Source organism: Ursus americanus, chromosome 6 (genome assembly GCF_024610735.1).
Source record: "Ursus americanus isolate L20-20 chromosome 6, mUrsAme1.1.p, whole genome shotgun sequence".
Taxonomy (NCBI): Eukaryota; Metazoa; Chordata; class Mammalia; order Carnivora; family Ursidae; genus Ursus; species Ursus americanus.
Window position 1 is genome coordinate 10573167 of NC_142132.1, and position 144179 is coordinate 10717345.

General features: G+C 44.2%; 1 protein-coding gene, 1 long non-coding RNA gene and 1 pseudogene across 3 annotated transcripts; 2 read left to right on the forward strand and 1 right to left on the reverse strand.

Annotated features, from left to right (window-relative positions):
* The first annotated feature begins 788 nt into the window (after positions 1-788).
* Positions 789-25292, forward strand: LOC148109755 (uncharacterized). Of its 2 annotated transcripts, none has more exons than XR_015724706.1 (5): positions 789-1626; positions 6083-6186; positions 16313-18911; positions 23310-23515; positions 23814-25292. It is a non-coding gene; the product is annotated as an uncharacterized LOC148109755 (long non-coding RNA). The 2 variants fall into 2 exon arrangements; XR_015724707.1 differs by having other exon boundaries at positions 18668-18911.
* A 19898-nt stretch (positions 25293-45190) lies between these two features.
* WDR11 (WD repeat domain 11) lies at positions 45191-104510 on the reverse strand. The gene is made up of 29 exons (XM_087862659.1): positions 104354-104510; positions 103257-103368; positions 98414-98567; positions 97295-97468; positions 95097-95283; positions 92749-92914; positions 91973-92087; positions 90919-91114; positions 90317-90420; positions 85583-85759; positions 82665-82749; positions 77130-77236; positions 75135-75210; positions 70541-70649; positions 68604-68728; positions 67769-67916; positions 63811-63917; positions 63063-63177; positions 62609-62780; positions 54813-54921; positions 53654-53716; positions 52366-52431; positions 51399-51576; positions 50475-50570; positions 49786-49951; positions 49177-49274; positions 48574-48719; positions 47574-47654; positions 45191-46131 (listed from the first exon to the last, which is right to left on the reverse strand). The coding sequence occupies exons 1-29, from the start codon at positions 104437-104439 to the stop codon at positions 45975-45977; spliced, it is 3675 nt and encodes a 1224-aa protein (XP_087718785.1). The 5' UTR covers positions 104440-104510; the 3' UTR covers positions 45191-45974.
* An 18550-nt stretch (positions 104511-123060) lies between these two features.
* LOC123795853 (small nuclear ribonucleoprotein E pseudogene) lies at positions 123061-123324 on the forward strand (annotated as a pseudogene).
* Positions 123325-144179: the final 20855 nt, after the last annotated feature.

Genomic DNA, 144179 nt, shown 5'->3' on the forward strand with positions numbered 1-144179 from the left:
GCCATGAGCTCTGGGTGGAGCGCTGGAGACACGGTGTGCTGGCCGGCAGGTGGAAGGATGGGGGATGGGGAACCGGCAGACGTCAGCTGAAGTTCACCGCAGTGCGGGGAGGGGGCTATCAGGGGAGGGCGGGGGGGGGGGGGTGCCCCAGGCCCCATGGGAATGCTGGCTTTGAGGCCTTCCCAGGGTCTTGGAGCTGCCAGGCCAGCAGTGTGTAGCTCTGGCTGCTTACGCACCCGTTTCTTAGGTCTGGCCTAAAAAGTGGGCTAATGCCTCCACCCTCCCAGGGCTAGGCCAGCCGACAGAAAGGATCCAGTTCCCCAGGTTGGTGCCAGCTCCGTGCCCCCCATTCATACTAGATTCTCAGGCGCTGAGAACCTAAAGGGCACATATGCCCACCCTGGGCGTCAGCAGGATGCCCCATCGACACTGCCTCCGTGGGAGCCCTGACGCCCTGGGAACCCCGGCGGGCCGCCACCCCCAAGCGCTGAGCCAGAGCCTCCAGGGCGCCCTCCGCCCCCACTTGGGCGAGCCTCCTGGGGCTGCTTTAGTATTAAGCGTTAATGATTAAATCCGCGTTCTCCATTAACCCCACCGCCAGCCTTTGTCCCCAGGCCGCCTAGGAGCCTCCTCCTTTGAAATGCCACATAAAAATGATAGATGCTCTCTTCCTCCCTCCCGTGATCGGCAGGCCCTCTTTCCCTTTAAAGTTTAAGTGGGGCGCGCCCAGCTTAAACACAGAAGCATGAGGCCGAGCAGGCCGGGGGGGGGGGGGGGGGGGGGGGAGGAGCTGTGCCCCCGGGAGGAGCAGAAGCGGGAACCAGGGCAGCCCCCTCCCGCCCCATCAAGCGGCGCTGAGGGCCGGCCCTGCCGCTCAGCCAGGGATCACGTTGATGGAGATAATAGTAACATCAACCACAGGGGAAGAAAGCCTGACCGGTCCACGCGACAGGGCGCCGGAATGAGCGTTGAATGAGAGGATGTAGGCACAGTTGGGCTGGTGAATTCCGAATTCTGCACCACCGCCGCTCAGAGCGGGGTCCAGGGACCAGCCGCACTGGCATCACCTGCGAGCTGGTCAGAAATGCGCCTTCTCCGGTGCGCGGAATCAGAACGTGCACTTTCATTCGACTCGCAGGTGACCCGTGGTTCTGGTCGTAAGGGTAACAACACCAGCTAACACGGATCGAGGGCTTATCAGCAGCCAGCGCCGTTCTAAGCACTTTGTATAATTATTCTGTTTAAGCCTTGCAACATGCCAGATACACCATTCTGTGGATGCCAAGGTTGAGTGAGGTTCCGGGAGATTTGGTGTCTTGCCAGAAGTCACACGCGGAGGGATCCAAGCCCCAGCCGGGACAGCCTCGCATACAGGCACCCACGCAGAAACCCCTTCTAGTCCGCGTTTGCGCGTGCGCCGCATCAAGCTGGGGACTGTCCTTTCGGAGAACCAGGGACCCACTCCAGGTGGCTGGGCATGCACCCAGTTGAGATGGTCCCGTCGAAAGCACACTCGGCCACAGAGGGACATGCTCCTCGAGGCACCCACCTGCAGCGGCTCCGACAGGCAGAGGAGGCCCCTCACCGCCATACTCCAGCTTTTCTGCAGAAACACCAGCGCTGGGTGTAAGCAACCCCCCCCCCCCCGACACATACCCCCAGGTCTACTGTTGGCGCCACAAAAGGGTTAAATTAGAACTCAGCCACTACATAAATCTGTGTTTATCTGCTGCAAAGTAAGCTATTTAGGTTTCTGATTTACAATCCTCCGTTTTCATAAAAGTCAGTCATTCCCAGTAAAAGAATGTGGGTTAGATTTATAGGATCTGCGTTAGTCTTTAAAGCCCCAAGTTGGTCTATGACTCACTCTCTTTAATGTTTTTGCTCTAGTCCGGAGATATTCATGTACAAAGAGAAAGATTCAGATCTCTGCCCTAAAAAATAAGACTTTTGGGGGGAACTAATTATAATGGCGTCAATTGTACTATGCTTGTAAACTTGCCCTCAGCAGGCCCCCCGGAGCCTGTTTTCCAAGAGTTTTATTCCACAATAAAATGTGCTCTGGTTTGCAGCTTGGCATAGAAGACCTCCAATGGTATGAGTGCATGTTTTTTCCTACCAAATTATTAGAAATAAACAGCCCACCAGTGGAAAGGCAGAAAAATTATAAGCAAGGAAAATAAATCTTGGAATGTTTGCGTTTGGTGACTTTAATAAAATCGGTCACTTAGCCCAACAGCCCAACTGGCGAAATGGAGCCAGCCCGGTATTTTTATTTTAACGTGAGTTTGTGTATTGCCAGTGTGAAATGGGGTCAAGGCAAGGCACCGTGGAAAAAGGCTTTGATGTCTCCTTGAAAAATATTTTGCACTGTGACTGTATGGTATTTCATGCCCTTCTCCCCCTCCCCCCCCAGCCCCCGGCGTGATGAACTGCATGTCCGACTCATGACCATCACACGTAATAAAATATAGCCATCACCAACAGCCCTCTTTCCAGACCTCTCCCCTCCCGCAGCGAAGTCAGAATTCAAGGCAGAATGTTTAATACAAAATAAAAATGCTGATCAAATAATCAAATATAATTAAAGGGGATGGAGGAAACTAGCCTTTTAAACTTTTTCCAAAGCTAAGGCAAGGTGAGGGGCCCAAGTGCAAGAGGTGGGGGCGGGGCGGGGGGTGGAAGGTCTCAGGGCCTGGGCTGTCGGCCAGGCCTGTTCGAACTGGGTTGGGAGGGAGGGTATGCCAGTGCACTGAGAAGCAGAGAAGGATGGGCTGCAAGGATGGCCGAGCGCAATGAGCCCCGAATCAAACACACTCTCCTTCACCATATGTGTGAGACAGAAAAGTGTGCTTGTGTGTACAAGACTTTAACTCTGTCTCAGTGGGGGCACATTAGAGAGAGCGCAGGGTAAAGTGACAGACTTGGAGTATCTCCTCTTAGTCGTGGGCAGGAAAGGTTTACTGTGGGCCTGCAAAGTGCAGGCTGAGGCCCCCGGACACACAGATGCATGTGACTTGCCCTTGACTTTTTCCCAGACCAGTGCAGGAGCAGAGGAGTTGACGGAGGGTTTCGGTACAAGCAAGCAGCACCCATGGAACAGTCCAGATCTACCCGGTGTGGCCCATTAGTGTTTCAGGGGCTGCGACAAAAATCCTGTGGGGCTTCTTCCTTAATTTGTCTTAACCTTCACCTAGTGCAGGGAATTCTTTAGGTAGGTCCTCTGGGGCTCTCAGAAATGAACAAAATATGGTCCTGGCCTGAGTTCATTAGCACAAAGAAGTATCCAGAGCACTCCAGTAGACCACAAAGAAGCAGATACGGGCAGTAAAGAGAGAGAGAGAATATGTGCAAATCCAGAAACCAGGGAAGGCTTCAGGGAGTGGGTGGTGTTTCTGGGGCTCCTGAGGACTACCCTGGAGAGGGGAGGAGCGAGGGTAATCCAGGGAGAGAGAAGAATGAAAAAAAGAAAAGTTGAGCAGTAGGAAGGTTGGCCTGTTTGGAAGGAGGCAGGAGCTCTTTGCAGGTGCTTCCTGGAACATGTGAGGAGTCCGGAGGTTAGGAAAGGGAGCCCAGGCCAGGGATGGACAGTCTTGCACACTCGCTGAGGAACTGGACTCAGTCCTTTGAGTACTGGGGCCTTCCCTGACCCACCGAGTCTGGGGCTGTGTCCTTATTTGTGGCCCCAGCATACCGTCTCCCTCCCTCCCTGTTACAGAGCTCTTCACCCCCTAGTACTGCTCCGTTTGTCTCCCCCGTTGGACCGTGAGCCACCAGAGCCTTGTTCACTGCTCCAATCCTAGCTCCTAACACGATACCCAGTGCATAACAGATATTTAAGAAATATCAGAAGCAGAATGAATGCAATAGACTTTTCATGGTAATGAACTGAAGGCCGGCGTCAGAGACAGCCTGCTGAAGCCATTGGACTTTGGGTTTAGGGTCGACTGGAGCAGGGGGACCCAGGACGCAGGGATCTGTTGGCGTTGGCTGGCAGCTGGGGAGTGCAGTCGCTGGAGGTAGGAAAAGGAAGGGATGGGGAAGGCAGGAAGCAGAGAAGTTTGGAGATGAGGAAGGTGAGCGAAGCACAGTGAATGAATGAATGAATGAATGAATGAATGAATGAATTCAGTTGGGATCTGCTGCATTTGAAGTGTGCTAGGCCTCTGAATAGAGGCTTTGCAGCAGCCAGGTAGACATTCATCATAGAAACGTCTGCACAGTGAGCTCCAAGAGAGACAATGCAAAGAAAAAGCCAAGACTAGAGCCCAGGAGGCTGCCTATTTTGGGGAGATGGAACATCAGACACTGAATCTGAAATCCCTTTTCTGTGAACCCCCTCTCCTATTTTAGTTGAAATTGGTTTGGATTCACAGTGGGTCAGCCAATCTCCCTCTGATGTTGTTTTGATCTTAAACCCCCATAAATTGGAGGTCTCTTGAGGCATTTGAAGTGCACCCCCGTCCAGCACATTGGGAAGTAGCCCGGCTGGCAAACACCTTGAACTCTGTGCCACATCGCGACAAACAGCCCTGGACAATGAACACGCCTCTACTCTGTAGGCTCTGGGCATTGGCTCTTTTGTAGGACACAAGCATTAGCTACTGGGAGAAGCATCTAGAAGCAGGTGTTCTCTGCTTCCATGATGGAGCTGGTTGAGAGGATCCATGGGTCGTGAGCAGAGGGGTTGGCCCTCACGGCCAGGGAGCAAGGAAATAGAAGCACAGTTGACTAAAGGTCAGAAATGAGGGAGCAAAGTAGGGGCCAGAATGGAGCTAAGGGCAGGAGGTGATTGTTATAAAACCAGGAAAGATTGGCCTACCCTGAGCCTAGGAGGAGAGAGTATTTCTGGAGATTCCGAATAAGTGAGTCAGGAAGGAGAGGTGACAGAGAAGACCCTGCCCAAGGAGCCATGTCAGGCTAGAGCCAGGGCCTCCACCTTAATAATCAGCCAGGATGGGCCTGGTGCCCTTGGAGGGGGCGGGAGAGAGAGTGAGGGAGGGCTGCCCTGGCTAAGGAATCCCACGTGACTTTGAAGACAAGAGCTTTCCGTTAAGCTGGCCTCTGGAATCTTCCGCCCAGGCCGCATCTCTAGCAAAACAGTCTTTCCTCTGGGCAGATTGTCTGGGGGTAGCGTGAGATCACTTGGTTACTGACCCCTGACCCCGAAGGAGAATACAGAACAGACTGTCCTCATCTCCCCATTGGAGATGTCGGAAGTGCCCAGGGTGGCCTCAAGTATGTTCCCAATATTACTCAAGAAGTTTCTGGAATCTGTGCCTCAAACCAGCTGCTCTGCTCTCCATGCCATGCTCTGGTCAGCAAAGGCTGCTGAGATGAACTGCAGAGGATTTATTTACGTTTCCAGGAGAAGACATGCTTTTACAGGAAGGGTCCTCCCAGAAGTAAACAGCCAGCAGTGGCTTCCATCATGGGTCAGACCGGCTGAGGTAGAGGGTCCAGTCATAGAAGTGACGTCACCTCGGGATCTCCAGAGGCTGGGGGCTTCATCCTGGCAGGAGTCATATGGCACATTTAAAGTAATTTAAAAATTAAAAATTTTTGTACACATACCATAAAACTACCATATGAGCCATTTTAAAGTGTATGATTCATTGGTATTTAGTACATTCACAACGTTGTGCAACCATTACCACTATCTAGTTCCAGAACATTTTCATCCCCCCAAAAGGAAACCATGTATGTATTAAGCAATCACTCCCATTCTCATCTCCCCACGGCCCCTGAAAACCGCTCATCTGCTTTCTGTCTCTACGGATTTGTCTATTCGGACACTCCATACAGGTGAAGTCAGATAATAATAATATATGGCCACGTCTGCCTGGCTTCTTTTACTTAGCGCCCCTTTTCGGGCTCATCTGTGTTGTAGCGTCTGTCAGGACTTCATGCCTTTTAATCGCCGATTAATATCGCGCCGCGTAGAAAGCACGCATCCGTTCATCCCTTCACGTACGTTTGAGTTGCTCCCACCTTTTGGTTGTTGCGAATAATGCTAGTGCTGAACATTTATACTGGTTTTTTTTTTGAACGCCTGTCTTTAATTCTTCTTCTATCTACCTAGGACTACAATTGCTGGATCATACGGCAAGTCTCTGTTTACCCTATTGAGGAACTACTAGAATGTTCTCCGCGGTGGCTATTCCATTGGACATCCCCACTGGCGAGGTATGAGGGTTCCCCTTTCTCTACGTCTTCACCCATACTTGGTTTTCTTCTTGTTTCCGTGAGAGCCATCCCGGAGTGTGTGAAGTGGTATCTCACTCTTTTGATTTGCATCTCCCTTCTGGTAAGGAGGGTACGCATCTTTTCATGTGCCTGCTGGCCGTATTTTCTGTGGAGAAATGCCTACTCAGATCCACTGCCCTTTTACTAACTGGGTTCTTTGTCTTTTTATTATTGAGTTGTAACAGTCCTTTCCGCATTCTGGAGATCGGGCTCTTCTAGGTATCTGATTTGCAAATGCTTTCTCCTGCTCTGTAGGTTGTCTTTTCACTTTCCTGCTAGTGTTCTTTGATGGACCAAAGTTTCTCATTTTGTTGAAATCCAATTTATTTTTTTTTTCTTTTGCCAATTGTGCTTTTTTGGGCGGTCATCTAAGAATCTGTTGATAAATCCAAAGTCTTGCCCCTAAGAGTTTTATAGTTTTAGCAGCTATATTTATGTCTGATAGGACCTTTTGCAAGAGGTGTGTGCAGAGTGAAAGACAGCAACAAGGAATGGTTCAGGACCCTGGGGCAAGGCAGGCAGGGCCACCGTTACCCTCTCTGGGGACATTACTGTTACCAAGCCTGGGGACAGAAGAGAGAGAGAGAAGAGCAAGTGGAGTCGAGTCTGCCACTGTGTAGAAGGGGAAGGGACTGACTGCCAGGAGCTGTGTGCTTTGGGAGGGGGATGCCCCCATCCCGCCAACAGAGAGAAACTGGGGGATCTTCTGTTTTCTGATCCTTGCTGATGCTTCCATTGGTTGAACCCCACCAGAAACTAGATGACAAGGGAGCCACTAGATGCAATTGCTCCAGGTCAGTCTCCCCGGGCACTGAACAGCCTGGAGGAGGTGAGGGGTATAAATCTGGGGGCGTAGCCAACAGGATAACAGCCCCCAAAGATCCTCTGGTCCTAATCCTCAGAACCTGTGACTACACTGCAGCCGTGGTTAAGGATCTTGAGACGGACCGATTGTTCTGGCTTATACGGGTCGGCATAATATAACTACAAGAGTCCTTATAAGGGGAAGGCAAGAAGGTCATTGTAAGAGTTTGAAGATGCTGTGCTTTGAAGATGGAGAAAAACACTATGAGCCAAAGAGTGTGGGTGGCCTCTAGAAGCCAAAAAAGGCAAGGAAACGAATTCTTCCCTAGAGCCTCCAGGAGGAACGTGGCCCTGAGGACTCCATAATTTTAACCCAGTGAGACCCACTTTGGACTTAAGTCCTCTAGAACTGTAGGATAATAACTTTGTGTTGATTTAAGCCATTTAGTTTGTAGTAATTTCTTACAACAGTAATAACAAAGTAACACCAGAGGGGCAGGTAACGTTCCTCTCTGCCTCCCTCTGCCTGGGGAGACCTGGGGTTACCAGTCCTGGGAGAACTCCAGGTGACCACATTTACTTTCTCTGGGAAGACCACATTTCATGAGCCTTGCTCGCTGCTTTCTCTGGGGGGGAGGGGGGGCTGTGCGCCGTAACTGCCCTTGTGATCGTATTACATAGATTCACTCAGAAGACGAGATTCGCTCTGAGGGATAGAGAATCAGGGATTTATTATAGGAATTGGGTTTTATGCAATACTGGAAGCTGGTGGAAAATTCTGTGCAAGGCTGTTGCCTCTGGTGTTGAGCCTGCAGTGGATTAGGTCAGCCAGACCCACAGAGAGAAGGAAAGCTGGTGTGAAGAGCAGGAGAGCAGGGATCAGCTGGAATCCCTCAGGGGAACTGGAACCCAAACCTGTCCCCCATGCAACTTTGATGACGTGGGTGACCTCTCAGAGGAACTGTGCACTGAGCCACAGAAGTCACAGGCACCTGGTCCAGGACTTGAAGACGTTGGAGGAGGAGACCCAGAGGGCACTGACAAAGCTGCCCCAGACCAACAAAGTGCCCCGTACCAACCTTCGAGAGCATAAAATGGCCACCGTACCATTGTGTCTTCCAAATTTCCCACAGGTGTCTCCTGTGGTCAGTCCGAACCCAGAGGCGTATAGGAAAGGGAGTTGTGGGAATCGTGGTTGAGCCTGGCTGGGTTAATATGTTTCAAACCAATGGTGTGAAATGGTAAGCGTTTGTTAAGTGCTTATGCATCGTGGACCCCGGCTCCATTACGTCATTCAGCCACCTTGCGATGACGTCTGTTTCACAGGCAAGGAAACTAAAGCTCAGGACGACATACGTCCCCAATCATGTAGCTGGTCCAGAGAAGACACGCATGGCCGGTAGGTGCGTGAGAACGTGCTCAGTGTCATCATCCTTTGGAGATAGGCAAATCAAAACCACAGCGAGGAACCTCTTCACACCCACGAGAATGGTTATGATAAAAAAAAAAAAAAGATGGACAAAACATGTACTGGGAAGGCTATAGAGAAATTGCAAACTTCACGCACAGCTGGTGCGAATGTAAAACTTTTGAAAAACATCAGGCAGTTCCTCAAAATGGTATATGCATCGAGTTACCGTACAGCCCAGCAATTGCACTCCCAGGGACAAGGGGAAAGTCAGCACGCATCCACGCAAAGTGCGGCACACGAATGTCTTCGGCAGCCTCATTCATAATAGCCAAAAAAATGGAACCAACCCAAATGTCCATTAACAAACAAATGGGTAAATGAAAGATGGTCTAGCCACGCAGTGGAATATTACTCAGCCATGGACAAGAATGAAGTGGTGACACGCGACAGCATAGATGAACCTTGAAAACATTGTGCTAAATGAAAGAACCCAGACACAAAAGGCCACCTAGCGTATGATTCCATCGACAAGAAGTATCCAGTGCAGGCAAACCCATAGAGACGGAGGGCAGATTCGCGGTTGCTTAGGGCTGAGGGGTTGAGGGTAAATGGAGACTGACTGCTGATGGACACAGGTTTTTTCGCTTGTTCTAAAGTCGTATGGATGATGGTGCAACTCTGTGAATATACTAGAAACCCACGAATTGTATGTACAAGTATGTGGGGGGATTGCACGGTATATATATATCTCAATTAAGCTGTTAAAGAAAATCATGGCACTAGTAAAGAGCAATGCACAGAATCCAGCCAGGGTTTTTCTGACTTCAAAACCATGCTCCCCCTCAGTAAAAGTGGATCCCCAGCTGGGTGGAAGGGTCACCGGTGAGCTTGTTAAACATACGGATTCCCTGGCCCACTTCCCGGAGTCCAGTTGAGTCGAGGTGGTGAGGTTGGGAGTCTTTGTGCTTAAAAAGATCCAGGTGAGTGGATCTCACCTGGGGGCCACACCTGGAAAACCACTGTCCTCGGCTCTGCATCTCACAGCTAACCACGGACATGTGTCCGTGAAATCCGAGCACGTGGCTGAGTAGAGGGAAAGGAAGGAGGAAGAGAAAGACACGGAAGCTCGTGGACTGGGACATGTAGGGGAGGGGGACACAGTGGAGGGCCAGGTCGGAGACCCATTCCAGGGAGGGCACATCAGAACGAAAAGGAATGTCAAAGGTGTGTGGAAATTTCTCCAGAGGGGAGAGAGAGCAAATACACACTAGTCGAGTTTGCCACCTGCCTGGGGCTTCCGGAATGACTTGCTTCACCCTCAAGTGTAATCCTTGAGAGGAAGAGAATTTCAGCGAACTTGAGGTAACCAGTTCTCTGGGGCTTCTTTTTGAAGAACTAATCTGAACAAGTTTGGAACGCACCCAGCAGTGGTTAAATTTCAATCTTTTTGTGCTGTTACATCTTTGTTCCCTTTACCTTCTCCTTGAAGTGGAAGTGATTGATGCTTAAGTAACTTTGGCTATTGAGCAATGTTTATTCAGACTGCAGGGGAACAAGATAGGGCTTAAAGACGAGGTGGGCATGTTTCCTTTGAATGGCACAAGTAGGGCCTTTGAAAGTCAAGTGTATTCCCAGTTGCGCAGTGGAACAGAGCGAGAGGGGCCAGCGGGTGAGAGGTCTGCTGCCGGTGATCAATGTGCAGAGTTAAGTGGAGCTCAAACAGTCTCGTGAAGCCACCTGAGCCGAAGTCCCGGGTTATAAATATTGACTATTGCCTGGAACGTTCTGAGGATATCTTCGGGCTTGTGGTGAGCACTTTTGACCTAGGAACTGGAGGGCTTGGTAAATAAGCTTCTGAAGCTCTGAGGAAAGAGGCAAGTCCTGTTCCCATATTTCTAGCTACCTTCTGTAGCTAATGGCGGTCCCAGCCCCACCTGCCACCTCAGAGGTCAGCAGAGACTAGCGCCAAAAAGAAACCACCCTCACCCGCGACACCAGTGATGGTCGCCATCGCCTCCAGAGGAGCCCGAACTCCTCCACGTGTGGGCTCCCTCCTGCCCATTGGCTCCAGTCGGCCCGTGGTCGCCGCCAGCAGGGCTCAGCCCCGTCCAAAGCACACCCGAGATCTGGCCTGGCACACACTTACTGGATCTTAAAATCCAAAAATATACAAGCAAAAACAGGAAGGAGCAATTGGCTTCATTTTGCTAGGCTAGTCTAACACTCGAAGTTGGCCATCTTTGAACCTATGGATTGAAGATGGGGCGAGGGACCTGCAGTCTCTGGGGTAGCAAAGGGAGGTTGCAGTTTTCTGAGCTCTGGGTGAGGGCTCATCAACGGGGGTGGTGGTGCTCGAAACGGCCCTCTCCTTCTGAGGGGGGAAGGGGGTGGAAGGAAGAGCTGAGGGCCTCTGCGTATTCTCCGCTAGAGCTTCCAGAGGGAACGCCACCGACAGCACCTTGACTTCAGCCTGGCGTGCCTGTGTTGGCGCTAACCCGCACACTGTAAGATAGGCTTGTGTTGCTTCACGCCGGGACCTTCGCGAGAACTTGTTACCCCGTCAATAGAATATTAATACCCGGGTGAAGATCGCGGATGTACGAGGTCTTTGAAAAGTGCTATCTAGATGGCCGTCGGACGAGTCCTGTGGCTCAGAGGCCAGGAGGGGTGGGCACGTCTGCGGACGCGACACCCCATCCCTGCAGATGAATGTGTCACTCATCTCCCTCCTCATCCGGGGCCCTCTCCAAGTGGATATAACTCTCCAAGACCTCGATGCGCAGTGTCACCCCTCCCGCACCCGCTGAGGCAGCTACCTTCGCCCCCAGCAGAGGGGAGGGCCACGGGACAGAAACGAGCAGCCTGTCCCCTTCCTCCAGCTCTGGGGTCCTCGGCCTCAGCCAGTGGTTCTCAACCCTGGTGTCACATTAAAGCACCCGGAGAGCTTTGGAAGCCCGCCAGCGAGTGGGCCCCCACCTCGGAGACTCAGACGGGCTTGGTCTGTGGGGTGGCCGGGCCACCAGCATCTTATAAACACGCCTGCAGCCGTGGCCGGTGCAGGAGCGCTGGGAGCCGCGGCCAAGAGAGGCCGCCCCACGGGGCTGCTGCGGGAGAGTCGTCCCTCTCCCTCGCGGGGACGCCGGTGTCCGATTTCTCCCAGCCCCTGCAGCCTGGCTGGCGTCAGTGTGCCCACTAAGCCCGCTCCTCCCAGACAGGCAGGCTCAACCATAAATTTTAATTCAAAACTTTTCCTTTTTATTATTTTCAAATGCTCAAGGCCCTAAATGCGACGAGAAGCTTCTCTCATGCTCTGACCTGCAGAAAAGCAGGGTGTTTCCCTTCCACCAGGGGCGTCCTGTTTCTGCAGCCCCACCCCCCTTACACACACACACACACACACACACACACACACACACACACAACTGGTTATTCTCCGCATCTGTGGATACTCTTCTATCCAGCGCAAGGCCAGTGACTTCACCTGCTAAACTCTTTGTGTGAAGGCTCCTTCTCGGGCCAAATGGAAAGAGAATCCGGATAATCGTGGCTAATGTGAGCGCTGACAGGTACGGGCGCAGGACTCCACCTGCACAGGCCGCCTCCTCCGTGAAGCGCATGGAACTTGTCGGAGCACGTCCGCAGCCGCAGGAGCTCACCGGCATTCCTGGGCTGTTGTGTGTCTTGACTGCGCGCCTGACGCCGCCGTGTGCCTGGGAGTGACCGAGCCCCTTCGCCTGGCTTCCTGCCTGCAATACTGGAAAACCGAAGCTGCAGGCTTGCTTCGCACCTGGGACAATTCCTGGGCTGGCCCCTGCTCTGTGATCCGTGGCCTGAGCCTGGGCATGGGAGGGTCCCTCCTCCAGGTCATGTTGCCCCAGGCGGGGGCCACCCTTGGCCCAGAAACCCTCAGGAAGTCACATCACTCTGGTGAGCCAGAGGAGTGGGATCCAGTGGGTCGGGCCTGAGGTTCTAGGTTCCTGACAAGCTCCCCAAGGGGCTGCTGATGGTCCGACTCCGGGACCAACCACACCTGGGCCAGCAAGGCCTGGGACCTCTGGAGCTAGGTCCAAACCCAGCGAGAGCTGCCATGGAAACCTCTCTAGTGAACAGGTGGAAAGGTACGAGGGAGCCCTAGAGTGCTGCGGAAGGAGGCCCAGCGGCGTGACCACACATGGCTGTGGCTCACGGGTAGTGAAGATGTTGCCGAAAAGCGATCAGTGGAGGCGGCCTCCTCCCCTCGCGTCCACCAGCCTCTACTGTGCAGCACGGAAACCAGAACCTGCTCCCTTGTCGGCTCCAGCTCCGTCTGTAGCTCCCGGACACTAGGTGATCCCCTCCCAGTTGCTCGAGCAACACACAGGGCCCCTCGGTCAGGTCGCAGTCCACCTCTCCGGCCTGAGCCCCTGGCCCGCATCCCATCGTCTCTCAGGCCTGAGCCCAGGGACACCCCGTCCGTCATCTCAGAGCCCCAGGCACAGACACTTCCTCCGTGCGGTCTCCCCAACTTCGGCTAGAAGGATTCTCACGCTCTCCAGGCCTCGGAACACTTCGTGCCCCCCACCTGCTCGGGAGCTTTCTTTGTGGTGCTGTCATCGCCTCCCCTGCCAGCCTCCGAGCACCTCAGAAATACCTCCTGCCAGGCAGGCGGGGCCCCCAGGCGATGCCTGTTTCAGATAGAAATCCTAGCAAGATCGGGGCTGCAGCCTGGCTCAGAGCTGGGGGAGGCTCAGCGGGCCTTCTCCGTGCAGGAGAGCCAGCGGGTGGAGATCCCTGCCCAGAGAGAAGAGGAGCTGCGTGTAAAGCTCTCTCGCTCACTCCCAACTCCCCCTCCTCTTTCCTGAAAGAAGGAGCCCCTTGTCTGCAGCGCAGGCCCCAGGCCCCGTGAACCTGGCAGGTGTGTAGAAACCTGACGGGGTGAGCGCAGAGGGTCCCTTGGCGGGGAGCTGTATCCCCAACAGTGAGGTCAGACCCTCACCTGTCTGTCAAACGGGTTAAAATACATCTCTGCTAATATCGGAGCACATCTTGCCTGAATACTGAGGTCGAGCGAGGGTTGATTCTACATGTGGTATGTTTCGTAGGCGTTAAATTCAGTGTACTCATTTTAGTTTTGTTTTCCACTCCCTCTTTGAAGGAGGGGTGTGGCTTAAGCCCTTCCGTGGGGTCTGGATCCTAAGGAAGCCCAGGGCCTCTAGACCCCTTGCAGACACCCCCAGGCTGGGGTCTGGGGGTCGGGGGGTCTGGGGGGCTCGGGGGCAGGGAGGCAAGGCTTTTCTTTTCTTCCGTTGTCTTCGCTGATGGACGGCAGTGCCCAGCTAAGGGCTTCTCTTTTCTGCCTGGAGCTGGATTCTTCCTCCAGCTGCCTCCTCTCCCGGAGGGAAGGGAGTGAGTTTCCTCCAGGGTAGAGGAACTTCGCCCAAGCCCGGAACTCAGGGACAGCCACCAGGAAGTCACGAGGACCAAGCAATCAACGTGTTATTTGCACTTTCTTTGAGAGGGGCCCTCCAGGTGGGATTGTACAGTTGATCCTTGGTGGTATACAGCCCGAAGCCTCTTCCAGGGGCCTGGCTGGTGCTGCCCAGCGTGCTCACGCCCCGGCGGGAGGGGGGGGGCATCCCATCCCCACATGTATGAGCCCCTCTAACCCCAGGTGTCTTCAATGCCCGGCCCCTGCCAGGCGCCCCAGGAAACACACCTGCAGCCTGCAGCCTCCTGACCTGGGCTGGGCCCGGCAGGTGCCTGCTCCTGCAGCCGCCGCCACTCCACATTCCACCGTGCCTCACCTCCGGGCTGGCTCAGACAAGCAGCTCCCCCCGCCAGCTCCGGATGCCCAAACAGAGGCCTCTCCCTCTCCTCGACTGGGCCTAATTGCAACCTGGACGTGAGTGTCAGGAGGGACGGGGGAGAGCGTGTTAACAAGCCAGGAGGCTCCTGGTCTGAACGCTCTGGCAGTCAGGACTCCTGCATCAAGTGTAAGGCCGAGAAACAGAGACAGTGCAGGGACGGGAGCTAATTAAGCTGTAAACCATCCCCAGAGCCCCAGTGCATTTGTAATTATGCTCTCTGATCTCAGAAGCGCCTCGGGCACTCTGGGAGAGGTGGGGGGAGGGGGGGAGCAGATGATTGAGAAGTTCATCGGGGCTTTGAGAATGGATTTTCATGAAACTGACATTTACACCGTTCTTGGAGAATCTCCCTGAAAAGAACCATAAACCGTGCCTAATTCTGCCACGTGATCGGAGGAGCTCCAGTCGGCCGGCCCCAGGGGGTACTGACTTGTTTTATGTAGGTCAGGGGACCCCTGCGTGGTATGATTTTGGAAGCCCCCCTCCCTCGCTCCTGCCCACGGAAACACCCCAGCTCAGTGCATTGGTGCTGAAAATCATGCAGCTGTTTAATTCTGGTGCTTTTAACATCGCCCAAATCCAAACACTGTGCCTGCTTTCTCGAAGCCGCACCTCAGGGGGAAGGATGGGACCTCTCATCGCTATATTCCCAACTTGTCTTTTTTTTTTTTTAACAGTCAACAAATTAAAACATGACCTTATATTTAGGTCTAATTTTTCAAGTGGGTAAACTGAGGGCCAGGAAGAGTTGGGGACTTCATTCGAGATCACACAGGCAGAAAGGTGGCAGAGCCGGACTTGCAGCCAAGTCTGGCCTCAAATCTAGCAGACTCGGCAGTTTATAAGAAGTTGAGTAAAAAAGAAAAAGCTGGAAAGCTGAGGACTTGTCAAGCATCGTCCTGCAGAGGCTGGTACTGGGGAAGGGGGCCATGCACAAAGGGCTGGACCCTGAAGTCGGCTCCTATTATCACCTTTGGTCATTTTTTGATTTGTTGACTGTTAGCAAAACTCCAGGTCGGGATATAGCCTTGCTCCGAAGGATAGATTACAAGCAGAAACTCTCACGCCGATGCACTTGGGTCTGTTAAGGCCATCCCCGTGCAGCGATGGGCCCTGCTGACAATTGACTCGGGTCTGGGCCGAGCACACGCTCCCCCAGAAGCCCCTTTCCCCAGACAGTCCCACATAACTGCATAGCAGCAGCTCATCGGGGCTCAGCCTTTGAAGAAAACCAGATAATACTGGGCTCAACCCAGTTTCGGCAGGGGCTATTTCTTTTAAAAACAAAGAAGGAGACAGACAAAATTCCTGCCTGAATCCGTTCACCCTGCCCCTGCGGCCAAGCCCCAGGAATTCTGCCCTGGCGGGGAAGACTCAGACCTCAGCACTTTTCTGAGCAACGGGGATTTGGGCCAGAGTCTCCTCCCATGATTCTGGCTCCCAGAGCGGCAGCAAGGCACGTCAGAGGGAGCTGGCCCTCAAGAGCCTTCCAGATCGGTGGAGCGAAGCTCAGGAACCTTGAGATTTTTCTATTTTTACTACGAATCATAATATAGAAACAACGAATTGTTCATCAAGTTTTAATACAAATGGAAGAGTTGAGGAACGTGGCCGGGTGCCTGGCATCGAGTAAGGACCCCCAAAATTGTCATTATCAAAAGAATACATTTCTAGCTATAAAGGTAGCTCTCTCGTTGTAAACAAATTTATAAAACCCCAAGAAGTACAAAGTACAAGGAATTCAGTGCATCTATAATCCGAACTCCCAGACATGGCACCTGGTGGGTCCGTATCCTTCCAGAATTTTTTCTACCCATCCGCTCAATATATCTATCATATAAACTGGGTATGTCGATATCACACACCGTAAACGGAATAGATCTACTCACAAACATGGGCCCCTGGCGTAGGTGTTGTTTGACTACAGTTTCGCTGTACATCATTTCATGAACTTCTTTTCGTAGTAACAGGTATTTACCTAATTCATTATTTTTCACAACTGCAGGGCATCCTGTTATAACAGCTCTCCAGTGAGCATCCTTGCACGTCGATGCACATCCTTGCACGCCCTTCACTCCCTTGCCTGATGATTTTCTCTGGGTGAATCCCAGAAGCTGGGCTCTCAGAATCAAAGATATTAGGGGGGCCCAACTGCCCCCCAGAAGGAGCACACCAGTTTTCTTCCTGACCTCTTTTCGGGTATCAACACCGCCTTGACCTGTGTCGATCCTCACTATTCATGGATTCCACGTTTGCAGATTCGCAAGACTTGGTCCAGAAAGTCTCTATAGAAAAGACAATCCAAATTTTTTCCTTTTCACTTGTGATACCCCTGGTATGTAGTGAGCACTCAATAAATGCAGTGAGTGTTGAATGAATGGAAGAAAGTCAGAGGTGGTTGTACAATTTGGACCCCAGGTCAGGATCTTGGATTTTCTGTTTCTTCTTTTTTCAACTGGTATCTTTCCCTGTCCTGCCTTTAGCTGGTCCTCACAGGCATTTCTCGGAGGCACAAGCACCCCCCCACAGAAAAGCAAACTCCAGCTGTCACCCTTGATCTTTTACCACTCATTAAATCGAAGGCCACCAATGGCATCGATGTAGCATGGAGAATCGTATTTTCCCAACTAAAAAGTAGGAAACGAGGATGTTATCTGATTTATAAATCTATTTATGTGGAAGAAGAAAAATATTTGCAGAAGAATAATATTTTGTGACACGTGAAGATTATGCGGAGTTCGAATTTCAGTGTCCATAAAAACTGTTGTTGGAACGTGGCCACACCCTTTTGTTACAGATCGGCGATGGCGGATTCTGCTGCATTATTACCATGGAGGGGGGCAGTTTCTACAGAGAAGGGACCGCCCCCAAGCCTGAAATATTCACTCCCTGGCCCTTACAGGAACGTTTGCCAACTTGTGGCCTGGAGTTAGGAAAGGATACTTGGTCACAACATATTTTTAAGTGTACGTGTGTGCTCACACAGACACTAGTAATGCAAAAATTCTTTTGTTGAGAATTGTGGTCTTCCAACTTGGCCTCAGACCCCTTTTCCATCTCGAAAACCACTGACGACCTAAAAGAGCTTTTGCTGAATGTGGGTCATATCTATTGATATTTGCCGTATTTGAAATTAAATCTATGAAACACTTCAACATTTATTAATTCGCTGAAAATAACACAATAACCCCATTACATACTAATATACATATCACAGTTTCATGCAAAAACAACTGTATTTTCCAGAACAAAAATGTCAGCTGAGAAGAGTGGCATGATTTTATGTATTTGCAAATCTCTTTAAAATCTGGGTGAATAGAAGACAGGGAGATTCTCATCATTGCCTCTGTGGTCACTCCACTGCAACAGTACGCCTGAAACAGCCTCTGGAAAACGCCACCATGAGGGCAAAAAAGACAAATAACATCTTAGTACTCTTATAAACATAGTGGATCCTCCGAAAGTTTCTTGGGGAACCCCAGGGGTCCCCAGGCCACACTTTGAGAACCGCTGGTTTAGAAGCACAAGGGCACATATATGACAGTGTTCGCAGGGTGAAGCGTCTGTGAGAGGACTCTCTGAGCTGGAGCCAAGAGGACGCCTTTTGCCCAACAAGGTAACCAGAGTCTCAGAGATGGAAAAGGTTAGGACAACGCAGGCCATCCCCTCACTTTGTCCCGCAAACCTGGGGTGGGGACAGCCGCTCACCTGCAGCCCCAGCAGCCAAAGCCGCTGCGGGAGAAGCAGGAGGGGCTTCCGCGGTGACAGCTTCTCCTCACCAGGTCCCAGCCTTTCCACAAGCCTCCTCCGTCCTCCTCCCTATTTCTTCTCCTCCCCTCCGCCCTCTCCATGCGCTGGGGGGAGAGAGCCAGGTGACGCGCCACCCTGTGCGTCCTTGGGAAGGACCAGGGCAGCTCTCCTTTGCATTTCCCGTGGACGCGTCTGTCTGAGATCCTTCCTTCCCCAGAGCCCGGCCTCTAGTGCCTTCCCGGGCCCCCAGCCGCCCGCTGCACCGGCGCCCTCATCATCCTATTTTCTCTCGCACGGAACATGCGATGCAGTCTACTCCCCTGCTTGCTTTCGCTTGTTTTCATTTTTGAACTGTTGTTACTACTCTGCGAAGACAGCGCAGTCTGCATACGGCACCTGAGCCCAGAAGTGTTCTGAGCATGAAAGTGGAGGTCTAGGACGTGCTCGAGGCATGACCCGCTGCTTCTGACTCGGCGGGATTCTGATGGGAGGATGCGTCTGATGTTCTGTCCACTCGCTAAGCACCAAGCACCGTTTCAAGCCCTTGAGACCCTTGAGACCGTGCACTGTGCACCTTGACCTCTGCTTTTCCCCTTTCCTTTCTTTCTAGAAGCCACAGTTTTAAGTGAGGTGTGCAGCTTCCCAGTATAGAGACAACATCTGCAAGCCTCCCTTGCATCCAGGTGTGGCCACCGGACTAAGTGTGGGTCAGTGAGATGTACAGAGGGAGCCCTGTGCCTCTGTGTCTCTCGCGCTCCTTCCTGCTAGCCGCAGCGAGACTCTGATGAGCGAAGCTCCAGTGACCATCTGGGGCCATGCAGCGGAAGCCACTTGTTGCAGAAGCTACAGCAACGGTGAGAAGGAGCCGGGGTCCCTGACACTGCGCAACATACCAGCCCTGACGGCCTGGCTGTGGTCTTTTGAAGGAAGCAACTATCTTTCCTTTGTTTTAAGCCACTGCCTTCTGTTACGGTTAAATATAATCATAATACAGACCTTTAAGATCATTACTTTTGATCCTTATGACAACAGTGGGACATCAGCACTTTCCAGTCGAGGCAGATAGAGATTATATCACGAACCCGAGGCCGTATACCCGACGAGGGCTGAAACAAAGATTCTCGCCCAGGCAGTCAGAATTCCAATCCTGTGCTTTTAATAACTATACTTTGCTCCCCACTAGCTCGATAAATGACTGGCTTTCTTCCTTTTGAAGTTGGTTTTCTGGCTTCCTTCATTTCCTGTTTATAAAAATCTCCTACTAGATACTAGCTTCTGGAGTAGAGCCACTGGGTTGCCAACTACCAAATGGGGCAACAAGACCCTTATTTATTATGTTCTCAACTCCTGTGACCTTACAGGTGTATGGGCACACATGTGCACACGCACACACACACACACACACACACATACACATATGCAAACACTGATGGTACATATCCACCTCAGAGGGAAACGCCGGGTGTCCTCCCAGCTCCTTGGACGTTGGCTTTTAGACTCTCCACACGCTGATCATGGTCCTAAACCCACGAATATATCCTGTAGTTTGGGATTATACTCTCTGGCACATAGAACCTCCATGATTACCATGGAAAGGGACGAGAACACTTGGATATCCCGCCCCCTGTTTTATGCTTCAACCCAGAAGTAATAGGTCACTTCCTCTCACAACCCATTGGGCAGAACTAGTCACATGACCCCACCAATCTACAAGGAGGCTGGAGGAGGACACGTGATAGGTATAGGGTGAGCTGGAAGTGTCTCTACCATCTCATGTAAGCATCAACATGTCTGCAATCATGAGTCCAACTAAAAAATATTCTGAATTCTTTCCTCAGTCTTTGGTGGGCACAGGTGGATATTTCTAAGCTCCAATTAATGGGAAAGCCCAGATGCAGAAGGACTTCCACGAGCATCTCTGTCCTAGTGACAGAATGGGTTAGGATTTTAATATTTGATGGTTGAGGAGCAATTAGTCAAGTGGTGTCTGAGAATTAAAAGAGGATACTTAGTGGCCTGAGGAGAAATAAGTCAGTTGGTCGGATTTTGCCTTCCAGCCACGAGGAAACCTGGACCAGCACCTGTGGCACCCACCCCAATTCTTCTACCCACTCTGGTCCTCCCAGAAAGTTGAGAGGAAATACATGCACAGATTTGGAACTCTGGACTTTGAAAAGAGATGAACTCAAGAATATGTATCGAGAGAACTGTAGGTTATTATTTATAACCTGAGTCCTGCAGTCTGAACACATGAGATTTTGTTTAGAAGTTTGAAGAGGAACGGTCAGCTTCTCTCTTTCATGGTTGGTCAACTCCAGTTAGTACCTAGGATCTAGTTGAACCAGGGGCTGGCTTGTTTCTGCTCTGGATGGTAAATCAACCACTCAGATATTTACTTCGTCCCTACCACGTGCCTGGTAGAATGCTAATGAATACTTGATGTTTGTGAAAGAGCGGTGCAGGGCACTACAAGGCAACGAAACAAGTTTTGCAGTAAACATGTCACTTTGGTAATATTTACAAATAGCTCAGAAAAACTTGCCTTTCAAAGTAGTCCGTTTAGAAGTTTGCAGGCTTATTTCTTTTTTTTTAAGATTTAATTTAATTTAATTTATTTTTTTAAAGATTTTTATTTATTCATTTGACGGAGAGAGAGATAGCCAGCGAGAGAGGGAACACAAATGGGGAGTGGGAGAGGAAGAAGCAGGCTCCCAGCAGAGGAGCCCGATGTGAGGCTCGATCCCAGAACGCCGGGATCACGCCCTGAGAAGGCAGATGCTTAATGACTGAGCCACCCAGGCGTCCCTATTTATTTATTTTAGAGAGTGGCGGAGGGAGCCAATGCGGGGGGAGGAGCAGAAGGAGATGGAGAGAGAGAGAGAATTTTAAGCATGGAGCCTGATGTGGGGCTCAATCTCATGACCCTGAGATCATGACTTGAGTCAAAATCAAGTCACAACCAACCGAATCACCCAGGTGCCCCAGCGCGCTTATTTCTGAGATAGCTGAGTAGCTGAGAAGGGTCTTGGCACCCTCTTCTGGAAACAACTTCAGGCCCGGGGTAAGGGCACATCTGAAAGTTGACACCATTACCGCTGTAACATCCCCTTTTGTGCTACTATTGTTACCATCAGAGTTACCTCCTACTTTTCTAGAGTTGGCATTCAATACCTTTTGTGTATTCTCAGAAATCAAACACATGCTCAACAGAGGAAGAGTAACCATGCCCACAGAATATCTAGAAACATGTGCTATAGCCTCTGACAGCAAATCCCTAATTACATTTCAAAACTCTATGACAAATCGTATTTTCCAAAAGCCGTATCCCTCATCCTATTTCTCATCTCTACAATCTCCAAGAAACTTGACGCTCGCCCACCAAGAGGTGGAGACTAACCCCCTTCCCCTTGCAACTAGGTGAGTTTCGGACTCACCTGCCATCCACAGCAGGCAGGGAGGTGATGCTGTCGGACTTCAGCGTGGGGTCACAAAAGGTCATCCGGTTCTGCCATGTGAGTCAAACACTCTCACCAGAGCCCTGAATCACCACGGGAGCTCTCCGTCCTTTCTGTGGTGTCAACACTCCCACAACGGCCAACGTGGTGAACACAGAGTTGGAAAGAGACGCACACAGGGGCCAGGCTGGCTCCAGCCCACCCCCTACACAGAGCTGCAGCAGACCCCGAAATGGGTCAGCTCTGCACAGCCAACAGGTGCTCCTGAATGGGTTGCAAAGTTCCCGTTTATGGGATGCAATTTGTGGCGCTTCTCTGTGCTTGCCTCTGGCCAAGACAGAGAATGAGACCCTTCTGGCTTCATGGTGGACAAACAGACCTGAAACTTCTTTTTTTTTTTTTTTTTTAAAGATTTTATTTATTTATTCGACAGAGATAGAGACAGCCAGCGAGAGAGGGAACACAAGCAGGGGGAGTGGGAGAGGAGGAAGCAGGCTCACAGCGGAGGAGCCTGATGTGGGGCTCGATCCCATCACGCCGGGATCACGCCCTGAGCCGAAGGCAGACGCTTAACCGCTGTGCCACCCAGGCGCCCCCAGACCTGAAACTTCTAAGCCACCCAAAAGGACCCCTAAATGTGGCAGTATCTTCCCGTGATACCGAAGAACGTAGTGGAGAGCGCCCTCGCCTCCTGAGGGGTGACACGCAGACGGCTGTGGGCAGCGTAGGCCATCAGCTCTCTGGGGTTTTGAAGGCCGTACCTCCCTCATGAGGCTGGGAAAACCTGCCCTGAGGGATTTGGCCTGCACGGAACCACCTGGTGGGCCAGGAGCCGTGGGGGGGCTGGGCCTGCTTTGTGAGAGTGGGGCCCCGTCTAGCGAGAGAACGTGCCTGCGCCCCACCACCTGGGAAAATACCCACCCCCACCAACCGACACCTGACTCAGCGTGAGGGGGTCAGAGAGAGAAGTCCGTGCTCTTTGCAACGACAGGGTTTCTATCTTAAATTAATACACTGGATTTTGGAAAAAGAAAACACGTAAAAGGAGAAAATAAAAATTGTACCCGATCCCCCGCTCTTCCCACTGAAAACTCTGGCTTTGTTTACAGTCTTTTAGAATATACAGTATATACGGGTTTCACACCCAGAGTCTTTCCCTTAGCATTAATGACATCATGGTCATCTCCCCACATCCTTAAATCTTAAAAAATAATAATGGGTGAGGGGCGCCAGGATGGTGCAGTCAGCTGGGCATCTGACTCTTGGTTTCGGCTCAGGTCATGATCCCAGGTCATGATCTCAGTGTTGCGGATCGAGCCCGATGTTGGGCTCCACACTCAGTGCAGGGTCTGCTTGTCCATCTCCCTTTGTTCCTGCCTCCCTCTCTCAAATAAATAAATAAATAAATAATTTAAAATGAGTGCATAATATTCCATCATTTGGAAGAAAACAACTCTAACTACTAGCCATATAGGCTAACTTTGCTTTTCCATGATGGAAAAACTTTGTAAGTCGGTCTTTGTGCTCTTACCTGACTCTAGCGCGCTTGCGGCAACAGGAAAACGTCATGCAGCGACGGGGTCGTTGTTAAGGCCCTTGATGAACTTCACCGTTTGGCAGAAAGCTGCTCTCGGTGTGAGCCCCCGCCGGAGGGCGGACCAGCGCAGGTCCCACGGCGGCGAAAGGGGCAACATGAATTTGCACGACTGGCTTGATGAGTACATGAAAACGTTGTGTATGCTTGCTGATCGTGTGTATTTTGCTGTTGACTCGTGCTCTTTGTCCCTTTTCTTACAGACATCTCAGCACTTCTGTGAGGGTTTGCAACAGCCTTCCACATCAAAATAAAATCGTTGTGATGTTTAGCACACACATCTTCCCAGCATTACTGACAGCTCCATGGAGTTCCAGTTTCCGTGGTCAAACGCAATCCTCTCTTACTTTTTAACTTACGTCGAAGCTCTTGTATCTACAAAGTCCTTCTCTCAAGATCTGAAGTTTACGTACGTCTTCTATGCTTATGTTATTTTTGCATCTAACTGTTAAATGCCTGTGGACTTAATTTTGATATATGGGGGAGCTAGGAATTATCTTTTATCTTTTCCACATGGTTGGTCCTAACATCATGTGTTGACCAACCTTCCTTTCCTCACAGGTCTTCACCATGGGCTAATTTTTTTAATCTATAGTATTTCTATCAGGGCCTGTGTTGGAGACTGTTATCCCCATCCATCTGGGGGCGGTTTGCTTTGGCTATTGAAATTTTATAATATCTTTGTTTTTCTTCTTTTCCCTCAACAGCATAACACTTTTACGACAGTGTCTTCTCAAAATATTCTGGATGAAGTTACCAAAATGTCCTGCTTCAGGCCTCATCCAAATACAGCTCTTATTGATCAGAGCAAATTGACAACTTTCCCCCAAGAAACCGCTCTTCTAATTTTCCCTGCTCTTCCTGGCCTTGGGCTTTGGGATGGAGAAGCAAGCAAGAGCAGGCAAAGACAGAGCTTGGGCCTCACGAGGCCACCTTGGCAGGAAGTTAAATGGTGCCGTCACCTTCTTCTTATCGCGGGTCACGTGTCCGTTGTTGCCAGAAGGCGGCGTCTTGCCTTCAGCTGGGTCTGCACTGCGTCCTGGCAGAGGGACACCCCAAACTGCGACTAGTAGCTGCTCATTACAGAACACTCCGCAAAGAGTCTGGGTTGTACTTGTAACTGCATCGCTAAATTATCTTGGGCGCACTGCTGTCACACTCTGGAATTCTGCCACACTATCTGTAGAATGAGGCTTCCAGACTGGACTCCCTTCCAGCTCGAACGCGGTCTCACGGGTTGTAGGCCGCCCTATCCAAATCTTGCCTTCGTTTCCCCGAAGCCAGCATCTGTCAGAACTTTTCAAAGCTCTGAGTTCGGACATCTTCACATTTTCCGGAGCCTTCTTGCTTTGTAAACAGTCTTTTCAAGATCCCAGGAATAAAAGCACCCCCAAAGTGCAAAGCAGATAAAAAGGAATAGCTATCCAAGGAAGAAGAAAGTTGTATGTATGTTTCTCTCTCTCTCTCTCATTAGTGTGACTTCTGACCGATTCAAACATTTGTTACACTTTTCCTGGAAACTTAAAAGTTTAATTTGGAATACAGTCATGGAGAGAAAATTCTGCTGAGTATATAATGTAAAAATACGGTTGCTAATGAGTGGCACTGACTTAACAGGAAATAAGGAAGAAAAATACAAATTTTGGAAGAAAATAAGCAAATTTCAAAATGTTTCCATTTGCTCCAAATCCAACTTCATTGCTTCAGGGGGTAGCTTGGAAATTCTTCTCATGAAAGCACAGTAATATTACTGTAGACTGTTTTCTGGCCTGGAAGACGTGGGTAGAAATGACAGATTTCCTAGAACAACGTTTGGGAAATTCGTGTTGATGGTACCTCTGATTTTAAGTTCTTCATTCTTTCTTCCAGAAAAAACACACCAAATCGTTGCAACAACCCAGAACAGAGTTGCAAATTCCTGCTTCTTCAATTGAAAAAAAAAAAATCTTTTTGTTCTTTGTGTCCTATCGCTTGTGTGTGTTGTGAATATCTGAGTGTGTGAGGTTTTGAGATAGTTTGGGGACGCACCACAAAAGAATCTCCTTCTTCCCTATGAGAGATTCTGATTTTACACCATTAATTGGCATTTTCAAAACACTAAGCACCAGGTTTGAAGTCTACAAATAAAATGCAAGCCCAGATGCCGTGTTTACGCTTGTGTGCGTTAACAGTTCATAAGCAGTTCATTAAACTGATAACACTTTAAACAGTAACACTGGCTCTTTCAGACTCTCTCAGCCTGTAATTGTCCTGAGGCACCAAATGAACCCTTTCTAGGCTGGGAACCACAGGAATTTACATTCTTGACGTGTGTCTCTTAATTATGAACACCCTGGGCCCTGGCTGACTCAGGGAGGGTCGGGCTCAGGCCTGCATGCCCCACTGCGCGCACGGGGACAGGCCAGGAGTTGTGTGCTGGGGACACCGCACGGGGAAACGGGCCTCAGGACTGGGCCAGGGCAGCCGCAGGAGCAAGGCCGCCTCACGACTTTCCTGAAACACCTCAGCTGGGTTTGTGCTGAGCCTCTGACTGGAAACCAGTTTTCCAAGAACCCATCTCCCTGCGTATAAAGGTCTTGGGAATGAATGTCCACCACCCTCTCGAGTTCCCCTCCTAAGAGCAGCAATCTGCACTGCCTCAGGTCTCTCTAGAAATAGAAAAGCTGGGTGCAGTCTGCACCCCGTCTCCCTGGCATGAACCTCTAGGACCTGGGGGGCTGTATTATCAGAGAGGAAGTGGACCGGCTCAGGGTCTGCCGACCTTGCCCAGTCCTCTTTCAGGAACAACATCAAGGTTAACTGTCCCATCGCCACTGTGCGAGCTCTGCACGCATTTCACTGAATTCCACAACCGCCCAGGAGGTTCCACCTGTTTGGGATGATGACACCGAGGCCTGCCTGGCGCAAAGGGATGATGATTTCAGTTCCCCAGCGTACTTGAAGCAGGGGGCGCTGGGCCAAGTAAGCCTTTTCTAGCATCAGCTCCTTCATCCTGCCAACTGATCCGGACCCTTGTTATCCTCACTTTGCAAAAGAGGAAAGGGAAGCAAGGGCAGGGCTGGAATTAGATCTCAAGTCCACCCTGCTCCCACGACAGGGCTGTGGCCTCTATGCGATGGCCCCCTCTGAGGGCCCGGGGCGTCCACCACGAGTTAGAGGCTCTCAAAGCCCAGCTCCTGAAAGTTCAGCACGAGGGCAGTGAGAACCGGGCCCCTCTCGCCCCTCCTGCCAGGCCGGGCCGCAGCCCCGAGTTCCCACGCCTCTGCCCCTGGGGCTGATCTGCAGCCCCACAGAACTGATGGTAATTGATAGGTAACTGATGAGTAACTGATGGGTAACTGACCAGCTGCTGATTAACCTCAGCGAGGTTTCGGTGAGGCCTCTTCCCAGCCCCGGAGTCTCGCGGCCGCTCCGAGGCGGGAACCGCAACGGGAATCCAGGCGTGGAGTCCCTGCCTGGAGTCTGCGGCGAGCGCGCTGAGGGCCCAGACACGCGGATGCTCCGCGGCCGAGCGCACAGCGCCATCGCGTGGCCGGAGCGGGCAGCGCAGCTGGAACCGCAGGCTCAAACCTTCTCCAGGACTAAGGTGAGTTAGTTGGGTGATGCCCAGTTGGGGAAGGACCAAATCGTCCTTTTGGGAACATCCCCTGATCTCCAGCTCTGGGCACAGGCGGCCCGTGTGGCTGTAACAGCAGGGGGAATGGCCCGGTGGGGTCCTGCTCAGCGGGGACAACTTTTCAGTCCTGAAGTCTTCAATGGGGGAGGCAAGGGTCCCCACCTCTCCAGGTGGAGCAATGGATTTCTTTCTCCCAAAGAAAGGAGGACAGGGGGCAAAGGATCCCAAGAACCTTCTGTTTCTTTGGAGATACATGGGTCTCTGAACCCAGGCAAGGTCATATTAAGGCTCCCACCACTATTCATTCATTGTTTTTATGATTCATTCAGTAATCTAGCCAGCAAAAATGGAACGAGCACTTCCCATGTGCCGGGACCCCAGGTACGTGCTGATGATACAAAAGTGGACCAAAGGGATTGTTTAGAGAGTCACGGGCCCTCTAGCGGTCAGGGGAAGCTCCTGGGCTCCTTCTCAAAACATTGGAGAACACATAAAATAAGGTGCACAGAATTACAAAGCAATCAATTACACTAAAACACAGTCCCCAATGTATTTTTTAAATTGTGAAATGTCACGTTCTTTGTTAATATATGATGTAGCGAGATCTACAGACTAGTATGCTAACTACTGTCATTTCATATCGTGATGAGCACAAACGGTATTTCGAGTCAAGTGCACCAACTGCAATGTGATACGCAAATAGCTATGATTTCTGTTAGTGACAAAGTCACAGGCACTGCTGATACCCTGTGACAAATTGCCTATATTCATAATTGAAGAGAATGTTAAGTTTCTGTTAGAGGTTAGCTGACGGAATGATGTAACTGCTTCCTCATCCGAGTGCACGGAGATGCTGGATTTCACCCACGGGCGACTTGGTTAAGAAGCTGGTGGTAGGTGAGCAGCTTGGTTAACAAGTAAAGAAACAGGGTGCTTGTGGGTGGTGCTGAATGCTTTGCAGGAAATCAGTAGGGGGATCGGGGTCCCTGAAGGCCTGGATGAGAAGACATCTGATGTGAAGAGACTCTTGCAGTGGCGGGCGATGGCCACCAGGGGGCCCAGGTAAACCCACGACCTGCACAGTCTGCAAATTGGATTCCCGCCGGCAGGACCTGTCTCCACCCTTTGACCACAGTGCCCCAGATTCCTGAGGCCTGGTCAGACTCGCTTACACGCTTGCCTGGGCCCTGAAGGCACTTGATTTTGCAGCTTGCAGACCCGGCCATGGCCAGCGTGATCTGCCCCACAGCATTGAACCCGTCAGAATTTAACCTGAAGCTCAGGATCTCTGAGTTTTATTTGGGAACCAGGCTCCTTAAGGTTCGGAGATCCCCCTGAGCCTTCCAGGTTGGTGATGCTGCAGGGCCCCCCTAAGCTAGTGGGTAGGGGACCTCTGTTCTCCACCTCGGGTGCAGCCCAGGCAGCGTTTTGAGGGGTGGTCGGTGAGCTTAGGGCCGGGTCAGAGGCGGCCTTTGTAGTTGGGCACGAACAGGGCGGCAAGCTTGCGGGGTGAGGTCAGGGGCTGGCACCAGCAAAGAACAACTTTGTTGACAAGAAGATTAATTAGACAAATGTAGCGCCCAACAGTCACTGCCCCCGCCTCCTCTGGGGTCAGCTCCAGTCAAGCCTTTCCTGGAGGTTCTTTTTTTTCTTCTTCTTCTTCATCTTTTTAAAAGAAAGCTTAATCTCCTAACAAGGCAGCCAAAAAACAATTCAAGGCATGCCCGAAGAGCAAGTACGCACAAGCAGGTTGTGACGGGAAGGTTCCCGCCAGGCCTTGGGCCCAGCCTGGGAGCCGACTGGGGCCTCTTTCTTCTGCCTGTACAGACCCGACCCCAGGAAGCGTGTTGAGCCCTGAATCCTTCCTCGCGAGGGGGGACGCCCTGTGTGTGAGCGGTCTTGGTTTCTCTTCCTCTCTGCCTTTCATGAGAGCGCGGCCCCATAGAGGGGCTGGCAGCCCGCCACACCGGGTCTTCAAGACGCAAGGCTTCTGCCACCTACACCTTTCCTCATTTCAAATGCCCTCTTTGTCCAGCAGGCGTCCGTGTCCCATTGTCTCGTTATGGGAAGCGACAGGGATCCGCGGAGTCGTGGCAGCCTCATTCATCATTCAACAGATACTCACTGAGCCTATTAAATGCCAGCAACACTGGGGAGAGAGGAGTGATCTTGATACATCAGGCCCTTGCTTGGGGTGGTGGAGGGGGGCTTATAGTCCAGAAAGACAGATACAGCAATGAGTAAAATAAATACACAAACAAGTTAGCTGGAACCTGTAGTAAAGGCCAAGAAGAAGCTAGAGCAGGGGATGCGGTGGAGAGGGCCGGGAGGTGGCAGCCATTTTGGAAAGGGCGCCTCTGACGAGGTGAAATTGCAGTTGAGACACGCGGAAGGAGAGAATCTGCCTGGGGAGAGCTGGCCGTTTCTCAGGCTCAGGAGACAGGAGTCTGGTGGTGTCAAGGGAGGGAACGCTTGGTAAATACCAGTTGATTGGATGAATAAAAAATATTTCCAAGTTGTGCTTCTCACAATTGAGTGTACATCTGAATCTTCTGGGGGACTTGTTGAAATGTAGATCCCCAGCCCCACCCAGAAGGGGTGGTGGGGGGCCCAGAAAGCTACGTTTCAACAGCCCTGCCCCGGAGGGCACCCCTCTCCTGGGGACAGAGATGGAGCTGTGGTGGGTGCCGGCCTGCCCCCTGGAGGCTCTGCGCAGCCCCGCCTTTGGACCGAGCTGCAGTCCCTCCCGCAGGCCCCTCTCCACGTGGCCTCCCCGGTCCTGGATTGCTGCCATCTCTGTCCCATCAGGTTCACTGAGACTCGAGAAAGCCCTTGCATGGCTGTGGGTGCCCAAAGCCAGTGTCCCTTCAGCAGGCCTGTCCTGGGAGCTTTTCATAACGCAGGCCCTTCACCTCCTACCCTGCCCGCAGCACCCAGGCGGGGCCTGGGGTGAGACCCGTGTCCCAGACTCAGCATGGCCAACACACATGAGCACACTCAAGGCTCGTAGCCCCAGGTGATGCCTTGGAAGTGGCAAATGGAGCTGGCCTTCTCTTGGCGGGGAGGGGAGTAGTCTCTGAAAGCCTCCCAGGGCTGGGGCAGAGCTAGATGGCCACTCAATTGTCCTGTCCTATCAGCACCGCTCCTGAAACTCCCTAAAGCTCCAAGGAGTCCTCCACAGCCTCCTGGACCCCACATCCATCTTCCCTCAGAAAGAACTGAGAAGCCCACCTGTGGGAACTAGGGTACCATTTGGGAACCCAGGGTCTGAGGAAGACACACCCACACAGAGAGGCCCCGGGGAGTGCAGGGGAGAGGCTGGCCCTTTGAGTGGTGGATTGTGGTGATGGGCACTGAGCACGGGGTCTTCAAGGCAGGAGGAGCCAGCAAGGCTACCCCTGAGGCAGGCTTGGCCTGAGACCCCAACGGGAGGGGGAGGACCTACTCCACCTCCTGGAGCTGGGCCCTATCTACAGGGTAAGGCCTCCCAGCACGGGAATGTTCCCACTGGGCTCCTCATCCTGACCTTCCAGAGTTCACCTTGGGTACCTGGAGCCTTGAGCCGACTCCAGGCCGTGCGGGCCTCTCTCCCTGGGTCCGTTCTCCTGTGGGTAGCAGCGTAGCTGGATGTGCGGGTGGCGGGGATGGACAGGACTTGGATGTGTGGGGCTGCGGGTACATATGCGTGAGCTCTCACACATGTTCACGTGGCCCTTTGTGGCCCCACAGAGCACTGGGGGTGAACCTCAAAGGGGACGAGCCGCAGCCCAGCTGTCTGCACTGCAGTTTCTGATGGGTAACTCTTGAGATTTCTAAATTCAAACCGGGCCTTTATCAAGGTAGAAAAATAACACGTCTTATCTAACAGCTTGTTATTTTGGTTAATAACTTTTTAGTAATAGGCACACGCATGGGGCCTCCACTTTTGCTCTTGTCCTGGGCATTCCAAACATCAGGACGCCCAGAGACAGAGGAAGTTACCAGAATCAAGGGATGCTCCTCCTGGAGGGTGGGTGATCCTGAGGACAGAGACAGGAGATTTCCAGTCTTGGCCAGGCCTCTGGTCTTCTCTGCTCCAGGTTTAACCTCCACTTACTGATTCTCCAGGTGTGGTTGGGGAGACCAGCCCGAGTCTCGTGGGAGCCTAACACACAGATCCCAAGGCCACCCCCAGACCTGATGAGTGGGGTCAGGGGACTCAGAGTCACTGGGGAGTGGGCCCACACCAACAGATCCACACTTGGAAGAGGAGCATGGGGCACTCTGTTTGAAGACCCCCTGGAGGGCCAGACCGGGATCATCGGCTGTCTCCGATCAAATGTTTGGGGGCCCCCGGGGCAAATATTTGTAGGGAACTCCCTTTTCCGGCTGCGCATGGAGGGGGCTTTAAACTCATGGGGCCCAACTCAAAGCACCCACGTCCTTCCCATACGCATGGTTCCCGGGCCTCTTCCGGAACCCCCTGGAGAGCCAGGGCAGAAAGCTAGCCCTCAAGGCCACCTGGCCTGATTCTCTTCTAGGAGCGAATGTAAAACTCACAATGGGACGGCGTGATAGGCCTGTGCGTTATCCTGAGCCCGCTGCAATGTGTGGCCACGGGCCTCAGTTTCCCCATATGCAGGACTGTAAAAGTGGTTTAGTATCCCCTTACTCTACTAAATAAGCTTCCATGTCAAGCATCAATTTACCGCCCCTAGTCAGAAAAGAGCACACGTGGATTCGGATATTTGTTTTGGTTCCCTTGGTTGGTGGCTTTTGGAGCGCTGAGCTGCCAGACGCACTGCCAGACCATCCTACAGAAGACACTCCAGCAGCGCGCGGAGTTCAGGGGAGGGGTCGAGCCGCCCAGATACCGCCACTTCCCAATCTCTGCTGCCCTCTGCTGGCCAGTGCTGGCCAGGACATGCTGACCAGGCGGCCCCGCGCCGCATTGCAAGGGGGTCTCAGGAGGGGCAGTGATTTCCTCCCGGCCACACAGCTGGGTGAGCAAGACTGCTGCCTCCCCATCAGCCCGGCGGAGTCTCTGGCCCACGGATGCTTCTGGGGCGGTGCCGGGACCAGCAGCATCAGCATCACCTGGGAACTGGCTAGAAAGGCGGCTTTTCAGGTGTCCGGCCAAGACCTTCTGAACCAGAAACTGTGGATGGGGCTCAGCGCTCAGCTCAGCATTTTAGTAAGCCCTCCGGTGATTCCAATGCACATGCTAGAGGAGAACCTTTGCTCTCTCTTTGGAAACAGAAGTCCGGGGGGGGGTAATGGGTTATATATATATTTTAACTGTATTGTGCATCTTCAAAATTAAAATAAGACGTGAAAAAATGTAGGAGTTTATTTTCCTTTTGTATTTGGGAAGGCCAGTGCTCTGGGAACATCAGGGTCCCCGCATCACACAGGTGGGCTCAGTGCGAGCTTTTGCGGAGAGCAAGACTCCTCAGGGACAAGCGCCTAGGAAGTTTTCTCTGATCCGGGTGATGGGTGTGCCGCTCCAGTGAGTGACGGAGAGCCCCTGCGGTCCAGCAGGATTGCTGCATTTCAACAAGGTGCATCTGATGGCCGGCTCCTCAGGGACAGGGCTTCGGATTTTGCGAGACAGTTCTGACTTGAATACATCCCTCTACTCAGCGACTTTACTGAGCACTCACCGTGTATTCTAGACCGAGCTAGCCGTGGGGCATTTGATTCCTACCCTTGCAGATGCAGCCCAGTGGGGAAGACAGATGGTAGACCAGAAATTGCACCTAAAAATGAATTAGCGGACATGAATTGGTCCCAGCTGTAATCAGCACTATGACGAAGACATTCTGTGGGGGCTGGTGGGCAGGATGGCGCCTCCTAGCGAGAGGGAGGATTGTAAAGCCCTGTGATGGCACAGCCCCCGAGGGAGGTGGTCCCCAAGCTGTGGGGGAGCCTGGGACACAGCGGACTCCACCTTCCCCAGGGGGCGGCAGGGGGAGCCCAGAGGAAAGACATCACACCGGTCGGGTATTGGTGGGCTGAGTCTTTTTGTCATCAGAATTAAATAACACACTATTACTTATTATGGGACAATTTCTATTGTTAAAAATTTTAGAAAATATAGATAATACCGATAAGGTGAACATTTCAAACCACCCATAGTCCCACCATGTAGGCATAACCGCCAACAAGAGTTTGTTGTAGAGGTTTGACTTTTTTTAATGTCAATATATGTGATATTACATTACATTATATGGGGGGGGGGCGCAGAGGGAGAGAGAGAATTGTAAGCAGGCTCCACACTCAGCATGGAGCCCAACATGGGCCTCGACCTCATAACCCCGAGATCAGGACCTGAGCCAATAATCAAGAATCTGACACTTAAGCGACTGAGCCACCCAGGTGCACCAGTAATGCGCTTTTTAAAAAATTGTTTTTATTTTAATTCAATTAATTAACATATAATGTATTATTGGTTTCAGAGGTACAGGCCTGTGATTCATCAGTCTTACATAATAACCCAGCGCTCATTACGTCACATGCCCTCCTTCATATCCATCACCCAGTTAGTAATTCGCTTTTTAAATGAAGAGCGTGGCACGGTCTTCTTTCCTCTGCCCTCTGTTCACCTGTGGACACCACTCTAGCACCTGGCCATGCCACGTGCCCCCAACGTCATTCCATTCTGATTCCTGCCAGGTTGTCCTCTCACCATTCCCAGTGCACTCTGGACTGGAGGGATTTTTCTTATGGAAACTACGGTCACTTTGGGGCACCTGGGTGACTCAGTCATGGTTAAGTATCTGCCTTTGGCTCAGGTCATGATCCCAGAATCCCGGGATCAAGTCCCACATCGGGCTCCCGATGAGCAGTGGGGAGCCTGCTTCTCCCTTTGCCTCCGTCCCTCCCCCCACTTGTGCTTTCACTCTCTCGCTCTCTAGCTCACTCTCTCAAATAAATAAATAAAATCTCTTTATTTTTTTTATTTTTTTTTAAAGATTTTATTTATTTATTTGACAGAGACAGAGACAGCCAGCGAGAGAGGGAACACAAGCAGGGGGAGTGGGAGAGGAAGAAGCAGGCTCATAGCAGAGGAGCCTGATGTGGGGCTCGATCCCATAACGCCGGGATCACGCCCTGAGCCGAAGGCAGACGCTTAACCGCTGTGCCACCCAGGCGCCCCTAAATAAAATCTCTTTAAAAAAAGAAGAAAGTATAGTCACTTTAAGAAGACAGTGGCCGTGTCCTGGGGCTTTTGTGTGAAAATGATCACATACTCTGAGTGATAACAATGCCCCGAGGGCCAGGAGGGCATAGAATTGGGATCTAAGAGGTGCAGGCGGGAGGAGGGCAGAGATTGGCAGAGGAGGGATGGGGAGATGGGGTCACACTGGGAGAGCTACAGCTGGCTGGAACCTGGGAAGGGAGCAGAGAGGTGGGGGCTAGGTGTTCACTGCCCACTGACCTCTCTGAGGGACGTTCAAGGGGTCGACATCGGTTACAAGAACCAAAGCCTCCTCCCCACAGGTTGTCCCAGTCATCAGTGAAGCCACGTGCCAGCCCTGTGCCCTGGACCAGATATGGCCTTCCCCCTAAGGCGCTGGTGACAACAGGGCAGGCGTGAGGAGGGTGGAAACCGCCCCCAGGGGAAGAGCCTTGCTTGAAGCAGCGTGGGAGCGTTTGCTGGGGAGCCGGGGGCAGGGCCGAGATAGGACACACACAAAGGTCTCTGGGCAGGAGGACACTCAGAACGCCAAGGTCGGGGTATGCACCGCACTCTACCATTTCCCGGCTGCTCGCAGATATTTGCATTTCATCAACGTTAACTTCACCAGAATGTCCGAAGTGGGGAAATGCAGATCAGAGAGCAAAATGCGGGATCCAGCATTCCAGGGACGGGAAGGACACCGCTGAGTCTCCTGAAGCCAGGCTCTTCCCCGTCCCTGTGATGAGTCTGGAGAACTGGCAGACGGGTCGGTGGAGAGGCGGATGCACCGCTATGCTGGGAAGACGGCCCTTTCTAAGCCATCGGGGCGTCTGAGGAATGGGGTGGCCACCTGGGCTCACCAGCTCCCAGCCACCGTCACTCCGACAGGAAGACAGGAGAGGATAAGCAAGTACTCTCAACCCTGCCTACACATTAAACTAGTCTGGGGCCCTGTGCGGAGCTCAGATGCTCAGAGGCCACCCCTCGGTCCTCCCACTGCACGAGGCTGTGCGGTCATGCAAATTGTTAAATTTGCACCTACAGGAATGAGGCCAAAACACCTGGGACGCACGCACGCCCAGGTGTGCAGTGGGGCGGGGGGGGGGGGCGTAGGTAGTGCACTACGACCAAGGTGCCCCCAAGAGTCGAGCATCTTCTAGCTCTTTGCTTATGAACATAGTGAAGCTACAAAACACAGTGTGATGCCGGTGCTTTCTTGGTTTTATGATCATGAAAGTCACAAACTGTCATCACGAGAGCTGACCTCGGCCCGGAGGTGTATTTTGTTTGGCTTGACGGGATTTTTTTTTTTTTTTTAATCAAGCCAACATTTAAAAATCTGGATATTCTGCGAAGTTATTTGGACTTCCAGCTTCTTTAGAAACATCAGATCTGACGCTCAGGGCCTCGGTCTCCCGCACCAACAGGCAGCTGGCGCTAGGTGGCCGCTACGCTCTTCCTTCGTGAGCCTGGGGCCCGCGGACCCCTCACGCAGGGTGGGCTGGAGCACTGCACCCTGCCTGTCTCACTCACACTTATGACTGCCCAACCCCCCCTCCCCCTGCCCCGCCTTGACAGCATTTGACTTTCTGATTTGTTCTAGAGCCGGTGGCTCCCCGTTATCTGTAAAATAAAATGTTTGGTGCGTCTGAACTTAATCTAATTAACATCAAGCAACACAGATCAAGTTGCTCATGGGCTCTTCGTGCAACAGCAGAAATGTGTGTACGTTTCATTCTACCCCTACGCCAGCGACACCATATGTTTTCATCTTTTCGATATGATAACCACAAATCTAGAAAAAAAAAAGCTGTAGACCTCGACACTATTGGTCATTTCCGAGGGCCGTGTTGGAGGCTGGGCTTGTCCCTTGGCTCAGGAGTGGAAGGTGAGCACCGTGGGAACTGGCGGAAGATCAGATCACGGCACGCCTTCTTTGCTGAACGGGGAGGAAGGCGCTTTATCTAGAACTTACCGCCGAGCCGGCTGTGGCCTGTGGCCCACTCAGCGGAGGCGCCAGGGCCGCTGGAGACTTAGCGCCTTCTTCAAGAAGCGTCCAAAATGGTTTGTTCTGTGTTTAAAAGAGGTGACGGAGAGGTTGTGAACCTAAGTGGACCTTTCAGTGGACAGAGTGGAGTTGGGGCCCTGAAAGGCTCCCTACGCTCTAAAAATAAGAGCTAGAAACAGAGCAGCCCTCCCAAGCATCAAAGCCCATTTGGGATCATCTCAGTTCCCAGCTGGATCAAGGTAACCTGGGGCTGCTAGGGTATCATCCTTGGCTGCCTGCAAAAGGCAAAAGGCAAACCTCTGGAGGAAGACAGCCCCATCCAAAGCTTCAAACTACGGCGAAGTTTTTTTATATAGAATGTCCGACAATCAAAGATTATCAGGCATATTCAAAGGAGGATGAGTAAGATTGACAGCTGGCTTCTCTGTAGAAACAGTGGCCATAGGAAGACGATGGGAGAGAGAGAAAACGATGAACAGGCTAGACTATGCAGTGAAAATATCCTTAAAATAATGGAGCCGAGAGAGGATTGTTTAAGCTGGGTTATGGGTACCTAGATGTTCATTACATTATTTTCTCTACTTTCGTATGCTTGAAATGTCCCACAAAAGAAATGAAAGCAAAATAGACAGTGGAGACAGACAGAAACTGAGAGAATTCATTACCAGTAGACACAGAGTAAAGACCCTGCGGGAAGGTGTTCTCCAGGCAGAGGGAGAAGGGTCCCAGATGGCAGTTGGGTAAGACAGGAAGGACCCATCCTGATGTGGGCAAGTCTAAATGGATATTGACCATGTAAAACAGTAATTATGTCTTGAGGAGGTTTGAAATACACATAGAATTAAAATACATGATAACAATAGCTCCTGAGCCAGAAGAGGGATAAATGGAATTAGCATGTTCTAAGGTCCTTTTCAGTGTCCGGAAAGTGGTAAAAGTACTAATTTATGTTAGACTTTAATAATGAGTCAGGGTGAGTGTTGTAATCCCCCAGATAACTATGAAATGAATAGAACAGAATATATAAGTAACAAGATAATAGTGGGGAAATGCAATATTAAAAAAATGCTCATCTGAAAGACCAGGGAGTGGGGGCTAAAGATATAAAATGAGCAGGGAAGGTTGAAAACAGACAGTAAAGATTGCAGATTTCCACTGCATTGCATGAAGTCACGCCTTTGGGTGTAAGTGGTCTAAGACTCCAACTGAAAGAGTAAATGAAAAACAAAAAACCCAAGTCCATGGTGCCTAGAAGGGATGTCCCGTGTATGTAGGGACACAAAAGGCTACACATAAAACACTCCGGGCTCAAGGGACACGAAAAACAATGCGGGTGGGCTCTTTGCAAGCATAGTGGACCGTAAGGCAAGAAGCAAAGGGCCCCAGAACCGGTGGGATATGGACCCAACAGCCTGTCATGGCAGGAACCTTGCCCTCTAGTAACACATGGCCTGTGGATGTCCCGGACCTTGGCTCATCATGAAGCACCATGTGTATGGACACCTGTAGAAAATGCTAGAGATGCTGCCTGGGTGAGACCCGCCCTGACTTCCTGGGGCCTCCAGCCCAGTGGAGGAGACAGACAGAGGAACGGGGCATCATGGGGTCGAGTGGTAGGTCTTGTGGTGAGCTCAGAGGCATGAGATGGGGTGGAGGGTGGGTGAGGCAGGAGAGGCTTGGGAGACGCCAAGAGTAACACCATGATGGCGTCGCATGGTCAAAATCCATCAGTATGTCAGGCCAGTTGATTGTGTCACAGGTGCAAGTGGCAGGTGCTGACTAGGAGAGGTGGCCTGGCCCTGGTTTACAGAAGACCTTTTATGTCATTTGAAAGTGAACAGTCTGCGGGGAGAGTCTTGGTGAAGGGTTCTGGGCTGGAAATTGGCATCATCCACCGATTTATGGGGAAGACTGGAGGGGCAGGGTGGTTTTTTGCACTTGGAAGAGAAAGCCTTGGCAGGAGAGAAGGGAGGGAGGGAGGTCCACGCTGCTGAAGTGCAGAAGAGCACAGTCAGCCAGGGGCAGGCAGAACACAGCAAGGACTGTGATCAAATAGGTTTAGGAATCCCAAATTCCATAATCCTTTGCTTGGAGGGGCACAACGTGTATCTGGCATATTAAAGGCCTTGAGAAGGTCTGCAATAAAAAGAATTTATTTAACTGTATTTATTTTGGCTTTTCCCAAACTTATTTGATTATGCTTTTAAAAATGTTTATTAATATTTTGCAGGACATTATGGTTCCAAGGAACACAGATTGGGATATATTGGCAAAAAAAAAAAAAAAAAAGTGTTGGCTTCGGAAGGCTGGAAAGCTAAAACCACAGAGAGTCCCACCTCTGGAATCTTCCCCAAGCCGCAATCATGGGTCTGGATGGTTTCGACTGCCAAGCAGGATTTTCCTGGGCTGTGAGCTGAGGAATTGTTGGTGCCTGTATTTCCCTCTGATCAGCAGCGGGCAGCAGAAAGACATGCCAGCAATGCGTGGTGAGAGCTGCTGAGACCAAGGGCTGAACACAGAAGGTGGAGAGCCTGGCTTGGTAAAGCTGGTTGAAAACAAAATTCCTGAGTCCAGAGGTACAATTGAAAGCCTTCCTTTTCCTTTTGGAAAGCAGACTCTGAGAGAAACAAATGCAAGCTAAAGGCCCTCTGCCAGGAGAGTGGAGTCAGAATTCCTACTGCTCTGGGAGGAGGGGGTGCGGTCCCTGCGACGGGAAGTCCCTGAGGAATTCTGGGTCCTCAGATTTGGTCAGTGGCAGCATATTCGTGTCCTTGACCACGGTAACAGATCGGCATACACTTGGTGGCTGAACGCAGCAGAAATGTATTGTCTCGCAGTTCTGGAAGCTCCCTGGCTTCTGGAGGCTTCCAGGCCTCCTTGGTGTTCGTCGGCTGGCGGCTGCATCTGTCGATTCTCTTCCCATGGCCACCTTCTCTGTGTGTCCTCTCCTCTTCTCATAAAGACACCAGACATGGATTGATGATCTAATCACCAAGGTCTACCAAGTCCCTATTTCCAATTAAGGGCATGTTCTGAGGTTCCAGGGGGGCATGAATTTTGGGAGACATCCTTCATCTCTGTAGAAGAGCCAGCGGTCCCACCAGGGGGCTCTGTGCGTGGCTCGGGTGTGGAAGGATGGCCATGGGCTCTCTGCCTGCTGGGAGCCATTGGGTTCAATCACAGTCCGAAGGTCCGGGAGCTCAGGGCCTGGGCTGTCCATGCAGCCCTGAGACTCTCCAAGCATGATGACTCCTTTGTAAAAAGCCACTGGCCACTCACCAACCAAACATGGCTCTTCCATTTCCCTCCACGCAAGCATGGTATTAGAATCAAGTTGCCACAACCACTGATGTCAAGGCCAGCAGTAGACCGAGAGGTCAGTCTCATGATCAAAGGAACAAAGCGGCATTTGCTCGGACCAGACCCAGACTCACAAAGGGAGGTCTTCCCTGGGCCCCCATCTGGCCACTGGTTCTCCAAGGGCAGAAGTGAGCTGCTCCTGCCCTGTGTCTTCAGATAGAAGCTGGGTCTTTATGGACCCCCGGACCAGCCTTGCGCCTCTCTGGGAACGAAGCAGTGAGCTCCGGCCGTGCTGCATTAGTAGGGACTTGCTTCTTTGTTTAGTGTCCTAGTGGCCTCCAGCAGCTTCCTGAGGCTGTTCTCACCTAGGAGGGCCAGCTGCCACGTTGCTCTGGGCAGAGGGCACAGCAACCACAAAGGTGCAGAGGTGCTGAGGAGGGACACGGGTCATGACTGGCACGTTCCAGGTCAGACAGAGATGTGGACAGAGGGAGGTGGCCAGGGGCTAGATCATGCAGGGCCTTTTAGAGACAGGCCCTGGTAAGGACTTTGGATTTTACTCCGAGGGTTGTGGGAGCCACTGGAGAGGTGTGGCCAGGGCTGCCTGTGAGAGAATCGTGTGTCTGGGCCACCGCGGGCTGCTTTGAGAACAGACGGCAGGGCCGACAGTGAAGCGGTGAGCCAGCAAGGCTGCCAAGTTTCCCGCCTCCAGACCTGAACTTCCTTTTCAAGGGCAGTCAGCCAGGTCCCACTCCAGTGGCCTTGAGGAGCCCAGCAGGGTCAGGAGCTCTTGCCCCTTCCTCCCTGCCCGTCTGTCTGTCCTGCCCTGGCCGGCGAGGCTGTGCTAAGCACGCAGCTCCCCTTACCTGATGGGGGCTGCTGCCCGTCTCCGGTGAGCTGAGCACACAGGACTGGGCCCCAGCAGGGTCCCCGCAGGTGTCCAAGCGGCTGGTCCCCCCGCTCCACCCACTTGGCCTGGGGGACATGCCCCAGCATTCCTGAAAAACGCAACCCACTGCTGGGGCTGGTTCCGGGGCCATTCTCATGCCCACACCTTTTCCTGTGCTGTTTCATCTGCCTGGACACCCCGGGCTCATGCCTGCTGGCCCTTTCTGCCCACCAGGCCGGGCCACGCTGATACCACCTCGTGGGAGCTTCTGGGGTGTCAGCCTGCTCCCCCTCATTTCTGAGCCCACCGCACCTGCCACGTACCGTCCCTCGTCTGTCCCCGGTCTGTTGCGGAGTGTCCCTTTCGGATCACCCCCCCGGGTCCTGTCTAGCCCTTCACCGGTCAGGGTGAGCTTCCCCTCGTCCCCTGTGCCCAGGGTTGCTCTTCACCCCGTGCCCCCTCCAGCCCCAGTCCTACCTCGTTTTCCAGAAGTGCCTCGGTGTTGTCTCTAGAAGTGCTGGGAGCGCGGTGGTTCCCACAGGGAGCGACAGGGCCGGGGATGCGGCGGCAACAAAGACGGGGACATAGGAAGGGGAATCTGAGGCCCAGGCAGGAGATGTGCTACAATGGGGAGATTTTCAGAACTGCTGGAAGCTGCTGGAGCAGGTTTCTAGAGATGTCTCAAGACACAGACGGCAACCCACTGGGCTCCCGATGGAAGTGCTTTCTGCTCCAGGGTTTTCCACAATGCCAGAGCGGTGAGGTTAGAGACATTGAGTCCATCTTTCCTTCTTTGCGTCCGAATCCCAGCTCCTGCCTGCAGTGCCAGGCAGCCGGGCTCTGGATAGTGAGCGAAAGCGACCACGCCATCCACCTCAGCGAGTGCAGAAGTGGATAGACCGCGCCCGTTCTGGATCATGACCGGGGTCTGGAGCACCCTCTAGACTGACAAGCCCCCGCATCCATCATCCTTCTGTCAGCCACCCCGAGAGGTCGGCAACATTGTCACCTTCTTACAGGTGGGGCCAGGCAGCCCGATGGCAGGGACATGCTGTCCCACGCTCCACTCTCCCCTTGCCTCCACATTTCAGGCGCAGGTATTCACAAGCACCGCTGAGTGGGTTCAGAGGCAAAAAGCAAAACCCAAGGATCAGTACAATTATTCTGTTGGCCAGAGTATGGTTCCCGCAGACCCTTTGCAATGTGCATCGTCATTTCCCAAAGCACAAATACAGATCGGACTCTTACCCCCACTTGAATTAACCTGCCTTGGAGTCTTGCTAGAACACTCTCCTCTCGGGACAGCTTCCTAGCTGCTTGACTGGACACAGTGTCTTTTCCTTGGCCTACTCTTGGTGAAGACCAGCAACTGAAGAGAAGCAATGGCCCACCGTTCAAATTCCCGACTGACATGCATTCTAGAAGACCACTAGGAAGCAAACAATCTATAGAACTGCACATTATCGTTGGACAGGTAGTTATCAAGAAAACTCTCGGTCATTCCCCACAAATCAGCCTGAGAATCTTGTTTCTCAGGCCTCCTCCTCACTCCCTTCCGTAACGTGTCTGTGCAAACTCAGCGGTTTGCCAGCTTCCTCCCGAGCTCTTCCATTTGATCGTACTGCAGACTCGTCCATTCCTCACTTCCGGTCTGTCCCACTTCCCGGGTCCTCCACATGGAGCATATGAGGCCCTAGCATCAGTCATCGCGGCTCCCCGAACCCAGGATTCTCTGCCAGGGTGGTCATACACGTGCGCACCCTACGCATTCACATCAGCAACGGCGGTGCCCACCACTGGCTCAGGACGGAAAGATTCTGCAGCTTCTAGCCTGCCTGTGGTAGTAGGGCTCACACATGATGCTCGGACGCTGAAAGACTGGAATACAATGAGGGTCTTACTACAGCAGAACAGGTTAGGAGGTGTCTGGAGTAAAACAGATTTGCTTTAAAATGTTGATATGAAATAGCTCTTGGGTTTAAATTTTTCTATCATCTACTGATGCCTTTTATCTCAGAATTGTCAGGAATACAATGAAGGTCACCCACCCCCATGGGAACTTGGGCCTGTAAAGGAGCAAGATGGGATGAAGCTGAAACATCTTTCTGCAAAGAGGTTGGTTCTAGTGCACCTGTCACCGGAAAATCGCAAAGGGCTTCATACTGATCTGCGCCCGATAGGGCAGCTGGACACCTGGAATTTCATCACAAGCAAGCATGTGGGACCTTGAGTAGGACCGGGTACACTTTCCTGTAAAGAGCCAGACATTTAAATATTTTAGGCTTTTCAGGACATATGGTCTCTGCTGCATCTACTCGTGTCCGTTGAATGAAAACAGCCACAGACAAAGAACAGATGGGCATGATTGTGTTTCAGTAAAACTTTATTTACAAAATAGGCAGCGAGTGGGATTAGCTCCCCAGGCTAGTTTGCAGACCCTTAACCTAGAGGGACGAGGGGCGGTCACGGCGAAGAGGCCCCCTCCTGGGCAGCTCTCCCTCCTCTCTCTGCCTCCACATCGGCCCACTTCACTTCAGCTTAAAAATACCATAAATGCAGAGAAAATGGACCCGAGCTACATTTTTAAGGCAGTGACTGGGGAATGTCTTTGTATCTGATCTTAAATTCTCAGCTGCCTGTTCCAGCCCAGGCTTTCTGAAGCGGTACGTCGCAGGGTCTGGAACAACCCTCTTCCACTTGGCCGAGCTAAATATGAATATGCGAGAAGCAAGGGGAGCCTGGGTGGCTCAGTGGGCCAGACTCTGCCCAGCGGGGGAGCCTGCTTCTCCCTCTCCGGCTGCCTGCTGCTTCCCCTGCTTGTGTTCTCTCTCTCTCAAGTAAGTAAATATGGAAAAAGCGAAAGCTAAAGACCAACCCAAATTGCCCGTGGAACCCAGAATGTCTCTCCTCCTCTGGTATTTAGAACAGTTACTACTACCTTGACTATGTCTTATTTCTCAGTGGCCCCCCAAAAAGTAAGGGGTGGTGGTGGTGTTTATTTGGCCTTTCTAGGCAAGAGAGCCAAAAGCTGAGGGAAAATGCTTGAAACCGTCTGAAGGGACTCATCTGAGAGCTTCAGAATCACTGGACATCCTGAGTGAGAGAAAAGAGAGGCTTTCTGGGGGTTTTCAGCGGGTCCTGCATGGCTGGAAAAGCCAACACATGGAAGTGCCCTTTAAGGACAGGAAAGACAGCAGGACGATCTGCTTCCCCAGGTTCCGTCTGGCCTGCCCATCTGCTCGGATTCCAGTTCTCAGACGTGATGCCTGGAGCCCAGCTTCTTCCCTCCCTTCCCTTCTTGCAAAACAGCAACACCTTAAAGTGTCATCAATTCAAAATGCCCTTTCATTTGAAATGGAAAGAGTGCTTTCTTTCACAAGCTGTTTGGAATCAGTCACCTCAATTCCAAGCAGAACAAGAGCCCCGCTGGCTGGTAGAACGCACTCCCGGCGGCGCCTCGGCCTGGAGGCTTTACTGTGGCACAACCTCCCAGTTTGCGCCTCAACGCTCCCCTTCCAGCACATCCCCCTGCTGAGGAGAATGGGACGCGGTGGGTGATCACTGAAACCGAATGCTGACCTCGTGCCAGGTGACGTCCCCGGGCAGTAGACAGCTGGAGGGGAGTTGTTTTTATACCAGGGTCTGTTCCGTGGACAATCTCAGCAGGAACAGCAGCGCGGGATAGGAGGCTTGTACACACGCTGCTCTGAGAACCCTTTCAGAACAACATGTCCTGCTACCACCTTCAAAGCAATAAAAATACTTAAAGCAAGACGGCGGGGAGGCCTAAAGCACACTGTCATTGGCAAAACAGGAGCAACAGAGCAGGAAAAAGAGTGAGTGACCGGCAACGGCCCTGCAGAGATCAGCCAGGAGGAGGGGGTCACCCAGGGGCCCCCAGACCAGGTCTTCTAGATCTGCTGGACCAGCTGCCAAGGGAAGGACCAGGGCCCTGACAGCACTCCTGTGGGCACGGGTACAGGGAGGTCCCTGCAGCCTCAAGGTCATTGTCACTCTTGTCCCAATTCTGGCTGTGGGTTTCACCCTGGGAAGCTCCTTTGCTCACGCAGCAGTAACACGAGGTTCCTAACGATCCTTCATGAAAAGACAAGCCTAAGAGCAGGCTGTCAGCCTCTGTCCCTGAACGCGGACCAGAGGTGAGCACAGCTGACAGTCAGCGTCCGGCCCACAAAGTCACCAGGGAGAGGGGCTCCCAGGTTCTGTTCGGACGGGACTTTCAGTTGTATCTTGACAGACCGGGTCTCCGTCTTGTCGTGAAGAGTAATGACTGCCATCCCACCCAGCTGGACTGTGACAGACTTCAGGCCCTCGGCCTCAGGCACTCAGCAGGTCCCTACCTCCGTTCCCACCATCAGTCAGCAGTGCCTCATTACTTAGTTGTTGGCCTCCAATCCAAAGCATATCAAATTTTCAAAATGCCCCACTCCGGAGTAAGATTTCTTTTTTCCTCTCTGCTTACTAGGCCAGCACTCTTGTCCTTTAGGTAGCTTATGGTTCAAGAAACAAAATACATGTGGGCAATCATTTAACCATAAGCAGCGTAGAGAGGGCTGTGTTTGCCCACGGCCTTTAGGAATTCCAACGTAACCTGCCCAGGCACAGAAAGGACAAGTAAAGTGAGCCAGTTACAGGACTAATGCATCCTGGATTTCTTCTAGAACTCTGGCCAAAGTGTCAGCCTGGGAACAGGCATACCTGCGATAAGCCCATCCTCTCCATGGACCACAGCTCCTTATTGGAGGGGATCGTTGATACCTAAGGGTAGAGGCTATGACTCCATCTAAAAATCATAGCTCCTGGTGGGTGTGAGGAGATGTGCTGCCCTGGACATGCAGGAGGGGAGACAGCAATGCCACTTCCTCACCTCACCTCACCTCCGAGAGCCCTGCTCCCTCAGGAACTCTGAGGCTCATCTGCGTAGGGTGGGGGTGTTGGTCCAATCCTGGGCCGCACGCCTGGAATTCCTACACTCCAATTTCTCTGGACTCAGCAAGCACCCTGGATTTTGAAGGGTAAGCAGCTGGGATGACTCCTGAGAAGCCAACACAGCCCCTGGCCTCCAGCACAGCAGCTCGGGGAACACAAATGCCTGGCTGGAATTTCCTTTTTATTGATCATTTTGGTAAGTTACAGACAGCAATAATTTATAATAGTCACATCTCATATACTTCAGTTGTCAGACAAACACAAAGACAGAAAATTAAAGCACAGCGAGTTCAAGGAGGAGGTTATTATAATACATCAGAGGAGTTAAAATTCAAAATACCCAAGACCCCACATACTAGACAAGACATATAGCTTAAAATTTCCCTATGAGCCTGAAATTACAAAATTTAGCAACTGCCTAAAACAAAGAATCACAAGTTCTATGTTCTCAAGGTAAGAAATAAGGAATGCTTTGGTAAATCATCTTCACTGTTGAAATATCTCTGCTCTGTCTCTTGAATGATTGTATATAAACACAAGCACAGCACATATTTGAGAATAAGTCTCACAAACTTCTCTATTAGATTTTTCAAATATCTTTCCGTTTAGTCAATGAGAAAAACGATTCAGTCACTTGAAGTTTTAAAAAAATTAAAAGTATTTCCAGGGACTCTTCAAGCTGTCTCCAAAAGTATAAAATGGTATACCCTTTCAAAATCTGAAGCATTTGCCGTTTTTTCTGAGATAAACACAGGACGTGGAACTTGCTCTTAACTACGGAAACGCTCACTTGCCGCTGTGCACATGCAGCCTTAGAAAAGCGGTGAGCAGCTCACAGGGACCCTGGGACGTCGGCGTCCTCAGCAGTCTGGACCGTGACCGCACGCACTGCCAGACCAGCCCCCGTCCCGCTTGCGAGACCAGGCTCCCGGCACGTACTGACCCGTCACTCTTCGGTCTGTTCTTGCCTGGGGGATTCCAGCTCATTCAGTAAATCTCTGCCAGCTGCTCCAGCTTTTGAAGCAAAAAGAACTGCTCCCTGTTTAAAACCGAGGTTCTTCAAACTTCGGGCATAATCTGCATATATAGCAGAGATGAGTTTCTGTAAGCCACAGTTAAGGAAAAGAAGGGCAGAAAGAGATGTGATTACATCCACCATGCTCCCAAAGGCAGTGGGGCTACTCAGAGGGCCAAGGGGGCCCACGGGAGGGCAGCAGGGGACGAGAACAACACCGAGCATGGACACCTTTCCTGGGGGTGGGTGATTCCTGGTTGGAGGAGGCGAGGTCTCAATCTGCGATGTCACCCACTATACTTTCCAAGAGCTGAGTGTAAAGCATCTCCTTCTAGAAGACCGAGCTAACATCCTCCTAGACTATTTCAAAGCCTAACACGACTAAGGACTACAAAAAGAAAGACTCAAGTGCATACCCTCTGGCATCTGAAAGGCTGAGCGGTGGTGGTTTGGGGCAGATACAGCTTAGTGAGAGGTTCTGATTACAAAGCCTGCCTGGAGGTGTTGGGTTTCAGACAGCCCTGTTTCCTTGTGCTCTCACATTCCAAACGGCCCCTTCCAACTAGAGGCAACTTCACCAGTGCCTGGATATAGGACACTGAGTAAGTTCAAGTCCAGTTTCATTTTCTGTAACAAACAAAACATATATATACACACACAGAAGACCAAGTATCTGACATGTAGAAATGAGGCCACAATGTAGTAAGTCCAAGAGAAGATGTGATGAGAACAAGCGGGACTCAGCAAACACGAGCAACTGGGAGCTGTCTCCTCAAGCCCAATCCTTTCAAAGAAAACCCTGTGACTCAAGTGGTGTTGGCAGTGGGCCACTGTGACCGGCCTGCATGACGTGTATCTTTGAAGTGCCATGTCTGGTTCCAATTAGACTGCACTCTGGATAACAATGTCTTTTTTATTTATTCCAGAATGTATATTCCAGATAAATATATACATTTTATTCTATGGAGTGCATTCTTTTAAATAGTACTATTTTATTTTTATTTTTTTATTTTTTTATTTTTTTAAAAGATTTTATTTATTTATTCGACAGAGATAGAGACAACCAGTGAGAGAGGGAACACAAGCAGGGAGAGTGGGAGAGGAAGAAGCAGGCTCATAGCAGTGAAGCCTGATGTGGGGCTCGATCCCACAATGCCGGGATCACGCCCTGAGCCGAAGGCAGACGCTTAACCGCTGTGCCACCCAGGCGCCCCTAAATAGTACTATTTTAAAGTAGCAGGCTCCTACATACCTGTCCTAAATTATTTCCTTTAAGTTCAAACACCTTCACAAAACTTGGAGTCCCGTCCCTTCACAGCCCCTCCGCGTCCCCATCATCTTAGAGCCGATGCCAGCGACGCACCCATCTTCTTCCTGATCCTCTCTCATTTCTCCCTCTTTTCTGACTTCGGCCAATCTGAGTATGGATGGTCCCTGATATAATACAGCTCTTGCCCAGGCAGTACGACTAAGAGGAACCCACTCGTGCCGTCTGCCTCCTCCTTGGCATAATCATCCCAGCAAAGGATATCTGTGTCCTCGGTGACTCCGACGGCGCCGTACTTGAGACAGGCTTCCACAAACAAGGCAGCTCTATCGAAGTGTCTCATGCTGCTCAAGAGAACAAAGTGAGTTGGGCTTTGTGATTTACGGCACGCGGGGCAGACCCACCCGAGGGGTTATTTCCGTATAAAGACTTGTACCCATTCTCCCTGGAAACCTGAGTGCCAGTAAGTTACACTAGACTTTTCCAAGCCCCGGCTCATAGAGGAAAGCAAGGGACAATACTCATGTCCCTAACCCCAGGCTCCTTCTTTTTTTTTTTTTTTTTTAAGATTTTATTTATTTGTTTGAAAGAGAGTGAGCGAGCAGGGGGAGAAACAGAGGAGAAGGGACAAGCAGACTCCATCCTGATGTGGGGCTCGATCTCACCACACTGAGACCATGGCCTGAGCAGAAATCACAAGTTGGATGCTTAATCCGACTGAGCTGCCCCGGCACCCCAGCCCCAGGCTCTTCCTAATTAATATTTACAAAAAGTGTGACACAGTTGAAATACACACAAATCTACAGAGATAGGACAAGTATCCATGTACCCACTGTCCAGATTTAACAAGGAGTCTTTTGCCATATTTGCCTCAACCTTAGTTTTTAAATAAATAAAATTTCTCCTAAGTGATAGTGTTATTTTCGAAGGGGACATCTCACACTGGCAACGCTCTCTGTCATCCTTCCTACTGCTCTCTGGCCTTCATCTTAGTTGTTCTAGTCAAAGCTGAATTCTCTGAAGACTTCTTTTATGTTCTTTTTAAATAGCTACTTGTTAGGTTTGTAAGTATACTGGTAGGAAAATAAAGCTCCTAGACCAAATGAAGATGACTAAACATGGACTATGGACTGTTCCTTTCCCCGTAGAATTTTTTTTTTTTTTTTATAAACCTAAAAGGTAAGCTTCTCCTTTCACTCCACACAGTGAGTGTTCCATCCATTCAGCAGAGTCTCCAGAGAGCACGAAGCGCTCTGGGTGTACCTGTGAAGTGTCTCAGCCACACTGAAAAAGCAGCCCAGAGAGAGGAGGACCAGGAGGGCCTTTGACTTCTGGTTGACTTGTGGAGAGCAAAGGTGGTCAACCCACCGCTTTAAAACATCGGCGCACTCTTCAGAACTTAAACGGACCTGAGAAAGACGCCCACGTTAAAAACAAAGACATCCTGCACTATACAAGGAAAACTATGACATAATCAACATGGGATTTGTTCCTGTGAAACCAATGCTAGGCTTGGCTTTGCTAGCGCACGCCTGACCTTGCAGCTTACCATGAAGAGCAGTGGTGACAACCCAAGCCTGCAGAGCTCCGGACCTGGCAACACCTCGGGGCTGGAGTCTGGGCTCACACCCCAGCACCCCAGCAGGGCAAGGGGCCAGCTGCTTTCCTTTAATTGCTACCAAAGCAATCCATTGCTCCATAAGAAGAAATGTAATTTACACTCATCAAGAACCAGAGCCTTAGACGTGCAAGAAAATATTTGCATAGCAGCTGTGCAGCCAAAAAACTGCTTCTAAATCATGAGTCCGCAGTTCAAGACTGAACTCTCTACCTCAAACGCTCAAGGCACCTCACGCAACCACCTACTTTTGCGAGCCACGCCGCCCGATTCCACTCGCCGTATGTCTGCAGGTAGCGGCAGGCGTCTGCGGCTTTGTCTATCAGGCAGAGCAGCTGCACCCCCTCTGGAAGACAAAACGACAGCCCCGCAGGTGACACCATGGCCCCTCTCTGCCAAATCACCACGAAGGAAAACCACTGTGTGACTGCATCTGCTTTTGTGCCTTTTATACGCACCGCAGACACTCGTGACTGAAATTGTCACACAAAACACAAGAGAGTTTTACAATGTTGCCCCTCAAGTCAGGAGGGCAGCAGCACCGCTCCAGTCCCGACGGCAAACCGGGAACGTGCGGGCTCGCGGCGCTCTCACTGCGTCAGCCTGCCCGGCCCAGCTTCATCCCACTCGCGCCTGCTGTCTTGGTGACTGGGACGACTGCCCCTTTCACACATGACGTGGGTTCTGCTTCAGATGATTAAATGATGCGGTCACCATGCAAGTAGCTAGCCACAATCCTCCTATTTCTCTCCGGCATATAGAGAAAAGAAAAGAACTATCTAAATAATCAAAAGCCTTGCTGGGAACGGGCCTGATTTTCCAGAGGACCGGCAAGGACAGCCCAAGGCGCGCCTTACCTGCCAGCTTGCCGTTGGCGATCATGTTAGTTGCGACCAGCTTAATGGTGCTCTGGGAGGGGCCTGAGGAGGTGACAGTGGTGACCAAACAGGCTTTCAGGGAGTCACAATAATAATGCTGGTTATCTGCACTTGTTTCCAATAGCAACTGCACAGCTCTGTCTGTCTAATGAGAGAAAGAGTTCTTCTAATTATGAGGCCGTTTTCTTCCAACAAATCTTACTGCACTCATAATCTGAAACACTGAAGTTATAGCTTAGAGAATTCAGAACTTGCTTGTCAATGCTTTGTTTACACATACAGAAAGTGAACAGTGTGCTCCTGCGTCTTTGGAACACAAGTAAAACCAAAGTCTGGTTTACACAGACGCTCCAGAAAACTGCTTCCTCTAGCTCTGCATCAGTCAATCCAGAGACACCAAACCAAACCAGTCAGCTCTCATCTGATCTTATGTAGCCAGAATTCCAAGCTAGTCAACCACGGATTTTTGCTTTCTCACAAGGTTTGTTAGTGTTATTTTGAAATAAAGCCTACATTTACATGTACACTTTCAGGGAAGCACTATGATCTACCAATCCACCTGTGTGCGTGTGCACGTGTGCGGGCGCGTGTGATCTACACGAGGCTCTGAAAATCCTAATCCACCGGCAACTCCACGAAACACGAAGAGTTGTTAAAAACTAACGTACTTGACCCAAGAGAAGTAGCTGGTCTGTACATTTCCTTGTATGATCGTAAGTTGACCGTTTTACTTCCTGGAGATTAACCCTTTCCAGCTGAAATTTCTAGAGTAGAAAAAAAAAAAAGAGAAAATTGAGTCTGGATTCTAAGACTTGAGTTAAATTTTACTATATTTAATAAAATCCTTTTATAAATATTATTTTGACTTCTGAGGTTATTAAATAATCAACTTCATAGAAATCCAACAATGTAATAAGAATTTGATTAGAAAAATGGTGAAACGATTCTCATTTGTGTGCGAGTTTGCCCGTTTACAGAAGCCGGCCCTTAGAGTACTGAGGTGAAAACACTCTAAAAGTACCTTTTTATACACAGAATAAATTCAAATCAAGTGAGAGAATTATTTGTTATTTATAGAAAATAAAATGAGAGAATAAAAATGAATCTTCTAAGTTAACAATTTTAAGACAAAGAAAAAAATACAGACTTAATAGTAAAATTCTAATGTGTATTAAAAAACTTGATAAGCATTTATGAGCTTTTCAAGTCCTGAGTTAGGCCTTTTTTATGCAGACGTGCCAATCGACTCATTTCTATTATGTGGACCTTCACTTAGCTGGAAAGTTTTCTAACTAAAGGTTTTTTTGTTTTTTGGTTTTTTTTAAATTTATTCATTTGACAGAGAGAGAGCGCAAGCAGGGGGAGCAGCAGGCAGAGGGAGAAGGAGAAGCAGGCTCCCCAATGAGCAGAGAGCCTGACGTGGGGCTCAATCCCAGGACTATGGGATCATGACCTGAGCCAAAGGCAGATGCTTAACCGACTGAGCCACCCAGGTGCCCCTAGCTGGAAAGTTTTCTAAAGTTAAGATACTTACAAAGACATAAGTCATCAAGATGGGAGCTTTAAAGAGTTTAATACATGAAATATAATACCTGAAAATAGGCATTTTCACAGAGTATATCATAACATATATCCAGCGGGTTGTTCACTTTGCCCCGAGGCACGGTTTCTTTAGAGCCTGGGGTGCCCACTGGCTTTTCCTGGGACAAGCTGTGCAGGTAGTGGGCAGCAACGGTCCAGAAGTGCAGCTCTGACTCATCGCCGTAAAGCCTGGGAAGGGTGACACCAAAGTTCCACTGAGCGCACACAGCAGATGTGGCATGGACGGGGGCTCCCCACAGAAGCCTCAAGGACCAGGAGCACAGTGCTGTCGTATGAAAGACCATCTGGGACACTGGCCTATGCCTGGCAGGGTGACAGAGGAAGCAGCCCGTTCTCCAGCCCTGTTACTAGGTCTCAGACAACCCAGGCGCCTGAGGGCACAGCCCCTTCACACCCAGACCCCCTCTGTGCTGTGTTGACCGCAACACGATGGTCCCGAGGCCTGGGCAATGATTCACCCGCCTTGTCATCAGCACACACACCTTCCAATCTGGACCACAGCTTCACATTAAGGAAGAAGTTCCTCCAGGAAAACTGGCTAAATAAGGTCTGGAAACAACTCCAATTTATTCTCTGGGGAATGTATGGAAAAGTCTTTTTTGTAAGTGACAACTCTACCATTTGGTGAGGAAGTACAGATTATTGCTTCTAAATATAACTTATTGGTATAATTAAAGACATACCCTTTGTAGATGATATTTTAAGACACAAATTTTAAAAAGTTGTCTGTAGGAGGCAGCCTTTTCAGTAGAGAAGGCCTGGATCTCACATTAAAAATGTAATTTTTTCCCCAATTTGTATTACTACTTTCAAAATAACTGTAAAGCAAATCTAAAGGGTGAACTGGTATGTTGTTCTAAAATCTAAAAGAATTTCTTTGGTTTTAACTAAAAACCCTTAAGAAGAGAACTGAGTTCATCTGAAATTCTGTCTCTTACATAGAACACTGAGTGTTACCTTGACACAAGCAGACATCGCTGCAGGAGAGTGAATTCTGGATCAAGCAAGAGTTTCTTGATGTCACTGCAAACAGGAATCCAGACAAAGGCAAGGCAAAAATTTTTAATCAAACAAGAAAGGAGATAAACCAATATACTCTTGAAAGGGGAAATCCACTCAAAATTGTTAATCTACTTAAAGTTTTGCTATTCTTGATATGTTGTGTTCTTTTTGAACTAGTTAGTATGCTTAGAACTGACAAAGGAAGTCACTTTGCTGTGACCCTGAAATGACAAACGCTTTCAAAAGGCTTACAGTGTGTCTAGGCCTAGAGAACTGGTACCGGTCAGCCACCACAGGGGGGTGAGGCTCTGACTCTGGCTTCCATTCTTGCAACAGTTCAACTCATGGTTATGAAAACATGAATAGCTGCCTAACTACAGGAACAAGAATGTCACTGCTGGTAAAATAATTTTGCTACTCATCAGAAACAGTATACACTTTAGAGGAGACAGATTCAGAAACTATTCCAAAAAATAAAATATTTAAGGAAGAAAGGCATGTTTTTATAAATTGATATTCCTGAAATAGCCACATACAGAATATTCATAAATCAGGGGAGGAAAGATGCTCTTTAAATCTTACCCACTTAAACACAAATGTTAACTTTTGGATACAGAAAACAATAATTATTTTGAATCTGGCATCAATAAAACATGGTAAATTTATTAAATATTGTGATTACATGTGACAGATTCTACGATTGCAAAAATGTATTCTGTTTTACCAAGAACTCGTGGACCCCTACTTTTCTGTTTCCTTTGCAATATTATTCCCAATATGAACTTTTAAATGCTCTTGGCTCTAGGAAACACATTAATTTCTTAGAATTGTGCACACACAGCACCTGACACAGAGAACTTATTTTAGAAAAGGCAGCTGCCCAGAAGAACCGTGCTGTGCACGGCCTCTACCTTGAGGCTTCGTGGGGGCGTCTGTGGTAGAGGCAGGCTGAGCCACAGGGATGCTCGCACCACAGCTTTCGCTCCTGCCCTGACGCGGGACCACAGCCATCTAACACTGAGGAACGGTGGTGAAGGCAGATGCTGTCACCGTAACTATTAAATAACTACGTTTTCTACAACGCAAAGATTCTTAAAGGAAACGAGCCTCTGTGAATAGAATGGTCTCTCCTTGGGCTACTCACATTTTCTAAAACACAACTTACTTTAACTTCAAAAGCCTAAATGTTCTATTTTCTTTCTCATAGTCGTATCCTCTACTAAAACATAGCTGGGGTGCTTACTTCGACAATGAATTCAGCTGCTCTTGAAGGAGATTCTTTATTTCTTCATTTTCTGGATAATCACTGTACAAAAAGATTTTGAATAAGCTCATTCTCTCTTCACTAACAACCACGCATTTCTTCACCAGAAAAAAGTTGTGCCAATATAGAAATAACGTCTTTGCAGTCCCTGGGTTAAAAAGCTGGTTACAGACTAAACGGCAGCTACTCAAGAACCCACAACCACCTTTCATGTCTGCTTTTATCTTATTTAGTTAAAACAATGAAATGAGTAAAGAACGTCTCTCTGGCTTTCGAGAAACCAGAAAATTTATCAGTGGGTTCTCCAAACGATCATGCTTAGATTCATGTTAATAAGAAACCTAGCAATGACTAAAGGGGTTTGTCCTTTCTGCTCTGCAAAATGGACATTCATTTCTCCCAGTAGATACTTCTTGGAAAACAGATACCTCATCACATTATTTTTTGTATTCCCCTAACCCATGCCTTTCTGTGCACTCCACATGGCGTAAGTTCAGTAACACTTGTGGGTTTAACTAATAACCACTAATAATAGTTACTGCGAATATATTTTTGTAATGAGGCAGGCAGTGAGATTCATAAAACAGAAAATATCTCTGCAGTAAACTCATTACTGCCACTTTTTTAAAACAGATTTTATTTATTTAAGAGAGAGAAAGAGAGAGCAAGCGAGCACGGAAGGAGGAGCGGAGGAAGAGGGACAAGCGGACTCCGTAGAGCCCGATGCGGGGCTCCATCCCAGGACCCTGAGATCATGATCTGAGCTGAAATCAAGAGCTGGTCCCTTAACTGACTAAGCCACCCAGGCGCCCCTCTTACTGCTTTTAAAAGGAATTTGAAGCCTGGCCTCGAATTCCTCTGGGCCTAAGTGGCCCTCTTCACACTCATTGTGCCATACCTGTGTTCACACTACAGACGCCAAGAGCAGCTCACGCACCCCAGCTCCCCACGCCCGCCTGCTCCCGACGCCCAGACAGACAGATGAAGGATTCTTTCAGCGCGTCTGCTGTCTCTGCCTCAGCCTGTTCCTACGGTTCCAATCCTTTTAAATCCTAGAGTACAGGCGCCTGCTGGTTACATGGGTGCCCTTCAACCCCAACCAAATTAAGGAAGGAAAATAAAAATGGCAAAAACTTACACCTGAGAAATGTCCAAAGAATACTGTCCGTTCCACGGCTGGTGTAATAAGAAAGCTTTCAAGGCAAGGGAGGCCCTTGGAACAAGGAGATAGGGGCACCACACAGGCTCTAGACAAAAATAAAAAAAATTAAGTAAGTTCTTTCTTTTAATAAAATAGAATTTTATAGTTTTACTGTGAAGCGTCAGCTATAGCAGTTTACAGGGAAGTCAACAGGAACAAAGCATTAATCTGGTGACAACTGAGAGAGTATATTCAGTGTCATCACTGCTTAAAGACAAACAGGCTAAGAGTGGAGAGATTCTCTTCAAACTGATTAATAGCTCTTTCTTCCCCTTTAAAATTTAAGTGTCCTGTATGGTATAAAAACACTGATCCTACGTTAATAAAAGGTTCAATGCAATGACTCAACAGATATTAATAAAGCTCATTATTTTAAAATACTAAAAATATTTACCTGCATCATCTTATACCATTTGTTTATACCATTTGTTATCTTTGCTTTTCGGAGACTATTCAACTAACACAGCCCATCAACCTGAGCTTGTCACTAGAGGGATCAGGTCACCTCCCATCAGAGGCATCCTCAGGTCTCACTCACAAGGGCAGCTCTTATCTCCCTAGACTGTGGGCTCCAGCCTCCCCTACATGCAGCAGTGGGCTTACGCAGGACATAGTAAACAAGATTTGCTTCTTTTTCAACATGTTCTAATGCAAGGAAGCAGAAGACCCAAAGGTCCCAGTGCCCAGGCAGCTGTGCTGTTGCCACCTTACATAGCCCCACCCCGTCAGACACTCGACCTGATCAGAGTTCTTTAGGACTAATTAATTTTACCTAATTAAACTTAATTAATTTTAACTAACTTAAATTTAAAAATTAATACTTGATTCAGTCATTGGATAACTTTTAAGTCTACTCAGGAATACATAACCACTTTTTCAGTTATCAATTTTATAAAATCTAAACACGGCTTAAATATTTCTGCTGAAAATGTGTCCCCTAAATTGATCCATGTTCTTTTTTTTTTTAAAGATTTATTTGACACAGAGAGAGAGAGAGAGAGCAAGGAGGGGGAGAAGCAGGCAGAGGGTGAGGGAGAAGCAGGCTCCCTGCTAAGCAGGGAGCCCAATGTGGGGCTCGATTCCAGGACCCTGGGATCAGGACCTGAGCCAAAGGCAGCCTGCCTAATGACTGAGCCACCCAGGTGCCCCATGATCCGTGTTCTAATGTTAAATACACCCTGGATTTTGAAAACCAAGCATTCAAAACTGTGAAATATCTCATTAGTAATTTTTAATACTGACTATATGTTGAAATGATAAAACCCTGGATATACTGGGTTAAATAAAATTTTTATTAAGATTAATTTCATCTATTTACTTTTTTATAGTTCATACCAGAAAATGTAAACATATATGGCTCACATTACATTTCTGTTAGACGGTACGGCTTTAGAAAACATCCTTCCATGTAGTTAGATAAGTATTAAATCATAGATAAAATATCTTATGTGGACTTTTCAATTTCAGAGTCAGAAAATGGTCAGAAATATTTCTAATACTATTTTTTTTTGCACCCAAGAGTTTTAATATTGATTCATTAAAATCAATGCAGTCCATATTCAGAGGTCCATATTCAGAGGTCCTCCTTTACTCCCTATCCTGAGAGCTATATTCTGCCTGCACTGGCTTCTCATGTCTCCTGAGTCTCCCTTAATCTTGAACAGTCCTCTCCCCTTTTTGTGTTTGGTCTTACACAATGTTTTCATTTTTGAAAAGTCCTGGTCTGTTCAATGTCCTAGGAAATGATCTCTATGGAGCATCAGACTCAGGCTAAACATTCTGGGCAACACCACGCCACAGGAGATGTTGCGTACTTCCCACTGCATCCGACCAGAGCAAGCATGTTAGTGGGCCTCCCGGTGACACTAAATCTGATCATCTAGTTAAGGTGAACTCCTGGGCTCTCTTGTAGTCAGGGCACCTTTTTCCTCTTTAGAATTATGGTGAGATACCGTGAGACCGAATTTCCTATTCCCTAACACCCTTCCACCCAGTGATCTGACACTCACTAATGATCCTGGCTTGATCCTAATTATTCCATTAGGAATTGGAATTGATGATTTTCTATCACTCTGTCTACATTTATCAACTGGCATTCTTCTGTAAATATGAGCTTTCCCTTCCTGCCCAGGCCCCTTCCTCTTTCTCTGTGAATACTACTATGGAATAATGGATTTAAAAAAAAAAAGTCCAACACTGTTATCAATACAACTGTTATTCTTTGCAATGCTCAGACTGCCTCCAATTTGGCAGTGGAAGCCTCTAACTGCTAGTTCCTGTATGTTTGTGATGAGGCCTCACTGGTTTTTCGATTCCTTCCTTAGTTTCTGGCACCACAAAATGTTCCAGACTCATCTTGCAGCTTTCTTGCCTCTGTCCTGGAATAAACTGTCCAAGGAGCCCTGGTTCTTTTTAGTCAAGAAACAGAATTTACAAACCAAATCTGGGTGCTAAGAGTGCTGCTCACTGCCATTGAAATGTCATTGCTTCTATGCCTGAAATCAGTACACAGAGCCAGGAAATACGGAAATAACATTTAAAGTCATGAATTTATACTGGTATCTCCCAATTCAGATCCACCCTGGGAGGGTTCTTCCTCCTCACCCCCCACTCCACATCTGTATCTCCCTCTTCCCTCAGTAGGAACCCGGTTCCCCTAAATTGCAATTCATTTACTAGTTTGTTCCAGCCAATAATATGCACAAAACTGTTTCAGAATGACTAGTGCCAACTACTCAACCTGAAGTCCTCACAGCTCTTTGTCCTCAGGATATGAACCACTAAGGGGCACAGGGAGAGCTCTGCATTTCCGTTATGTGAACTATTCTTACCAATTTGTTATACGGTTAGGTTCAATGGTCTCTTTAATTTCAGGGTTTGCTTTTTCTTTCATCCTTCTTGTTTTCATTATACAGTTGACCTTTGAACAACATGGGTTTGAACTGTGCAGATCCACTTATAGATGATTTTTTTTCAATAAATACAGCACTGTACTATAAATGTATTTTCTCTTACAATTTGAAATTATTATGATTTTATGAAAATCTCTTATGATTTTAATAACTTTCTTTTCTTTACCTTACTTTATAAGAATACAGCATGTAATGCATATAATATACAAACTATGTGTTGACTTATTTATGTCATCGGTAAGGCTTCCAGCAACAGTAGGAAGTAGGCCATTAGGAAAGTTTCTGGTCGTGAAGTTATACTCGGATTTTCAAGTGTGTAAGGGGCAAAGGCTCTAACCCCATGTTGTTCAAGTCTGTATTTTTTGAATATGTACAACATTTAAATGACTCAAAAGCTGAAACTATATTAGTATAGTCATTGAGGTTTCACCCCATCCCCATTCTTTCAATCTTTCTGTCTACCTTCTATCAATAATCATTTTTTTTAGTTCTTGGATTATTCTGGGTTTTTGTTTTGTTTTATAAAATAAGTGAACACACATGTAGGCTATACACTTTTACACTTGCATTTTTCACGTGTACCTACCCTATCACTGCACATCAGTTCACAGATAGTCCTCATTCTACTTTAGTGCTGCAGACTATTCCATTGTGCAGATGTTTCCAAATTTATTCTTTCCCCAATTCTGCTATGGTCACATATAAGGATGGCCAAGTTAAGACAAATTCTTAGTAGTGGAATTGCTGATTATAAAGGTAAATATACAGGCAGCTTTGTTAAGTACTGCCAAATCCCTTCCTATAGGAACTACTCCATGCGCACTGCATGAGAATACTTGTTTCCTCAGACTTGCAAGAGCATGTTTTCAAGCTCTTGAATTTTTGTTAATCTGATAGTTGAGAAGCACTTTATTAGTGTAGTTTTAATTTGTATTTTTCTTATTATGAATAAAGTTGAGCATCTTTTCATATAATTAAGGGCCACTTGTATATATTTTCTTCTTCTCTGTGGACAGTCTATTAAAGACTTGCAAATACCTCCTCCCAGGTTATCATTTATATTTTGCTTTGCTTATAGTTTCTGCTGCTATGAAAGGTTTTTTTTTGAATTTTCTAATCAAATTTATCTTTTACATCCAGATTATAAAGGGAAGAATGTACCTGGTAAGAATGAGACTCACTTACATACCTAGAGAACCATTAAAACCAGCACTAGAAAGGATAAAGGTGGGTTTACTTAGCATGCTCTCTCTACTCATCCTTACTAGATGACAACCACGGAACTCTCCAGCTCTCAAGCTGGGCCCTGTCATTTTCAGACAGTAGTGGCTGCTAGCATTAGGTTACAGAATGTTTGGAAATAAGTCAATGTTAGGGGACAAAAGCTTAATAGTACAAATTAAGCTTGGAAACAGAGAAAGTTTCCATGCTATGTGTAGTTTCTTAATCAATGGACAGTGAAAAGACACAAGAGAATGTTCTTAGAAAGCAGCACTCCAGAGTTTTCATGTAACGTGAGCAAGACAACAATGACCAAGCCAGAATACACTGAGGGAAAAGTCTAATTTTTAAAAACAAATGTGTTATTTCTCCAAAACAAAGCACTGCTGATCGCATCCCAATGAGCATGAATAAACTGGAAGTGAACTCTATTCCCTCCTACCTTCAAATGAATTTAGATCTTTCTTCTCAAAGGCAAAGCTCAGCCATGAAAAAGTAATAGGTGATCGTCTCCCAGCTGGAGAAACTCACCTACAAGAGCTCACTCACTTCCGGAAATTACAATTAGAATGAAAAGGTAGGTGGCATCACTGCTACTTCTCTCCCACACATTCTGCTGAGTCTGGGCTACAGCTACCGGAGGTGTTAAACAGAAACACACCCAGACTGTTGGCTGCCTATGTGACAGCAGTGCAGAAAATGAGGAACTGAAGAGCCAAGAAGCACAGTAGCAAAACTGCTCCTTCCCCACCTGCAGGTGGCACATGGCATGGAGAGCAGGCAGTCTGGGAGGGAGAGGACCCTGCTTGCGTGATTTCGTCACTGTGATGAATGGGGGGGGGGAGAAGGGAGACAAGGGACACGACTGACATTTTGGGCAAAACCATTCCTCATTGTCCAGGCTGTCGCCTGCACTGCATGCTGTTTAGTAACCCCAGACGCACCTGCACATCCTGACACATTTCCAAACAGCCCAGATGAAAACGACTGGGAATGAGCGGAAAGCAGAGGCAGACGAAGACGTAAGGTCTGTGCATAAATCTGATTGCAGAAAGCTTCTTTCTGTGCGTGCTCCCTTAGGAAAAGCGTGTTGTTCGGTACTGGCCTGAGCAGCAGTGAGGAAGTTGGACTGGACAGTCTCTAACACCCCGCGGATACTATGTAAAGCGTGTGGAAACCTCACCAAACTGGAATGCTATTAAACAAGTCTCATCCTCTTGGACTCCTTCTAGAGGCCGCTAAAAAAAGTATTATGATTTTTTAAATGCTGTTTCATGACTCTGATAAATAAGGCAGCAGACAAGAAGGGTTCTCCAACTCAAAAACAGGGGTCTTCATCTTCTACACCTGTCTGACCTTCTCCTTTACTGAGGTGGGGAGGGCTGTGACAAATGTAAACACAGGTGCGGAGGGGGAGGAAGTGGGCCATCTAAACTGTTCTAAGAAAACTGGCAGACTTGTACCGGTATTTTAGAATATTCTCTACTTGTTATTAAGGAGAATCAAAGAAAATTTATTAAATATATCACTGCATATGACCTAAAATGGTTTTTATCCCATATCAATAAGTCCAAACTCTATTTCTAATTCCCCAGAATAAAAACATATCAGACATATTTTTCTGAGACTAAGTCAGCATGTAACTGGAGATAAACACATAGACACCTTTTTGCTAACTCCATAGTTACACACACCACCAGTTTTTACTCTTTAACATGTATCGAATGTTGTTCTGAGTTTAAAGGTCAATATTGACCTTTCCTGTTGCTATTTCAAAAATTCTCCCTTTCTGGCTGAGGCTGCAGCATTACAAACTGGATAGGAATGATGTTTTTGGGTGGGGGGAGAAAACTTTAAAAGAAAATGTAATCTAAAATCGGTCTGCAGGTCAGATGTTCAAGTATGGTGTTAATGATGGGCTCCAATTCTGTAGTCAACTTAATTTAAGAAAAAGCTACCCTGGCTTTAGTAGATTCAAATTCTAAATTAAAGGGGATAGAAAAGCTTTTCAAACATTTTGATTACATTCGCTCACCTCTTTGACCTAGAACCCGTAGCTAAACTAAAAGGAAAACCACCCTTGAAGTTCCCTCCATTTCCTTAATAACTTTAAGTTTGTTTCAGAAGGAAGGAGGAGATGCTGCCACTTCCGCAGAGCGGGCGAGCATCTCAGGCACAGACACAGAAAGCACCGCACAGCTTCCAGCTTTGGCAGATGGTGGTCAGCGTCATGCAGGGGGAAGGGGGGGCTGAAGCCACTAGCAGGGCTGGGGCAGCGACAAAAACAAAAGCACACCTAACACAACTTCAAGGGAGCCCAGGCAGCATCAGCAGCAACTTGGGAGTGCCTCGAGCATGAACACAACATCAAAGCACACGTTTTCAAAACATTACTGCCTCTAAAGGTGTCAAATACTGAGCCTACAGCGGCACGGATGGTTCCCAGAGCAGACAGCTCTATGCTGAAACACAGTAAGCGACTACACAAGTCTCTTCTGAAATTTTTCAGCAACCTAGAGTGCACACCAAAGGGATGCCTGGAGCATACTTAATGCAGGAAGTTTCCTGCTTCGCTCCCATTAGGATCAGAATGTCTGTGTCCACCCAAAAGTACCTTGCGAGGATGAACACTGCATTCCATCAGACAAAACGGACTTTCCAACTGACTGATGGGTGCATTCACAATCCCATTCTTTTTTTTTTTTTTTTTTTTTTTTTTTAGGTCACATAGGAGGTTATAGTTACCAAAATGTTCTTTGTTCTGGTAAAAAACAATCTCAACCCAACCTTACAAAAAAGGTATGATAGTGCAATCATCTAATTTTATTTTGACTGGCCATTTAACAAGTCTTAAGATAGGCTTGAAATTCATGACACTCAGAACACTTTCCAAAGTGACTTTTCAATGGTATATGCTTGCCCTTTTCTTTCTTTTTTTAATTTAAATAATCTCTACGACCAACGTGGGGCTCCAACACACAACCCTGAGATGAAGAGTCTCATGCTCTTCTGAGCCAGCCAGGCACCCCCAGTGATATATGCTTGCAAAAGATATAAAGCTCATTATTAAAAAGCCTTACCACTACATTCGTGTTTTCTGATGAGTTCTCCTAAATTCTTTTATTTTTTTTGGTTAAAGATTTTATTTATTTGAAAGAGTGTGCATGAACTGCAAGGGTGGGGGGACTGAGGGGAGGCGGAGAAGCAGACTCCCTGCTGAGCAGGGAGCCCAACATGGGGCTCAATCCAGAACCCTGGGATCGTGACCTGAGCTGAAGGCAGATGCTTATTAACCAACTGAGCCACCCAGGCGCCCCTGAGTTCTAAATTCTAAGTGAATCATTTTTATGTAAACATCTCTGATCTTTTGACAAAGCACTCCTCAAAGGGTCAAAAAAGGGGCACTTGCCAACCCGGAGTCGGAGAATGACTCACATCTGCAGTTACGGAGTCCAGCATCTTAGCGGTGAAAACACTCAAGCTTGAAGTTAATCTATTTCCTTAAACTCAGACTGTTAGAAAGTAAGACGGAAATGAAACAGAAGAGAGCCGCCTGTGCCAAATAAAGGTGTCGGAGAGCCCTTCACTGGCGTTTCATACCGGTTAACTCTTGCTCATCCATCCTAAAACAAGTGGACTTCATAGACATCTCCAGGACTCTGATGCACCCATCATCTGACGCCAAGATCACTTTATCTGACGTACACCAGTCCACATCCAATACCCGAAAGGTCACGTTTCTTCCACTTCTTAAACTGCTCACCATCTGAACCTTCAAGAGTGAATTTGGTGGTCATTTTCAGAAAGAAAAGGAAGATGTTTATCACAGACAGTGCCAGACTGAACAGTCTTTGGCAATTTCTTTTCCTCATGCAGACTGCATTTTAAAGATCCCAAAGACAGTGATACCATTAAAAGCAAGAAAATCATTTTAAGAACCTCGACAAACCCATCATATAGGCTTCATTTCTAAATCAGAAGGAAGAAACACATTACAGCCCCTGTGACCAGCAGCTTGGTTTGAGGGCCCCTCACGCTCACGGAGCGGGCCTACCTCTTTAGTGTCCCACACTTCAGCACCGTCACTGTACATCGCTATTAATTTTTGGTTTCCTTTACCAGGAGCAAAACGAATCTTCTTCACCCAGCTTCGGTGTGTAGGTATTCCTCTGAGGACAAACAAACAAAAACAAAACACCAATATGAAGTAGGGTAATATCTCGTCACTGGAAACTGTCCAACGACTCTTTCTAGGCCTGCTTTTGATAACGTCTGGTGACTTTACTTTGTGGGAGAGGGGTCCCAACTGACAGAAAGGGTCTACCCTTTAATGAAGATGGAATAATACACTTCTGCACGGGCCACCTGCAGGTAAGTGTCTCCTATGACTGACCCAGAGCTTGGCTCAAGGCTCCTCCTCCCAGGTTCAGCGACAAGAAACCCAAGGGTCCAAGCTATACTTGGTCATGCTTAATGATCCTACTTAGCACGTCATAAGCCTTTAATGGAACCATATCAAGAATTTACTTTTTTTTTAAACAAATAATATTGCATTCTTTTTTTTCTTTTTTAGATTTTATTTATTTTGTTTATAGAGTGAGAGGGAGAGTGAGCATGAGTAGGGGGAGGGGCAGAGGGAGAGGGAGAGAAGCAGACACCCCGCTGAGCGCTGAGCGCAGAGCCCGACAAGGGGCTAGATTTCAGGACCCTGAGATCATGACCTGAGCTGAAACCAAGAGTCAGATGCTTAACCAACCGAGCCACCCAGGTGCCCCAAATAATGCTGCATTCTTGAATCATACCTGGATACTCTGCCTTTCAAATCCCAAAAATTTAAATTCCCATCCATATCTCCAAGAACTAATGTGTCACCTTTCCAAGCGATGCAGGTAATACTACCCATACTTCCCTAGAAAACAAAAGCAACAAATACACACAGTTTTCACTACTTATAAGCCATCATAGCAGAGAAATGTTTTTACTTAAAGTGATAAAATAATAAAGATATTTTAATAAAACTTAACTATAAATGGTTTTGCTTCAGTATGAATGCCATCAAACACTAACAGACTTGGAACACTAAAAGAGCTACCTAGCTTATTAATTTCAACTATAAAGAAACAGGAGATTTCAGTTTGATGGACATTAAGTTACCTGAACTAAATTTATAGAGAAGAGGTACTTTTTGAGGAAGAAATACCTTAAAGACAGCAAATTAAAAGTAATAAAGAGAAGGAAAGAAAACCCTTTCCAAAGGGCCCTTGTCTCCAACTTCTCACTCACTGCAAAAGGATAAATCAATCTGTTCCAGAGGAAACTCAGAGCTGTTTCATAATTAATTGTGCAGCAGTTTTTCTACCGCAAAGAGGATCCAGAGCTCCACTGATACCTTCTGGAATAATGACGGTGAAGAGAAACTGTAGATCAAAGGCATCTGCACAATCTGAATTCACAGAAAGCTTTACAAAGACATATGGAAACTTAAGTATAAGAATGAAACACTACTGCAATAATGCCAAGGGGAGGGGAGGGGTGGGAGGAGATAGGAGCTTGCAGCTCTCTAACAAATGCACAGAGGTAGTGTGACAAAGACCTTAAGAGCCTGGGCTCTAGAGTCAGCTGCTGGGGCTGAATCTGGGCTTTATCATGTATATTTGTTGTGTGGCTTGGGGCACATTTACCTAATCTTTCTGCATCTTGGACTTATCATCAATAAAGAAGGTTAATTAATAAACTCATGAAACCTGAGGAGTTCCTATTAGCATTAATAAATTTATACAGGAAAGGGCTTAAAACAAGCCTACTACACAGTAGTCAATAAACGCTCACTATTAAATAATATTATTGCTCGATTACTTCTCTACTTATTAAAAGAAATCTTGTTTTTTGCATTTATAAAATAAAAATAAAAATTCACATGCTTAGTTCATAGTGGGAAAGCTGCAGGCTGGCCAAATTGACTATTAATAGATTGGCCTATGCATCAAATACTGCATAAATCCTAGTGGTAGTCAAGATATAAAGGACAAAAACTGAATTAAAAATGAGTATTCTAAGGAATTCAATAATAAAAAACTTAGAAAGTTATGTTAAATAGAATTCTATATAATATGAAGCCACACTTCAAGATCTTACTTCCATCTTCTGGGCCATATTAACAGAATGTTTAATTAAGAATTTGCCTTCAAGTTTATTGTTTTAGTCTTGAAAACGTTCACATTTTATACTCTTACTTTCTAACCTCAAAAATCAAAATATTAAAGCTTAAATAAGCTTAGAAATCAGCTTAGAATTACAAGTAACATATTAATACAACTATATAATTAAACAGTCCAGACCTTTCTCCCTAAGAGTTTGCTGATGGGATATAACCACATGCAGATACCAAGGAGCTCTCAGACGATGTGGCATAAAGTTTCTTCGTGCTCCAAATAACCCCGACAGAACCAATGTAAGATTAAAACTCAACAGAGTATTACTAGTTGACACTGTTATGTTCCTGTATGTAAAATACGATGTTCAAAGGATCAGACGGCTGACAGCAAAGCAGAGCTGGTCATTCTCTCCCACTGTTCCAGTTTTCTGAATAAAGGCAGTCAACTACAGATGCTCCAAAATTTAAAATATGCCAGGTTTTCCTCTTCTTTTTACCATTTTTGTATAGTCTATAGTTCTGGGGCCAAAATCCAGAGGGAAAATTTCAACTCAAAGCAAATGTTTAATACTTTACATTTGGGAGGAGAGTAAGATAAATACTGGATTAAAATGAGCAAACAAAACCTCTGCCTAACCTCTATATGACAGTCTCTAGAAATATTTAAATTACAGAAAATAAAAATAACGAACCAAAACCAATTTCTCACGTATTATACAGTAGCTGCTCAAATACCTCTCCCTAAAACCAACCTGCTCTAAAATGTGTACTAATTTCACTGGAGGCCGGATCTGCACTGGGCTGCTCATTGCCTGAGAAAGCTGCTTCTAGCTGCGGTGTGAAAGGATCTGGTAGCAGATAGAGAATTGCTATACCCTGACTTTGGACCTCCACAAAAAGAGACAGAATCTTAAAAGCTGTGAGGCACAATTACCAACCTGCAAGAAACTCTTATAAAAAGGAGAACTGGGGTCTAATGTCCAAAAGCTTTAAACTTTTTCTGGGGTAAGGAGGAACTGGCATCTCAAAAAATTACTGCATTGCTTCTACATCCTAATCGCAAGTGTGAAGCAATCAGACACAGCCGGAGCTGCCTGTGAGTGGCACAGAGGAGCTCAGATGGGGCCTTTCCTGCGGTTCTGGAGGAGGAACTCTCTATATTCCTAAGACAGCAAACTGATTTTCCAAAGGACAGCTACATTAACGCTGCAAGTCTTAGGTCTGCTCTCCTTAGCAGTTTTCCTTTCTATACACTTAAAGTAAGTTCCTTTTCCTATTATGACCAAATATCAACCTTTCATATTACTACTTCCACCCTTTCAAACTAGTGACAATTTGAGAAAGTTCAAAACAGACACTACTAAGTCTCAGGTATGACTTGTTCTATATAATAGTAAAAAAAAATAGTAAAAATGAAACTTCCACATGTTAGTTTCCATTTTTAGTAGAGAAGGTGGTTTGGATGGCCTCAACTCTTTTCATGTTCTTTATAAGGAAGATGTGGCAGCAGCCTCTAGCAACTCCCCCACCCCTGTCCCAATCCTGCCTTGTGGTATTCACGTCCCTTGGCAGTCACCTCCCAAATGAACAGGACTGACCCGTGAACCAACAGCACACTGAGGAAATGACGGGGTGTGATTTCTCAAACTAGGTCCTAAAAGACACTGCAGCTTTCTGTGTGCTCTTGGAACGCTCACTCCGGAGGAAGCCAGCTGCCATGTGGTAAGGACACTCAGCCCTATGGAGATGTCCCCGTGAGGAAGAACTGAGGCCACTCATCAACAGCCAGCACTCCTTTGCTACGGCCATGTGAGTGAGCCATCCTGGAAGTGGAGCCTCCTGCCCCAGCCACCATCCTGACTACAACCCATAAAATATAGGGGTTGGCATTCAACTAAAACAGTCTGTTTTTAGACAACCCTTTTAAATAAAAAGATATATTTTATGAAATCTTGTCATGCCTCCACTTAACCATTATAACGGTATTAGTCAACAAAAACATTTTCTTGTCTATCCATTAAAAACAACCTATGAGACGCATGCGGACACAAATTGCGAACTACAGAACCTCAGTCAGAGGATTGCACAAGGTCCGAGAAGGATATATGTAAATAGTAACTATTAATAATGCTATTGCACTTACAACCTGATTACTATTACCCCAAAATGATGCTAGACTGTAAGTCAAATCCTCCAAGGTAATGCCTGAAGTGGAAAGAGAAGAGATACTGCAATCAGACAGACAGACAGACAGACCTCAGTGTAAAACTCCATGTCACTACACTGGGACACATTGGGAAAGTAACTTACTCTCCCTTGATTCTGTCATAGTTAAAATGGAAAGAATTCCTCATGGATTATTAAGGGGATAAAAAAAAATAAGTAGCACCTGGTAAGTATTTAATCTAAGTAGTTACAATGTTATTCTCTAGCAGCATGGAACAAGTTTAATCAATGACAATATCTCCTGAAACAGTCAAGTTTATTATTTACATTAGACTTTCCTGAAATAGCTTCACAACTTAATTGTGGGTTCACTGGATATGGAATCAACAAAACCTTTGATAAGAACTCTTCATGAAGATGTAATCATGAGTTAGACTCACATCTGGTGGAATCCGAGCACTGTCTTTCACTGAGTTTCCTTCCACCGTGAGATGATAAACTTGGCCATCATTATCGGTAAACACAAAATGCTCCCGGGCAGAGATGTTCTGACTGAGTTCAGATTTACTTTCTGCCTCCTGCAACAAGCTTTGGAATAAAGAGGAATAAGATAAAGACATTTCTTTTCCCTAGTGACACACACATTAATTAACTTGCCCAAAATACAGATGCATTAATAGGAAGTCCAAAACTATTTACCAAAGGGGGGAAAAAAAGCACTGACACTAATCTTTGCCCAGCTAATAATAAGAAAACACATATTACTCCCAATAGGTCATTTACCCCATAGACAGGAACGTAGTCATCTAGACTTCATCCAAGAAACTTGCTCACTGTTTCTGCTGCAGAAAGAGAGGCCTTACCTTGACCCATCATTCTCTCTGAGGCCTTTTTATTTGTAAAACTGGTGGGAATGGAGACGGGGACAGTCCATAAAAATCTAGCATTCTCTATACATTTTCTTTGGTGTATATAAATGAAAATATGATCTATCTGGATGTTCCCGCTACATTCATTTGAATTCCAGAAGCTGAAGCTTAGGGAACAGAAGGGTAGTGAGAATGATCACGCTCACTAATGGAGGCTGCCATGTGGATATTACTGTGTGTGTTACTGACTGCACTAAGCAATGAAATAATAAAATTAACTCTTCAGTCTTCCAGTATGTACTGAAATATAACAAGGTACTACAGATGCCTTTGGATGACACTTGTCAAGTTCCCCACCATGACACCAGTATCACAAATGAGACAGGCAGGAAACGGCACACTGCACCTGATCACGGAGGACTCCACGATGCTCAGCTCTGTGTCTGAGACCACGGTCTGGCGGGCCATGGCCTCTCGGGTGGCCAACTGTTTCTTTCTCAGGCTCTTCAAGTTGTGAGATGGGGACCACTCCTGAGAAGCAAAGACAGGCACACCTACAAGTGCTCAGTTTACTTCTGTCAAAACAATCTTTCCAGAACAGCTGGGCATTCTCGCCACTGCTCGGTATCCCTTATTATTACTGCACATGAATTCGCAATTTGTTCTTAGGTTTTATCTACTTATAGAAAGGCTGAACGAATGCATTTTAATTAGCGCTTAAGGCAGATTTTAATAATCTACCCTCCACCTCCTTCTACGTCTAAGCTTTAATGAGAGCTTAAGGTAGAAGAGTTTAATAGCAAACTTCCAAAAGGTCTAACTTTTTGATGCCTTCTTTTTTTACAAAATGAAAATAATAAATGCAATTATGGTATCTTCTCTTCCCTACCTCTAGCATCCCCACCCCCACAGGTGCATGGGGTAAAATGACCATGTCCCTCCAACCGTGGCTCACTGTCCTCCACAGATCCACCTCGAAATCTCTCATGTGGTTTATTTATTCTTTTATATTCCACCTATTCTAATGCATTCAATCTAACATCCTCTCATAGGCATCAATTCTTCACAGTAGTTATTTTACATGCATGTATTTGTAACTTACATTAATAGGACTTCGTCATACCCCACCCTGTTTCTCTTTTCATTCAGCACAGTGTCAGTCCCGTCTCTGTTGTTTCTGCATGCTACCGAATACTCCACCAGTGCATCCACCAACCCTCCGTCTGTCTGTTCTCCCAGCAGAGAACACCCTGATTGCCTCCGAACTCTCTGATAAACAACGCCGCAGTCAATATCCTCACAGAAGCTCTTTTGTGACAGGGGCCGAAGAGCTGGCACCCAGGGGATGTCTGTTTGCCCAAGCACTGTCAGTCTGCTCTGCAGATGCCTCACCGGTCTGCATTCCTGCCCGCGGTGCAGAAGGATTCCCGCAGCCTACACTACACCCACAGCTGATGCCATCTGGCTTCCCAGTTTTTGTTACTCTAAAAGTTACACCATGGTTATTTTATTTTGCCCATCTCTAAAAACTGCTGATTTTGACTACTTCTTCACATGCTTGTTGGCCTTTTAGGTTTCTCCACTATTCGTGAACTGCTCATGTACTTTGGCTCTCTTTCCACTGGGGTTCCTGTCTTTTCACTGTTTATGTGCAGGAGCTCCCATAACCCTAACTCCCTACAGGAATTAGTTAGTCTTTGCTGGTTTCAGACATTGGCAAATTTCTTTTTCCAACTTGTCTTCTCTATTTAACTTTGACATTGGGGTCCTTCATTGAATAAAAAGCATCAATCTTGACTAATTAAATGCATTTTTTTTTTTTTGCCTTTTGGTTTGAGCTTCTGATGTCCTTTCCTGCCCCAGAACAGAAAAATATTCTTCTATTTTTGACTATATTAATTTTATAGCTTTACATTTTTACATTTCAGTCTTTAATCCCATGGAGCCCACTTCTGAATATGGCATTAGGTAGAGATCCAGTATTTTTCTCCATAAAGTGAGACCATGTTCCCACTACTGTCCTCCTCTTTTTTTAAAGTTGAGGTGGCTACTATGACCTTTATTCTTTCACAAACCTTTTTACGTTTATCATGTTTAAACGTGAATATGTTTATCATGTTCCTCAAAATACTGAAGTAAAATCTTAATTGGAATTGCACTAATGCAGTATTTGCTTAACGCATCCAAGAAAATAAGAGTTATCTCCATGTACTTAGCTCATCTCTCAACAAACATTCTTAGCAAGGAAATACATGACAGTAATGATTTCACTTCAAGCTAAAGAAAAATATTCATCACACACAGAACATGCCTTGATAAACTAGTTCTTCAGTTGGGACTTACCAAAGCAGTTATCGCAGGGAAGTTTTTGGACATTTCTCTAAGAATGGTACAAGTCCTAACATCCCATAACTCCAGGGGTTTATCTTTGAATACAACTGCCAAATACTGCCTGAAATAAACAAAATTATTAAATAAGCCCCCTTTGGCCAACTTTCGCCATAAGTAATACAAATAAAAAGTTGAGTAAATCAGAAAAGTCACAAGATGTATTCTAAACACAGACCATATAACTTAACATTTAGTTCTCATAATTAATAGTCATTGAGAAGGTAACGCCCTAAGATGACCTTTGAGAGCCACATAGCCATAATTAAGCAAGAAGCCCAGGTCAGAAGAAAGAATGAAAAAAGGCAGAAGTTCACATTTTACCAATTTATCAATTTATGGTAACCCTCCCGCGGCTTCATTTTCTCATACGTGACATGAGAATACCACTACCTATCCCAATGGATTGGTATGCAAGTTATGATAAAAATTAAATGAAAAAGTAAAGGTTTTCACAAAGTTTCTATCATGCTGACACTGAGGAAACGTGACCGAGCAGGAAGATCCCTACACTCAGTGTACCAAATGACTCAGGTTCTCTTGCTCAGGACAAAGTCTGCCACTTGATAATTATGTGGCCTCAGATAAACCATGTAATCTTTTTGAGTTTTATTCTACCTATCTTTATAATGTTGTTAATAACATCTGTCTTACTCCTTCACCAAACGCCCTAAGAATTAAAAAAGGGGGGAGGGGATAGCACACATAAAAGAATTTTACACACATTAAGGATTATACAAAGGCAATATGTTACATTTTTCTTTTAAAGATTTTATTTATTTATTTGACAGAGAGAGACAGCCAGCGAGAGAGGGAACACAAGCAGGGGGGGTGGGAGAGGAAGCAGCAGGCTCCCAGCGGAGCAGGGAGCGCAATGCAGGGCTCGATACCAGGACCCTGGGATCACGCCCTGGGCCGAAGGCAGACGCTTAGACTGAGCTATCCAGGCACCCCACAATTTTTATTATATATAACATAAAGGCATCTAATGGCTTATATGTAAATAACTAATGTAAGACAGAATCCGGTGAATGCTACAAAGATTCACTATGAAAGAGGAGATTTATTTTGACAACTGGGCAATGGCATTCTAGGCAGAGTTACAAATGTGACAAATGGCCAAGACAAGAAAGGACACAGAGTTGGGGAACATGCTACCTGAAATGTAGAGCATGCAAGAGCATTCCTCGCGAGAGAGAATATCAAAGTGTGAATTTTGGATCACATTATAAAAGACCTAAAACACCTGAATACGCCATGCTAGGTTATATAGAGATTTATTCTGCAGAGAATGGTGGATCACTGAAGGTTTTAAAGTTGAGGGGGGATAAAGTGATCAGTTGTTCTACAGCTAGTAATTTAGCAGGTTTGTGTAGAGTCAAGACTGGCTGGTAACAGAAGAGACTGGAGTCCAAACAGTTTAACTGAGCAATTCGCAAACCCTGTAATCTCAGGACTCTTACATTTTTAAAAATTATTGAGGATCTCCCCCAAAGAACTTTTGTTTATGTGGTTCATAACAACTGACATTTTGCATATTAGAAATTAAGTCTAATAAATTAAAAACTATCCTTATTAATGCATTTTAAATTAAAAAGCAGAAAATAACGAGCAAGATGGTAGATTTAAATATAAGCTGCATTGATAATTACACTCAATATGAATAACTTAGAAACATTGCAATTTGCAACATACATTACCAAACAGAAAAACAAGCCCCAACTATATGCTTTCTAGAAGATATCAACTTTATTTATTTTTATTACGTTATGTTACACCAGATATCAACTTTAAATGTAAAGACATAGATAAGACACAAGTAAAAGGTAAGAAAAAGATATACTATACAAACACTACCCAAAAGAAAGCTGGAGTGGCTTTACAAATCAGACAAATCCGACTTACTTCTGAATAAAGAATAGTACCAAACATAAAGAGGCTATTTCACAATGATAAAGAAGTCAGTCAAAAGGACATAACAATACTAAATATGTATATATCTAATAAAAGAGCTTTAAAATACCCAAAGCAAGAACATGAGCTCTTCAAAAGATACATAAATCCAGAATAAAGTTCATTTCAACACTCATCTCTCAGGAATAGACAGAAAAGCAGGCAGAAAATCAGTATGAAAATGAGACCTGAATAACTACCAACCAATCTGAACTGACATTTATGGAATATTCTAATCAATAATAGCAGAATACACAATCTTTTCCAGTACATATGGAACAGTCACAAAGACAGACCACAGTCTGGGCCATATAACAATCACATTAAATTTAAAAGGATGAAAATTATATAAAATATGCTCTCTGACTCCAATGGAAACCATAAATTAACAGAAAGGGATCTAGAAAACCCCTAAATATTTTGAAATTAAACAATGTATCTATAAACATCCCATGGAAATTGAAAAATATTATAAAGTTAATCAAAATGAAAACTCACCATATCAAAAAAACATGTAGGGTACAGGAAGAGTAGTGCTTACGTGACATTAAATGTTTACATTAAATTTTAAAGAAAAGCCTTAATTCGATCATCTAAAGTTCTATCTTAAGAAACTAGAAAAAGAAAAACATATTAAACCTGAAGCAAGAAAAAAAAAAAGATACCTATGGGATTTGATGAAACAGAAAATAGAAAGCCACAGAGAAAAATGAGAGCAACTAAAAGAGTTTCTTTGAAAAGACTGATATTAAAAGATTAAGAGAATACCACGAACAAGTTTTTAATCAATAAATTCAACAATTTCAATGAAATAGACAGATTACTTAAAAGACATTAACTACCAAAACTCAGTGATAAAATCAACCAACCAACCCTGAATAGTTCTACATCTATGAAAGAACTGAATATGTATTTAAAAACCTTTCCACAAAGGAAGTTCTAGGCCCAGGTGGGTTCCCTGGTGAATTATTCCTATTTCAGTAAGGTATAATACCAATTCTACACAAACTTATCCAGAAAAAAAGAAAAGGAGGGACTATATCACAACTCATTTTACAAGGTCAACATTACCCTGACTCCAAACCAGACAAGGGTGTCATATGCAAACCAGATCAAAATGCTTCATGAGCATAGATGTAATAAAATATCAGCAAATCAAATCCAGTAACATATTATCACCAAGAAGAATTTATGCCAGGGATGTAAAGTTGGTTTAACATACAAAGAATCAGTCTATGTAATTCATAATTCACCCCATTAGCCAACTTAAAACAAAAACCCATCATTATGAGGATGTCCCTAAATGCAGAAAAAGCATCTGACAAAATCCATCACCTATTCAAAGATACAAAGTTTCAGTGAACTAGGAAAACTTCCTCAACGCAATAAAGGTCACCTACAAAAAATCTGCAGCTAACCTATTTCAAGTTCAAAGACTGAACACTCTTGCTGTAAGATCCAGAAACAGAACAAAGATGTCAGTTCTCATCATTTCTATTCAACATTGTACTGGAGGTCCTACTCAGTACAGCAAAGCAAGAGGAAAAAAAAAGTCCTCTTTTCCAGAAAACAGAGATGTAGAAGAGTCTTTACTGGCAAACAACATGGTATGTCTATAAAAAAACACTAACGAATCAACAAAAATGCTACCAGAAATAATAATTAAGTTAGCATGGTCACAAGGTCAATACCAAAAAATTAAGTATTTCAGTATACCAGTAATGAATAATTGGTAACTGAAATTTAAAAAAGAAAAAAATACATGTGTAATAGCATTGAAGAAGAAAAAACAAAAAATTATTAGCAAATGATGTGTAACACCTCGACACTGACAACGAAGAAGTATTACTGAGAGGCATTAAAGCCCCAAGCGAGAGGAGCGATACACCCTGTTCACGAATCACAAAACTGGTTACGATGTCAGTTCTTTCCCAGGTTGGTCTACAGATTCAGTGCAACCCAATCAAAATCCCAGGAAGTTTTTTTGGTAAAACTGATAAGCTGATTCTAAAATTTATATGGAAATGCAAAGATCCTAGAAAAGCTAAAGCAATTTTGAAAACTATTTTAGAGCGCTTACTCCTCCTTTCTTTTTCTTCTGATTGGTTTTCATTCAGTCTCTATGTTTAATAATCTTGCTTTACACGTATTTCCCTCGGAATGAAAAACTCAAAACTTACTGAAATTAAAATAGGTCTAAATCATATTCTTTGACTCCACAAACCCATATTGAGATAGAAATGCATGAGAATTTCATTAGGTAACAAATAACATTTTCTTCGTGGGTGACAAGCATTTACATCAATATAGCTGTCGTAGAACAAAACAAGATTACTGGTTTTACCAATCTAATGAAATAGTAAGATTCATACAAAAGTTATCTCATCTTTTGAAGAGATAGAAAGTAAAAGCAATAGCAGTTTAATTTTGTGATCAAAATATTTTCTTGGAAATGGCTGCAAAGCACCATTTACTATCACTAAGAAGTTCTATATGCATTCTAGCATATTCTTACTTTCTTGAAGATTTAAAAAAAAAATCCTTAAGATTCCCTTGTGATAACACCACAGATTTTTTTTTTTTGGTTCACACTTACTTCAAATGAGATACTTTAATCATTTCGATGGGTGACTCATCATTGCCTCGTTCACCGCGAAAAGCAATGCTCCTACCTTTAATTGCAAATATTAAAGGAAATGTGAAATATCAGATGAAACATGTTAAGACACAAGAAGTTATACACACCAATGGGATCAGTGCTGCTTCTACTCTCCCATTCATTCTTCTACTTGCTCCTAACCTGCTTCAAGTAATCTAAATTCAAAACATAGTCTCAAAATTATTACATGTTGAAGACCAGTAACATATTACTTGTACTCAAATATCTCTTATAAAATGATATTTTCCTTTGTTACAGACTTCCTTGAATACTTTCGGTGGCTTCTTTCAAATAGTTATATTTTAGAAATTCAAAAATATCAACTTCCAAAGTTTCAACGCATCTATGGTAAAGGAACTGTCTACTATAAAACTACTGGTATATTTAAAGTGATATAAACACTTCCATGCTCACGAATACTAACCAGTGGGGGAAAACACTCTTTAAACAGGTATTCAAGATTTCCTGTCCCAGTACAAACTGAGCAACTGAAATACTTTTGACCTGTTCCTATCGAAAGGTCTCTAAACACTGAAACTGGGGAATGATAAGAATTAGTTAACTGCCAAAGAAGCTAAATGGTTTTCTGTTAATTAAAAAATGCAAATTCTACTTCATGTCTGAACAAATACATTTTAATAACATTTCCAGCGTTTTTATTTACATTAAACAAAAGAGAGCACGTTCAATTCAGAGACAATTGAGTGCCTGCATGCCTCCCTGCTCCTCAGTGCTGTCAAATGGGGCCCCTGTTCTTATTTGCCAAACACCTACATCCTTTCCTGACCCTCCTTAGAAGACAGGCTAGAAAAGTCTATAATCTTTGAACTCAAATATCCCACTTAAGCAAGTTAGGAACTATGACTTACAAATTTGTTGCTCAAAAATAAATCTGTAAAAGAAAGATTTTAAGTTATCTAACAGTCTTGAGCTGATTGGAAAAAAAATGAATAGGCTTTTTTTTTTTTTTAAAGTGAATGCTACTAGAAAACAGCAATTCACCCCTGGGCTACCATGTAATCAGAGAGATCCCAATCTAGGGGCAGGGGTTACCGAGCAGGTCACCTCCAATGAGACCAGAACAACACTGGACTGATTCCCGTGGGGCTAATTCCTTGAGGTTTAGTAACATACTCAGATAAGTAAGAACAACCATATCTTGGAAATACATACTGAGAAAATACTCGATTTACTACACACACGTGCACACACACATGTACCTTAGGATCCAAACTGTCTACATATATTCCTATTGCTATACCATTTAAAGAAACTCACTACAGTTTTGTTAAGAATTCTACTGGAAATCATGCATGTGTCATAAAATAATTTGAAACTCTCACCTTATTCTATCTTCAAATTCTTCATTTTGAAACTCATTGAGTTGTAGGTTTTTAAATAATTCTGAATAAGTTACTTTACTGGAATGCTTCCCTCTTGTAAAGTCTTTAAGCTCTCAAATTTCCCTATTCAGTCACAGACTATCAAAAGTTTTAAATTTGAGCTCTTAAAGACAATCCTTACTTACAAATTTATAAAGGCTTTCCTAACAAAGGCCAAATGTTTTAGAAGAGAATCTAATAAAGCCTACTACAAAGATTTATTTTAAAACTGTACTTTTGGTTATCTATAATAATGTACTTAAAGTAGAACTGATACCATTTATATGTACTTATGAATCTGTATGTTCAAGCTAATGGTACTCCATTTACCATGCACTGGTGTTAACACAATTTGCATACAAACAACAACGAGGAGCCTTTCCAGGGCAATTATTACAGAAAAACAACAACAAAATGAATATACAAATAGGTATAAAAAAAAACCTTCCAAGTTGAAAGAAAGTTTTCTGGAATATGTTTTATAAATAGCAACATCTTTGATCAATATGACAAACCATTTTCAATCTTTTAATAGTCTAAATACACAAACCTGTTGGAAGATCAACCAGCTGAAGTTCATTTCTCACTAATCCCATATTGTTTGGTGTTGAAGTAGCAAAGGAAAGAAAACCAGTTAAACTTGTCCATTCGATACCCCTAAAGTGAGAAATTAAAGTTTAGTCAAATACCCTTTTTTGTTTGAACATCTTACTTGAAAAATAAGTTTTTCCTAAGACCTAAATTCTATTATACAAGTTAATTAAGAATATTAATGTGACCTTTCATTCGAGACTAAATTACGGTATGTTTCCAATATATATATGAAATTATTTCTAATTAAAACTTCATCTCCAAATGTAACGGCAGGTGAGATAGTTTAGTTACCAGGATTCATAGCAGCATTAAAATGACTATCAAAATCTGGCACAGGAGAGAGTCACACATCACAGCAGTGTTCAAGAATTCCACTGCTTAAGAAAGAGTGGTATTAAAATATTCTGAGCCAGACTGCTTAAAGTTGGGTACACTGAGGAATTTGTCAAATTTCCCATTTGGTTAGGAGGCAAAAAATTCCTAAAGTAAACAATTCAAACTGGCTTATTAGATTTGGAAGTGGCTGACAGTTCCAAATGGTGTATTAATTAGAGAAAAGCACAAAAGTAAATCTCAAAGAAATGATGACAAGACAGCAAGCAACCTATCAACCAGATGCCTGGGAGTCTCCTTTGTGAGGACTGAGAGCAAGAGAGTCTACAGTTTCTCCCACTGACGCTAACTAGAGTGTTCCCACCATGGCTTGCAGAGGAGGAGGAAGGGGGTGAGGCAGGGAAGGAGACACAGGATAAGCAGACCATCAGAGTCAAGAGAAGAAGGAGAAACACTGTACTATTGCCCTGCCTTGCTTACAACGTAATAGAGGCTGGTGGGAAGGACGTCCAAACCTTTGCTCTAAGTGCAACTGCTCATCTGAATTTATAGGACAACTATTTTTAACAACGTATCATCTATGGCTGCTTTCACGATATAATAATGGCAGAGTTGAGTAGTTGTGACAGAAATTTTATGGCCTGAAAAGCCTAAAATATTTACTGTTTGGTCCTTTACAGAAAATGTTTGCTAACCCCTGATCTAGTTTATCCACATCTACTTCAATTTGAAAGCTGCTGCCAGATTTAGCATGAAATACTGCCTGAACATGTCCCTCATTTGCCCAAGAAGATATGCTGGCTTCCTGCATCCGATCCAAACTCTTACGTGACTTTGAAGGCCATCCAGTCACTTGCCTCATCCTACCTAACCAGGCTGACCTCTCAATCCTCTGAACCTTGTCTGCTATTATAATTGCAGTAACTTTCCTCGCTTACCCCTGTGTAACTTGTCTTTTCTCAGGGGCAAAGATAATTCCAAAGGAGCTGAAAATTATATTTGTTAGACCAGGGAATTGCTGTAGTTATCAAGGATTATAACTCTTTAAGTGTAAAGTTGTATTGAAACACTCAGATTAGGCTGCTGAAAACGGAGTACTCTTAAGAATTTCCGTGCCTGGAATGACCTCTCTCCTTCCCTCTTCAAATACTATTTGAGTTTAAATCCCGGCTCCAGCACTTTGAGCTCTGCGTTCTCTCTACATCAGTCTCCTTATCTATTATCACTGCAGGAATAACAACACTGCGTACATGAAGAAAGCCTGGCACATAGTAGGTAAGCACTGCATGAATTAGCAACTACCATCACCATTATTACTCTAATTTCGAGATCTAACTCGAGCCTTATTTTTGTCATGAGGCCTCCTCATTTACTAAACTCAAACCACACCTACAGAGAACACAATATAAATTTGATGAATTATTCACTGAAAAGTCCCTTTGTCTCTTCTTTCTCTTTCCTTCCCCTAACATGTAACAATATTCACTATGTCTTCTACTTAAAGCAAACAAAAAAAGTGAGAAATCATTTTGAACTTATTGTGGTCTCTACGTAAGTCTGGTAGTGTCAGTCAGATCTGTTCACCCATAGAAACCTAAGACACACTCTGCAAGGCTTGCTGCTGGCAATCTGAACACCTACGCTCTATACAGTAATGCCACCATCTCTGGACACTAAGAATCCCATTCTTCATTATTTTTAAAAATGTATCTGTGAAGTAGCCAGTGTATACCCACGACTGTGCTCAGCACTAGGAGTACCACTGTGAATGAGCTCACTGCTATCCTTCTGGAGCTTATGATCTAGCAGAAAAAAAGACATCACTCAAGTGCGCTCTGGACTCCCTAATACAAAAGAAGTGGTACAGAGTTCAAGAGGAGTTCGTAAGAGTCACATTGAATCTGGGCTCAGGGGCCCACGGAGACCCCTAGGGCAAGTAGGTCCAGGTGTTGCCTGAACAACATGAAGAAGTAGTGCACTGGACTGTACTCTCTTTGAAGGGAGGTACCACAGCATGTCTCTCCAGGCACGTGACAGGCACTCAGGAAGTTCTGCTGGATGCAATGAATGATGTCTGCGAAAGCCTAGCACTCCTCCTCATGATTATTAGCGCCATCCATATTCAGCCTGCTTTCCCCGCTGTTTGTAAGACAAAGACATCCCAACGTGGAGGACAGAGCAGACGTCAGTGGCTGCTTGTCTGTAATGCGGCACTATGAGCACGCTGCCTTGGAGCAAATTCCAGCAGCAGCTTTCACATCTGAGTCCGACTGATCAACCCAAGAAAATAAAAGTCAAGTTGGACTTCAAAGATCAGATAAGGATGGGATTCTCTCTCCAGAGAAAAGAATGAAAACTCCTGTCAAACACAGCAAGCACCCACTGCTCTCAGGATTAGAAAGCTATTGTCTGGGTTTAACTACACACTGAGCTCTATCAAAAACTCCTAAGCACAGCAGCTCATTTTCTGACTCGATCTAGGATTGTTCTGGTTGGATTCTTAACTAGTGAACAACTATAACCTTAGAATCTGTCAGCAGGTATTTGTGGTTCTAACTCCTACAGGTTCCCAGGCTGGGCCTGCTGACTTCTCCTGGGGCTGCCACAGAGGCTACTTCACCCTGTGGGGCTGCGGGAGCACCCACCCCTGGAAGGCCTTGAAGCTCTACAATTCCATGAAACTAACCTCTGCAAATTTATAGACAAAACGGAGATTATTATTATATTTTGCACAAATCACTCAATTTACTCAAAGAAATACTGAGTTAGTCAATGTTCTGATACCCATATAAACTGCTGTTATATAAGTTTTGACATTGAAAATAGTATTGGGTTATATTATTGTAAATTTAGCCTACTGGACAAAGACACAAACTAATAATCTAAAAAAATCTAATAATCTAAGAAAACCTCCATGTACCATTTATTTCTCCTCGGTATCTTCCACTGGATTATAAGCATCAAAGGTTTTGTTTACAGGAATACAGAAGATGCCCAATATGTATTTGTAATGTATAACTGGCTAAAACATCATGATTTTAAAAACAACCCACAGACAAAAACTATCTGCAGTTAGGCAGTCCTTGCCTATGTGAATGATAAGATTCAAGTATGTAAGTGATTTTTAAAAAACAAATTTAGTACAAGGTAAAAGCAACTTTTAAAAGTTGACCTTAAATTTGCATATGAATATCTAGAATGTGTCAGGTTTATTGCTAGTAAGTTCAGCAATTTTTATAACACATCTGTGAAATTTTCATAATGGCTTTTAATTGTAATATAATCACATTAATTGAAACACAAAGACGGCAGGATTCTAGCATCCTCCTGGGCGTCGTCTCTGAATATAAAATGTGAATTATCTTCAAAATGGCAATTAAGAGGGAAAATTCATATTAAAAAAATGGAGCACATTTGTGTGATCATTCACAACATCAGCCTGAGTAGCATATCCAGCACTAGCCTTTCAAGTATTACTCAGTGACAAATATTATCACAGCATGCGTAAGTCATGTATTTAGTGACATCTACCATCTGAATGATCCAGGAAAACAAATCTTATTTAAAACTAATAGTTTGCTGATAAACTGGCTATTGAGTCTTTATTAAAGATTTCAGTGTTCCGAAAAAAATGAAAATGTACTTGATTTTCCAAAAGCAGGTATAAATTTCTAGCATAAATCCTGGCTCAGTCAACATTTTCATCTTATTGCCAAAATGTGCCCTATGTGCATGTTTTTAGGTGGAGATGCAGCCCATGTACTGTAAGTATAAAGGTCAGTTCTGAAGCCTGAAAGGCCCAGATTACATTTCACAGATTACAATACTGAGTTTCAACTATAAATTGGGAAAAAAAAAAATAGTGCCTACAACATAAAGTTGTGGTGGGGAGTCAAAGAAATGGTCATGCAAAGTATTAATACTTAACACGTCCCCAGAACAAGTACTGATTAAATGGAGAGTTTGATTGGTGGGTGTTAGCCACAAAAGGAAACGCTGTACACCAAGCCAAGCATGAAAGGAAACAAGAGAAGAAATGTAGACAGGAAAGAAAGGGAGAGAGCAGGCTGCAACAGTGACAGAGGGTCTCCTGGAACAAGAGAAAGAAGATAAACACAGTCTGACATGGTCCAAACACAGACCTGTGTCACTGCACCTAACGACCCAGTGATTCTGAAGACATTAGGACGCAAGGTAAAGGTATTCAGGGAGGTACTAGAGGGTGCAGCATGAGATGACAACCAACAGTCACCTGGGCTGCACCATAAACAAGGTACTTGAAAGAATAAGGCAATGTAAACTTTTCTGGCACTTCCATCACAATCAGAAGTTGTGATACCTGAAGGGTTAATCTTTTCCCGTTCAGAAAACACAATTACTCAGAATAATGTATTCACCAAGGATTAACTACGAATTTTAACATATGCATGAGACCTGTAATTACATAATGTACGGAGGACAGAAAATGGCCTTTCTTATATGTTTGTTAAAAGATCATCAAAAAATACGGGAAATGCAATAAATGTATATTATACACGTGTAAGTTCACAATCCATCATTGCTAGGGCGAAAAAAGGAGAGCAGCCATGCCAGCAACAAAATAAAGCTATGAAGCAGACACGTATGCACTTCAAAACAAAGCAACCTTCCTCCCTCTGATAACTCTGAATGAACCACACTCATAAAACACATCATGTCTCAAAATGAAAGAAGAAATGCTGTACAGTTTGGTCCTTTTCTCATGGCATTTAAACAAAAAAAAAACCAAATGAGATTAGTTAATAATTAACACTCCTTCATTCAAATTTTTCAGGAATAGTCCTACTGATGGGTCTTTATAGAAATGAAAAACAAACTATGTAAATCCAAACAAGGGAACACAGTGATAGCCACTGGGAAAATACCCTAGACCTTATGAGAAATCAGATGCAGCAATAAAAGTTAGAAAAAATTTTCCACTGCATAATATCCTTTTACAAAGCAAACAATTAGTGTTCAGCCTTGATTAACATAACCATTACTTAAACACGAATATTTATTATTCAAAACTTTCAGGCAAATAATCACCACTGCAGAGTATTCACTGTAGAAAATTCTCCCGGAACTTTTTTCCAGTATGCTTTCTGTTTGTGATCTCAATGTCACAATGCATACTCACTTGACTTCACAAGAGTGGACGCTTAACTCCTTATGCAGCAGCCCACTGGTGAGATGGTACACCAGGACAGAACCGTTACTTGTACCTAACGACATGATGTAAGAGAAGAGTATTAATCTAGCTGGATCTCCAGATCTTTCCAAAAAGTCTTTTCTCAAGATTTTAATCATTTTGTAACATTTATCTTTTATAAAAGGGACCCAAGCTATGTGTTAAGAAAGAGTGAATTTCTCTGTCTTCTCTCTTCTCAAAAATGGGCCTAACCTCATGTGCTCTGAGATCTTACCTAAACCCAGGGATAGATTTTCACAGAAAGATTTCAAAATCTAACTCAATACACATAAAATTTGAAGAAGCACTTTGCTAAGCTATTTTACACATGGGAACTCATCTTTTTGAGATTTGGAATGTTCACTATAACCAGTCCTCAAAAAGGCAACCTAACACAACTCATTATCCAGATCTTTTCTATTTTTCTTTACAAAGATTTTTTTGTTTTGTCTTTTATATTACATAAATCATAGAGATGGTCAAGTATGGCGGTTAACTGTGGATTCTGCAGTTAAATTAACCCAAGTTCAAGCTCTGGCTCTGTCTTACACTCGTACAAATTACTTGCCCACACTAAATCTGTGTTTTTTAATTCCTTTAACATGGGAATAACAGAAAACCTACTTGCTGGAAAGTAAATGAGAAGATATATTTTAAACACTTAGAATAGTACCTGGCACGAGATTATTACTATTTCTATCATTGCTGTAATTTGGTTGTAGTATTATTATGCCTAAAGCTTTTCATGGCCTCAGGTAATGTGTGTGTCTATAATTTAAAGAAATATGGCCATACTTGAAAAAGTAATGTTTCAGTCTTTAAAATGTTTTTATAAGTTAAGCAAGGAAGTGAACAGTATAACTGGTTGGACAATCACTTTCTCACTGCACATGACTTTAAAAAAATGAATGGATTCATGCAGAGTAATAAAATGTATAACAGAATGTAATAGAATAGTAATAGAATGTAGAAATGATAAAATAATAATAGAAATAAAAACATAGGCAAGTTCCTATTTTAGCTTACTTGCTGAATAAAGCTTCATTAAATATTTTACAAAACTATTCTAGAAAAATACAATATTATACTTGTTTTACATTTATTATCTATTCCATGATAATACCTTCTAGGACTGAGACAGTATCTAAAGAATTACTAAAACTTTTCAATCAACAAATCCTCATAATAATAAAATGATTTTAACATTCTGCAAGTTTTTGGGGTTTTTTTTGTTTTTTGTTTTTTTTTGGAGAGAGAGCATGCATGCACGCTCGCACACTTGGGCAACTGCGGGGGGCAGGAGCAGAGGGAAAAGGAGAGAGAATCTTAAGCAGGCTTTACGCCCAGTGCAGAGCCCTACACAGGGCTCGATTCCCATGACAGTGAGATCATGACCTAAGCCAAAATCAAGAGTCAGATGCTTAACTGACTGAGCCACCCAGGTGCCCCTACATTCTGTAAGTTTCAATGATGCTGAACCTATGATCTAATACTCTAGGGGCACCACAGGGAGAAGTAAGTCCACAGTGGAACTCTGCCTCTTTTCCCTACTGACTTCAAAAGTTTAGGCACTTATTTTATATTTTTTCCTTTTACTTTGTGATTATACTAAATTCAATAAAACACTTAATCATCACAACATATGGTAAAATACAGCTTATTCTACGATAGAAATTTCAGACCCTGACTTAGCTCCAATTATCTAGCTGCCGCAAGAAATAATTTTCTCCAAGAAATCGACAAAATCCTAATTGACAATTTAGGTATACTGACACTGTATATACATGTACATATAATGTACATTGACAAATTCCAATTAAAATCTCTATAAGAGGTTTAGTATAAGTCAATAGTTCCTAAAGCAAAAACTAAATATTTATCTGCATTTATATAAATATGGACACATGTACACACAGACTACCAAACATTAAAACGCAAACCACTTTCAGAAGACAGTGATGGAAAAACTGGGAAAATCAAAATACTGCCAAATATGATTACTCAGGTTGGCCTTTAGTACTCATGAATAGGTTGTTAGCTAACTGAGACCTACTAGTAACAAAATAAATGTGGGTTAGGTTTTCATTTTAGAAAAAAAAAATTACAAATCATGTTATAGACCTACAGTGAAAGCCAGGAGCCAATGATCTTAAGAAAAAATGTTGACAATTTCAAACAAATACACTACTTTCAAGAAATGCATTTTAACCTTATATATGTAATAGCAAATTAAAATTTGTTTTTTTCTATGAAGGAGATTAGATTACTCACATTACTATGAAATTACTGTGACAGCAAGTTGAAACCCAGACCAATTTTCTATCTACAATATAAAACTATGCAATTTCAACTCAAAAGGCAAATCTTAGTATATAGAGACTATAGCCATTTTAAACAATGTTTAATAAACAATTCTTAGCAAATGAAGAACATTGCTATTATTAAACTACTAACTACGACTATATCATTAGATAATAAAAACCCAATACAAAATGACATGCGCAGAATGTGCCTTGGGTGGTCCGAAAAAAGGTAAGGAATCTGGATTTAGCATCACACAGGGATTACTCTCCTAACATTTCAGAAAGGTACCCACTGTATCGTGTCTCTATCACCCAGTGTCAGGAGGATGGGTTAACACTGTGATTAAAAATAAATTAATAAAAAGATGAATGGATTAAAAGGATAGAAAAACAAAAAGAAGAAAAATATTTAAAATATTTGAAGATGAGTATATGTATGATTTCACTGGGCCTCTTCCTCCTTATCCCCAAAGAAAAGATGTTCTAATAACTACAAAACTTAAATGTCTTATAAAACGTAAAACAGGCATGAAGGATTAAGAAAAGAACAGGTCCGATACTCACCAACAGCAAGCAGTGGCTGATACACCTTGATGTTTTTGGTGGTCAGTGGCGGGCACATGCGGATGGCAAACTGTGGGGAGGGCAGCCCTGAAAGCAGTCCTGTCAGCAGGAAGCGGAGGTGCACTTCCTGCAGAACGGGGCCTTTAGGATGCTCCTCCCCAGCGATGGCACTCTGTCCTGATTGGTGAGCAAAAGTACAAATATATTAATTACAATGTACGCTGAAATTTAAAGAAACTTTCCAGTGGAAACACTCCTCAGGTCCAGAAGAAAGGTCCAGACCTACAAGGTATCAGGTGGCAGTCCAGGGGCTGCAGCTGAACAACGGCTCCGTATGTGGCTCTGGGATGGAAACTGCACTGTCTGCTATCTCAAAGGACAGGTTACTCCGGAGGACTGCGGTCCAGAATTCAGGGACTTCTGTCATCTAAGAAGCACTGTTTCAGCCAAAGTTCCTGGTATCAGGCACCAAACAAGGCAAGTCAGGGGACCCAGGTCAGAGAGCAGCTTCTGTGGAACGGGATACTGCAGCACATTCCAACCTGACTCCTGCCTTTCTAAAGGGTTGCTTTTCAATCTGATGCACTTTCTTAAGTACACATAAAACTGGCGATCACCAACTGTAGGTTCGAAGAACTCATTTAAATTTCTAATCAGAATTCTCAATGTGTCAACATAATTATAAAATCTAAGGTTTATAATTTTTCATATATAAATATATAAAACAATACATCATATATAACATAAATTACATATAATAAACTATATATAAATAAGAATATACAAGTACATAATAGAAAGAATATGTAAACTGTTACCGTTCATAGTTAAATCTTAAATGGGCATTATTTTCAGATACAGCATTTGTACTTAGGTTATGAAGTTTCAAACTACAAGGACTCAGTAAAACCAATCCAACAAAATGCGAATATGAAGAGTACAACAAAATCCAGACCATTCACTAAAAAGGGTATACAAATTTTCTAACTATAAACCACTCTTGAATACTGGGATGTAGTTGTCAAAAACATATAATAAAGGACACAGGAGTGTGTGTGTATGTACATACAACACACACCCATGAAAGGGAAAAATGTATCATTACTATAAGTGGGTGATGGGACTCTGAATACTGTAACCTTCTGAGGCTATAAAGTTGATTTAGTAACAATGTTATTTTAAAATTCATAAGATTGCAGAAAAAATGGCCATCAATTTAATCCAAATAAAATGACCTCTTAGGATCAGCCATATGATTGGTATCAACCTTTGTTAACAAAAGATGGAGTCTAAAGGAACGTGGAGTACAACAGAGAGGTACCATGTTTACAAACGCTCCACAGCTTGGAGCTGACTCGTGGGAATGGCCTTATTTTTCTTCAAATTTCTTCCATAAGAGGAAATTCACAAGGTAGGGCAGATTAGGCCTTAAAATGCAGCAGGCTTTACCCAATGAATATAAATCAGGCCTCTATATTTAACTGAATTGCTTTCAATTATCACTAAGGATACAGTGAATATCAAATTAAAAGTTTAATTAAAAATTTTAATTAAAATGTTTTCAAGTAACAAAGCTTTATTTATTTAATGCTTTCAAATCAACTACATTGTCAGGAACTGTATACAATCTGTAACCTTTTGTCTTTTAAAAAAATGTAATTTATATCACTTAGACACCTAAACAGCATGAAATTTCAACCTCCTATGGGCTTCCATATTACTGATTAGTTCTGTGCATGAGTGTTTATAATTATTTTCACTTTAATATTTTATATTAAGCGGAGACAAGGTCAATTAACTCAGAAAACTGTGTTAGTGATAAAATGAATTTTGCAAAACAAGTATGTATCTAAACTTCCTCATATGGATTTATGTCTGGAAGGTGAAGAAAAAGAACTTTAAATATACAAGTTGGTGTTACTGAATAGGATTTTACAACTGGCAAGAGCCATGAGAAAACCAAGGCCCTAGAGAGGTCAGGTATTGCCTAAGATCACGATGGAGCAGCCAGGACTAGAGGCCATGGTCAAGGAGGCTCGAGATTGGGGTGACGGGGCTCACATTTTGGCTCTTCCATTTATTGGCTGTGTGGTATGGGGCAAGTTTTTTTTAAATCTCTCTGGATCTCAGTTCCCACTTTTATAAAACAGAAATAATATTACCTACTTTGCAGGGTTATTAAGGTAATACATAGGGCATTTAGCACAGTACTTAACACAGTACTAAGCACCCAATAAATGTCATTTCTGATTAAGATTAATAAGGTAATGCTCTTCCTAGTATTATCATCTATCTAGCATTTAAACAAAAAATCCTACTAAATAATACTGATTTTCAACTACATTATGAAAGAACAAATAATGACAAAGAAAATCCTAATCAGTCACAGTCACAATTTTAAAAGAACTAAGACATCAAAGCTGTGATCACAAAGACAGCATGATACTGGCACAAAAACGGACACACAGACCAATGCAACAGAATAGAGAACCCAGAAATGGACCCTTGGCTCTTTGGGCAACTAATCTTTGATAATGCAGGAAAAAACATCCGGTGGAAAAAAGTCTCTTCAATAAATGGTGCTGGGAAAATTGGACAGCTACATGCAAAAGAATGAAACTTGACCACTCTCTCACACCATACACAAAGATAAACTCCAAATGGATGAAAGACCTCGATGTGAGACAGGAATCCATCAAAATCCTAGAGGAGAACATAGGCAGCAACCTCTATGACATCGGCCAAAGCAACCTTTTTCATGACACATCTCCAAAGGCAAGAGAAACAAAAGATAAAATGAACTTGTGGGACTTCATCAAGATAAAAAGCTTCTGCACAGCCAAGGAAACAGTCAAAAAAACTAAGAGGCAGCCCACGGAATGGGAGGATATATTTGTAAATGATGCTACATATAAAAGACTGGTATCCAAGATCTACAAAGAACTTCTCAAACTCAATACACGAGAAACAAATAAACAAATCAAAAAATGGGCAGAAGATATGAACAGACACTTTTCCAATGATGACATACAAACGGCTAACAGACACATGAAAAAATGTTCATTAGCCATCAGGGAAATTTAAATCAAAACCACACTGAGATACCACCTTACGCCAGTTAGAATGGCCAAAATAGACAAGGCAAGAAACAACAATTGCTGGAGAGGATGTGGAGAAAGGGGATCCCTCCTACATTCTTGGTGGGAATGCAAGCTGGTACAGCCACTCTGGAAAACAGTGTGGAGGTCCCTTAAAAAGTTAAAAATTGAGCTACCCTATGACCCAGCCATTGCACTACTGGGTATTTACCCCAAAGATACAGACGTAGTGAAGAGAAGGGCCATATGCACCCCAATGTTCATAGCAGCACTGTCCACAATAGCTAAATCGTGGAAGGAGCCGAGATGCCCTTCAACAGATGACTGGATTAAGAAGATGTGGTCCATATATACAATGGAATATTACTCAGCTATCAGAAAGAATGAGTTCTCAACATTTGCTGCAACATGGACGGCACTGGAAGAGATAATGCTAAGTGAAATAAGTCAAGCAGAGAAAGACAATTATCATATGATTTCTCTCATCTATGGAACATAAGAACTAGGAAGATCGGTAAGGGAAGAAAGGGATAAAGAAAGGGGGGGTAATCAGAAGGGGGAATGAAGCATGAGAGACTATGGACTCTGAGAAATAAACTGAGCGCTTCAGAGGGGAGGGTGTGGGGGAATGGGATAGACTGGTGATGGGTAGTAAGGAAGGCACGTATTGCATGGTGCACTGGGTGTTATACGCAACTAATGAATCATCGAACTTTACATAAGAAACCAGGGATGTACTGTATGGTGACTAACATAATATAATAAAAAAACATTAAAATTTAAAAAAAAAAGAACTAAGACATCAAAATTGCTTGGCAAATTTACAACTTCTAGTTGTACAATATTTGAAATCACAAATCCTCATTCTTCCTTTAATATATACTGACCCTATAACAATTAAACAACTCTAAAGCAATATTTTATCTGTAAATAAATATTTGTTGAAAGAATCCCCAAAATAAAAGTTTTAAAATGTACATTAAGATGTTAAAATAACTTTTTCTAATACTGCTCAGTTACTTTATTCCTTCAATAAATGTTTACGGCACATCGTGAATGTACAAGGCTCTTTGCTGAGTCCTGGGGATACAAAGTGGAATTGAACACTGTCCCACACTTATGGAGTTTATAATTTACTGGAGGACACAAAATCATAATTACAATCAACTGATAACTATTAGGGACTGCAAATGAAGAACATTTAAGTCGAGCCAGGGAGACTGAAGAAAGGGACACTTGAGTTGAATTTTAAATTAGGAGTAGCAGAAGGGGAGGGAGAGGAAGTATGGATTCAGTTCCGAGCCAAGGGACCAGACTGCATAAAGGCCCTGAGGAGCAGGGGACAGCTCAACACAGGACAGATCTAGTATTCAAATGCCTAATGTCATCTCCTTCATTTAATTAAAGAGTCTCTCATGAATGAACATTTTCTAATTCCAGTAACTGTAATGCCAATCTACGCTTTTATGCTTAAATATTTTATACCCTCTGATTTATTGAGGAAAAACTGATCCCACATTCTAGTTTTCTCAAGTATTAACTTTGACTTTATAATAATTGCACATCAGTGACTCTATTAACTTTGCCCTTCAAGAAGAATCCCTAACATAAACGTTAGAGGAAAAAAATCGCTTACCAATCATGTTATCTAAGGAGAGGTCTGGGAGTTTACTCTGTAGCACTCCTACAGGAATTCCACAGAAAGACACGGGTGAATATAAAGGTGACACACCAGAACTACTGCAAAGACAAAATAATTACATGTTTTTACATATTTAAAACCTATGTCACATTTTAGTAACCCAAGTTACGAATTTCAGACATGGCATTCTATTCATTTTTATAGTATTTATTAATCTTATCCATAGTGAAATATATCTAGCAGGTTTACGTAATTCCCTAATAATCTAAAGTCTACATTCTCACTTAAAAAAAATTTTTTTAAAGTCCCTGCTATTTTCATATAATTCTGGTAATATGTTTTTAAAGATTTATTTATTTATTTGAGAGAGAGAGAGAGCGCGCACACGCTGGGGAGAGGAGCAGAGGGAGAGGGAGAAGAGGCTCCCCGCTGAGCAGGGTGCCTGACATGGGGCTTGATCCCCGGACCCTGAGATCATGACCTGAGCTGAAGGCAGACGCCTCACCGACTGGGCCACCCAGGCGTTCCTGATTCTACTAATTTTTTAAAAAGAGGAAACAAAGCCAACCAGAAAACAATCCTACTGATTCACTTACCTGCTCCGTGAATTTCGGTTACAAACGGCGGACTTCAGTTCCCATATCATGACCCTGCCATCACTCACAATGAGGGCAGCTGCATTCTCATTGACAGGACAACACACCATACTGAAGGGACGGACAGTTTTTGTCACCCTGATTGCATCGCACTGGCTTCGTAAATCATAGGTAAGCTCCTGGACGGGATCTGGATCTTAACATAGTAATGTTTTCTTTTAAATATCCAAAAGCAACACAGTAATATCACTACTATTTGCTTTAATTTAAATAAAATCTCAGCTAAAAAGAATATCATTCCTTCACTAGCACAAAGTTTGTCAAAAATGCCTTCTCCTTTTACAAGTATTACTAATTTCTTCAGAATATAAATATAATTCATTTAACGGCTGTCTACACCAAGTTTAGTTTCCAAAATAAAAAAATCAATATAGTTTGTTTTTTTAATATTTTTAAAACAAAGAAAATAACTTTGAAAAAGGATCAACAGTAATATGACTAAATAATGTACAGTACACTAGAGGTCATCATAACTTATAGTGGCCTACAGTGAGCCTGAAAATAATGGTACTCTACAAAAGATGTGAAAGTCGCTTTGCTTTTAGGTAGTACAACAGTTTACAAAACAGTGCTTTTATTCTCCAGGATGAGACTGAAACTGACAACTGAATACCCTGGAGACTTACTAACCTATGTCATTTTACAGTGGAAGTTCCTAAAGCAGAGAAGTCAGGGGTGTAATAATAAAGGTATTTTACAAGGTTCTACTTGTGCTGAAGAAAAATTCACAAAGATAATATCTGCTTGGTTCATGGATACAATTAAGGAATTACAAAATATTATTCTTTGCTGCAGATAGGAGGAGCACTATTATAATACCAAGAAATTAACCTTGGGCTTGTTGTGCTTTTTTATGCCCCATTTTACAATCATATTCTACTTTCCCAAGGCCAGGATTACCATTAACTCTATGCTTTGTCTGGTATTTGCCACATGAAGGTTTATGAAATTCTGAAGAAAAATATATTAACGTTATTCTGAGGTAGAAACTCACCTGGTTCCTCATTTGAAGTGGTAAAAATACTATTATAAGATCTTCGAACACGTAAAGTTATACAACCATTTTCGTGTAGGCAAAATAAGCCGTCACGTTGAAAGCAGGGTATTACCTTTAAATAGATAATATATTCATTTTAAAAAACACAATAGATTAAAAAGTATATGCTGGGAAGCTCATAAACTCATATTTAGAGAATATGGGCAGAAAAAACAAAAACAAAAATATATACATAATCCCCAAGTTTTAAAAGTAAACAAATTATTCAAAAACTCCATTTATGGGGTATCTGGGGGGCTCAGCTGGTTGAGCAGTCAACTCTTGATTTCCGCTGAGGTCATGATCTCAGGGTCCTGGGACTGAGCCCCGCCATCAGGCTCTGCAGGGAATCTGTTTCAGGATTCTCTCTCCCTCTGCACGCCCCCACCCCTGCCCCCGCTTGCTTGCACTCCTGCACATGTGTATGCGCATGCTCCCTCTCTAATAAATAAATCTCCAAAAAACAAAGAAAAACCGTCCGTTTATAATCATAAAAAAATTGTCTTTATCCAGGTAACTTAAATAGTTCAATAAATATCTCTAGGTCAGAAGAATTTCTAGGGTAAATCAAACCAACAAAAAATGCAGAAAAACAGGAATATACAATAACATTGTTAGTTTTTAAATAAATATAAAAGAGAAAGTGGAACTAAGGACTTCTGCAAGATTATGTTTTTTCTCTCTAGAACATTCATAATCAACTTGGAAGGATGTAATTTTTAAATCACAGATACCTGCAGAAATGGAACTCCTGTTCGTTCTATTGCAATCACACCCACTGTTTGATTCACCTCAAGGTCAAGAATTAAAATCTCTCGAGGATAGAGTAACAACATGTGGTTTCTTTTGGAAGGCAGATATGCCAACTGAAGGCAATCATTGAGAGTTATAAATTCAGCACTGAAAAAAAGTAAACATACTTTAGGCATCAAGAAATGAGTCAAAGACTTTATTCATATCAGAAAAAGCTAACAAAGGACTGAATTTTGTCCTTTCCCCACAACTGTCAATGAGAAGGTACAACTGTTTCCTGAAATGACCAACAGGGACTAGCATCTAAAACTAAGATCTCTACTATGTGCCAAAACCCAAATTAAGACAGCAGTACAGCATAGGTTGGATAGAGATACATTTCTAAATTTTGGAAAAATTTAAGTAGTAATCCTATAAGATGGTAAGTGACAAAACTAGTAGTTTTATTTTTATTTTGCAATTCGAAGTACCAAACAGATTGCTGAAATCAAGACTCAGCATCAAAATAAAACAATCTGGGGAATTAGGGCCCGTGGACCAGGAGTCAAGGAATTAACTGCATGGCCTTGGGCAAGTCACTTCCTACCCTCTGCCTTCGTTCACTTTTAAGCTGTCTTAAAATCTTTTTTGAAACAAAGATGGGTATTTTATTCACTTATCACAGCATTCTCTTCTGTGTAAATAAAATTTTATAAAGATTGTAGACAGTTCAAGAGTCTCAAGAATCATTTTAGCAATTTGTGACTCGCAAATATTCAATCACAACCTTCTCATATTAAACATATTTCAATAGGAATAAACATATAATTATATACTACTTTCTTTTTACATAATGATTACAAAGTTTTAAATTTAAAATAAAGTTAGGCAGCTCTTTTCTGCCCACGGGTCCTATGCCCATGCTTTAATAAAACCACCTTTTTGTACCAAAAATAAAATAAAATAAAGTTAGATTAGAGGACTAAAAAGAGGGACATGGATTGCATTAAAATCTTGGCTCTGCCATTTCCTAGTTGGGTAAGCTTGAGGAACATATTTAAAACAATGTGGAGCACAATTTCCTCACTTATAAAATAGGCGCAGTATTATTGCCCGGAACTGCAGCAGGATCACATGTAATAATGTACGTAAAAGCACCCGGAGCAGTTCTATTTGAAGGAATTAATAATTCATTTCCCCAAACTCGAAATGAACGTATGACTCACATGAGAAGATATAATGCATACAAATTGTAATATAAAACAGTTCAGGCTTTAAAAGATTTATCTATAACACAGAATCAATGAAAAATAAATAGAAAATTCTCTTAAAATATGTAAGGAGCAATCAAATCATTTCGGTACAGGGTAGGGGATAAATTAGTGAACTTAACCACCTACGGTTTAATACATAAAAACGATATTTATATAGAAATTCAGAATATATTTGTAGAGCAGTATGTATTTTACCATATATTTTTCAGGTAATTACCCACAAAATCCAGACAGAATAATCTTAGCATATTAAAAATAAGAGTCTTTTTTAAAACGAATGCCAAAAAACTGCCAAAGCAATAAAAATATAAGAACAATCATAGCTCTCTAGGGAAAAAAAAAAATGAAATCTATTTCCAATGCATAAAATTAGTTACTTAAAATAAAATTTTATTCAGTTGCAATTTCTGAAATAAGCAATAGGTAGCATTTACCAAATAAATGCTTACTAAATATCAGCCACTACATTAAGTACTTAAGCTACTGTATATTAATCCCTACAACAACCATATAAAATCCTACAAAACTTTGTTTTAGAGATTGGGAGACTGAAATTTGAGCAAGATTAAGGAATTTTCTGAGTCACATGGCTATAATTTCCCCTAGAATCCTGGCCCTTAACCAGTATGAGAAACATCTTTACACACATAAGAAAAGCACCCATATTTTACTAGCTAATGAGAGTGCACAGCACTTAAGTCAGGAAAATGTCCTTAAAATGAAAACCCAGCTTTTGTCCCCAACTTTTTAATGTATTCAACTGCCAGCTGTGGAATCTTCATCTTATATTTTTAGATTTAAAAATCAGAAGTCAAAAACTGTGATCTGTAAAAATCAGTGGGGGGTGGGGGGAGGGTAAGCACAATGAGTGGAAACAAAGGAGCCATGTGAAATGTGGAATCTCCTCTTTGGGGAAGAGACAGAACATTCTCCTCCTTCATATGAATTCAAAACTAGAAATGAGAAAGGGTGAGGTAAAGAAGAAAATCAGTATTAGTACATCTTCAAAAATGACATCCCATGAATGGATGATAAATAAATAGATGAACGTGGTTAGTTTTATACTTGTAACTTACCTAGGTTTCTCTTGAGTGATTAAGATCTTTACTTTATTAAGAGCCTTCTTAGCCCCTGTGGCAGCAGCCAGCTTGTTATGAGCTGGGCTAGAGTGTGGGCTGGATATGTAAACTTTTTTGCCAGGGCCCGAGGGAGGCTTGGATGGAGAAAAGTCTGAGATGAATACAATACCCTCGCTGGTGAGTACTATATTGAGAGAAGCAAAACTCTGATTAAAGTTTAATCAAGTTTAGCACAGTTTTATTCCAATACAATTTTGAAAGCAAGGTAATGATAATTTTAATAATATAGAACTGGCAGTGTAATGTAGTCATAACAAAACTGGAATGTTCTCCAAGTTGAAGTGAAACAGGTGGTCCATTACAATTCATCAGAGGCCTCCAAGCTCAGCATTCTAAATTAATGTTTTATATTAAAAAGATATCAGCAGGTTACTGGCAGGAAGAACAAATGTTTGTTCTTCCAAATAAATTCAGAGCAGACTTTCATTAAAAACCTTTCCTCATTATATCCCATAACTTCAAAATCCAAAGACTTTTCAGAATATAAAATTCACAGAAGAAAAAAAATTGCCATATATGAGGCTTTGCATATTACACTTAGCTAAGTTCAAATATTTGATGTGATACTAATTTTTTATGATTATCATGAGCTACTCAGTCTAAATATATTTCCTTTTTCTTTTGGAGCATCATATTGAACCTCAGAAAGTATAAAACAGTGTTCTTTTTCTCTTTATATCTAGAGTAAAAATAGAGTGCCAATAATGGCTTACTACGTGTACAGGAACAGAAGCATTCGAGAAGGCAGCACCACAGTTAGCAATACAAATTTTGCCTTTTTATGACTGAAAAAGAATCTCCCTCAAAACTGGGGCTAATACAAGGATATCTCAACAGAGAAACCTCATCTCTCCTGGCTCCCTGCAGTTAGTGAGGCTGCTTTAAGCACAGGGAGCAAAGAAGTATTCAAGAGTTATGACAGCCCCAGCACATTCAATACAAGTAAATCAGAGATGTTAGGGGAACTGATGCTTTGAAATATATTGTGCTTTCATCAACCGAATTACAGAGATGCAGTAAGTAAGCCTGAGGCCTTCTCTCCTTTTCAGATGACAGAACTCACCTTCCAAGGCCTCATTCATTCCTCTTCTTTTGTGATGCCCTCCCTCAGTCAGTGGATCAGCTAAAGCAGCCTTCCTCTGTGTTCCCTCAGCACCGCATTTCATAGCACACTGAGGAGTGCACGTATGCACATGTTCGTATACACAGACTGTATACGTGTATAGACAAGCAACGCCTCACCACACACTATTATAACTGCACGGCCATGTTTCTGCGTATACACCCTTCTCTTCCTTCTTCAGCACACAAATATACACTCAGTAATAACAAATGCTGGTAGATAAAAGTTAGAATTCTGAATCATTCAAATTCAGGGGAAACATTCTTTCCTGCAGCTAATTCCCTCACCTCTTTCCAGTTTTTGATCAAATATCAAAAGGAAGCCTACTCTGACCACTTTATCTAATACAACAACCTGCCCATTCCCATCCCCCCCATTCCCCTTCATTCCCTTTATACCTGGCATATAGTAATAGCTCAAGAAATACCCACTGCATAATTGAATGAAGAGTATTTCCTAAATCATTTGGTCACAAAAATATGTGTCTAAAAACAAATCAAATTTTTTAGATCAGCAGCTCAGTGAAAACACCAAAAGCACATGACAAAAACAACCTCTGCAAGAAAAAATTCCCTGGGGCTTATTCTGTGCCATGGGACTCGAAACACATGCATGAATTTAAACGATTTTCTAAAAAGGATGAACTGAATTTGGCCACATACTAAATGAAACCTTTGACTTAGGTTCCTTAAATGTTCTTAGAAAAACAAATTTAATTAAGCCCGAATTAGAATAGCACAGCAACTCTCTCTCCCCAGCTAATCGAATTCTATTTACAAATACAACACAGTGAAGGTACAGCTTCCTGATTTAAATTTCTAGCCATCAAAATACTTGCAAATGATACGGAATTATGATTTAGTATCTGTAGTAGATGCTGCAGATACATGGACTTCTCCACTTCGCTCAGTTGTTTTAACATATTAGATGTCATGTGGGTGGTGTGTATATTATATAGAGAGCACTAACTATATTATAAAGAACTCATTTTCCACAAGAAACTATTACTCACAAGTTAAATGTGAGGGATCAAAAGGGTCAAAAGAAAAAGAAAGAATGTTATCTGCATAGCTCTTCTTCCACAGTTTGGTGCCAGTATCTGCGTTCCAGAGCACAATATAATTTGGTGGATGGATAGCAAGTAGTAAATCTCGGGAAGCATCTTGATTCCACAACCACTGAACATCTGTAAAGACCAGATAAAGGCAAAATTCAGAAATCACTTCAAACACTTGGTTAATGTATCCTTGACATTCAGGGTATTGTTGTTTTTTTTTTCCCCCATAATCCTTAAAATCCTAACTTCCCCTCTCCCTATATTACATAGCATATATGTGTATACAGGTCAGGACTGCACAGGAAAAGTGCAGTTTTATATTAAAATGAGCTGTCTGGACGTTAGAATCTCAAGATCAACATTTTCTAATAAATTACTTCAAAGAAAATACAAGATAATTTTCACAAATCGTTACTTAGAACTTTGCGTCAAAGACTGTCCTGGCCATGATCAATGTCAGACTCTCCTAACATCTTTGTGGGATTACTTAACGGGACTTTGCAGAGTTTAATGTTTTTTACCCGATAATAAAGAGAATAAATATCTCGTTCAGTACCTAGTACAAAGTACTCAAAAAATATTTTTTAAATAGTCATTTAAAAAATTCACTCAATCAAGACAGCCACTCAGTCAAAGCCTTGAGTTTAAAGAATGCTGTATTGGTTTTAAGTCAGTAACTTAAACAAATGATCTATATGAAAATGAAAATAAAATCTGGATCATCTCCATTAATGGAAATAAGCACTGAGAGCTAATTCAAAATAGCAATTCAGCCAAGTTTACTTTACTGTAGCTTAGATTACAAGACTTTTATAGCAGCTTAATTTTTCTCATCATGCTTGATTGAGGCCAATGCTAAAATTAATGCAATTTACTAAAGCACGAATCAGCGGAGATTTGAGGAAATATGCACAGAAACATACTGATAAAGACAAGAAAGCTAGATTCAGATCAATAAAACACGCTAAACACAATCAAGAATTAACTGGGAAGTGATGAAATTAAAAGGGAAAAAACCACTCTAAGAATAAGTGTATTGATATAAACACTTAGCAGAGCACAGACTTTCCTCACCCTGAATAGGTTTGGCATGCTCTTGGATCTCACACTGAGCTACTCCCGCTGCTACATCCCAAACGATGATCTTTCCATTGACATCAGCAGAAGCTAAGCGCAAGGAATATGGTGAGCCAATGTTATGGTGATAATTTTCCCTGGCCCATTTAACCTAGTATCAAGAAGAAATCAAATCAAGTAAATACTTGTACTGGATGAAACTAAACACAATTTTCATAAAACATCAACCAGAACCCAAACTACATTCTACACTTATGTTACAAAAATATTTAGAAAGAATAAACAGGAAACTATTTTCCATCTCGAAAGTCAGACTTTTATTATTTGTGATATTTTTTTAAAGTTGCAATACAATCATAAAATCTAATCGTGACAAAACATCTAAAATCCTAAATTACTAAGTAGAATGGTTTTCTGTACTCTACTCTCCTAATCAAAAGGAGACAACTTAGAACTACCAAAGCCTTTCAGAGGAGAAAATAGAAAAAAAACAAAAGCAAACAAAAACCCCTCCAGCTGTCCTTTTCATAAAACTGGAAAAAAGACGTTAATTTTTTTCTTAAAAAAATATGCTTCATACCTCTAGCAACATCGTAAGAATGGAGTTTTTACAATAAACACCACAAGATTCTCGCACAAATCAGGTTAATCCTGAGTATTAAATACTGACAGAGTCATAAATAAAACACATGTCTTCATCTCACCCTAAGCCATGGCCTTCCACGGCTACAACCTCCCCTTCGTTCTAGCTCAGCATCCAGTTTGCCTTCTTCAAAGCATTTAATAAACAACAATTTGTAATCGCTTTATTTACCCCGTTCTGACCCATCACCAACCCGTGAACTATAAGCTCCACTGGGTGGGATCACGCAGGCCTTATTCACATTTCTATTCCCAGACCTTAACACAGCATCAAAGCTAGTGCTCAACAAGTATGTGCTTAATAAATGAACTCAAACACCACAGAATCTTCAAATATAGACATATATAAACATATGTCTACAGACACGTGTGTGTACATATCATAAACACACACGTCTACCTAATGCCAAGGCAGGGAAGTGGGCCTTTCCTACAGTATTCCTAAAGTATTCACAAAAAAAATGGAAACAAAAAGTTTTCTGAACTTCAGTGTTGATAAGCCTTAAGATTCAGTTGTAATACATCTTTTCCTCAGGCCAGAACTTTTTTACATAAAATGTATGTGTAAGAGTGTAGGTATATGCATATATGTACATGTTTGAATATATGTTTATGTGTATATTTATATTCAGTGTGTGTATATACAGTCAATCTGCATTATTTGCAGATGTGTTTGCCCACTCACTGAAATTTGTGATTTTATTTAAAAAATGAATACTCGCAGTGCTTTCACAGTCATTCAGACACATGCAGAGTGGTGAAAATTTTGAGTCACCCAACATACATGTGTATCCCCAGGTGAAACAAAATGCTCTTATTTCAGCTCTCATAATGCAAATGAGTGTCTTTTTCATGGTTTATTCAGCACCACTTCTTTTTTGCATTTTTGTGCTTTTTATTGATGATTTCACTGTTCAAATTCAAGATGGTCCCCAAGCACAGTGTTGAAGTGCTGCCTAGAGGCCCCAAGCACAAGAAGTTGTGATGTGCCTTGTGGAAAAAACATGTGAGATAAGCTCTGCTCAGGCATGAGTTTTAGTGCTGTTGGCTGTGAGTTCAATGTCAATCAATCAACAAAACACACATATAAAACAAGGTTATATATTGATCAGTTGATGAAAATGTTGTGACAAGAGGCTCACAGAAACCTAACCTGTATTTCCCCTGTAATCAACAATTCAATCAACTAAGCAATCAACATTTCAGTATTCACTAATTTCAGTGTTTGCAGCAACTTTACAGAATAAAACTATCATGGATAAGAATTGATTGCATGTATCTATGTAAGTGCTTGAATTCAATTTATGTAAACCCCAAGCAGAGTGTGTGTGTGTATTTCTTTAATCACCAAGATATATCATAATCGAACTGCTGAAAACCAAGGATAAAGAGAAAATCTTGAAGGCAGTTACATAAGAAAACATACAGTGCATGTAGAGAAATAAACACAAGAATTTCTCCTAGAAATTATGCAAGCTGGAAGATAGTGGAATATCTTTCAAGTATTACAAGAGAAAAAAATGGATGAAATATCTTCATGGACAAATAAAAACCAAGAGAATCAACCTACATTAGATACACACCTCAAGAACTTTAAGGAAATTCTTCAGGCAAAGGGAATATAATACCAGACTGAAACTTGGATCCACACAAAGAAATGAGAATTCCAGAAATGCCAAAAAGTTCAGGGAAATAGGTGGGAGGGAGAACACATTTTTCCAAAATAAAACCTAACACCAGACTTAATGGTGGAAGACTGAATGCAGTCCTCCCAGGCTCAGGAACAAGACAAGAGTATCGTCTCACTACTCCTATTCGTTATAGTGGCGGTCCCAGCCAATGCACTATGACAAGAAAAAAAAAAAAAAAAAGAAGACACAGATTATCAATGAAAAAATGAAACTGTCATTATCTGCGAATAACATGATTGTCTATGTAAAATATCCCCTCAAAGTTACTAGGTCTAATGAGTTTAGCAAGACCACAGGATATAGGTCAATATACAAAAATCAGCTGCATTTTTCCCTACTTCACATTATATATAAAAATTAACTCAAAGTGGATCAAGCACCTAAATATAAGAGCTATAACTTTAAAATTCTTAGAAGAAAACAAAGGTGTAAATCTTAACAATGGAAGAAACATAAGAAAAATAGATAAACTGGACATCAAAATTATAAACTTTAGTGTTTCATTAGACACCATCAAGAAAGTGTAAGACAACTTACAAATGAGAGAAAATATTTACCAACCATATATCTCATAACAGACTTCTATATAGAATACATAATTCTAATAACTCAATAATTAAAAGACAATTTTAAAATGGGCCAAGGACTGAATAGACACTTTCAAAGAAGATATACAAATGGCCAATTAACACATGAAAAGATGCCCAACATCATTAGCCACCAGGGAAATGCAAACAAAAACCACAATGAGAACCTCTTCACATCCAATAAGATGGCTAAAATCGAAAGGACAGATAATAACAAATGTTGGTGAGGATGTGGAGAAACTGGAATCCTCATATACAGCTAATAATAGGAATGTAAAATGGTATAGCCTCTTTGGAAATAGTCTGGAAGTTTCTCAAAAAGTTAAACACGGAATTACCATATGAGTCATCAGTTCCACTCCTCAGTATATACCCAAGAGAAATGAAAACACACGTTTGCACAAAAACTTTACATAAATGTACATTAGCAACATTATTCATAATGCCTAAAAAGTGGGAAATACCCAAATGTCCATCAATGCATGAATGTGGTATATTCATAGAGTGAAATATTATTCAGCAATAAAAAGGAACAGAGTACTGACACATGCTAAAACACGGATGAACCTTGAGTAAAAGAAGAGGAAAGAAGCTAGGCACAAAAGGCCACATATTGTTTGATTTCATTTATATGAAATGTTTAGAATAGACAAATCTACAGAGACAGAAAGTATTTTACTGGATACCTAAGGATGAAGGGAATGAGGGGATGGGAGGGCAGCTACTAATAGGTAGAGAGTTTCTTCTCAGAGTGATGAAATTGCACTGCTGGCTACACAATTTTATGAATATATTAAAAACCATGGAGTTGTACACTATAAACTGGCAAATGAATATCTCAATAAAGCTGTTATCAAATACAAACCAAAACCCCCAAATCTCAATCTCTAATCCTAAGATTTCAGATCACTATAATGCAATTGTACCGGGCACCTCAGACTTTGCATGTTGAAAGCTTAAACTCACTGACTTCACACTTACTCCCCTTGTCATAGCAACACTGTCATTCAGTTATTCAAACAGAACTTGGAATCATTCTAGTCCCTGACTCTCCTTAAACTGATTACTATAAAGCCTATCAAGTTTACTTCTTCAGCAGCTCCTGAATACGACTCTTTCCTGCCTCAGTTTTATTTTAGGCCCCTAGAGCTTCCTGCCAAAATTTCTCTAAAAGTCTCCTAAATGATCTCACTGCCTCATCTTGCCTTTCTCCAAGAAATCCTCCACTGCTGCGAGAGTAAGTTTTTCTAGAATACAAATACAGCCTTATCAACTGCCTACTTAAAAATTTCTTCAGAACCTTCTAACACTTTCAGGACAGATGAATTTCTCTGGCTGCCTCCTCGTCCATCACCCTTTAGCCATATATCACCATTTAGCCATCTCTATACCCCACTACTTACCATTATGTATTGTCTTCTTTTTACCTGTGGTGCTCCTTCCCCTATTCTTCACTTGGTTAACTACTGTTTACCAGTCCCTAAACTGGAAATACTTCTGTGACCCTCCCCGATCCCTACAACTAGGTGTTAGGTAGCTTCCTTTGTCCCTAAGCATTCACTTATCATACTGTAATTGTGTGTTTTCATTGTTCCTCATTAGACAATGAATTGCTTGAGGGCTTTCATCTCACATCTTTAGCATATGCTAAGTGCTCAAAACTAATGAATGAATGAGTGTTCTGGTAAATGGAAGAACTGGTGTTATTCATCATCTTTAAAATCATCTAAGAGCTAGTATTTAATAGCTCATCCTGGATTGCCATTAAAGCATATATATGGAAATGCGAGGCTACCCCAAATGAATTATTATGTTTAAAAGCTATTCAACATTTACACATACGACTTAATGAGAATCTAGTGATATTTAAAACTTCAGAATAGGCAATATATTATAGGGTGAAAGTGGGATTTGACTTACCTTGACCACATCAGCTTTATGTTTTTCTAAAACTTGAAGAGTTTGGGCAGTATTGGAATCGATCACTACCACAAGTGAGTGACATCCATAAGCAATTAAACCTTGCCAGCCCCTAACAAAACAGTGATATTAAAATTTAAGTACAAAACAAAGACTTAACTTCTCTCTTGCCAAGAGGCATGCTAAAATAAATCACAAATCTAGTATGTACTACCATTAACAAAATTATTATTGAAGCATAAAGGCCAGTGTTTTTACCTTATCCTATTTAAATAAAACGTCTAGCTAACCTAAAAATGTTGACATTCATTTTTCACGTGGATAAAAAAGGTTCTAAGAGACATGCATATACAGGCCTGAATATGTACAAAGCAACCCCTGTCGTCTATTTGTCTTTAAGGGCATGTACCTTGTCTTACTCAACTTCGAATCCTGAGCACTCACAAAAAAAGTGCCTGAGATCATGTTCCCTAAGCATCTGTGACTAGTCCTGGTCCTCCCAACCAGAAAAAAAGACAAACACTGGACAGGAGGTTTCATCCCTCCTGCCAACATTCCCAGCAGCCCCAGCTACAGAATTTCGCTTTATATCTAAGTATCAATCTTCAGAGTTGCAGTGTTAGTTTACAGTGAAAAGGTCAAGGTGAGATGACAGGTGAATGCACAGGCGCCTAGCATTGGGTCTGGCAAGTTGTGGAATGACTAAAAGGAAGAAACAGGGATATGAAAGCAAGAGAAGAAAAAGACAAACCGGGGAAGAGACGGGCAGGGGAACTGACGGTGGAGGCATAGAAGCCTGGAGTTGGGAGGAGAGGTAAAGACAGGCGAATGGGATGGGAAGGAAGGCTTGGGAAAAGAGCAAAGAGAAACACGTTTGGAAGAAACAGGGCCACTATGTTTGCACAGGGAAGGTTCACATATGGGGCATTTACTCTTTTCATAGTAACAACAAAACCCAGCATTTAAAGAAAACCTCTAGCGCGAGGGCAGCACCCAGGCTTAGCGAGGCCAAATGAACCAGGGGGTGAAATCTCTTGTTCCCCTTCCCCTACACACTCATGGCCGAGCCGGACGGCCTCGAAGCCCGGCGCCCTCACCAGTCCACCGCCGCCTTGTTGTGAGCATTGAGGGCCCCGGTGAGGGTGCGCGCCGACACCTTGAAGTTCACAGTGAAGGGCAACATCGCCTCGGCTCGACCCGGCCCTCAGCGCCCACCGGCAACCAGGAAGCGGCCCCCACTGCGCTTCCGTTCCCAACAGAGTCCGGGTGGCTCCGTGAGCGCCGCCGTTTGGTTCCGTCGGACGCAAGTTTCCACCACCTTGGATTCCGCCTTCTTCAGGTTCCGGCCCCCGACGTTCTGCCTGCCTCAGGGTCCCGCCGCCCAGGTGGCGGCCAGTCCGAGGAGGGCGGGGCTGTGCTTTGGGAGCGGCGGGGCTGCTTTCCATTGGGTCTGTTTTCTTCAAGATGGGACTGCGTAGACCTCTGTACCCTGCCGGAAATCATGAAAAGCAAGAGCTGAAAGTCCCAATTAGCCTTCCTGACTTTGATCTGTTAGCTCAGGACAACGACCAAATGCCAGGCACTGTCGTAGGCATCAGGCGTGTAGCGAAGAAGAAACACGGCCTCCGCTCTCGAGAAGTTTATAGAACAAATACAGAAATATGCCTGGATGAAATGGATAGAATGAATGAGATGAATGGCTCTGATATTAACAATTGCTAAATATGGAGATCACTCCACATATGGTCTTGAAAATACTTGAAAAAATACATCACTCCTGAGGCCAGCTGTCAGTTTGCCTGCTTGTCAGGGCAGCTGTCATTTTGCAGTTTCTCCTCCGTTGCTCTCCTTCAAATCAGACTCTACCTCTCCCTCCTCTGTGCTCAGCACAATCATCTATACTGTTGATCAATAAGAGTGTGTAAAGCAACTAAAGCATTTATTTGGGGGTGTAGGGATTATAATCCATGGGGCACAGAGTCCTCTGAAATCAAAAGTATGCTCTGAATTGCCAGGGAGCAGAAGCTCAGTCTTAAAAAGGCAAAAACCGCAAGGTTACATACTTGTTTGGAAAGAATTAAGATGGGTGCTGGCAGAATTTACAGTGACCATCTGATATATGTTTAGCTAGTTAGCAAACAGGTGTTACATTATCTTTATTTCGGTTCAAAATAGAAGGATGTATTCCAGGAGGTGGTGGGGTTGGAATTGACAAAATTCAGAAGTTCCTGGTGTTCCGAGGATTGAAACAGGAGAGGGGCAGAGGTCCTACTACTTCTGCGTCCTCTCCACTCTGTTTAGAGTGACTGTCTTAACAATCCTTACTTCGTTTTCACTCTTTTCACAATACCCTTTACTATAACACTTGGCATGACTTCTCTCCAGCAATAATTTTGGCAGATGTCTGTTTCTTCTCCAATGTGTTCAACAACAGGGACAAAATAATTGGTAATTTTGTCATTTCAGGTTTTTGTGTCCACCTGCTCACTCTGAGAAACCAGTTTTCTCAAAGATCACCTCCAATACCATCTTAATTGTTAAAGCCAATGAACGCATTTTTGTCTCTTAGTTGTTCTCTGGCAACTGTTGCTGCTTCCCTTTCCCTTCTTGCCCCACATCCTTCCCTACTGATGCTTTTGGGGTAACCAGAGATGCCAATAACCACAGGTCTAAATTTATCACTCCCTTATTAAAAATCTTTGATGCTTCCTGTAACAGAGATTACTAACTCGCCCCCAAATTCATTTTCCCCTTCTTTTATAGGAACAGAAGCACAATTTGTATCTGAGCACATTGTCATTCCATGAAATGAATACATATCCCAGCTTCTCTTACAACTAGATCAAGCCACAATACTTAATTCTGGCCAATGTGATGTAAGTGGAAATATTGTATAGTGACTTCTGAGAAATCACTCTTCTGTGCTGTACTGTGTTATTTCAATATTCATATCCCACATGATTTTTAATTGCATATATGTCTGTCTAGCAGGGGAGACTAACAAATTTTTAGGCAACTGTAATATAGGAGAAAAAATACTAAACTTAGAACTCCTTTCAGAAAGGAACCAAATCCCAATCTTTCTTTGTCCCCAATGCCAACCACTCTTCCTGGCATGCAGTTGGTCCTCAATAAATGACTAATGGAGCAGGAGTTTTAAATGACCATAAGCATAAGGTCAATCAGGGCTTGAGGTGACAATGAGGAGTCAGTGATGGCACTCACAGATGGAGAAGAGCAGCAAGTAACCCTCTTGGAGGAAACGGGATTAATTAGTTTAAATCTGTAAGCTACCTTGAGGACATGAATGTTGGCTATTCAGGGCAAGGATGGATGACCAGCTGGGACTGGGACAAGAATATGTCTCCCATGGTACGAGAGTGTGAATTAAATATGTTAATGGATTTTTATGGCCTTCTCTGAAGCATCTGTCTTGGCCAGTGTGGAGACAGAGTATTGGACATGCTGGACTATTGATTTCTTTAATAGGACAGAACCTATGCTCCTCTTCCATGCCTGAAAAACTACCGTTTCACCTCACGCACACACTAGAAGCCATCAACTCCAAAGAGTGGTAATGGGGGCCCAGAGCATCCGTCCTCTGCTATATCACTTGCATCCCTAAACTAGAACAACATTGTTTTTTTTTCTCTGTCTTTTAAAGTTGAAGATAAGAGTACAGATGACCCTTGAAGAACATGAGTTTGGACTCCACTTATATGCGGATGTTTTTCAGTAAATACACAACTGTAAATGCATTTTCTCTTCCTTGTGTTTTTCTTAATAATGTTTTCTTTTCTCTAGCTTACTTTATTGTAAGACTACAGTACGTAACACATATAATATACAAAATATGTGTCAATCGACTGTTTATGTTATTGGTAACGCTTTCAGTCAACAGTGGGCTAGTAGTAGTGAAGTTTTTGGGGTTCCAAAATTTATACGCAGACTTTCAACTGCGTGGAGGGTCAGCACTCCAAGCCCCTCATTGTTCAAGGGTCGAGTGTATAATGGTGATATTTCTTTTTTTAAAAAAAGATTTTATTTATTTGAGAGAGAGAGAGAGCATGAGTGGGGGTGTGGGGAGGCAGAGGGAGAAGGATAAGCAGACTCCCCACTGAGTGGGGAGCCCAACATGGGGCTCGATTCCAGGACCCTGGGATCATGATCTGAGCTGAAGGCAAACGCTTAACCTACTGAGCCACCGGTGCCCCAGTGGTGATATTTCTGATTGCTGTGCCACTCAGGGATGAAGATGGAAATAATAGGTAACTGAACAAATCACTTACTTCATAAACTTTCCAAGGTCACATCAGAAAGAGCACTGGTAAATAGATTTGAACATGGATGGGGATGTTGAAGACGAAGATGCTGAAGTCAGTACCTTGCTGCTGAGCACTCATGAAGTGTCAGGTACTATGATCTACGCTTCACCTGTATCATCATCTCACTTAATCTACTCAAATTCACAAGACCATGACCACAAGTGTCCCATAGATGACAAAAATTAAGACTCACAAAGTTGTCTGAAGGTATACAGCCAACAGAAGGCAGAGCCAGCATTGGAACTCGGGTGAGTCTGATTCCAAAACTCATGCTGTTAACTACTGGCCACACCATGCTGCCCTCCATGCCACAACCCACTCCACAGCCCAGTGAATTCCAGCTGCCTGGAAGCATGGGATTAAGCAACAACAACACAGATTTATAGAGATAGGATTCATAAACCCTACTGTTCATCTACCAAACATGCACAACTTGGTCATGTTCACAGTTTTGCAACCATTACCTCCATCAGTTTTCGAAGTTTTCATCGCTTCATAAGGAAACCTTGTCCCCATTAATAGTCACTCCCCATTTCCCCCCAACCATCCCCCCCAACCATCCCTGGCCCCTTCCCCATCCCTAGACAACCGCTGATCTCCTATTTCCATAAACATATCTCTTCTAGACATTTCATATCAATGGAATCATATCCCATGTGGCCCTTTATACCTGGCTTCTTCCTCTTAGCCTCATGTTTTCAAGATTTGTTTGTATCGAAGCGTGCATCAGTACTTTATTCCTTTTCTTTACTGAGTAACATTTCATAGTTTTTATACCACCTTTTATTTATCCATTCACCCATCGATGAACATTTGTGTTGTTTCTACTTTCCAGCTGTTACAAACAATGCTGCTATGAACATTCCTGTACACTTTTTTGTGCGTGTGAACATGTCTTTTTCATTTCTCTTGGGTATATACTGAGGAATGGAATTGCTGACTCATATGGTAACTCTATGCTTAACTTTTGAGGAACTGCATGACTGTTTTCCAAAGAGGAAACATTCTCATCAGCAGTATAAAAATTCCCACTTCTCCACATCCCAGCAGTACTCATCGCTGTCTTTTTTTTTTTTAATTATAGTCATTGTAGTGTGGGTGAAGTGGTTTTGATTTGTATTTCCCTGATGGCTAATGATGTTGAGTATCTTTTTATGTGCTCATTGGCCGTTTATATATCTTCTTTGGAGAAATGTCTATTCAGATTCTTTGCTCATTTTCAAGTTTGGTTGTCCTTTTACTACTGAGTTACAAAAGTTCTTTATATACTCTAGATACATAGTCTCTAATTAGACTTGAAAAACTTTCTCTCATTCTGGAGGTGACAACATAGACTTTGATCCACTTGGCTGAGCAAATATTGCCAATAAGTTTAAGGACTGCAGTCAAGATCTTATTTCCAAAACTAAGAAAGATAGGGGTGACCTGCTTCTGGCCTAATTGTGGAAAAGGGAGGGAACATAATTCTGCTGCTAAAGCATTGTGTATAAGAACAGGGTACCCCCCCCCAGGAATAATGAAATTGATCGAAGAGAAAATCTGTGGATCGTTTATTATTTCCTTCATTTTATTTTTATATTTTACTATTTATGCAGCTTTAATTTGTGTTTTTGTTTTAATTTATTTCACTTGAAATGGCAGGATAATGCACAACTTCAGGCACACCGTTGGTAGTCCTGCTCAATTTCTCACCTTCACACTTGTCCAAATGTGGTCTAGCTCTTCTGTGTGCACGAGTCCGTGGAAACCATGCACTGTATGCAATCCTTTACAGGTCTTTTTAATGCCCTTCTGTTGCTAATACCAAGTCTCATTTGTTGAGGATTTAATCATGTGTTAGGCAGTGAGATAAGGACTTTCCATGTTAGCTAAGCTTTTTAATCCTTGCTCTGGATTTTCTTCTCCTGGCCCTCCTCTCCTGGGGGAGTCATGGACGGTTATCATCAGTAAAAGAAGGTCATTTGTTGTAAAATGGACAGATTACTTGACCTCCATAAACCTCCTTTTTTTCTTCTATTATTTAAAGGGAGGGGAGCAATTATCCTTGGATGATTAAGAGCTTTACATTAGACAATATATTTTAAAAAGCGTAACATAGCACTTAGATTCCTAAGCACCTTTTCATTTACGGACAGAGCTGGGGAATAAATCTAGACATCCTGTTTTCATGGACAGCACTGGCCTGTCTAAGCTATAAGACCTTGAAAGTGAAGAAAGATCTTCCTCTTTAAGGGGCAGCCTGCAAGAGAAGTAGTAATATGGACTTGGGTTAAAGTGGAATCGAATTTGCTATCAGTCATCAGGATACCAAAACCACAGTGGCCAGCTTTAAAACGAAGGCTTAAGGGGTCACCAACAGTGAACATAACAGGCAGTGTTCGGAAATCACAGTTCTGGACAGAGCATGCTGAAGTGGGCCTGGAGGGGCCAAATCAGCACTTTCTAAAAGGTGAGGCTGTCCTCCCATAGCCAAAGACATGGGCTGTTAGAGCTGTCAGGCAAGCCCCGACCCATGCTCTGCGAGGAGCCATGCGCAGGGACGGCTGTCCTGAGAACCACATCCTACCACTATAGCAGATGCTGCTTGGGGCTCACCTCGAGTGGCCGCAGGGATTGGCTTTTAAAGGAGGGGGGCTATAGCCTGAGTGTCTTTCAGGATGATGTTACCTCATCATGTCTCTTCCAGGCCTGGGTCCTTTGAACCTCCCTTCTCAGGCTGTGTCCTCACTCAAAACTTCTCTGGATGTTGGTTGCTCAGCTCCCCACCAACTGTGGCATCAATACGTGGCAAGACATTTCCTTCCTTAATACATTTGTCTTTTAAACTGATCAGTCCTCTATTATTTAAACAGAAGCTCTTGAATTCCAAAGCAAACCTGTTTCGTTAGTGGTGGGTATCACCAACTCCATGTTCTCGATGAAGGAACTTAACCTCAGACAGGTTAAGTGACTTGCCCGAGATCTCATTTCTAGCCGGTGGCATAGGTGAAACTCCACCACGTTTTCTCACCCCAAAGCCGGGGCTTTGTCCAGGATACAGAGCTGCTCCACCCAAGATATAGGAGTAGTTGTGAAACTCTCCTAGGGGATGAGAGCTTGGGATGAGAAGGGGGCTGGGAGTGCACACTTAAGCACAGTCAAAACATTTTAAAGGAAACCCACCCAGTTACGTGGGCAAAGTCAGAAGGGGAGTGGGTGACTGGCCACATGGGAGGGAGTACTGGGCTGACAGCCTCGACTTGGCATCTGTTCGTCCTTCCTCGGATTTTTCCTTGAACACCTTCTGCCCACCCCTTATTTCTTGTGAATGGTCACCAGCCTGATTTATCATTTGGCTACTGTCATTACTGATGGCCTTTCATGTCTACATGCCGCAAGTACTTATGACAGTACGATGGATTAGTTGCTGTACCTTGTGACATGGTAATAGAGGTTTATTAGACAAAGGATGTTCTCGGAGAAAAGCAGTCATGGTGAAATGCATTTCTGCCAAGTAGGTCGTGTGAGGGACGTGGTTCGCTTACACCCGTGGCACAGGAGGGGCAGTTGGGTGTTGCTTGAAATGGGGAAGGCTTTGCAGTTAGACAGACACGAGCTCTGTGACTTTGGGTGATTTTAGGGGATAAAAATACCACATGTAAGATTCTCCAATGTAATGGCTGTTCTGGTTACTAAGGATGAGGACCCAGGTCGCCCTTTGCCTCTTAGTAGCTCACCCTGGCCCTTGATCTCTTTCCAGCCGGTCTATGAAATTGACCTGCCAGCATCTCTCATTCCTGGGGCCACTTAGATTCTGTCAGTGCATGTTTATCCAGTTATTGGCTGTTGTTAAAGGAAGACTAAACCAGAGGACTTTCTTATTTGATTTCTTCATCAGAATTTTATTAGCCCAAGTAAACAGTGCTTTAACAATGTGTTCACAGAATAGCATTTCATAAATTAGATTAACCTAACAAGATTGTTTCTGGTACACAATCATGATTTCTGGGGGGAAAAAATGATTCCATTGATTTCTTGCTCTTACCGAGCTTGGACTTTGGTGGGAATAGACTGTCAGCCGCCCTAACAGGTTTGCGGACTCTATCATGCTGTCTGGTCTTTCACAGGATCCACTAATTGTTGCAATTAAAAATAAATGCCGGTTTGTCTCTGTTAACTTTGAATCTCTGGGTGTTACACTTGCGTTTCTGCTCACAGTAGATGACTGACTGACTTGTAATTCAGATCTGCCCTGCAATGAGACTTGGGTGTGGACGGACTGAATCAGGTGGCTCAGATGACGGCAAAAACCAAAGTGGGCTCCTACCACCCTGACCTAGACTGAAAGTGTTTATTCAGAGCTATCTTGTTTCACTCTTTTGAAATAGGAAGAACAATAGAATCTTTAGAAATGTATCTGTAATCTTCACTTGCTAATGTATCTATTATCATATTTACATGTTTTCTCCCAGTTGTTCAAATGAAGATGTATTTTACATAGCTGCCTAATACACCTACATCTTGTCCCTCTTTTTCTTTGAACATTCTGTCCAAATTATATTTATAATATTTATTAGTCACCATAATTATCATTTGAATGACTCCACAATATTTGGTAGCGTGGGCTTATTTAGCTATTCCGCTATTGCCTGATATTTGTTTCCAATTTTTTAAATAACGAAGATAAAGCCGCAGTAAACATCTTTATGCCTATAGTTGGTTTTCATTCTATTAGGTTATTTCCCTAAAATAATTCATAGGAGCGAGTATAACTATCTTTGTTTTACTAAACATTTCTAAATCCCAAAATAAATAAGTGCTTAATGTAGAAAATATGGGAGTTTTGGAAAAGCCTAAATAAAAAAAAATCAATCATATGATCACTGGTCAGATTGGCTTCTATTAAGTGACTCTGTCTTCCTTTCAAAATGCATACATGTTTTATTTTTTGTAAAATTGAGGTCATACCATAAGCACTATTTTTACTCTCCTCTTTCCCACTCAATAATCAGATGTAATCATTTGTAAATAGATTCCACTTAGTAACGAGACACTGTCATTTATTTGTATTTTCCTAATTTAATCAGCCCTTTATTTGTGAAAAATGTTGAAATACAGGAATTTAATGTTTTTTAATGGAAAAAACCAGTCATTGCTTGACTGCCCCACTGCCGTTTGACAACGCAGTGTTCTGAGCGTATCTGACTCCAGGCCAGGTGTCAGTCACAGAAGCTAATGAAAAAGAGCCATTTTTGAAGTCCTCAGGTGATGGTCCAGGTAGCAGGCGTAGGAGGTGCCATTGCTCCTCCCCTTTCACCCTGCTCCCCTCACTGGCCTGCTCCAGTTCCCATGGGGGCATTGGTGTAGCAGGAGCTGTATCCCAGGATCTTAGGCCACTGTCTCCATGGAGCGTGCAGGGATCCTGGGCCTCATAGCTTCACCTCACCTGTGAGTCATTTAGCCCCACACCTGGGAGGCTGGTTCAGGTGGCCAGACTGCCACCAGACCCACGCATCTGCCTCAAGACACACCTAGCTGGGTGGCTTCCAAACAAGGTGATTAATGACAAGTTGGCTCCTACCTCTGAAAGATGCTCTCTTGAGGGTGAAGTTAATGCCCAGGGGTTTCCAGCCAAATTAACTGGCGAAGTCAGACCTGACTTTGCTATATGTCAAGTTCCTCACATCTGTCTCATTTGCATGAAGGGTTTCAACAGAAAGTGGAGAAGGAAAATGGTCATTAATCTTCTCATGGCAGAATGTAGTGGTTATAAAAGTTAATTCTCTGTCGGATCAGGTTTACATTTCACTTAAGATATTTGAAAAGGGAGAGCCACTAAGATTCTTACATAATTGTGGAAAGGGGCATTCTATAAAACCTGATGAGCCAAATACTGCTATTTATTGAGAAGCAGTATAGTAAATGGAAATTTGTGCTTCTGATTATATATGTGTTACATATATATGTATATGTATAAAATCACAAATATGAAAATATATATATAAAATGTTTTAGTTCCTACCATAACTTGCCATCTGGCAAATGGCAGCAATATTAAAATATTCTCATTTTAAGTCTTGCCTTTCCTGGCTGAGCGCTCTCTGGGGGCCCTGGAAGTGGGGGATGTGAGTTACTGCCGAGAGCCCAAACACAAAGGGTGAATAGAGCGGCCATTATGGAAGACGTTTATGGTGTCTATGATTGAGGAATCCACTGCTTCTCTGCTTTATTTAGCCCATAAGAACAGTCTTTACATGGTAATATGTTCATGTCGGCGTTATATTGGTATTACAGAATTTGCATTAGAGCTCATTAATCTACAACAGGAGATAGTAGGTGCTTTCATATGTACTTTAACGATTCGAGGAAGTGATAATAACACAACATCAATTTTTAAACTGGGGAAATTCTCCATCCCTGAACAGTACCTATTCTTCTAAAACAATGTTTCAGATACCGTAAAAATTTCCTTTATGCTCTGCAAATTGCATTCTCAATGCCTTCCTGGATCAAATCTGTCCCCCTGGGCAACGGTACCCTCCCCTGACTACTGCCCTTCTCCTCCCACCCTACCTCGTCCATTCTCATTCAATGTCACACATGTTCACAGAGCACCTGTTAGGGCTGGTGTTGTGGGTCCAGCTGGAGGCCATCCACTCATCCGTGACTGCTGGGGACACAGCAGTGAGGCAGGCTTCGTGGACCTCACTGTCAACCAGGATAATACCTCTTTTCTCCCACTGCCGGGACTTTGCTTATGCTGTTTCTTCTGTCTTGGACACCCTGTGGTCTTTATTGACTAGCTTTTCCTCCTCCCTTAAAAATCAGATCTGGTATCTTCTCTGGGAAGTCTTTCTAGAATCTCCAGCTTCAAGCCTTAATGACACTATATTTATGCTGTCATATTTTTTATTTTAAAAAAGGGTCTATTGCTAGACAGTGAAAAACAGCACGTATCTACCACGACCTGTTCCTCTGGGTGCCTGTGCACACTTCTTCTCTACTTACACTTATAAATAATGGCTCCTGGCAAGCAGGTCCACTCCCTCTTACAGCTCAAAATGCAACAGTGCGCGCTGAGAAGAAGGGTCCATCCAAATCCTGCCAGTTTCTGGACTGAATCATATGAAACCGCCATTCTTCTTGATCAAAAAATGAATATGATCATTTTCATATGGTTCAAACTGACATTATGCTCAGCTCCCATTTCTCCAAACTAGCAGAACCCTGGGTTGTAGATGAGACAATGGCTCCTAAGACTGATATCTAACAAGGACACTTCTCTCATTAAGAAGGAAGTTCCCTGAACAGGAGTGATGTTGTGTGGGCTACCATGATACATCCAGTAAGTCGTGGAGGTTGGTTCCAGCAGAAGCTTGGTGGGCAGGAAGAGCAAATCCAGATTCAGAAGGAGGCCTATTCTGGTGAGGGAGAAGCTCTGCTCTTCCATGATGGAATGGGTCTGCTGTCGTTATTCTACGCCAGCTTATTTTACGCTATTGAGTTTTAAGGGTTGGTTGCTGCTGCTCTCAGATTATGCAGGCAGCAATAGCAGTGTAAGGATCTCCTCCAGAGAGAGGAAGTTCACATTGTTGAGCCCATCAGAGCCTCTGCTTCATGAGCAGGCTCTGGGCTGGCTGAGGAAGGAAGTCAGCTGACGTCCTTAAGGCCTTTTCCCCACTATCCTCTCCTACCACCGAGAGCCTCTATCCCAGAGGGTAACTTGATAACTCTCCTGAGGCACAAATACTCTCATATTCTGGGTCCAGTCATAGAGGTCTACCCATAGATCTCTCCCCAATCGTCTTATGACACCATCTCAATATTCATTAACTGAGTGAAGGAACTACATTTTCTCCCATATGCTAGCAAGGCAGCCTTCGACTCAGAACAAGAGGAGCCCCAGGTGATGCCAGAATTGAACTTGTATTAACCATCACATGCTGTGGCCTCCTTCCCTCATTTGTCTGCCTAATTCTATCAGTCCTCCTGCATTTACCTAAAGACACATTTCTCCAGGAAACCTCTGTTGATGTTTGTTGCAGGTTGGGTTTTCCTAAAGCAGATGCTGAGACGGAGTTTGGCCTGCCACAGGTGTACCAGAGATCAACAGCGGGGTCAAGGGGCGAGCAGAAGCAGGATGAGGCAGAGGGAGGAGTTGAATTGTGCTGGACACCCAACAGTGACCTCAGCTCTAGGCCCGTAGGTTGCCCGACATCTCAGACCCCTGCCAGGGCTGGACACAGATGTTTAAGAAGTAGCTGGACTCTAAGAAAGGACAGTTTCTTCCCAGAAGGATGAGAGCTGGGCTGTCCCCAGGTTCAGAGGTTCCTTATAACAAAACACAAAAGCAAATTGCAGAGCCTGGGGCTTAGGAAGAAGAGGAAGCACGCAGAGTTTTTATTGAATTGTAGTCACGGGTGGGGCCCTATGCTAGAGGGTTTTTTGTTTTAGATTTTTATTTATTTGTTTGAGAGAAAAAATATGAGCAGGGTGGGGAGGAGGAGAGGGAGAAGCAGATTCCCTGCTGAGCAGGGAACCTAATGTGGGGCTCGATCCCAGGACCTTGAGATCATGACCTGAGGCGACAGTTAACCAACTGAGCCACCCAGGTGCCCCAGTGCTAGGGTTTTATAAGCATGATCCCTAGTTCTTTCTGGAAGAGAGCCTTCCTTACCAAAGAGATGCCTATGATCTTTACCCTTACACCTCAACCAAACCTGCAAGCAGCACACACACAAAGCTGTTCAAATATTTATCATTCAATTATTTCTTTACCAATCTTCACATAACCCAGAACAACTTGGAATATGAGATACTCAACAGAGGTGAGGTGGAGGGTATCGGCCAAGTTTGCTCTTGGTTCAAGTCTTCCAAGCATGATGAATCCAAGATAGAATTGTTCCACCAGTCTGGTTTGGGGAGACTGCTGACTCCTTCATGCTCATTTACAGTACACAGTAAGCACAGCCCTCAAAATCCAGGTCAGCTTTCAGAAGATTCGACACAATCGAACCCCCTCTCTACCTGCATTTACATCAACTCTCTGTCCCTCAGAGATAACTTCCCAGTATCTTTTAGGTAAAGACTATGCCTAGTAAACCACTCTGGCCCCTTATAATGCTGACCAACAAGGCATGGGCATATGACATATCCGAACACTTCCACTGTTAGGTAGGAGAAGGAGTGGAAAGGGGTGGGGAAGGGGAGAGGGAGAGAGAATATGAAATGTATAAGGTTTAACGCAATTTGCTTTATACTTTGCTGTTGGCAGGATTATGGTGGAGTGGTTAAGAATGTGGGTTTTGAAGCCTGGCAGACCAGGCTTAACCACTCTGCTCTACCAAATCTCATCACCTTTTTGAACCTCACGTGATTAATTTGTAATATGAGAAAAGTATCTATTTAAACAGTGTTGTTGTAGGGATTGGATGTGTTTCTTTTTTTTTTAATAATTTTTTTTTTAGATTTTATTTATTTATTTGACAGAGATAGAGACAGCCAGTGAGAGAGGGAACACAAGCAGGGGGAGTGGGAGAGGAAGAAGCAGGCTCATAGTGGAGGAGCCTGAAGTGGGGCTCGATCCCAGAACGCCGGGATCACGCCCTGAGCCGAAGGCAGACGCTTAACCGCTGTGCCCCCCAGGCGCCCCTGGCTGTGTTTCTGATAGTGCCTGGTGCACAGTGAGCCTTAAGAAAGTGAAAATGAGCCCTCTGATCATCAGAACATAAACAGGGTTTTCCATGGGCAGGGAAAAGCCACGCAGACAATGCTTCTACGTGAGGCCGTCCTGGGCAGCAGAAGTGACTAGGGATCCCTTCCAGGAGATTACTGCTTTTTATCAGTGCCATCCACCCCTCCCCTGCCTTCATTCCTCAGCATCCTGAACAGAGCTTGCTGAGACACCGGATCTGTGAACTGCCCTACTTCTTGACAACACCCAATCCAGAACTAGACCCTGCTTCCTTGAGCCCTCCTTAGAATGATCCAGCACAAACATATCCTGCAAGATCCTTTGCAACTCCCTCCTACCAAGACTCCCCACTGTTCCTCTGGAGAATGTTCCCCTTGATGCAGATGGGGGAACCTATTTTGAGTTCCTGGTGTGCTCTTATCCACAGACTTTGACAACATAAAAGACACACTTGCTATGAAATTCTCCTCCCCTGAAGGGCCTCCCAGCCCCTAGCACCCAGCACCCAGCACCCAGAAGATGAACACTTCACATTCCTCTCCCTTACCTGCCACTTTCCCTCCATAGTTCTTATCACTACTGACACCACATTACATGTTCATCTTTTTATTATTCAGTTGTAAGGGAATCTATCTCTTATTTCCTTCAAAGACTAGATCAGTGATAGGCACAGTATATAGGTGCTCAATACATTTTGTGGAATGATGAATGAATGAATGAATGAATGCATGACATTGTAAGCTCCTTGAGAACAGAAACCTGCCATATACATATTTGTATCTTCAGTCTTCAGTGGGCACCCATGATTTGTTGAATTCATTATGAGTACCTTTATAAAAATGTATTTCTTTTTTTTAAGATTTTATTTATTTATTTATTTATTTATTTATTTATTTATTTATTTGTTTGTTTGAGAGAGAGAGAGAGGGAGCGCACAAGTGAGCAAACAGGGGGAGGGGCAGAGGAGGAGGGAGAGAGACAAGCAGGCTCCATGCTGAATGCAGAGCCCAACACGGGACCCGATCTCACAACCCTGAGATCATAATCTGAGCCAAAACCAAGAGTTGGATGCTTAACCACCTGAGCCATCCAGATGCCCCAATATAAACATATATTTTTTAATTGCTCTGTGCTTCAATTTTCTCATCTGTAAAATGGGGGTCAGCTTCCTCGTAAGATTGTTGTGAAGACCAAATGAGTTAATACATGCTTAGAACATCTGGCCCATGGTAAGCTCTATAAAAGTGTTAGCTGTTATAATTACTATAGCCATATGTATTGTACATATTAATTATAATATAATATCATTTCAATATTATTAAAATGACATGTTAATTTATGTTACTCTCATGGGATGTACCTAAAATTGATCTATTCTGCCTTATGCTTTTGACACATAGATACAAGCACACAGCTACAGACAGCCTGGTTCGGCTCCAGGAGACAGGAGGACCTGCGTTGTTCCCAGTACCCCTCCCCCTCAAAGCCTAGCTTGGGATTCCCTCTGTGTGGTCCTTGTTAATGAGGAAGATTCCACAAAGAATGCTATTGAGTAACCAGCATCCTCTTCAGATTTTCTTTTTTAGTTCATTCCTTCTGGAGATAAAAGAGTCAAGCTGGTGTGTCAAGACCTCTGGGCCCAGAGGATAAGCAGGGATAATACCACGGCCTGAGGTTAGCATGACAGGCTATTGGTAGAAGGGCTCAGGGTGAGGGGCAGTGCTATGGTCTGTTTGTGTGTGTGCACGTATCCCTCATTCATATGTTGAAAACCTAACATCCAATGTGATGGTATTAGTAGGTGGGTCCTTTGGAAGGTGGTTTGGTCATGAAGGTGGAGCCTTCCTCAGTGGGATGGTGCCCTTATAAAAAAGACCTCAGAGAGCTAGTCACCCCTTCTGCCATGTTGAACACATAGCAAGACATCTACAACTCAGAAGGCCCTCACCTCACCAAGATGGCGCCCTGACCTCAGAGTCCCACCTATAGAATTGGAGGAATACATTTTGTTGTTTATAAGCCACCTGGTCTCTGGCATTTCGTTATAGCTGTGTGAACAGGCAGGAAGTACAAGGGGGGGGGCAGTCCACACAGTGAGCGTGAGCATAGGCTTCCTTAGTCACTGACCAGCTGCTTGACCTTGGGCCTGTCTGCGCCTCTGTTTCCTCATCTGTAAAACTGGAATCATGGTAGTGCCCAAATAATAGGGCCATTATGAGGATTAGAGGGGATAGTGTATGTAAAGGGTGTAGGATAGTGTCTGGCACGTTGTAAGCTTTCACTAAGTGTGGTTTTCCCACTGCTCAAAGACCGTGGAGACTGGCTGAGGAAACAAGACGAACTTCAGTGGTCTTCAAAAGGTGATTTTTAAAAAAACTATATACATGAATCCTAAACAATGGACTGGAATTATACTCATCAAATTCATAGTAGTCCTTGGTCTGGGAAGAAGGAATGGGAAAGGAAGCCTCTGTGTTATCCATCATCATATATTTTTTTGATTAAAGGAAAAGATTTGAACTAATATTTAGAAAGTTCTAGATGCTGGTATCTGAATATTGTATTATTCTCCATGCTTTCTGATACCTGTATAAAAATATCTTTAGAAATAATTAGAGAGAGACAGGACAAGCTTCCCCTTGTGTCTTCCATGGGTACTATTCCATTCATCAGGGCCCTACCTCCATGACCTAAACACTTCCCGAAGGTCCTACCTCCTAACACCACCACACCGGCGCTTAGGAATTCAACATGTGAATTTTGGCAGGACACAAACATTCCATCCACAACAGATACAGGGGTAGGCCTTGAAGAATTGAATAAGAAAGGGTATTTGTATTGAAACTGCAACCTAGAAAGGAAAGTGGGTTATTCAAACTTTCAGCTGGTTAACAGTAGCTAAACACATGACTGCCTAGCCATGTATTTGTCCTGTATCTTTTCTAATAGTGCTCAGATTTGATTCAGCTACCTACCCCTTCCCAAATAATCTACGTAACTCAGGAGAAGCTGACTTTACCACCCATGGCTCTAGGCAAGTGCCTGATCGGTCCAAGTGAAGTCGCTTCCTTTTTACCAGGAGGTAATTTGGAATGGGCATGTGATATGCTTCTGGTTAATGAAGTATGCTAAATTTTTTGCCAGAAATTTTCAATAACATTCTTCCCTGCTCTTCTGAAAGGCTTCCAGAAGCAGCTCTCCCTTTGTGCTGTTGGCTATGAACAAGGGAGAGCACACAGCCTGGCTGCTGCCAGAAGCCACCTGCTGATGAAAAGGAAAACCAGCTTTAGGATGTAGTTGACATTGAACCACAGAGCAGAATCACAGAGACAGCCTGGGTCTCAATTACATCGTGATCCCCGTTACATCACCTCACCCAAAGCGCACCCTGTCTTTGGACTTCCTCTTATGTAAACAATGGATTTCTAGTTTAATCCAGTTTGAGTTGATTTTCTGTTACTGCTACCTAGAGCACTGAAGTTGACATGTTTTGACATTGGAAAGAATACACACTTCAAAAGTGAAACCATAGCGTAAACTACTGGTACGAGCAGCGTCTGAAGGTATGCTTTGAAAAGAGCGAATGAGCAGTCCACACTCCCTGCTAGATGGCATCGAATGCAGAGGGCACCCCGCGTGCCATCAGGAAGCACCAGGCTCCCGTGAAGGCAGTGTATGTTTCTGTAGTATGTGCTTCTGAGTTTGGCAGACCCTATTTTACCCTTGTTACAGCCACTCAGCCATACTCTGGACACTTAGCTTTGAGCTGCACCATTGATTTTTTTAAGACCTCACTCTGTTTCTTCTTCTGTTTTTTTTCTTTCTCCACTGCTGTCACAACAGGCAGAGCAGGGCACCCGTCACTTACCTTGAGAAGCACTTTCATTTATATTCACGATTATTTGTGGGGATCCAGCTGAAGGACAGCAATAGAAAAGCTGTTGCCTGGGAAACAAGATTCTTCCTGGCATTTTTTGAGAAGTGTTGGGTCTTTGATGCTTCACAAAACACTCAACTTCATCTAAGAGCTGGAGCACCCAGGGTAACCCTGCCCGGCCATGCTAGAACGCGGGTCTCCAGGGCCCAGAGTCATTGTTGACTTTAACTCTGCCTAAATGTTTTCAAACTGGCTAAAGGAGAAATTCATACTCTCTTCTCAGAAAGTGAGGTCTCCTCTGTAATGAATTCCACTCTTACCGACAGTAACTGAAAGAGGCACAGTCTGAGGAATTCCAGACAGTTCGATCTCTCCACCTGCTGGGCTGGTGGTGACTTGCTCTCTGATTTTTCTTTTCAGACCCTCACAGAGAGGATGTCTTTGTGCCCAGAGATATTAGGATTATGTATCCCTGAGGGACTCCCGGTTTTCCCCTGGGGTAACAACATATTGCAACAGAAGCTGAATTCCAAGGGTAATGTAACGGTAGGTTTAATAAAATACTGAATACCATGACATCCCACCAACAGTGTACAAGGGTTCCAATTTCTCCACATCCTCACCAACATTCGCTGTCTTTTGTGTTTGGATAACAGCCATCCTAACAGGTGCGAGAATGATAGCTCGTTGTGGTTCTGATTTGCATTTCCCTGATGATTAGTGACGTTGAGCATCTTTTCATGTGCTTGTTGGCCGTTCGTAAGTCCCGTTTGGAGGAAGGTCTATTCAAGCTGTCAGCCCAGTTTAAATATTGGGTTATTAGCTTTCCTGTTATTGAGTTGTAGGAGTTCCTCATATATTTTGGGAATTAGCCTCTTACATATATGGCTTACAAATATTTCCTCCCACCCCATAGATGACCTTTTCACTCTGTTGGTTGCTTCATTTGCTGTGCAGGTTTTCAGTCTGATGTGGTCCCAAGTGAGACTATTTTTGCTTTTGTTGCCTACGATTTTGGTGTCATATCCATGAACTCATTGCTAAGACCAATGTCACAAAGATTTTACCCTGTTTTCTTCTAGGAAGTTTATAATTTCAGGCCTTATGTTTAAGTCTTTAATCAATTTCGAACTGATTTTTATATATGGTGTAAGACAAGTGTCCAATTTCATTCTTTGCAAGAGAATATCCAGTTTTCCCAACACCATTTATTAAAAAGACTCCTTTCCCCATTGTGTGTTCTTAGCACCGTTGGCAGAGATCTGTTGATCATATATGCATGGATTTATATCTGGGCTCTCTATTCTGTGCCACTGGTATATATGTCTGTCTTTATGTCAATATCGTACTCTTTAATTTACTGTAGATTTCTAATACACTTTGAAATCAGGAAGTGTGGTACCTCCAGCTTTGTTCCTCTTTCTCAAGATAGATTTGGCTATTCAGGGTCTTTTGTGGTTCCATATGCATTTCAGAATTTCTTTCTATTTCTGAAAAAAATGCCATGGGGATTTTAATAGAGATTGTGCTGAATTGGTGTATCACTTTGAGTGGTATGGACATTTTAACAATATTCTTCTTCTAGCCCGTGAACAGATGTTGTTCCATTTGTTTGTGTCTTTAATTTCTTTCAGCAATGTTTTGTAGTTCGCAATGTACACATCTTTCATCTCCTCAGCTAAATTTATTCCTGAGTGTTATATTCTTTTTGGTGCTATTTTAAATGGAAATGTTTTCCTAATCTCCTTTTCAGGTGGCTCCTTGTTATTGTTCAGAAACAGAACTGATTTTTCTATGTCGTGCTTGTATCCTGCAACTTTACGGAATTCACAGAAGGACCAATAGAGCACGATTCCACTTACATGAGGCATCTAAAATAGTCGAACTCATAGGCGGTCTTTGTCAGCTTCCACAACCGTGACCCGTGGCCAGGGCCAAAGAGTGCGGAAGGTGATGGTTCAACCCATCAGCCTCACCCTCAGCTACTTGCAAAACAGATCTCAGATTCGGGTTTGGCTTTATGAGCAAGTGAACAGGCGGACGCAGGGCTGTATCACTGGTTGTGATGAGTCTGTGAGCCTCATATTGAATGATGCTGAAGAGATTCTTTCTAAAACAAAGTCAAGAAAACAACTGGGTCGGATCATGCTAAAAGGAGATAATATTACCTTCCTCTAAAGTGTCTCCAATTAGAAATAATCAACAAAGTGAGAAATTCTTGAGAAGGGCATGCAGTTTGTTTTTCTAGATGTCCTTTGCTGAGAAAGTAGTTCTAAAACTTTTGTTTGTATTGTTTTGACTATTTTAATGTTATTGCCGGATGATAATGCTGTGGGATTGTTTTTATTTTTTAAAAAATAGTCAAACTCATAGAATCAAAGACTAAAATGGTGATTGCCAGGGACTGGGAGTAGGGGGAAATGGGGAGTTGCCAATCAATGGGCATACACTTTGGTTGTACAAGATGAATTAGTTCAAAAGATCTACCGTACAACGCTGTGCTTACCGTTAACAATGCTGTAGAGATTTTTTAAGAAAATAGATCTCGTGTTAAATGTTCTTACCATAATAAAACAAAATAAAATAAAGACGACTGTGCCATCCCAAATAAACATGAGGAGTGTTTAGGTCAAATAAAAAGGTGCTCCAAGTCAGGATTTTGGGTTGCAAGTGACAAAAAGAGAATTCTCTAACTGAAAGAATCCAAGGAAGGAAATATCCAAACTGTAGGGAGGAGAGCGATGCGGTGGACATCTAGGCTATTGGTATTAGAAAGTCAAGGACTGACTAGACTGGACTCTCCTAGTGTCTTTTCTCCCTGCTTCTCTCTCTGTGTTGGCTCTTTTCTCTCTCATTGCAGCTGTTTTCTGCCAAATGACCGGCAAGCTGGCCATCAGCAGATTTCGAGCTATATTTCATTGCTTCTTATTGCCCTTCCCCAGTTCCAGAACAACTCATGGGGAAGAACACTGATTCACCCACTTGGGTCAGGTGCCTGTAAGAATCACCTCAGGCCCAGGGAAGCCAGGCTGTGTAATAACAAAAAATCCCGTACAGCTGTGTAGATGGGGACACATTTCTGGAAAAAGAAGGCATTCGGTCAAAAATCCCTGAAAGGTTCACCACTCTACAGGGCCTCAGCCACCTCAGAAAATCAGAGTCAGCAAACAGCAGAGTCAGCGAACAACAGAGCAGCAAGTCCCTGGTTACCTGGACTAAATTGTCCAGGTAACCAGGGGTCAGACCGATCAGGAGTCTTCTCAACGTCACAGAGAAAAGTAGAGGAAAGAAAAATTGAGTGTGGTTCTCTTCAAAAGAATCACACTTCTCAGCTTCTCATAAACCCACAGCAAACAGGACTTTGTGGCATATGGTAGTTAGCGCTGTTTAAAGAGAAATTGAGAATTCCCTCCTTCGTCTATGCTGGAAAGGAGGAGAGGGCTGGGGACAATTCTCAGGGGCCAAGCAGCATGCTCAGTGCTTCCTATGGGTCATGTCAGTGAATCCTCAGGGCACACTATGCCTACACATCCCCATTTTACAGGTGAGGAAGCTGAGGATCAGTAAACTAAGGCAACTAGCCTAGGACCTCCTAATGAGTAAGGGATGGGGCTTGCTGGCAGACACCAGGTTAGAGACCCTCTCCGGGGACCCTGTGTGTGAGGTGTGGGAATGGAGGTAACTGACTGAGAAGCTGCCCAGCTCTGATGTGCTGAAAACATACTCCCTTCTGCCATCCCTGGGATAGATTCCTACTTTATCTCTGGATGATATTTACAAATTAGCAGTTATGGCCCCCTGTCCTTCCTACCTGCCCCACCAGGAAAGACAGTGTGCCCGGCCAGAGGATAGACACTCGGGTTCCTCTTTCCTTGCCCAGGTATATGGAAGACACCTTCTGCCCCAGCCCCGGAATCAGCCTGAGAAGTCTCTACCCGAGCCCACCACATTGCTGGGTGGGCCTTGAGGCCAGAAGCACCTACACAAATCATAATTTGGAAAGTTACATGTATTTTTGCTCTTTTAATAATAACCAGGACTATTTTTTTTTAATTTTTAGATGTTTGACTTCCAACCACAAGCACGTCATAACAATAGTGGTGGACTATCCAGGCTGGGCCTTATTGCAATGTCTTCCAAATTATATTAAAATATTTGTTTATTCCCTTAATAGTCCCCGGGTTGCTAATTCCTTTTAACATCACCTCACGCCAAAGCTGACAAAGCTAATGAAATCATCCTCCCCATTTTCCCCTCCTCCAAAGCAATCATATCTTCTAATCGTCTCTCAGAAACTCGTCCTACAAAGTCATTTGAAGTACTTTTGGGGACTGTATTATAAAGACGGATTTGTGCTATGAGTGTGGAATTCAATTTCTATGTTTTCAGCTGGCTGTCCAGGTATCAGAAGGCTTTCCTAGTGTTTAATGGAGCCGTTTGTCTCCAGAAATAAGCACTAATACGATGTGACATTACAGACCCGAAGTCCTGCCTTTTCTCTCTTGCGCGAGCACCCAGGGGGAAAAGAGGCTCTGGTATCAATGAGGATCACAAGTGGCCACTTTTCTAATAGAGATTGTGTGACTCTCCAGGGAACTGCAGGAATGGCTAGACGGCACAGTCTCCTTGTCAAGGCACTTAGATTCCTGATCTAGAACGTTCTCTTCCGTGTGCTTCTGGATTCTGATTGTAGGGATGCTTTAAAACTAAGAATGTCTGGAATTGAGGTTTAGGAGAAAGGCTGGCCAAGATTAGAGCTCTATCCTCCTAATCGCATTGCAATTACTGGGAGCTGTTACTGTTATTACTCAATTTTCTGCAGAAATTTGCAAACAGCTTTATAGTTATCTTAGGCAGAAAAACAAGAGCTGACTGAGTGTTGCTAAAGCTTATGCAAAATGTGCTGATAACTAGAGAATTCTCAGTGTATTGAGGAAGTAAATAACCGAGACTAATTACAGAAGTCTAAGAAGAGATGATGTGGCACATAATAGTAGCGGTAGTTACGCACGACACTGCGCTCGCCGCCATGTTCTGTCTCACTGGTTTCTATCATCTCACTCATTTAGTCCTCACGACCACCTGGGAAAGCAGGTATTCCCACTATTCCCATTTTACGGACAAGGAAACTAAGGCACAGGGACTTCCTTAAGGTCACCAAGTTAGTTACTCAACCTCTGTTGCTTTTGCCCAGTTAATACCCATTCCTGCTTCTGGTAACGACACTCCATTTCTCCTCAGGGACCCCCACCCCACCCATCCCCCACCCTCAAGCCTGCTGTTTGCTTGAGGTTTGCCAACTCCCTCTGCCCCCATCCCCCTGAGTGATTCAGGTCTAGGCCCATCAGTGTATCCCAGACCCCTGGCCGCGATGTCTGGTTCGGGGAGGACCACGGACAGTCAAGTTGAAAATTTCTGTGCAGTATTAAGAAAAGAGAACTTCCCTTTGAGCTCCTCACAGCTGGGAGGCTGTAGGTGTGCAGCTGGAGGAGCCACCAAGTGGAGAAGGTGGGCTGGAGGCAGGAGTCACCCCAGCAAAGCCAAGCCGCAGGTGGAGGGAGATGGGCCTGATGGTCCCTGTGGCCCTACAACCAGCCACTCCCAAGGTCTGCACTGGACTTGTCCCAGTGTTTTGTGTTTGTGTTTGTGTTTTTTTTAAATCCAGGGTTTTGTTTTTAAAAATTTTTGCAAAGGTTGTACAACCATCACCACCAATACGAAAATTTGCGTCATCCCCCAAAGAAACTCATTAGCAGACTCCACATCCCTGCTCCCACCTGCCCTTTGTGGCCGGCATCCAGGCTCCGGTTGACCCAGCTTTAAAACAGAATCACGCTCATTCGTGCCTCAGGTCTTCATCTCCCTGTTTCCATCCCTGCTCTGGGAGAGTGTGGTTTCCAGGAAGATCACTGAAGACATCCATGGAGGACACCACTCACACGTGGGGAAGGGGGACTCTGTTACAGATAAACAAATCAGGAATCAGAGAGTCAACTATGAAAGTGACATCAACAGATGTGGGGTGATGGGGTGGCTGTGCCATGTGACTCTGTTGGTGACTGGGACATTGCTGCCCCCTGTGGTCTCGATAAGATTGTCATGGAATCCCCAAATTCAAAGCCTTTCTCACAAAAAGGGAAATCACACATGGGCTCAGGATCCCCAAACTGCTGGCCCTATTACAAGGCTCCTGCTTCCAGCCATGCTGATTCCAAACCACCTGTGTCAACGCAGAACTTGGCTCCTATTTGACTTTGTTTCCGCTTACACTCCATTTTCACAAAATTTACTGAGAAGCTGGGTGAGGGGAGAGAAGGGAAGGAATATTGTAGCCCTACACACAAGGCCACAGTGAACAGAAAGCGTTCCTGCTCTCACAATGGCCACCCACCTCAGAGACTCCTCAGGTTGTCCCTTCACTCGGGCAGCCCCACTCCACCCACCGATTTCCCTCCCTAGGGACACTCCACTCCTTTCCCTGTCTCTCCCCCGCTCCCTCTGTTCCCAGCATCCCCTGCCTCTCCCCACAGAGCCCGGAGAGTAATTCACCTTCTTGAAGAAAAGCTGACTGACCATTTTGTTGCTCAGACACCTGACCTCAGGGTCCCATGTCCTTCCCTGAGCAGTATATTCCTGTTGTCTCCTAACAGACGCCATTCCCTTCCAAGGACCAGTGCAACATTTAACCGTAGAGCAGGGCCACGTGATGATTTTGGTGGGCCCAACGTGCTTTGCCTTCACGGTCCGCTTCCTCCATAAAAAGTTTTCAAAGTTATACTTATGACTGTGTTGGTATAAAAAAATATATAATTCCAGCTGGGTTATATTTATTTTTTAAAATTCTGATTTTAAGAGAAATTAAAACTTGTTCATGGGTCCCTAAAAGAATCACAGGCCCTGGGTGCCAGTCCTGCGGTTCTTACTGTTGGCCCTGCTGTTAATACATTTTTCATCCTGCTGCATATTCAAGTGAGGTGGGATCTCCCATCAGTGAAGAGAGGGTCCCAATACTAAGACCTCCCTCACAAACTGACTTCTTGGTGTCAGAATACATCCAGGCTGGGGCCGTGGTGGGTCTCCTTCTGCCACCCCTTTTGTGTTTGCTGCAAGAAAACAGTGCAGGGGCTGACTCGCCTGCACTCATGGGGAGACGCCTAGAAAACTCAGTCCAGGCACCCTGGGACCCCAGCAAACTCCTCACTGAGGTCATTGGAGGAAGAAGGACCCAATTCTGGCAGAAGAGGGAAGGGGTGGAAGGGGACATATGAGCTTATTGGGACCTGGCGGGTGTCCTGCTAAGCATTGCTTCATCTAATATTCTATGAGCATCTGAGAGGTGGTCGGACGTAAATATGCGTCGGGCCTTTCCTGTGTCCAGGCACAATGCTCAGCGCTCTAATTAGCTCCTTTAATATTTGTAGTTGCCTGAGAAGTACGTATTATTTTTGTTTCTGTCTTACAGGTGAGGACGCTGGCATTCAGAGAGAGTTAAGTAAAGACTTAGAAGCGCAGTGGGGGGTAGAGGCAAAGCCCAGACTGAGTTGTGGGGAATATCTCAGGACCTGGACTGCCTCATGGCAAGTCACAGTCTGGAGAAGACTTTGACACAAAGGGGCCATCAACTGGAGCTTGGGCCATCATGTCTGACCAAGGGCTGCCACATTTTAGTCTTGGGCTCGTGGGCTATGCAGTGATTACGTCCCCCGTTGGGGGCTTAGGTTAGATTTTGGGACAGATGGGGTTATGCCACAGAGGTCAGGCTATATGATATTTTGAAAACCCCATATGCCATGGGTCTCAACAATCTTTTAATACGATAAGCACGTACCCACTTGATTATCATGTTGGGTCCCAAGGAAGCAGGCTTCCAATAGAACTACAGGACAGCTCCAAATATTTACAGGCAATGTATATTTATTTTTCTTTTAAAGGGTCCATTCCTAAGAAACTTGACTCGCCCTCAGTACTTTCCAACCATAGCGGCCTATTCAAGCATCACATGACTCTGCCCTAGACCTAATCACAGTAACATCATCATTGTTACACGATTGCTGGTGTTTATTGCATGCCTCAAATGCATTCAATGCTTTATATATCATGTCTCTTTTCATCTTCCTAACTGCCTTGAGAGATAGGGATATTTTTTATCCATGTACAGATGAGAAAACAGGCTCACGCAGTTGAGTAACTTACAAGGCTACATAGTTAGGATGTGACAAAGCCACCTTCAAATCCGTCTGGCTCTAAATCTGGAGCTTATGACCCCGGTATATTCTGCCAGACCCTGAAGGTAAGTGTTTCTCATCTCCTGATTCAGGTGCTATTTCAGGGGCCACGACTGTCCCAGGCTGACTCTACTCAGATTTTACACTAAATTTTACTGTAAGAAGTACTACGTTGGCGCTTCCCAAAGAGGGGCAGTCCTACCTCTCAAAGGACATTTGACAATGTCTGGAGATATTTTTGGTTGTCAAAAATGGGGGTGGGGAAGAGGAAGAGGGGCTACCGGCATCTATCGGGTAAAGGCTGGAGATGCTGCTGAACATCTTACAACACACAGAACAGCCCCACAACCAAGAATTATCCAGCCCTGATATCAGTAGTGCTGAGGCTGAGAATCCCTGTGTTACAAAGCTACCCCTGGATTCCAAGTCAAAATAGAAAAATCACACCATTTTCTCCCTCCCAATGCAGTGTGTTATTTGCCAAGGATGCAAAGTACTGTCTTAGTACCAGCCACTGGACGCTGAGTCTGAAACGAATGACTTCCCCAGGGTCCCACTGGGTAGGGTGATCAGATATTTTATGCTACAAACCAGACACTGACTGCAAGAGGAGACAATTACTCCATGACAACAAGCATAAACCTGGATGAACGACCCCTCTGTTGTCGAGTTCGCTGGCAAACATGTGCTCATGGCAGAGGCCAGCGTAGAGGTAAAGATGAAAGGCTGCCATATAAATCTTGGCAATGACTTCAAACCCTTCGAACTTCAAGGTGCATTTTTCCTTCAAGAGCTTATGGACACATTAGATTCCCAAAGGCTGTTCTTGGGTCCCTCTGTCCTCCACACTTGTGACACCTAACTCTATCTGCTGGTATCAGGCAGAGCTGAAAAACCTTTCCTCTACAGCCAGTTTTCTTGCTATTTCTGAGAGGTCATCGAAACTTTGGAAAGTTGAGGATCTCCTGTAGTTCATTTTACCTTGGCAAGCACCCCATGAGCGAGGTCATGTGTTACGGTCATTTTTAAGAGGTGTATAGTGAGATGTGGAAAGGCTGGTGCCTCTGAGGAACAAAGCAAGTTGGGAGATCTGGAGTCCATGTTTCTAGGTCATTTGAGCCCAGTGACTGTGTCTGTCATAAAACAGGAGTCAGATGGTGTCACATTCTAAATACAAGCCAGTGGGGTGGTGGGGGTGCCTGCCTGGCTTGGTTGGGTGGCCAACTCTTGGTTTTAGCTCAGGTCATGATCTCACTGTCCTGGAACCAAGTCTTACATCAGGCTCTTAGCTCAGCACAGGGTCTGCTTCAGGTTTTTCTCCCTCTCCTTCCAGCTCACATACTCTCTCTTTCAAATAAATAAACAGAATCTTTACAGATAAATAAATAAATACCCCCATGGGTATAGCTAGACTTCGAGAAAAAAACCTTAAAAACGTTTTTGCTATGACCTTATCTAACCACCATAATTATTAACAGGGTATCAATAAAGGTATGTCCTGAGCTGAGGAAGAGCCAAGGCGGTCCAAGAATTCTGGGTGTGCTATCTGCACTTCTCCCCCTTTTCTTGCTCTCAAGAGACTGTATCAGAATGTGAGTGAAAGTCATTCCATTATAAGGATAACCTTTGGGGCGCCTGGGTGGCTCAGTCTGTTAAGCGTCTGCCTTCGGCTCAAGGGTCCTGGGATTGAGCCCCGCGTCGGGCTCCCTGCTCAGTGGAGAGCCTGCTTCTCCCTCTCCCTCTGCCTGCCACTCTCCCTGCTTGTACTCTCTCTCTACCAAATAAATAAATAAAATCTTAAAAAAAAATAAGGATAACCTTGGATCCTCTCTTTTTTATTAGAAAAGAGATTTACCTGGAGGCTTTAATTAGTAGCTGTAGCTGCCTGTAGTCTATCTCGCAGTGTGCCCATGACTCACCAGTGTGCCGAGCGCCCTGCGTGAGAGTGGGGCTCCCCTGCACCGTGCCCAGTCTCTGGGGAAATGAACACAAACAGCAAGCGAGACAATAGGACACCGTCACTAGTTTCGTTCTTCAGATGGTTTTTCTTCCCTTCTCTTTCGAACTCAAAATCAAATCCCTGGCTAAAGCTCATGGGTTTTAGGAAGACAACAGGGGGTAATTTGGTAGTAGAGAGTCTGAGGTGTCTGGCTGTGTTTAGACTAATCACAGAAAGATGGGCTGGCAGATAGAACGTACCCATGAAAGGTAAAGAGGCTACGACTAGGGGTGAGGCCTTATGAAAACAAATGGGCTCTCCCCGAAAACAAAAATAACTAATTAAAAAATAAAAAAGAGGTGGGCTCTCCCCCCCCCCCCAGTCTGGAAGACGTGACACTGATAAAGTAAAAAAAATGAGGTATTGAGGTGGGTGTGGAGCTTTGTCACTCATCCCTTTAATTCTACAATTAAAAAAGGGGAATAAGCGTGCAGTGTTTCTTTTTCCTTCACAAAGATGGCTGAAGCTGTAGGTAGAGTGACTTTCTGACAACCAGAAGAGGAAGATGGATGATCCTGGCTCCTTGGAGAGTTGGTAATGGAGTTTTCTCCTTCACCGCTTTCCATTCTTCCTTGCCACAGACCCCGAGTTCTCCCTCTCCGCAGTTGAAATACACTCCCTTCTGTCTGCAGACGGCAAATGTGACAGTGCAGTGAGCAGTGGGCTGTAATCCAGTCTGATGGGCACCCTGGTCTGTGAGGGGAGGCCAGAAATAGCTGGGGCGGAAACGCAAGCCGGGGAGTTGAGGTGGCCTCCTGGAGTGCTAGAGAGGCCCAGGAGGACTCTGGAGGGCTGGCTTGCAAGTCAGTTTTCTTCCTCTTGTCTTCCATGCTCCAGGCTCCTTGGTCTCCTCCCCTCCCCTACAGCCACCACCTCCTCTCCCCGCTCCCCCAGGCTCCCCTCTCCTTGGAACTCAGAGCACAGCTGTAGCACTGCAGGAGTCCTCTACACTGACTTCTGTTTGGGGTTGGTGGGGAGAAGTGTCTCTCTCCACAGGCCCTGCTGGGCAGCTGAGGCAAGGAAGCTGAGAAAAGGAATGGGCCTTGGGATACCCGCCAGTCAGGCTGCAGCTTGCAGAAATTGAAAGCACGTTCTATCACCAGCACAATGAATGTGCAATGGGTATGAATATTACCCTGCATCCGTGCACATATGAAATGTCACAGTGTTTTCATTTTTCTAAATCAACTTCAATCAACTCCGAGCTCCCACCAACCAGATTGGCAGGAAATTCTGTCTTGGTTATGGAATAGGAGCCCTCCTTCCCTTCCTCTGAGTTGTACCCAGGCCTTGAAGATATGGCAGTGTCCAGATCATTCATCAAACGCTCTGCTGGCCTGTGGCTCATATTCCTTATTCAAAGAGTGCACTGGGATGCCCTTGACATTGGTAGCTTCCTTGTCAGGTTTTGCATGGAGATCTTTGCTGGCGTGGGGAAGTTCATTCCTGACTCGTTCCTATGGGAAGTTCTGCCAAAGCCCCACCCACAGCCCCAGTCCCAGTCTGTAGCCTGGGAACAGGACTTGCATTCCTCTTACCCATGCAATCCTCAAAAGCCCCCAGCTCCTCTTAGAGCCCAGGGAAGCTCTAAGTGAATTTTTTCCCTCCCTGTGGCTTCACCATCCCCCAAATGCTTAAATTTCATCCATCCCTTCCCTTGTCTGCAACCATCCAGCACGATTGCTCAGTGAGCCCAGACTTTTGTCAAAAAGCAATGTGTTGGCAGCGTTGGTTCCTTCTGAGGGCTAGGAGGGAGAATCTTCCAGGAGTCTCTCCTAGCCTCTGGTGGGTTCCTGGTGATCTTATCTTCTTGGCTTCTGCTGCATCACCCCGATCTCTGCCTTCTTTTCACATGATGCTTTCCATGTGTGCATTCCTGTCTCCAAACTTCCCCTTTTCATAAGGACACCGGTCATATTGGATTAGGGGTTCAACATACTCCAGGATGATGTCATCTAGTTACTAATGAACTAATTACAACTCCAATGGCCCTATTTCCAAATGAAGTCACCTTCTGGGGTACTGGGAGTTAGGGCTTCAGCATTTTGGGAGGACGCAACTGAATCCATCACAATGACCAATTTGCTTCAGTTTACCTAGACTGCCCTGGTTTTAAAGCTGAAAGTTCCATGTGCCAGAAACTTCTTCAGTCCAAAGCCAACCAGAACAGTTGTCACCCTAGTGATCATGCTGAAATGACCATGCTGACAATGCTGAAATAGTAACAACGAGTGTCCAATGCTTGTATTGTCGGCTGTATATATTTATCAGGAATCTTAAAGGAAAGGTTGGCTGGTGGTGGATCAATCTGGGTACTCCTAGGTTCACTGGATGAACGGTGCTTATCTCTTGACACAAAGCAGATAGTCACCAAGTGTTGATGGAAATGGAAAAGAGAAGTGCCCGGAGGGATGTGCTTGGACTGGTGTGGGCAGAGGAAGGAGGAGATGAAGCTGGAGTAAGGTGGGAGGAGTCTCTCTTGGAAAGGAAGAGTCTGAGGGCAGGCTAAGGTAGAGCAGCTGTCCCAGATGCTGGGTGCAGAGAAGAGGGCCTGTGGGAGCGCTTACACCTCAGGGCCCCCTTCTCTATGGGTAGGAAATCCTCACCTGTTGAGAGTGAGCCATCATGCCCAGGAAGCTTGGCATCTGGTGGTTCTAATGGCTGCCATGTTTTCAGGTTGCTACCACTTCAGAAGAGTGAGAACAACTTCAGTTCTCTCCTAAATTGAAGATAATGACCATAGTATGTTTAGAAGGTTATATTTAAATCACGCTTGGAACACATCTGTTTTGCAGTGTGGCTGAGGTACAGGACAGATCTCAGTGAAAACAAGGAGAACTGAACTTCCAGGAGACAACTCATTGGAGTGGGTAGAGAAGGCTCTCCCAGCTGCCGTTGGATCAGCGGCTGCTTCTGGTTACAAGGTAGTTTTCAGGAAGCTCGTGCAAATGCCTCCCACAGGCTCCCTGTGTTATTTGACATGATCTTGAAGTAATCCCCTCAAAGCAAGCTTTCTGATCACTGATCCAGCTAACAGAGAAATAAAACTAAACTCATTTCATAAACGCTGCTACCATGGGTATGTAAAAAATGTGAGCAGAGAAATAATTTCAGAAAAAAAATGTGATTTTGACAAATGATAGCAACTGCTCTTGTTAAATAAACATTCTCCTTTCATAAGACCAGAGATAAATCATAGTTTAGGTGAGGCACAATTGATTAAAGAAGCATATTTTCTTGGGGCGCCTGGGTAGCGCAGTTGTTAAAGCGTCTGCCTTTGGCTCAGGGCGTGATCCTGGCGATCCGGGATCGAGTCCCACATCAGGCTCTTCCGCTATGGGCCTGCTTCTTCCTCTCCCACTCCCCCTGCTGTGTTCCCTCTCTCGCTGGCTGTCTCTCTGTCACATAAATAAATAAAATCTTTAAAAAAAAAAAAAGAAGCATATTTTCTTGTTTACGGTCTATTGATAACACTATTCTCAAGCAACTATTAGGTAGAGAGTATGATTTTTAGGGATTCCAAATTCTTTGCCCAAAATAGATTTTTCCTCCATTACCCAGAAATTTATGTCACTGTCCACATTACAAATAGCTCAGTCCTAAAAGACAATCTCCCTGGTTTTAATTAAAACACCAGGATTGGTCTGTGGTAACCAACAAACCTATTTTATCGATGGAAAAACTGGGGCATTTAGTGCCTTGTAGAGTGTGATTAGAGAACCAGAAGCAAAGTTGTCTCTGAACTCAACCTTAGAGGCTGGGAGGTGCTGTATGTATGTTTCTACAGAACAGGTGAGTAATCGAATAATATTTGAAAATACTCTGGGATAAGTTGAATAAGTATAGTAGATACACACACTCCTTGGTTTTGTTTTGGAGACTATGTTATTTTTTGTTAAAAAATTACATTACTTATCTTAACATGGATTGGGCTTATTGTTTTAAAATGAGTTGATAACTACTTTTTACATTTCTCAGTTTTCATTTCTAACATGATAAATATTGATAGATACACAACCCACAAAAACAAAAGCTCTTTGCGGTCTTTAATTTTTTTTTAAGAGAGTAAGAGGGTGCCGACGCCAACAAGTTTGAGAACAAATGTACCCCTCAGAACAATGTGTCCTCCAACATTCATTATGTCCCAGGAACTGACTCCAGGGTCCGTTCTCCAAGTAGGCTACTGCACTGCTTCTCAAATGTCAAATAAAAAAGAAAGAAAAGGGGCACCTGGGTGGCTCAGTTGGTCAGGCATCTGCCTTCAGCTCAGGTCCTGATCCCAGGGTCCTGGGATCAAGCCCCACATCAGGCTCCCTGCTTGGTGAGGAGTCTGCTTCTCCCTCTCCCTCTGCCCCTCCCCCTCCCTGCCACTCATGCTCTCTTTCTCTCTCAAATAAATAAATAAAATCTTTTTAAAAAAAGAAAGAAAAAATTAAAAGTTCGACATTCTTTTATTTAAAAAAAGTAGAACTCTAGGAATAGGAGAAAATATTTTTACTTGATAGAGAGTCTTCCTAATATAGGCATAAATATACCGAAAGAGTGGGACCTTACACATATTTCCTTTGAAGTCGGGAATAGCACCTGCATTGCTCAATCACTTCTTCTATTCAACATCACATAAAAGATTTTAGGTCCGTGCAGTAAGATAAGAAAAAGAAATAAAATGCGTAAGAATTACAAAGGCAGAAGCAAAATTACCATTATTTGCAGACAAAATTTCTGTTGACATAAAATTCTAAGCCAATCTACAGAAAAGCTACTAGAACAAATAAGACCGTTCTATATTGTTGCTGGACAGAAGATCAATATGAAAAATCCATAGCATACTTATATCCAGGGACTATTAAGTAGAAAGTGTAATTTTAAAAAACCTGAAATTGTATATTCGTAACAGACATTCGCAGAAAAAAACTTTGAACAAAAAACTTTACTGTAAGATATATGAGATCGAAATACTAGTTCATAGGCAGGAAGATTTGATATCATAAAGAAGACATATCACTTTACCATTTTAATGATGGTGTAATGAAAGTCTTCGGGAAGTTTTTCATACAATCTGACAAAGGTGAAGAAATGCTAAGACAAATTTGAAGAAGGTGGCCAAATGTATGGGAAGGAAGAAACTTGGAATAGGGAACAAAACTTGTCTTGCTAGATAACAAGGTCTACCATACAGGCTTGGTAAATAACACAGGGGTGCGTCGGCCTGGGGATCTATACGAAGGCCAGTGGAACACCTCAGGAAGCCTGAAACCAGGACCACATACGTGTGCGAGCTTGGTACGTGACAGAAGTGGCTTTAAAATCAGTATGGAAAAGAATGGACCAAACAACTAGTGATTCCAGGATAATGAGATGTCTTCATTTCAGAAAAAGATAGCATTATCTCTGACCATATTAAAAAATAATTTCCGTTGTGTAAAAGCCACAAATGTCAAAAAAAACTATAAAACTTCTCAAAAAAAAAAAAAAAAGCATAGCCAAATATCATTATGGCAGTAGAGTAGGGACAGATTCTTTTTAATGGTAGAAAAACTGTAGGCCATAAATAACAAGTTTGATAGTTGTCTAATTAAAAATATAAATTCTCATACCAAGAGGCAAGAAAGAACATGAAAAGAACAGCTTTCACAGTGCATGTAATTGACGAGACATCAGTAACGAGACTATACATAGAATTCCTACTTAAAAAGATAAACCTAATAGAAAGATGGGGAAAATAATATGAATAATTTCCAGAGGAGGAAACCTATACATAGATTACAATATTCTCAACCTCTCACATAACTATGCAAATTTTGAAATGAAACAGCAATGAGCTACCATCCCACACATCAGTTTAGGACAATTAATAAGCCTGCTTATACCAAGTGTTGATGAAAATGTGGAGAAATAGGCACTCTATACCATGGATCTACATGGTACCAAAGTGGGTGCATTTCAAATGCAAAGCAAAATCACAGTGAGATACCGCTGCATACCCATGAGGATGACATTAAAAAAAAAAAAACAACCAAAACCCAGAAAATAAGTGTTGACTAGGATGTAGAGAAGTTAGAACCCTTGTGCTTTGCTAATGCGAATGAGAAAGGATACAGCTGCTGAAGAAAACAATATGGTGGTACTTCAAAAATTAAATACAGGATTACCATCCGATCCATCAATTGCACTTCTAGGTATATACTCATAAGAATTGAAAGCAGAGAATTGAGTAGTTGCACATCCGTGTGCATAGCAGCCGTGTTTACAATAGCCGAAAAGTGAAAACAATCCAAACGTCTGTCAACAGATGAATGGGTAAACAAAGTGTGGTTCACACGTACAATAGAATATTAGTCAGTCTTAGGAAGGGATGGAATTCTCATACATGTGACAACAGGGATGTGTTTTGAATACATTATGCTAAGTGTAATAAGTCACCTTAAAAAGTGTTGTATGTTTCCACCCATAGGAGTTACACAGAAGGGTGAAATTCAGAGACAGGAAGTAGAGCAGAGGTTACGAGGGGCTGGGAGGAGCGGAGAACGGGGAATTATTTAACGGGCACAGGGTTTCAGTTTGGATGATGAAAATGTTCGGCCGATGAATGGTGGTGATGGTTGTGTGAATGCGCTTTCTGCCGCTGTACGTCTAAAAATCGTTAAAATGGTAAATTGTGTATCTATTTTACCAAAGTAAAAAAGCTAATGAAGGGATTTTAGAATCACGAGTGCTGCAGTGACTACACAAGTGTTGGTGTGAGCTTTGTTGATCTAGTGGGGAATTTACATGCGCCTAGAACCCTCCCAGGTGGATGGAGAGCCCAGGGCACTGGGCTCAGGGCCCTTCCCCAAACCAGCAAAGCAGGAGGAGGGAGACCCAGGGTGGATGGAGAGATCAGAAGGGCTCAGGTACTCGGCCTGCTGGAAAGCCTGAAAAGGCAGAAATTGCTGGTTGAGGGGGAACCCCAGGGCTGACACAGAACCAGGCATCTATTTGTGAATGAGCCATTTGGATTGGAAGTCTAGGCTCTCCGCCTCTCGCTCTGCCCCCTCCGACCCCGCTCTAAAAAAAAAAAAATTGTTTGTCTTCCTGCATCTACTCTAATTATTCAATAGAGGCTTCTGTTAGTAAAGTTATGTCGCTGTCTTTTTGAAGTTGTCTAATGTCAGAAAACCAAAAGGGGAGAGTGTTCTCTACCCCAGATTTTCATCTATATGTCTCTTTTCTTCTCTCTGGTTTTAGTTAATTGAAAGATTGCTTCATACATGTTTCTTCTCCTCATCTATTTTCATTCTTTCTAGTCTCATTTCAGAACTCACTCAACCATTTCTGCTTCCTAAAGAGATGCTATTCCGTTGGTAATCGAGAAAGCTCCAGGTGCAATGTCGTAATCTAATTTCAGGATATTATTAAAAGCATGTAATTCACGTAATTGTGTTTGATTAGAAAAGAATGACTAAATCATAGATTGAATCAACTGGAGCACAACAATTTTAGGGCTTGCTATTAAGAATTTAAATATTATTGGGCAATTTCTTATGGCTGTTTGAAGTGTCTGTTTTTACTTACAACAATGGATCTCCCTATAAGACCTTGTGTGAGGTTAGCATTTTATACTTAACAGGGGGCTGGCATATTTTATTTGATATAATCACCTTAATGTGTCAGATATTTTTCCTTTATTTTATTTTTTTTAAGATTTTATTTATTTATTTAAGAGAGAATGAGAGATAGAACAACGAGGGAGAGGGAGAAGCAGACTCCCCACTGAGCAGGGAACCAGAGATGGGGCTCGATCCCAGGACCCCAGGATCATGACTTGAGCTGAAGGCAGATGCTTAACCGACTGAGCCACCTAGGTGACCCCCTTTATTTTCATTTTAAGGTTGAAGACATCAAAGCGTGAGGTTTAAATGACCAGCCCCAAACTCAATTGTAGTAGTGATTTCTTTGTGTGTCCTCAGATTTTAGTTGACGCTCCTGCCATCATTGTTACGTGAAAGCCAACACTGCATGGTCCATGTTATCCTGAATTTATTTGTCCATTTGTCTTCAAGAAATCTGAGAATTGGGTGCCTGGGTGGCTCAGTCGGTTAAGCATCTGCCCTCGGCTCAGATCATGATCCTAGGGTCCTGAGATTGAGTCCCACATGGGGCTCCCTGCTCAGTGGGGAGTCTGCTTCTCCCTCTGCCCCTCCCCTCTGCTCCTGATCTCTCTCTCTCTCTCTCAAATAAATTTTAAAAAAAGAAAGAAATCTGAGAATTAAGCTATGTTGCATGCCAGAAACATGGTATGATTAGTCGTTGTTCAACAATTTCTATAGAAAGGAGGGTGAAGGATGCTTCTATTAGACACTGATAACTCTCTTGAAGTTGTGGTCTTTCAATTATGGCCCATTATACTTCATTCCAATTGATTCTTAATATTATGGAGGGCACCGATGTTATTACTATAAATGATTATCTGTATTGTGAAATCTATAGCCCCTGATATTTGTATTCTTTTGGTATTGTTGTAGATTGCGGTTTCTCAACCATGGTAGTACTGACACACGGAGGCAGATCTTTCTCAGTGGAGGGCCTGTTTTGAGCACTGAAGGATGTTTTGCAACACCCCCTGGCCTCTACCTATGAGGTGCCAACAGCACCCCATCTCCCCAGTTGTGACAACCAAAGATGTCTCCAGGCATGGTCAAATACTCCCAGGGCAAAGTCATTCTTAGTAGAGAACCAATGTTGTCAATGATAGAAGCAGCAAAAATATTTTATTCTCTTAAATTATTGAATCCTCTAAACCAAGGAAAAATTATTACTTACTTAGAAGCATATTTATCTATTGATTCTTGTACAAGTCATCAGTAGAAATCAATTGAGAACGTATCCCAGAAGAGAGAGAAACCAAAATCTAGTTAATTCAAACATAACCCCTGGGACCAGGTAATTAAAGATGTTCTTAACTGGCTATCTTACCAAAGTCAATACAGACAAGAGTTTCATCCATCTTAACTACAGAACGTGTTTTCTCCTAGTAAGATTCCTTCTAGAGGTCTTGGAACTAGGAACTAAGAAAACAAACCAAGGTCAACATCTTCGGTTATAGAATACATGTGTTTGATACACATTCACCTGATTACTCTGCACATGCGATCGTTCTACTAATCTTCATTTACATCATTTGGAAGGAAACAATCATTTATGATAGGTAGAAAGGAGGTAAGGCTCGACATAAACAGGAAAGGGAGGACAAAAGAGTTCAACACAAAATGCTTGTTACTTGTCCACTCTGTCCCGCACTCAGCTGTGTGGCCGGGGAGGCAGCACCCTCCCTATCCCTGGAAGTACCCAAACAGGGTTGAAGTGTGGGAAACAGGAAGAGAACAGGTCAGGCAGATCTGGATTTGAAAGCTCAAGCTCCGTGGCTTGAACTTTTAACTCCGCCGAGCCTCATCCTATCTGTAAAATGCGAATGCTTTGCATGAAAGTTATTTTGAGCATTCAGGAGCGCCATTTACAGAAACCCCGACCAATGCTCAACATTCAGTCCCTGGCAGCTTTGTTTCTAACTTCCGTAGAGTCCCCATGTTTCTGCTGGAAAGCTGGGCTGCCTCATTTGTCGATTCTATGCGTGACTCCATCCTGATAGTACCCAGGCATTGTGGCTATTTAGAGCCTGCTTCTAAATGGCTTTATCCATTACAATAAAACAAACATTTCACAATACCCATAAGATGCGTATTCTTATTAACTTTTCCCTGAAACCATCCTTTACTGTTTCACGGATTAAGAAAAAGTGAACAAGAAGAATAATGGTCAGGGGCTCCCTTCGCTGAATCCTGGTTTATGGCAGCAATAAAAGCCGCGTGTTACCCGACCATGGGCATGTCTATTTTTAAGTAAGCTAAGCTCCGCTTACATTATGCAGACCTGCATGGAAAGGTGGAGTTGAGTGTCTCAAACTATCTCAGGGCTATGTTATGCCGGTTCAGCTTCCCCGGCACAGGGCGCTAGGTGGGAGAGAGCGAGAAACCACAGGTGAGGACAGAATGTCCTTCTCCTCTTGCTGGAGTGCTTTCCCTCTGTACAACGCTGCAGGACTGAGAAGGGGTGCCAGATGCTAGGACAAATCAACACAGCCCAGCTCTGACTTAGTCATTCATCAAAATATTTGCTACTTCAAACCATTTTCATTCCAAAGACAATGCTTCATCAGTAAGGCTCTCTAGCACGCTGGAGTGGGACGTAGGCTAGTGGTATTCAATGCCTTTCACAGTGATAGAGCCCTTTCTATACATAGAACTTCCCGGGGGGGGGGCACTGATCTGTAAGGCGAGGGAGGGGGAAGCCCTCATGGTGTAAGGTGGGGTGAAGAACAGGAGCTCTGAAGTCTGTCCATCCCCTGAACCACCCTGTACAGCTCTTTCTAGATGCCTGGAGGCATCCTGTTGAACTTCTATGACTCCTGGAATCCAGGTGGACCACCAGTGGACATAATCCTTTCATATCCCTTTCTTGTTTTAATAGCCTTCTTGGCACTCATTTGCACACAGCACCCTTGCAAGCCCTTCTAGCACCAGTAGATGAGAAGAGATTAGAGACACTTCCCTGCCAACTAGGTGTTTAGAGCCACCTGAATATAACAGAGTCCCTGTTCTTAACTCAAAGAGTCTCTTAATGATATCTAATAAGAGAACAGTTTTACTTTATTTTGTTCCTGATGCTTTTCCCTGACTTACCATTGTTTTCAAAATAGAAGGTTGTGGAGGAAATGGTAATACAGTAGCTACCAGCATTGATTGAAAGAACAGCCAGAGAGAATTGTCCACTTGACACTGCCATGATTTTAACTGGGAAAGAGCCACCGGAAGTAGAGTTCTGAGTGTGAACAAGGGTTCTGCCATCTTTGGGAAGCTGGGGGCCGCTCTTGTGGATGCTCAGATGATCCTGCTTGGAATTTGAAGTGTCTGAAATGGAGTCTGGCACATGCATGTTAAGCCACATACACTGGCTGCAAAGGAACAAACGCAGGGCCCCAGAAGCAGCCTGGCTTGATCACGCTCTCCAGTGCACTGCTGAAATGTAATTCCAACTTGGCATCGCCGGATTTTGCGAATTCTTTCCTCCTCCCTTCTGGCATCCATCCCCCCCAGAAACAAGAAAGCAATATGAGAGAGGATACATTTGTGTTTTTCATTCTTTTCTAGTAGCACAGCATTTTTTTTTTTTTACACAGTGTAGTGGCAGCAACTGGCACAAGTAGATCCTGAAATCAATTACTGAGATGACATGAAGCAAGACTCCCAAAAAATGCAGATTTAATTGAAGAAAGTTGCATTATACAATCAAGCTGGCAGGCTTTAAAGTTGTAATGAAGTCTAGGAGGAAGAGAAGGCTCATCCGATCCCTCTCGGGGCATTCTTGGTAGTGTGTGCACAACCACCTGTCTCCCTCAACTCTTCCTCCCTTCAGGGTGCTCTCGGATGCCTTCTGATCCATCACGAAGTATCTTCTCTGGATGATGACCTTAGGACTCTGTGGCTGCAGAGAAGTTCTTCCCTCTGGAGATGTTTTTAGCACTGTCTGTTTGAACAATGCCATGCCCTACATTCTGCTGAAAGACACGAAAAGTGACAGGGGACACGATCGGGCGGGTAACTAGCATCCCAGGTGTATGTGGGGTCAGACACAATGGCTTTGTTGGAAATGATGGAAGAACAAACTGCCAGCCGGGGAGGTAATGATATCAAGCTTCTAGTCAGGGCAAAGATGAACCTACCTGCCAATGGGCTAGTTGGTAGTCAACAGGCTCACTAAACAGTGAAGAAAATCTGGAGGGGAGGGTAAGGATTTGAGCAGAGACTGAAAATTCTCCCCATAGTCCCTAGATCTCTCCCAACCCAGCTCCCTTAGAGCCTGAAATCTCTCCATTACTCATTCCTACTGCAGCTGATTTCTCTAGGTTGTTTTTTTTTTTTTTAAAGATGCAAACTCCGGGAAGGTACCCCCAGATCCCAGTGTGAATTAATCTGATGCCTTTCCTCACTGGCAGCAGAGATAGAGGCAGATGGGAGTTTTGAGTGGCAAGACCTTGATCAAGTCTTTGCTTGTCCTTCTCGTTATGCCTTCCAGCAAGTGCTAGGTTGTGTGACAATGTTTCAGCGGGGCTCTGCTATACTTCTGGGAAGGCCCTTCTCTGCAGACTCTGTGCTCTCTGTACAGGCAGAGAAAGCAGAAACCGAACTGCGAGCTCCTTTCTTGTGATCGCTACTCTCAGAAAAACTCTGCATAGAGAAGAATGTCATGTCGTATAATCCTGACTATAAAAGGCAAAGAACCTGTATTAGAGGGAAGCAAAGCAGCTGGAGCGTGTACAAAGATGCCCACTTTGGGTAGTAAATGGGTCTTAAGGTTGTGTGCAATTCTGCTTGAACATATTATGGGCATATTAATTTTCATTTCAGAAGTGTTATTCCCATTTCTCACCCATCTTTAATGTGCAGTGGCTAATGATTTTTAACTTTCATTGTTCTTGCCCTTGGGCTTGTCAATGAGATAATGATCTTCCATGATCCATGTTCTGCTGCCTGAAGAATTCTTCTGCAAAGTAAATCCTGATGCTCTGATTGACCGAGTGTGTAAGCTTTTGCTTTAATGCACTGAAATATTCAACTGGGTGAGGAAATGAGAAGGATGTATAATTCGATGTCATTTTCTTTTTTTTTTTTTTAGATTTTATTTATTTAGTGCTTACATGAACAGGAAGAGTGGCAGAGGGAGAGAGAATTCTCAGGCAGACTCCTGACCGAGCTCAGAGCTGGACATGGGGCTTGATCCCAGGACCC

Coding starts and splice junctions, on each gene's coding strand:
- WDR11 (XM_087862659.1), bottom strand. CDS start 104,439: ATGTTGCCCTTCACTGTGAACTTCAAGGTGTCGGCGCGCACCCTCACC. Junction 70,650..75,134: donor ATTAAAGTATCTCATTTGAA/GTAAGTGTGAAC, acceptor TGTTTATTTCAG/GCAGTATTTGGCAGTTGTAT. Junction 54,922..62,608: donor GGATGAGCAAGAGTTAACCG/GTATGAAACGCC, acceptor ATTTTTGTCTAG/AGCCTGTGTGGTGCCCCTAT.